The sequence below is a fragment of the Cyprinus carpio genome, chromosome B16 (genome assembly GCF_018340385.1).
Source record: "Cyprinus carpio isolate SPL01 chromosome B16, ASM1834038v1, whole genome shotgun sequence".
NCBI lineage: Eukaryota > Metazoa > Chordata > Actinopteri > Cypriniformes > Cyprinidae > Cyprinus > Cyprinus carpio.
Genome location: NC_056612.1, coordinates 16,079,083 through 16,220,613, shown reverse-complemented (window position 1 = coordinate 16,220,613; position 141,531 = coordinate 16,079,083). Strand labels below are relative to the sequence as shown.

Genomic DNA, 141,531 nt, shown 5'->3' with positions numbered 1-141,531 from the left:
ATCACAATGTATCACAACCCCCATGTTTGCTCTTCTCATTCTTTTTCAAAAAATAAAAAAGATGGAATTTTCCATGGATACAGAACAGATAACACCCAGTGTTACGTTGTCTGTAAATCTGAAAGAGTTTTTTCCACTTGTCTGCATGAGCATGAGAAACTAAAAGTGACACTGACTGGATGGCTGTTGAGCGTGAGGGGTCGTTTATGTCTTTGTGCTGTTCAAATGCATCTGTGCAGGGTAGAGCTCAATCTCTCTCTGCAGTCACTTTCATCATGTCTTCCTGCTTACTGCTGTAAAGGAACAATCTCACAGTGTTTACTGCCTTTAAAACATTCATGTTCCTACTTTCCTACTTTTTGTTTCAAATCAATATGTGTAATGTTTTTAAAAATCCAGATGAGAGAAATACTTTAATAGCTAAGGCTAAAAAAGAGGCACTGTTGAATTTAAAGGATTAGTTCACTTCCAGAATAAAAACTTCCTGATAATTTACTCACCCTGTGTCATCCAAGATGTTCATTTCTTTCTTTCTTCAGTCAAAAAGAAATTAAGGTTTTCGAGGAAAACATTCCAGGATTTTTCTCTGTATAGTGGACTTCAATGGTGCTAACGGGTTGAAGGTCCAAATTGCAGTTTCAATGCAGCTTTAAAGGGCTCTACACAATCCCAGCCAAGGAATAAGAGTCTCATCTAGTGAAACGATCGGCCATTTTCTTGAAAAAATAGAAATGTATGTACTTTTTAACCACAAATGCTTGTCATGCACAAGCTCTGCGATGCACGTCCACAATTCACCGACCCAGTGTTTACAAAGTGAACACGCAAAGACTAAATCAAACGCCTTTTACATAAAAAAGGTAAAACAACAATGTCAGATGATTTTGAAGTTGAAGGAGAAAATGAGATGTACTACTTCTGCCTGTTACGCATGACCTTTCCAACTTAATTACTTAATGCGTGAAGTCATGGAAGCGCATTTCAGACCTAGTGCAAGACGAGCATTTGGGCTCTAAAAGTATATACATTTTTAGAAAATGAGAGATCATTTCGCTAGATAAGAACCTTATTCCTCAGCTGGGATCGTGTACACTCTTAAAAATAAAGGTGCTTCAAAAGGTTCTTCAAGCAATGCCACAGAAGAACCATTTTTGGTTCCACAAAGAACCATTCAGTCAAAGGTACTTTAAAGAACCATCTCTTTCTTACCTTTTTATAATCTGAAGAACCTTCTTTCGCCACAAAGAATCTTTTGTCAAACAGAAAGGTTCTTCAGATGTTAAAGGTTCTTTATGGAACCATTCAGACAAAAAGGTTCTTCTATGGCATCGTGAAGCACCTTTATTTTTTAAAGTTTAGAGCCCTTTGAAACTGCAGTTTGGACATTCAACCTATTGATTGCCATTGAAGTCTACTGTATGAAGAAAAATCCTTGAAAGTTTTCCTCAAAAACCTTAGTTTCTTTTCAGCTGAAGAAAAGAAAGACATGAACATCTTGGATGGCGTGGGGGTGAGAAAATTATCAGGAAATTTTTCTGGAAGTGAACTAATCCTTTAAATACACAACACTGAAATTCTGAATTCCCCTGTCATGTATTAACAAATATTCATCTCAGTAATCAATTGTAGTGAAAATTACCTAAGAGGTCTTCAGTTTGAATTTTATTATAATATGCTTGCCATGTTAGTCTTGTACATTATAATGGACTATATTTATTTTTTTTTACAGGTAAAATAATTTTACTTCAAATTAATATTTTATGCACAAGTATCTATTTCTTTGGTGAGTAGTCATGTAATTAGAGGGATGATGTAGGCCTACATGTTATTTTGTGACAACGCCACCCCTAGGTTCTAACGACCAGCTGTACATTACTCCTTACATTCTTTACTATTTCAATAGTCATTATGCAATGCTTTGTCCTACAAATTTCCTCCTGCTGACATGAGGGAGCTCCGCAAGAACAACTCTCTGTATCTTTCAAATTAGACATTGTTGATCACAGGTCATTTTATTCTCTCATACACAAGACCGCCGACAGCCAAAAGATCACAGGAATTTGGCTGCGAAAAACTCGTCTGAAAAAGTTAAGAGGGAGTGAAATCATGTGCATGACATCCACACACACAGGGAGTCTCACATTTAGAGGTCATGCTCCTCACCATGTCCCCCTGGTCCCTCTTCCTCTCAGACTTATTTTATTTCAAAAAGTTATATCCTTCACTTTTTCAAGGAATGGAGTTGAAGGTCACATCTCTAAAGGCTTAAGCCCGTTTGAAAGAGGACGTGTATGACGTTTGTGGGTGAGGGTATGTGCGCAGACGTGTGTGTCTCACACTCAGTAATCACACCTCTGTGGTGTAATCCGTGTTCTTCAGGCAGCACTACAAAACAGATTTACCAGATTTATACAACCATCCTCGTGTGTACGAATGAAAAGTTTACAAAGAGGTCATACACTCTTCTAATGTCCAAAAGCTGCCACTGAGCAAGGTCACTTGTGACCGAAACATTTGCAGTTTCTGCAGGTTTTATCTAGAATTTCTTTGTGTGGGGGGGTTTTTCATTTTATAGAATGCAAGTCTTTTTTGACATTTCTTGCCATGTACAAAAGCTAGTCACAGTGTGGTTATGTTCATGCTAAGGTCACAAAATGGATTCCTACTCCACTTAAAGTGGATTCCGCTTTTAAAATTCTAAAGTGTTTTGGTGCTGGCCAACTGAAGATGTGAAAAACAACAATAGTGCACAGCATGTTCATCCAGAATCCATTTTCTTCAATATAAGACCATTATCGACATGGTGAAAGCTAAAAGGGTTAACGCCAACTGTAAACAGAACAATTCACTGATTCAAAAAAAGCAGATAAATCACATCATTTTCTATAACTGAAGCTACGCTGTGAGCCACTATGTTGTCAGACATGTCTCTAAAATAAATCCAGTACATAAAACCACAGATGTTAGTGTTTCACTGAAGAGGAATATTATCAGAATAACAATCTAAATTTACATCACAATAACATTTTGTGTGACTTCAGATGACTTGAAGATTGATGCACCATACTGAAGCTTTATTTGTTTGTTCTACAGATTGTATTCATTAGTTTGTTTCATTCCTTTCATTCATTTTAATTTCATTCAAAAGTTCATGAAGAATCTGAATACAAAATTAATGGGACACCGTATTTTGTTAAGTGCAATTAATTTGCTTTTCCCAAAGCAAACTTTTCAAAATACACTGTTTTGAAAAGTCACAGTGCAACACAAAGCTTTGTTTCGTCATTACTAGAATAAAATGCAAGTTGTTTGGGCTATTTTTATTATATTTTTTATGGTGATTTTTGAGTCCTTTTTGAAGCTTGAACGTCTCAATCCCTATTCACTGTAATTAAAAAAATCGACCAGTGCGTTTATTCAAAACCTCTTCTTTTGTGTTTGCCAAAAAAAAAACAACAACAACAAAAAAAACAGTTTGAATTGTGAGTAAATTATGACGAAATCTTAATTTCTCTGAGAACTAAGCCTTTAAAGAATCACTGTCTTGAACTCCTGTGGCTTGGTCAGAATATTTTTTTGGCAGCTACCATGAATACTTTCAATAATATGAGAAAAGCAGCAGACATGGGTAAAACATGCACATGGCTCTCTGTTTTAAAAATACTGTTATTAGCAGCTTGACTGCAGCAGATAATAGCAGGACATATACATGTGTGAACATATTTCTAAACACATTTTTATAGAATGGCATAGCACAGTGCTTGGCATTCAGAGCTGATATCTTCCTGTCTGCATCCTCGCCAAACAGGTCACAAAGAGCAATGCAGTTGGAGAACAGAAAAATAAGGCTGTGATGAAAGAAAAATAAAAGATAAACAAAACCAACAAACTTTTGAGCCAACGGCGAGACACACTTCAGATGGGCTCTCAGAGCCATCATCATGTCGTAATGGAACTTTCAAACACCAGGCTGAGAAAGACAGGAACAACAGCCTTACAGTTAGAGAGGTGGTGATACAACAATACAACAGGGAGAGTGAGTGAAAAAGATAGAGGAGGTAGAAGAAGATGAAAAGAATGGGGTCTGATTCGCTTCAGTGGAGATGTATACATTGCTTTCACGTAACCCAAGAAAATCAATCTGGGGGTGTGAGAGTATGTTTGGTCACCATACCTAGAAAGGAAAATGCAAGACATAAAATAATACAGAGTATGTGCACACATAAGATGAAGTGCTCTTGGTACACACTGAAGAAAGTGAAAAAAAAATGTACTATGAAATGTAGTATGTATGTATGTATGTATGTATGTATGTATGTATATATATATATATATGTGTGTGTGTGTGTGTGTGTGTGTGTGTGTGTGTGTGTGTGTGTGTGTGTGTGTGGGTGGGTGTGTGTGTGAGAGAGAGAGAGAGAGAGAGAGAGAGAGTATGTGCAAATTTTAGTTGGAAGCACAGCTTTTACACAGCTACACAGCTTTTCACTTCACAAAATATCAATTGATGGACTGGAGTCTTGTGGATAATTGTGATATTTTTAATCAGCTGTTTGGACTCTCATTCTGACAGCACCCATTTATTGCAGAAGTTCTGCTACATTTCTCTAAATCTGTCGCAATGTAGAAACAAACAACATCTTAGATGAAACAATAAATTTATTAGAACTTGCTCTCCTCATATGAACAATGTTTTCATCATTAGAAGTGACATCATTTCATTTAAGACATACAGTAAGATGCATAGCTCTTTCATTAGTTCATTGACATTGTTCTTTAAGGCTTTTCACAGATTTACTCTCAGTTAAACCAGGACATCAGACTCCCTTCAGTATGAACTCAGCTCAGTCTAGTTATACAGGTCCCCAAAGCCTAACCCACTCGATTTCTGAAATATACGTTCGCAATAGAAATAAAATATGATGTCTTTACTAAGAGACCTCTAAAATAAGATCCTTAGAGGGGGCCAGAGCTCTCAGCTTATCACTGTTAAACTATCATGAGTGTGATTGACAGATACTTAACTTTACTTAACCCGGCCCACTAACTACCCCTCTGCTCTGTTTAAGAGACATTCAAATGCACCTGAGTTTTACAAGAAGATTGGATTGAGTTTTAAAAGGTTGGTTACTTCAAAAGGCATAAAACATTACACAAATCTATCTCAAAGGCTTATGGGAACCCTCTCAAAGCACCTTGAGGTACATATTGGAAGTGTATGCAAATTAACCCAACATACCACAAAGCATGTCAAATTTCTGATGTGTGCATTAAAGACTGTAAAACTGGCTGCACCTCTCTGAGTCATTAATGTAAATCACACCATTAACCAGATGACTGTGAAGGCCGCGGAGAGCTGATGGAATGGAGTGTAAATCACCAGATAAAGGTTCAATCAGTGACTGTAACTCTCCGTTCTTGTAGGCTACTTCTCTTTGTGTCTCACTTTCACTCTCTCTTTCCAAAGTGCCCCTTGAAAAGGGTAGTTAATGGAACGCTCCACATTACACTGCCTCTAAAAGTATATCCTTTCCATTCACCTCCGGTTGAGCTGCCTCATTACTGAAAAATGTTTCACTTGCCCTTTTCTATCTCTTAAACTCAATATAAAAAAATAACAGCCTTGTATGAGATTGAACCATTTCCCTTCTCCCCTGCCTGGCATGTGATCTTTAAGTAGAAAAATGTCAAAAAATGTTCCCTTCTTTTTCACTCAAACATGGCTGTCTTTACAAACATGTATAAACAGTTTCCAGACCTGAGCTTCCTTGAGATGCTACTAAATCCTGGCATCTAGTCTTACATTATATTTCCAATGTACAAAAAATTGACCAAAATCCAGAGTCCTTTTCTGTTGACCATGCAACAACCAATTAAAAATTATATGATATAAATTCAATATAATATTTAATATAATTATATTATATTATCCTAAAGTTTCATAACATTTGAGCATGTCACTATCCTTTTTACTACAGTGCCATTTTAAAAGACTTTCTACACTATAGTACTATACTTGAAAAAAGTCTGCACCAAAAATCACATGCAAGATGAAAGATAACTGAAAAGAAAAAAAAAACAAGGAAACAAGGCAAATGTTTCGGTCACATGTTGACCTTTTTCAATGCCAAACACATTATAGTACTGCAATATCCTGAAAATAATCAGCCAAACTACAAAATAAATTAAACATGCAACTACCTCCAGAAACAATGTATTCTTAGTACCTCTGTCTGAGGCAATAATACATAATTTTCTATTTGCTTCTTGGCCATTATGTTTTGCTATCTTGACTGCTGCAGCACTCCATTATAGACACAGCTTAGGCTGATTTAGACAAAATCATCCTCTACAAAATGTTGCAAAATGTTCATTTTGTTTGCTGCTTTCATGCTATTACTGAACCCAGAATAGACCCCTATTGTGCATGTGTGCGCTCTGTTCCCATTAGAGAATAATACCACTGGAGCGGTTAATGAAGGATTTGATAAATTCAATCAGTTTATATTGTTCGGTACACAAAACCTGCAGCTTTATGGCTGAGCTTACCAATCACCGGACTAGCTCAAATATAATTTCAATCAAGACAGACTTTTGAAAAAGTAATGTATGTATGTCTATCACCATCAAATAATAATGTAATATTTTTAAGCAGCATGCCTGACCAACTGAAAAGTGAATTAAATTGGTTTAAGGGGTCATATGACGTTGCTAAAACATTATTTTGTGTATTTGGTGTAATGCAATGTGTTTATGTGGTTTATGGTTCAAAAAACACATTATTTTCCACATACTGTACATTATTGTTGCTCCCCTATGCCCCACCTTCTGAAATGTGTCGTTTTTTACAAAGCTCATCATTCTGAAAAGCAAGGTGTGCTCTGATTGGCCAGCTATCCAGTGCGTTGTGATTGGCTGAATACCTCAAGCATGTGATGGAAATGTTACGCCCCTTACCATACTGTGCTGTATCCCAGCGCAACGAGATAAAAACAATAAAACCCATTACAAATGAGGCATTTGTTGCATCCAGTGGGGACATAATTATGGATAATAATGACTTATACTGTCTTTTTACCCATTGAGTTGCGTATCACGCCGCACAAACAAGAAAACCATGTGACCATTTCTCCATTTGTGATTTGTGAGAAACGACAAACAACAAGCGCTACTCTACACTGCTCAAAACTTGTGTTTGAATCATCAGTGGCATCCTTTCATATCATCCTTTACATATGAAAACATACTTACAGGCTGACATATGAAAAAGTACTTACTTTGTCCTTCCAAAGTTGGAATTTGCACTACTTTATAGAAACAGCCTTTGTGCACAGACATCATTGTAGTCTTCTCTCCCAGTTTCAGGAAACAGGCCTCTGTAAAATGCTCAGCACACATCTGAATATTTGGGTTGAACTGTTCTGGAACAGTGTTGAAATTCAACTTAACCACTGATTTCTAGTTGTGTCCTCTTTTGGAATACCAAACAAAGTAGTTTCGCTTTCACAATGCAACCCACAGCATCTCCACAACATGGCAGCGGCGGTAACAATACTACAGCAAGAATCAAAGTTACACCTTCTTTTTTGTGTGTTGTGAACATTTGGGAGGTGTTATGCAAATCTTCCCACAAAGTTACATAGACATGTGGGGGCATGTTTAAACGAGGCATTTTAGGAGGGTGTGGACGAGTCTTAACTTTTATAAAGAATATCTCTTTGGGTTTGAGACTTTAGTCTTTGCAACTTTAGGCATCTTATCTATGCAAAAACAGCTTGTAACACTCCAAAGAGAAAGGATAACTTGAAATTGCATCATATGACCCCTTTAATGAATTAGTCAATGTTGCCATCTGCTGGTTGTCTTGAGGAATATTTTTTTCTCAACCATCTGCAATAGTTTTCTCATTTGCTAGACTGCAAAAAATCTCCTAAATGAATCAATATAAACAAACATAATGGTTTGTTAATGACTAATTTCAAAAGATTGTGTCTATCTGAATGAAAACCATGGGGTTATTATAACCTGTAAACCTATATTACCTCAAACTCACAGGGCAACACAGTTCACCACTGTACTTTTAATCAGATTAAGGTTATTTTCTAGAAACTAGAACATATTAAAACCAGAGTTCCATAACTGAGGTTCAAATCTCCAGGTTTTGAAAGGTATGTATGAGGCAACAGAGAAATCTTCTCCGTATGTGTATAATATGTTCATACACAGGCCAGTTCAGGAATAACTTATGCAATTTTATATTATTTGAAATAATTAAAAGAGCAATTTCATGTCTATCCTTGTAGCCTATTGTTTAACTGGTTGAGGTTGATATGAGATTTAGGAATTAATTAATAACAAACAATGCAATACATTTTAGAGAAAGTAATTAATAATCTACTTACTCTGTTACTTTTTTAGAGTAACTTATCCAACACTGATCATTAAAAATTAATTGAAATGGTAAAATAAATAAATAAATGTACTTGACTATACATAGTGTTTAAAATTCAGATTAAAAACTTGGTATTACTATTTATTTATTTATTTATTTATTTCAACCTGTGAATTTATGTTTTGACTTGAAAATTGCTAAAATTAATATACAGTAAGAATAATATGGTAAAATTGCGTTGGTTTCTTTGGTCACCAAATTTACACAGCAGGTATTTACAAAGTAAATAAAAGTGTGGACGTAAAAAAATAAATAAATAAATAATAATAATAATAAATATTTTGTTAAAAATGCAGTAATACATGTACAAGGTAATTATTAGCAGTCAAATTTCTAAATTTACATTATCTGCAAAGGACACTGACCCCCATTCAGGCTCAGTTTCTCTTGTAACGCGTAGGCACACTGACCAATCACAATGCGCTTTCTAAATCACATGTTGCAGGTTCACTGACGCAAAACCTCCGCGACTCCTACTGAACGTTCCTCCATGTAGTCGCCGCTGTTATAAAAGCTGATTTGACAAGGTAAGAAAGCAATGTTTGCTCTACCGGTGGTGATAGCGCAGTCCTGTTCAGTTTCGCTAAAACATGTTTATTGAACTCTATTAGTGTTTAGTGGGTTGCCTAAAAATCTGGGCTTATAATGTTGACAGTTTTGTTATCTTATTGCGTCGCCTGTCCAAATCGGCAAGGTCAGAATAGACTTTAACCCATGACAGACAGCCAGGTAATTTAGATATTTGACAGATCTTTATATGGTTGTTAGATTCAATATATTCGGAGAGTGTTGAAGCCCAGTACTCCTTTTTTATTTTTATTTTTTTTATTTTTTTTGAAACCATTGGCAACAGTACTAGTAAAAATTTAAGTTAAAGAATGCTATTTGCTAAATGCATTTTAAAATGCAAAACACCACCATATAAATTAACATCAGTATTTTTGACTGTTGCTATTTTTGTATAAGTTGTACGGTTTTCTTATCCGTGCTTGATTCTAAGGTGCTCTGGTGAGATGTGGGTGCAAATGCTTTGACTGGTTGTTGAATACAGGAAGTGCCCTTTTCAAAATGACCACCAGGCTGCTGTGCAGATGGGTGCGAATATTTTCTCGCTGCCCTCAGGCTGCCACAGCCTCAGCCCAACTACAGACCTCCACAGTCCACCAGACAGGGCCAGTGTGCCTGATGTCCCTGTCTTGGACCCGACCTTCTGCTAGGCACCTCTGTCAGGGCAATGAACTGGCTAGGATGGAGGAGACGGCATTTCCGTATGACCAAACGCAACTAGTCGGACTTGTAGAAAAGGCATCCACCGCAGAGGAAGTGCTTCAGTTGTGGGCAGAGCACGGCGGATCTGCCAGCGATGCTGCCAGGTGTCTGGTCCAGCTGAACCTGCGGGTCATGGAGAAGGGTGGCGAAGGAATCCTGCAGGATCCACGCTGCGAGAGCATGCTGGAGACTGTACAATCTCAGGTAACCAAGATTGAATTGAAAGTCTACTTGTCGCTGATGTCAAGACAGTAGAAGATTACCTTCGTTGTTGTTCTCTCACAGGTGTCCTCAGTGTGGAATGGATCTCTGGTGGGTCTTCTACGTGCTCTCACTATGTTGGGTCTCCCTTCTGATGCCCCTCTACTCCACTCCATCCAGAATGAAGTGCTCTGGAGGATCCGGCGCCTCACGTACCGTCACCTGGCCTACCTGGTGGACTGGGTAGCCTTTCAGCGAAGACGAGGGTGGGATTCACATGCTTGATAAAGCTTGATTCCTAATTATAGGAATTATTACCGCGTGATCATTTAAAATGTAACATTTTAGGGATGACTGGTAGTCAGTGAAATTATAAACTAGTTGATTATATTGGTTGACTATTTTTAATATTTTTTTTGGATTTTAATATACATGCAGACAGGCTAATTAAAAAATATTTGTTTGTGTTATGATGCCTATATTCATTGGTCTGGTGGATATGAATCTGACTAATTGTACAGAACTTCCTTAATACTGACTAGTCGTTCATATATCTGACCAACTAGCTGAATTCATTTTTTTTTTCATATCCCTGCCATATTCTTTTTTTTTTCTTTTTTTTATTTCTATTAAATAATTCTGTTAAATTATATTATTACTGTTTAAAAGTTCGGGCTCTGTAAGATATTTTTTGCAGAAATGAACACTTATGCAGTCAGGATACATTAAATTGATAAAAAGTGAGAGTAAAGAATTTTATATTGAAATAAATTGATATTGAATATTTTCCCCAAATAAATGCTTTTCTTTTGAACTCTCTGTTCTCTAAGAATCTTAAAAATAGGTATCATGGTTTCACAAAAGTATTGAGCAGCACAACATTTGTAACGTTGATAGTAATAGAAAATGTTTCTTGAACACCAAATCAGTAATGATTTCTGAAGGATCATGTAACACTAAAGACTGGAGCAATGATGATGAAAATTCAGTTTTGCCATCAGAAAACAGAAAAAAATTCACAATATTACTGTTTAACTGTATTTTTTATCAAATAAATGCACCCTTCCTGGACAGAAGAGACTTTTTAACAAATAAATCTTATCGACCCCAAACCTTTGATCATTTGTATGTGTCTGCTTTTAAAGGAACTGATATTAATGAATACCTACATCAATCTTTTTCTTAAAGGTTTCTTGATGCGGTAGTTGGTCCAGTAAGTAGCTGGTCTGTTCTTATAATGTTGTTGTTTGTGTTATGAAAGGTATGAAAATGAAGCTCTTACCACAGCCCTGCTGAAACAACTGGAGCTGCGCTGGACAGAGCTGTGTGACAGTCGTACCATCAGCATTCTCATGGGCCGCGCTTCGCTTTTCTCCCGCTCTCTCATGGACAAACTGGAGGACAAAGTGAGTGCACATACACAAAAACACCTTTAGCTAGCTAGCCACCCAAACATATTTGAGCACACTTTTGAAATTACATTATGTGGTATTAGGCTTGTGTAACTTGATCTTATGCGTTCTAGGCTCTGGAGTTGGCAGAGAGCTTCAGCGCAGAGGATATCCGGAGAGTGGCATTTGCACTGGCCTCCCAAAACAGACGGGCCGTTCCTTTGTTACGTGCTCTCTCATACCACCTGAACCAGAAACCCTCTTTTGAACTGAAAACACCATTGCTGCTTGACATTGCATATGTTTATGGTCAGTTTTTTTCAGTCAACCTCATTTAACAGCTTTTTTGTATAGACTTGTATAAATAATTTTACAAGTTTAATTGTGTTCTCATTTTTCTCTAAATAAAAGGCAAGCTGAATTTTCATCAGACACAAGTGCTCCAGAGAATTGCGGCAGAGCTATTGCCTAGGTTATCAGAACTGAGTTCCCTCGACGTAACCCGCTGTGCCAAGTCTCTAGCCTTTCTCAAGTGGCTGCACTTGCCTCTATTTGAAGGTTTTGCTCAGGTTGGAATCATTTCTTATCAAATCCAAACCACCAAGTAAATGATACTTTCCTTGAAGGCAGCCTTATATTTAGTTTGATTACTGTTTTTCCCCTCTCTGCTGTTTTTCAGCACTATGTGAGTAATAGTAAAAACTACAGCACTCTGCAGGTGTGTAATCTCCTCATATCTTTTGCCAAACTCAACTTCCAACTCGGCAAAGGAGAGGAGTTTTACCAAAAGGTAACCAATAAGAATGATATATAGATATATATAGTTATAGATATGCATGTGGTATAATGTGTTTTTTTGTTTTGCTATAGATACACAAAGCCTTGGAAGGTTCCTTTCAGAATTTAGAGCCTTTCCTGAAAACAGACGTGGTCTGGTCGCTGTGTGTGCTAAACCAGGCCAATCCTGATTATATCTCCTCTGTTACGAAGTATGACTTTCATAAGAAACTTACAGGTGCGTAGGAATGAATGTGCTAAAAATATTCAGAAAACGCTGGGACAACTCCTGAATTCGTGTTTCTTATGTTGCACTGTGATTAATATCATTTGCTGTTCTCATCAGAAACACATGGTGGCAGTATAGCCTCATTTTCTTGTACAGCGGGTAAAATACACCGGTTTTCTCAGTAAATATATTTCTAAAGGTGCTGTTGACATTAAATTTTCACCAGATGTCGGTAACAACCCAAGTAATTCATACATACTGAGAAAACGAAACAAATAAGTTCAGAAATTAAGTTACGTGTAATAAAATGTAAAATGACAAAGGGAAAAAGAATTGAACACACTTACTGAAATTTATTTATTACTTTGTACAAAAGCCTTTGTTGGTAATGACAGCTTCAAGACTCCTTCTGTATGGAGAAACTAGTCGTATGCATTGCTCAGGTGTGATTTTGGCCCATTCTTTCACACAAACAGTCTTCAAATGTTGACGGTTCCGTGGGCATCTTCTATGAACTTTGATCTGTAGTATTTTCCATAGATTTTCTATTGCAGAGTTCTGTAGTTCTTTCCATAGATTTTCTATTGGATTCAGGTCAGGTGATTGGCTGGGCCATTCCAGCAGCTTTACTTTCTTTCTCTGAAACCAATTGAGAATTTCCTTGGCTGTGTGTTTGGGATCATCATCTCGCTGGAATGTCCACCCTCGTTTCATCTTCATCATCCTGGTAGATGGCAGCAGATTTTTATCAAGAATGTTTCGGTACATTTTTCCATTCATCCTTCCTTCAATTAAATGAGTACCTGCTAATGCCAGGTCATTCTGAAGCTCTCCACAAGTGGTCCTTGGCTCTTAGACAACTCTTCTGATAATTTTTTTCTGTCAGAAATCTTGCGAGGAACACCTGGTCGTGTCCGGTTTATGGTGAAATTATGTTCTTTCCACTTCCAGATTATGGCTCCAACAGTGCTCACTGGAACATTCAGAAGTATACAGTAGAAATGATTCTGTAACCAATGCCAAGAGTATGTTTTGCAACAATAAGGTTGTGATGGTCTTGAGAGAGCTCCTTGCTTTTACCCATCATGAAATGTTTCTTGTGTGACACGTTGGTAATGAGACACCTTTTTATAGTCCATCCGTTGGGACTAAACCAGCTAATATTAATTTCCACTGACTAGGGGCAGGATTGCCTTCTAATTACTGATAGATTTCTGCTGGTGTCTTGGCTTTCCATGCCTTTTTGCACCTTCCTTTCACATGTGTTCAATACTCTGTGTCTTTTCACTTTATTACACAGAACTTAATTTTCTGAACGTATTTGTTTTGTGTTGATTGTATATATGGATTACTTGGGTTGTTACCAACGTCTGGTGAAAATTTTCTTTTAATAGCACCTTTAAAAATATATTTACTGAGAAAAATAGTGACGTTTTCAATAATTATTTTACCTGCTTTATCTGTCTTTTTTCATGAAAGGAAGATCTAACATACACTACCCTTCTATTTCAAATAATTCTGCTCCTTTGAACTTTGTATTCATCAAAGTATCCTAAAAAAAAGTATTATGGTTTCCATAAAAATATTAAGCAGCAGTACTGTTTTTAACATTATTTTAAAAAAAGCATTAAAAATAAACGAGAAAATATAAAAATAAAATCTAAATGCATTAAAAATAAACGAGAAAATATAAAAATAAAATCTAAATCAAATATATATATATACAGTGTGTAATATATATATATATTTATATTATTTCTTGAGCACCACATCAACATATTAGAATGATTTCTGAAGTATCATGTTACACTGAAGACTGGAGTAATGAATGCTGAAAATTCAGCTTTGCCATCACAGAAATAAAGTTTATTTTGCAATGTACACAAATATAATTTGTGTAATATTTCACAGTATTGCTGTTTTTACTATATTTCCATTAAGTTTTCATAAATGCAGATTTGGTGAGTGTAATTAATTTAATTTTATTTTTTTAAGAAATTCAAGAACTTACCAACCCCAAACCATTGAATGGTAGTCTATTTTAGAAAATGGTTCACCCCAAAATGAAAATGTATTTAAAATGATAAATTATGATGAAATTAATTATTCACTCTCATGTCTATTTAAACTTGTATGCTGATATTTTTTTTTCATGGAACATAAACACAAATGTCAATCACCATTCGCTTCTTTTCATACAAGGACAGTTCATACTAGTGAACAAGGCTGTCAATCTGTGCACTATAGTCAGTCTGCACTCTTATGATATCATGATAAAGTTTCCCTGTTCTATCCAATAGGTGGCATTGTGGATCGGACGGAGAGCTATCGACTGAAATTGCTGCATATCTCTGCCTTTGCTCAGCTGGAGCCTATAGGAATCACTATTGAATCCCCAGCTGTGCTGCTGCTAGCTCCCCAGGGCAAAGTGGGGGTCAGCACACCTCTGCAAAGCAGCCTACACACAGCCCTCCAGAGCCTGACCAACAGCCGGACACAGGCCCTCCGCACTGCTGTCAAAACCATATACGGCTGGACAATAGGTGAGTAGCAACTGTGAAACACCAGAGCAATGCGAGTTATGTACTTTTTTTCAAGGTAACAGAGGTCATAGATCTGATTCATGAGTCCTTAAATTGTAATCTAACAAAATATGTTAATCCTGTTAATTTGTGAATCTATTGATTGTTTTCACCACAGATGGAGAACTTGTGGTAGATTCAGAAAATAAACCTATTGATTTGGAGAACCTGGAAGCCCCTCATGTACCTGGAGGCGGTGGACGTGATGCCTTACCTGCAGGGGCTCGACGGTGAGTAAAAGCCTTGTCACGTCACTTGTCCTAAGCTCAGATACAGAGATTATTTCTAAATATGTCAATTGTGTTTGTCCATTTGCAGAATAGCATTTGTGGCCTGGGAGTTTCCTAACTTTTGTCTCAGGAGCAAGGATCTTCTGGGCCGCTTTGCCATGCAGAAACGCCACCTACAGCTGGCTGGGTTTATAGTGGTGGAGGTGAGAGACAGTGAAATACAAGGATAGGAGATGTAGGGCTGGGAGATATAGCTAAAAACATTTATCACGATATAATGTTCCATATCATTTGGTATCGGTAATTACTGGGAAATGGGTTTTGATTGGTTGTCCATGATTTTACTCTTAATTGTGATTCCAGTGTCCAACTTTCCTCTGTATTGTTATCATTTTATCTGTAGTGTTCTCACGATTCTCACTGAATTAAGTTCCGTTTACACAAAAAACAATAACTATATTAGTGTCCACACAAATGCCTGTTAACTTTATTAGAAGTATGCACTGCAGTTTGTCATTTGCCGCTTTAACTGTTTAAGCTTTGATATACATTCTGAATGGCTTTTAATGTTTTTATTGTTCATCAACTGGAAAAAAACAGTCTGAACATGATTCCAACCATAGTGTTCCTCTTTGTCTTTATTATACCGTAGTTGTGGTGATGACCTCTTCATTCTCATAGAATTAGAACAATTATTGTAACATATTTATCATTATAGTTATACTTTCTGCAAAACAGTCCTTTAGAACGAGTATTAAAACTTTATAGTTATCTTGTAAATAAGTTTTAATGAAGTGCAAGGTCAGCAAGCAGTGCCAATTTTGTAAGCATTGTTTAATTAGGGATAAGTTACATGGGCATTAGGGGTTAGATTGTTAGTATCAGCTATACATCATTTACTGATGGTCTTCCAACTCACAATAGCACTTCTTATTTGATATACTCTCCTTTTTATAATACCGGCGTAGTTAGCCTGATTAGCTCTATTCCTATTGTCACAGCTATTACATGGCAGGCAGTCCCCCCTGGCTTTGGGTTATAAATAGCGGCGGTAAAGGCAGAACTGTGGAAAAGGACTCAGGCTCTGTCTGCAGCATGTAGGCCAATCCTTTTAGCCCTCTGCCTCCTAGGGTACAGATAGATAGTTGGCTGGACTCGTCTTGACTTCCAACTGAGCACAGGTCTGATGTAATGCTCTTGCCATTTGATGCGCTAGCTGACAACAGCCATTTTAATATGCCAAAGTTCATAACACTTCTCCATTTCCTTTTTTTCTGAGATTAATTTTTGCATCACATCTGCAAAATTTTGGCAAAATTTAACAGGTAAAAAGTTCTATATATATATAATATAGCACAGTTTACACAGATGTCACTTTTAAACCAAGCAGTTGGCCAGTGCTACGAATCATCAGTCATGACCAATTTGAACTCATTGGGAAATCTTTCACACTCTGATTCCGTATTGAAATGAGTAGTGAAAATTCAACCACTGTTAACCACACCTTCACTCTCAAGCATATTGGTGTCACAAACTCACTCCTTATGTTTTCCCCTACAGGTGCCGTACTTTGAATGGCTGGAGCTTAAGTCCGACTGGCAGAAAGTGGCTTACTTGAAAGACAAATTAGGGAAGGCAGTGGCTGAGGACATGGCTAAATGAGCCATCAAGCCTGTCAATAACTTTAAGTGCTTTTGACACAGGCTGCTCATAGACATTAACAGCCCCAGACAATAACATGACTTTCAGGTGAGGGAGTGACAGAGATATTGAGTACTGCATATACACACACAACAAAGAGATCGTTGCAGCATTCTCAATTCCCATGATCCACCCGAACATCAGAGTGGAAATCAAATGCATCTGGGAGCTGTGATCAATCTCTGCAGGAACAGAAAGCAGAGCCTCCAGAAATCAGCAGATGCTCAGAAGCAACAGAGTCGTGTATCCGCTGCCTTCCCAAAAAAGAAACTCTGAGCCAAAGAGCTCGGCGAATGTTGTGAAATGAAAGCGTGAGTGATCTGAAGGGCATGAGCAATGTTCACCACAGGGGAAAACAACTAAATGGTCAGACCATGTCCTCAAAAACAACTGGATGTTCATACACTCAGCTTCCACTTATAATAAATGCATACACCTTCTGTTTTAATGCAGTTGCCTAGACAACACATATTATGGTGAAAGGGATTGAGAGTTCAGTAGCTAAAGATTTATTTACACTTAGAAAGCATATCTGTATATTTGCGAATATGCTTGATTTAATTAAAAATATGTAAAACAAGGCAGTATGTAAGAATACAGATTGGATTTTAATAAATATTTCCTTTAAATATTTATTTTGGAAAGATTGTCATTGCATTCTGGTATGTTTAGACCTAGTTGCAGACCTGTTATTTGCTGTCAGGTAAGCCTGAAGTGCATACTCTTATTAGTCTTTATGGAGAACAGATGTTCCTGTTGAAATCTTGAAAGATTTTGTGCAGAGAATGGATTTTCTTCAATTAAGACTTTCATCTCCATGTTTGCAATGTGTTGTGAATAAAATTGAATCTCGTATTTTCATCAAAAAGCATATGGTGACTCATGGCTGTATTTTGCAGAATGTGTTTTGCTAATGTTGGCTGTCTTGTCTGCAGTCATGCTGTGATGTTCTATATCTTAAAATATTTTGTGTAAAGAGCATAGAAGTCTGATGAAATGTGTACTGATCTTAATTTATTTTTCTATTCTGCTACTATGGTTTAAAACTTCATAGACACTGAGTTATGGTTAGTGGTGCTGAGCAAATGTCCTGACGTATCAGAATTTAATAAACATCTTTTTAATAATGAGCTGTCTATTATTAGTTAATAAACATTTAGGTGTATCTGACATTAGCTCAAATATGCAGTCTATTTTAATTTTAAAAACGTAAAACTTACCTTAAATCACTCAAAACTTGAAGTCACAGTTCCCCTCAAGTTCACAGAAGGGTAAACGCAAAGGCTTACCTTTCATTTTAATTACACCTATTGATTTATAATTTGGAACCTAATGAAATGTTGCTTTGAAAATCTTTGGTCTATATTTCCTATATATACATTATCACTTGACTGTTATAATGTAATGACATCTTAAAGTGTGGTTGAGTATCCAAATATTTTTGGGACAGACCTCAAAAAGACCCAACTTTACCTCTTTTGTGGTCAGAGTGCCAACCAACACAACAGTTAAATAAAGTGTTAAAATTGAGTAACTTACATTTTAGACCCAAATTATTCCAGGTTACTTTATCGGTTTTGCTCCGCCAGCAAAAACGTTTCCGATCAACTGAAGTCTCCAAGCAACACGTGGACATTCCAGAATGAATGAATTCTGTTTAGAATGCGCGGCCCTTTCATTGAAAAGGGCCAGGTACGTTTTTTTTTTTTAAACTGCTCGCTGTGCTAAACTTAACCATCCCCTGCGGGGGGGAAAAAAATGTTCACCTGCTAGAAATAAAAAATTGTCAAGGGATGAAGGTTATTTAATGCTGTACACTGCTTAAAAAGGGTTCTTTCTTCACATGGCTACATGGTTTCATGAAGAAACTTCAAGATAAATGGAACCTTTCCATTTCACAAAAGGTTCTTTATAGTGAAAAATGGTTCTTTCTAATATTAATATAAACAATGAAAAAAAAGTGTATTTTTTAAGAACTGTTCACTGAAAGCTTCTTTGGGGAATCATGAATCATGGCATTAATGCCACTGCCATTATTTAAAATAAAAATGCTTCTCTGGTTTAAAATAATTAGCTTGTTATTGAATTGTTTACTTATAAATTTGTTTGTTGTTTTGCGTTATATGACATTAATGAGCTCAGCCCGTCATGTATAGTTATAGATGACTGTTTTTTTTTTTTTTTTGTAAGGGCTTTCACTGCATGTTTCTATAGCCAGGCAGTGACATCAGTGCAAGAGGAAGTACGTTTTTGTTTTAGTCCTTCTAGTCTTCCTTACCTTGAAGGGCAGGTCGACCCCAGCTCGGGTTAGCTCAGTCAGACTGAGTTATGCAGGGGCCCCTCTGAAGAGCCTTGAAGACTGAAGGAGAGCTGACCTCTCTGCAGGCTACAGGGAAGGTGACGAGTATTATTATTCTTCCTTATTTGATCCACATATCTCTCATTCTGTTTATTCGACCATCTATCTATTATAATAGAAGGCCCTCTCCTCTCTATTTTTATTGGGTCATCTGAATTTAGCACACATTTCAAATGTTTTATTGAGTCCAGTGTCAAAAAACTTGACCGGCCTGCATAAAAACTGTTATAGCAGCAAAAGCAGAACGAACTCCCTATTAATGCACATATTAACATACTTTTCATGTAGTATCTGGGCATTTCTGAGTAAACTGATCCATCATTTTACCAGGAAAACCAATGATCCTTTCTCTGAATTTAATCCAATTAGAGAGTCATCTTTATGTGTCTGTCTTTGTTCTTATTCACTTTCACTTTCAGTATAATTAAATGTGAATAGTACTTTATCACTCTTTATGACTGTTCCAGTCATCCAGTAACCTAACATTCCAGAGAAAGATCTGGATGTTTGAAACAGAAAGTGAGAGGCAGAAAGAAAAGAAAAACTCAGGAAAGTCCCTAAGTCTTGTCAGTTCTGGAAACTGCTGAATATTGGATTCCCTTTCTAAAGCATCCATGAGTTCTCCCCCACAGTTGCCGTGGAAACATAGCCCTGTACGCTGTAGTTAAATTTACTGCAGTATCCCTCACTCTCACTTTCATGAAGCACAGTTTTATTGATTTTTAATGATGTTGTTTTTATCTCATTGATTTGAAACAACATTATCATTGAAAGAGTATTTCTACTTCTTTGTCATTTTAAGATACTTCAAAACTGTTTTATAAATTGCAGTATGATTTTAACACATTATATAGCACAATATATTTCAGTTACAGTATCTCACTTTAACAACCTGTCACAACCAAACACACATCTCTGCATGGGACAAACTTTTTTAAAATGCATGATGCTAAAACCGATGAAGTGCTCACTGGGGAGTGACTATGTGTTGTATAGAGAGAGGGAAGTGGAGAACAAGATTTTATTGCTTGTCTGCAGTATGGCTGTCATGTAACCGCTTCTTGCTGAAAAAAAAATAACACCCAATGCAGGTTTGCTGGTCTTAAAGTTTGCCATGAAATGGAAATTGCATTCTTTTCTTTTGTATTTTCTTTCTTACTGTGAAATGAAGTGAAATGTCTTCTCGAACAAGAAAACATGTAGAGAGGGATGTGATTGTGTCCATTGAGAATTGACTGGATAGTTGTCAACTGCTGTAAATGTAAATAAAAGATGTAAATAAAAATAAAAATAGTGATATGCATGGATAAATAATTTATTTTAAAAAAACCTCATATTTAATTCACTAATATTTAAAGGGGTCATAGGATGCCCATTTTCCACAAGCTGATATGATTCTTTAAGGTCTGAATGAAAAGTCTGTAACATAGTTTGGTTAAAATTTCTCAATGGTAGTATAAAACACAGTTTTTACCCTGTCAAAAACAGCTCTGTCTACAGCACGCTGTTTTATTGCATTCCGCTTTAAATGCAAATGAGCTCTGCTGACCCTGCCCCTCTCTTCTAAGCCGTTTTCTGAGATACGTTAAACTTTTGATGCATTCATCGTGAAACTCGCTAATTAGCACATTATTAGGAAAGGCGATTTGCAAAGATTCATTAAAAAACCTTACACTCACTTCTTCTGGAGGTGAAACTGGATCACGAATGATTCGCACCAACATAGATGCATTTAGGTAGATCGGGGCGCATTCCCTTCAGAAACAAACGTAATCCACTGTGTCTTCAGCGACTCAGATGTCGGGAGTACATGACCACTGCTATGTTCATTATTGCATCCAACAATAGAACATCTCAATCGCGAGACATTCTTGTCTACATCTGGTCCAGCGTCGAAACAATGGCGGACTGATGACAGCTTATTCAGGGCGGGTCTAAGGTAGGACACAAGTCCAGTCTGTGCTGAAACGCCACTGTCAATCAAACTATAATGGGAGGGGCCTGTCTGTGTGACGTCACTGACGTCACTTTAACGAGATAAAAAAAAAAACACTGGGTGGATTTTATCATTATAGGGTGGTTGTGTACACACTGCCAACACGCATTTCAGTTCAAACAACTTGTAAAAGTGCATGTCGCATCCGATGACCCCTTTAGGACATCATGAAATCCAACTGACATTTCTTGTTTTTTGTATATAATATTGCAGTGTTTTTTTTACTATTTATCCATGCACATTATTAAATATTTTAATGATCATTAAAATCTGTGATGATGTGTTCAACGACTCAGGGAATGGACAACACCCTCTCCAGCAACCTGTCACTTTAATGAGATTGCAAGAATCGCAAACAACAATAATCCAATTGATTCCCGATGGAAAATTTAAAGGGATAGTTCACCCAAAAATGAAAATTCTGTCATTAATTACTTACCCTAATGTTGTTCCAGACCTTTGTTCATCTTAGGAAAAAAAATCAGATATTTTTGGTGAAACTGAATAGCTTTCTGACCCTGCAATAAACAGCAAGGGTTGTTTGCGTTCAGATCAAAGCACGTATATGCGTTGTGTTTACTCTCCAAAATGGTGCCAGGGTGACGTGGAGGAAACGAATTGTTAAATAAAGTCATTATTTTCGGTTTCTTTGCACATAAAAAGTATTCTCATAGTTTCGGAAAATTGAGCCACAGATGTCACATGGACCATTTTAACAATGTCCTTACTACATTTCTTTGCCTTGATCATGGTAGGACCCTTGCTGTCTGTGGGAGGATAAGAGAGCTCTCGTATTTCAACAAAAATATCCTTATTTGTGTTCAAAAATGAATAAAGGTCTTACAGGTTTGTAATGACATGAGGGTGACAGTATTTTCATTTTTTGGGTGAACTATCCTTTTAAATTCCACCCTACATTTTTTTCTTGTTAGGGAATCCGTTTCACTTGGATATACACCACAATGTTCGCAACCTCCATTTCATGCCGATGTGGTGACAAATCAGTTCCTCCCTCAAAATCAAGTCTCCATTAGGAGCCAAAGCAATCCTGCTGGCTCAAATAGCTTTTAATGGGAACTCTTTTAATGCCTGTTTACAATTCCTACAATGTTTACAATTCCTAAATTTTGTTTGAACTATGTTATAATGATCATTAATGTCTGTTTTAGTTAGCTTATCTACTAGCATATTCCTGAATGTCCTGATAGCTTAGTTTACGAATTTGCACTTACCCTACATGTATTTATAACAATCTTTAATGTAATCAAGTATTAAATGTATTTTAGTTATTAAATTAACATAGTAATGATATTCAATTATTGACATATTATTACTTACTAACAGTTTATCATTTGAAAGGAGTTACATCAAATTTGTTTTATTAAGCACTATATAATAAGCCATTATATTTTAAATTAAAATTATTTGTATGTACTTGATAGTAACTGATATCTGATGGAGAGCCAATTTTGGGAGGACCCAAACTGTCCCAAAACACCAACTTTAACAGGTCTCCCAATCTGTTTCGATGGTTTAAGAGGGTTTTTTTTTACACTAACACCAGCTAAGCCAGGCTGGGAGACCAGCTAAAACCAACAAGCTTAGGCTGGTTTAAACAATTTTTTTTTTCAGCATGGTTATCAGATTAGATTTTTATTTTTTTCAATGCACAGCATCTCTATATTTTTGCATGCTGTGTTTTGTATTTCTATCCCCCAGCCTCCAAGAGATACAGAAATCTGCTGACACCATTGTCCAAGACCCACTTGCCAAAGGGAGAGCAGGAGGAAAGGAAAGAGGGAGAGAGAGCGAGAGCGAGGGAGGGGGAGAGCGAGGTTATGAGGCAGCAGAGCAGTGAGGAAGGGAGGAGTAATGAGAGTGACAGAGAGTCCGATTGGGGTGGGCTCTCTCGTAATCAGAGAGAATACTGCAGCTCATGCTCAGATTTCCCATGCTGTTACCGGACGTGGCTCTGCAGCCCCTCTCTCTCTCTTTCTCACATGCACGCTGACATAAATGCACACACAGTGAACACGGACCTGTATCTCTGCGCTGAGGAGGCAACATCCTTTACTCTTTTTCTCTGTCCTCAGTTTACTGGCTCCTGTTTTTTAGGCAGTGCGTCAGAGGCTGTGCCACACCGATATGCCCGGTGAGACTGCACATCGGAGCGGCCCCACGCAGGGTCTTCTGGACTCTGGAGACACACAGTCAGAGCTGCCAGGACCAGGTAAGCAAACACACACCTCACAGCATGCTATGTGAGAGGCATAAGTGGAAGTACACAAAGGATGCTTAGCTCAAAGCATGTGTCTAATATAATTATCTGCTAGGACAGTAAGCCAGTAATCGGGAACACATCCAGCCGCACCCAGAAACATCATCCAGGATAGTCCTAAAAGAGCATTCTGTGCGCTAAGTGGTTGTAGTACACACACACACACACACATACACACACACACACAAACACACACTCCTCCTTCCTGCCTGCAATTACAAGAGCATGACACAGCATCACTCTCAGGACCCCAAGTTACAGCATCAGTTGGAATCAAGGCTGTTTAGGACAAGTGCATAGGTGTCCATAACATGCCTGCATGAAATGACATTGATCTGAGTTAAGATGCTTTAATATAAGATATAGATACCCATATGTTATGTACAAAAAATAAGAAATAACATTGTCAAAAATGACAGAGTATCTATTTATATTTTTTTTTACATAGAGCTTGATTAGTAGCTTTAACACAAACAGTTTTTTGTCTTATGCTAATGGTAGGTGGTTAAATTCTGGGCACTGAGTTGATTGTCATGATGCAGTGAATGCTTATCAAACTGTCTGCTGGGATGTTTTGGACTCTTAGGCTTATCACCTTTAAATTTGATTAATTAGCAAAAAAATGCACAATCCGCAAAAAGGCATGGAATTTTCCATTAAGCATATAGGCGCGCGTGTGTATGTGTGTGTTTGAACGAGTGGAAAGATTGCCCTAAAAAAGAGAACCCTCATGTGTGACAGTTTGTCGGCACTATCTTTAGATGACTAAACTAATAAGAAAGGGGACCTGGGACCTAGTGCTTGTAAAATTTGTAGTCATCTCAGTCAACTCTGGCTCTAAATCTGATATGTGTTGAATTGGGCATCACAAAACACAATGACATGATGGGGCAATGATGTTTGTGTTTAATGGTGATGGTATTGAATAGCATTGTGGAATATGATGTCATTTTTTGCAGGCCCACCTGGCGATGATGCAGTTTTGTGTATAATTTCTATTGTCAGCATTAAAATATATCTCAGAAAAGAATAAGTGGATCAGCTACAATACAATCCACACACATTTGTTACAAAAATAAGGGCTTTCCATTTTCAAATGATCTCTTTATTTCCATTTCCATTGTTATTGAACTGTGTTTGAATATTTAAAGGGATTGTGAAAGTACCAGAGATATTCTTTAATTGAATAATGTGTTGGAACTGTATGAGAGCTAGATAAGCTGAGTGGATGTTGATCTGGTTTGCATGGCCTGCTTCTATTCAGTCCCTCTCAATTACATCACACACACACACACACACACACACACCAAGGAATCAGACAGGTCAGACATTAGATGATCAGACAATTGGGGTTAATTTGTCTGCACTGAAGGCTGCACTGTAAAGCATGTATATTAACAAGGTCAGTTTCATACATAACCCACTGTGAGTTTTTCAGAATAAAATCTATGAAACGTGAACGTTTTTAGCTATGAAAGTATTATCAAAGCTTTATTTGTAGACAAGTATCATATTGCAGCAGACACAAGAGACCTACCATTGGGGAATGTATTGGTAAGATAACAGGGATGTTTCATCATTTAGATTCACTTGTCTCTAGGGGCAAAGCATTGTTCAGTCAGAAACTGCTTCAGAAAGTCTCATTAGCATTCATTTTAAATCTAAACAATGCATATCTTTCTTCACCTCAATCATTTTTATGTCAATGAACAGAATTTGATGTTTGACATCTGTTGAAATCAATGGAAAAGGAAAGATTTTGTAGAATGCCTCTCTTGCATCAGATATTCATCTGGACTTGCTGTATTACGAAAGTAAGCATACGGCATTTGATACGGCATTCGGAATGGTGATGCCTATTCACTTTCATTATTCCAGTTCTTGTTTAAGAGTAAAATCACAGGTTTTAGATTTTGGATCCAAAGAGGTGAACTCTAGCACCACCTGCTCATCCTACCTGGCAAACAGCAGGGGTCTGATAGCGAAGGGCAATCAAGAAGGAGGTCAGACATGCATACACAAACATAAGTCCATCTGCTGTTTTATTTGAGGAGGTGCTTTGAGCAGGTGTAACTTGGAGTAGGACTAAGTGCGCAAAACTTGCACATGCATGTACAAACAAAAAACATACTTCTGCCTTTCCCTCTAGTGATTTTGCACTGCAAATGACATTTTGAAGCAACAAAGGCCCCTCTCACTTGTGAACACTCACACACAGTGATTGCTTTGCATACAGCTCCAAAACAGTGCTGCCTTGTGCAGAAAACAGAAGGCATGACGTTATCTTTTTGAACCATGACTAAGCAGCACAATTAGCCTATAGTCTCTCTCTCACACACACAAACACACACACACACACACACAAATACTGTCAAGCATGCACACACACGCACAGTTTAGCTCAAATGGTTTGGGTGATGTGCACACACAATGATACACACTATTCTGGCACAATAAGATGGATCTGCCCTCTGGTGATTTTTTTAGGACACAGAAGTGGAGACAAGTGGGAGGGAATAAGATTGTGATACAGAGAAGGAAATTTAGAGAGAGTGATACATATGTTGAGAAGGGCAAAGAAGACAATGGACAAAAGGAAATAGGAAAAACTCAGAGGCAAACATCAATTTAAAGGAGTGTATAAAGAAGTGTGTGTGTGTGTGTGTGTGTGTGTGTGTGTGTACATAAGCAAGCCTACATTACTTCAGGTAATTTAGAACTGGAACTTTGCCTTTTAGTGTTGCTGATGTTTTCAGTTGCTCAGATTAATCGGCTTGCATGCCAAGTCTTTGATGTTGCAAGGACAAACTTAAAAAATCTTTATGTCCCAGTAACACATCAGTGGTGTATTTTCAAAAATCACATTTTTCAAAACCATTATGTGCACAGTGTTATATGTGGAACACATTGTTAAGCAGAAAAGCTGAAGATACAACATGTTAATGGTGATGTAGCAGTCTGAAACTGAGTCAACAAGAAGAGATTGTGATGATAATCCACATCAAGTCTATTGGAAGGTTATTGTGATCCTGGGAAAATTAAGGAGATTGATGCGAGAAGGGGGAAATAATCTAATAACTCCATTTTGCCATAGACTAACCTGTCAGATAATGAGTGCAGTGGGTGAAGAGCTGACAGGAACTACTCTGTGCTAATCGTGTTAGAAAAATTCAACACATTTAAATGCGCTGAATGTCATGTGAATGTCATGCATCTGTTGAGTGTAATGAGGTACATGACTGGCACTGCCTGTATCATAACTGCTATGACAGTTGACATTTCCAGGGTCGTCAACAATGAAGTGTTAGGTTAGGTATTTTAAAATAAACAGTTTCCCTAATTCAGTTATCTGAGTACATGTACCCACACATACACTCCATCCTTTTCATGTAAATACATTGTGTGTGCATATGGTGTTAGAAATCCAGAGAGGAAAAAGATTTCTGCTGACACTGCTGCTTATTTTGCTCTCTTTAAAATCCATGCTGTCTCTCTGAGTTTGCCATGCAGGCAAAAAAGAATCCTGTTTCTCAAAGATGTCCAATTACTCCCTGGACATTAAAATGCTCCCCACGGGGCTGACCATTCAGGCCTCATCACACCCCCACCAAAAACCCTCACTCCTCCTGAAGACAAGTACAATAGCTCAATCGTGATATCTTTAAGTTTGATCGGGACTTGTGGAAATTTATGGAATACTTGTGAAAGTTTATGTAGAAACACTTGTACCAAATGGCTATGGTATCACAACTTGCATAAGTATTTTTTGGCATGTAATATTATCCCACCCTATACGGTATATTACACTACTCTTGGATAGTACTGCTAGTTATCATATCCTGTGAAACAAATTCATTTGTTTTGCTAGATTTATTGCATACAGTTCATTTAAAAACTTAAAATGAATCTGCAGTTCAGATGACCTTTTGCAATGCTGTATTGAATATTTCAAACAGTGACATTTAAGTGGCAATACTATTCATGTTTGGGGCAAGACAGATGAATAAAAACAGATCAGCTGGCTGATTGATGTTTGGTGTCATTTCAGAATTCGTTTTCAAAAAGGATTTTTATAATATACTATATTGTCAGGATGTTTCTGATTTCCTTAAAAAAAAAAAAAAAAAAAAAACGTATAAAGATTTTGTTTGCCAAATAAATTTTCATGCAGAAATGTGTTATCTTAGTAATAAATCAATATTTTTTTTTTATATATGGGACAAAAAGTAATAACTCTTTTCCTTTCAATCTTTCAGATCTGTCTGGTCAAACATCCAGCTCTTCAGCCTCAACTCCAACAGACAGTGCCTCCAGTCCTTCTCCCAGCAGCCCTCCAAAACTCTCCCCACTATGTACTCCTTTTGGACCCCGCCTGGTAATGGCCAAACCAACCCCTTCTCCTCGCCCACAGCCTGAGGGTGCAAGTTTTGAATTAGAAGGGTATTCTGGAAATATCGGCCGACCAACAGGGCGGTTTGGTAGAGGAGCCTGCAGACGAGGTCCTATGAAAATGGAACGGATCAAAGTCCTGACTGGATCAGAAATAGAAAGCGACTTTCAAGAGCCAGAGACCATGGACTCAAGGGTGGTAATGGGGCAAGAGGCATTGCTGAGAAATATGGAGACACAAAGTGGAGTGCTTCTAGGAAAGGAGATAGGTCAAGAAACACCTAGTTCAGGACACCTGCCCTCAGAGCCTTCCATGAAATGTCATATTGGGCTAGATGAAAACGCAAAACTAGACACTGGTCAGGTGAGTTCTACTGTAGATCAGGTTAAGAGTTTGACTTCAGTTCCAGAACAAGAGAAATTCATAGGTCAGATACTTGAATATCAAGTCCTAGAGTCCAAAGTGAGAGATGCTGAATTGACAGACAGCAGTACTCTTTTTCCAGACAATGAGGGACAGCCAGTGTCTTTATCTCAGGGTGAAGTGCCTTCCTTGTCATTTTCCGAGCCTCATTATATTGTTGACCCACAACGCATTGGTGTTCTTCCAGGACTGGATCCTGATCGCTACTATACAGCCCCTTCCACCCCCATTAAGATGGCTTACTGCTCGCATCTCAAGCAACAATGGCGCCCAGGGAGCCCGAGTCAAAGTCCAGGTTCCCCAACTGATGAGTCTGATCTGTGCTCCCCTCCTACCTCTCCCTCTGGTTCCTACATGACTGCTGAGGGAGGCAGCTGGACTTCATACACCTCCAGCACCTCCCACTCATGCTCTCCAAACTTAACAGCTGAGGCAGAGTTGCAAGAAGCTCCTGCTTGCTATGTGGGTTGCCTCTCAGAGATTGGCGATGAGCTTGGAGATGATCGAACTGGTAACGAGAGGGATGCTTGTCTGGGTAAAGCTGATTTGCCAGAGTTGCTGGAAGATGTGCCTTGTGAAGTGGATATACTAACAAGGGACACCTGTAGTCCTCATTGGGTGACAGAACATGATTCCACACAAGAGAGCAGCAGGAGAAGAACAGACTGCCAGGAGGACACAAGGGTGTCTGAGGGCTCTCTGAGGCCTAGCGATTTCCAGAGAGCCCCTGATGCAACTCAAGCTTTTAGTGATCCACAACAAAGTCTTGAAATGGATTTCAATGCCTGTTTCTCAGAGCCATCTGTGAGCCTAACACCAGACAATAATGCAGCTGGAGCACTGGATACAGAGAGCAAAACCCCTGTCTCCCACTCTCCAGAGACTGCAGACATAAAAAGTAATAGCAGTAATAGTTTATATCTCGAGATAGGTTCCTCTGCTCCTCTGTTCCATGGCTATTCTAGAGAGGATGGGCTTGAGAGTGATGCAATGATTCCTGCTTCTATGTTGCCATTCCATGGAAGCCTGATATTCCAGGCAGATTCCATGGATATAATCCTGTTCCCCACTGATGATGAGCCGGGGAATGATGTGGATGCATATGCTGCTGGAGAGGAGGAAGCCGATGTAGATGAGTATGATGATGAGGAGGATGAAGATGAATGTGATGAAGAAGATGTGGATAATGACGAGGCAGAGCAACAAGAGGCAGCTTTGGGGGTTGGAAGGGAAGTAGAAGTCCCAAATGAAGATGACACCTCTGCATCTTTCCTAAATTCCCTTTCAGAGAACTCAATAAATGAGGGTGTAGATGAGTCCTTTGCTTATCAGGATGACACTGAGGACTCAATTGATTCCACGTCTTATAATGGGGATGAAAATGACCATCTGTACTGCACAGAGAAGCATGCTGAACTCTCCCAACAGTTCCCTGGGCCAGATGAACCTGTGCATTCAGTAAGCCATGCTAAACCCGAATCTTCTGGCAGTGACAGTGAATTGGAGATATCCTCTGGATCATCTGAGCGTCCACGTGTAGAACTGCAAGGGAATCTGGCAGACTGCAGTGTTCATGGTGAAAGTGTAATCGCACAACAATTTTCAGAAACAAAGTTGCTGAAGGGTGAGCTTTCAAAAGAATCAACTACAGAGATCAAAACAACTGATGAGAAAGGCAAACAGAGTACAGATCCCTCAACAGTCACGGTTACTTCAGAGAAAGGACAGCAGATTGCCACAGATGATCCAACATTATTTGTTGATCAAGACAAAGTCGAACAAAATAATAGGCCCGTTGATTCCTGTGTGGCAGGTGCTACAGCTGCTGACATGTGCTTCGAGATTAATGTAGATGATAGCCAGAATTTGGATCAGAAAACTGCAAATAGTATGGAGTTGGACACATCATTGCAGTTAGCAGAAACTGCAACCAATGACTTAAATAAAGGAGTCCCCCAACTAACATACCTGGATGACTGCAGCCCCACAAACATTCCAGTTTGTGCCTATCCTGAACTATGTGAGTTGCCAGATAACTTAACATCAACAGATGTTTTACCATTTGAACGTTCCATGAATCAAGATAATCTGACAGAGAATCAACCTGGCAATGATGATGTAAACCAAAGCTCTCAAAATATGTCCTGCTCCACATACAGCAGACTTGTCATTTCACCAAAGAAAGAGAACTCTGAGAGCAGTATGACAGAAAGGGAACTTTACCCTGACAGTTGGACACCAAGGGATCCCCTGTCTTTAGGTGAATGCTGTAACTTTGAGGCTGAAAATCTACTCATGTGTGAGATAGCTAGATCAGTGCACAGTAAAGATTTGCCAGTCACTCATAACATAGCCACTGGAGAAGACAACATGGCTGATGATGAGGACAACAACCGATATTGTGACCTCCAAGAGAAAATGGCTGACATTGATGTTGGTGTGGTTGAGTCAAACATTGCCAGCTGGAGATCGATTCAAGATCTTTCAGAGGCAGGAGGGGGTGAGGATGATGCAAATAATCTTCAAAATCCAGAGAGCAATCCGATTATACACTGCAGTCCTGATAAGGGTCTGGTGCCATCATGGAATGATCCAGAAAAAACTTGCACGCCCTTAATCCTGAGTGCTCCATCAGACCTTACATTGAATATGCTTTCAGATGATGGGAAAGATGGGAAAGATCAAACTCCAAATACAGAGTTCAACATTCCAGAGGGTTTATCTTCAGACACATTAAGGAAGGAAAGTGATGAAATAACTTCTGAACAGTCTCAGGATCTGGAATCTTGTCAAGAACCTGATAATGTCATGTTAACAGCAACCATCTCCCCAGAACGCACTGATCTTTGTGAATCTTCTAACAAAACAGTCATTTCTAACCAATCAGATAACCTTAGCCCAGTTTTAAATAAGGGTCATTCAAATTCTCAACAGATTACCTTAACAAGCACTGACTCTGTCTCGGAAAACAAGCTCACATTCAACTTGCAAGGAGGATCGTTTGGCACCTTCACATTCAGAAAGAAACCAACTGATATAAAGATTGTTGACCCCTCAGAATTAACAATTCTCCAACAGATTTCTGTCTCACATAAAGAGACAAATTCCTATGATGGGTCTTCAAATGAGGTTGTGGGGGAGAAAGTAATTCAGCTAAGAGCACACATCAAAAATGAAACAGTAACTGATGAAGCTAAAACCACTGACAGACAACTTCTTGAACAAGAGACTACAACTGACGTTCAGGATCAGGAGATAGATAAATCAGACTCCCATGAGAAGGGAAACGAGGGACTGAAAACATGTCAAAAGAGAGAAGAACAAGATTTTACAGAGAGTATTTCATTTCTGGAGCAGAACAAAGATCTTGATGATAATTCACATAAATCAGGTCTTTCTCAAGCTGACAGTGATGAGGCAACACCAAAAACAGCACAGATTGCTAATTCAAGTCATGCCACGAAACCAAAGGTAATTGATGCCCTTAAAACCAACATTGCAGATTTAGCCACAATGGACAATGAAAAGATCCAGTGCCAAGGAGAGAAAATGGAGACTACAGATAATCAAGCGCCAAGTTCTGATAGATTTTCAATGAGAGAGGAATTTGGTGAAACTCAGCAGAAAGAGGATGTCTCTATAACGGAGAACACCGAACTTGATCAAACACCAGAACAATCAATTTTTCACTCCCCTGACCCTATCTATATTGAGCCAAAAGAGCCTGTTCTTACAGAGCCAGTAGTTGTATCTCAGACAACAGACCTTACAAGGCCAGATGGGGAGAAAGAACTTCCAGACAGTTCTTTGAGCAGAGTAAGTTTGACAGAAAGCAAAAGAGACATCAATGACAATCACCTAGGGGGCTGTTCATCACTCAGGGTGGACAGCTCAGACCAGGACAGGGTCTCTCCAACATGTTCATCCACCATTGTCCAGGAGGAAGATCTCTCTACCCCCGTTCAGGAGTCACAGCCCATTCATGACATCTCCCAAACATCTGCTACCTTCTCACATACAGCTCCAGACAACAAACCCAACCAACCTGACTATCAAAGTCCCCTTCGGACTCCTGGAATAACCAGTTTGGAATCAGCAGCATGGGAAACAGAGAAACAAACACCAACTTTGGTTCCTATTCAAGACATGTTTGATCATGAAAGTGAGAGAACAGCCATGACGGCAAAACCATGCAGACATGAGAACCCTCCACGTAAGCTTTTGTTTGTTTACTTAGTTGTTGAGTTTGTTTCATCCTAGGAATCATTAGTATCTAACTGTAGACATGTCATGTGTTTTTTTCTTGAGTAGTATGCAAGGGACACCGAACAGAACAGTCCCAGTCCACAACATCCACTGGACAATTAGACAGTAACCATGACCAAAGAACACTGAATCAGTCAGATGAAAGAGAGATGCTCCCCTGCTTCAGTCCAAGACCAGACTCCCTCATAAAAATAAAGCATGCTGAGCGACAGAGCATAGAGCGAGATGTGTGCCCAATTAGCTACAGATCAAAAGGCCCAGAGGACTTGGATCTCCCCTTCAAAAACAATAGTATGTTCATGATCTGGTTTAGCCATAAGGCATCAGTATCTTTTCAAGTACCTTCTTTATGGTCTCTAGCAAAGCAATTTTAGTGTTTATTTGTTTTTCTTTCCCTTAGTAGGTTCAGGTAATGAAACAGACAGTGATGGCTCAGTACCTGAGCTAGAGGAACCCAGTGGGACATTGCTGAGACCCTCAAATCCACAGGTGGGCTGTAGATTCATGAGTGATCTTGAGTGAATTGAATAAAACTCAAAATTACGTCAAACTATCCCAGTTGCGTGTCTTACAATCAACTACTAGTTGGCATAGCAATAGTGCATGTTAACATACTAATGCTACTATGTTTATAAAGTAACCTTTGGCATGTAAAGTGTGAGTAAAGAAACATGCACACAACACTAAATGCTTTTTCTTATCTCGATTTAAAAAAATAACACTTAAGTGGAACTGGACAGCTATAAATGTTAAAAATTAAGTAAATTAAACAAGCAGCAATTAATTACTTGAGGGCGCAGAGCATTGGTTGGAAGCATCAAAGATAAACCTTGAGTCTAGTTGAGTCTACTGTATGAACAATGTGAGGTCCTACTATGCTCTCTTTATCCTTCATGTCGTCTTTTTTTCCATAGCTCTCGCACTCTCCTGCTGATGAGTCAGTGAGCAGAGCCAAACAGAGTCGAAGTGAGAAAAAAGCACGAAAGGTAGGACTGCAAATGCAGTTCCATGCCGTTTTAAGACTCACTGTATTGTGCAAAAAATCCCTAACCTACTCTCTCTTCCTCCATGTGGTTGTTATCATTACGGCGATGTCAAAGCTCGGGCTGAAACAGATCCACGGAGTGACACGCATCACCATTCGGAAGTCCAAGAATATTCTCTTTGTTATTACACGTCCAGATGTGTTCAAAAGCCCTGCCTCAGATATTTACATAGTCTTTGGAGAGGCCAAGGTTAGTATTTTGCCATAATTTTGTTTATTATTGCATATGCAAGGATATCTTCCAAAATCTGGCTACAGTGGCACAGATTTCCAATTGCAAGATGAATATTTATAAATTTATATCTGTTCATTGATCCTCATCTGTGCTTTCTGTCCGTCTCTTCTTCTCAGATTGAAGACCTGTCACAACAGGTACACAAGGCAGCGGCAGAGAAATTTAAGGTTCCTCTTGACCCTGCACCTCTGCCATCAGACATCACACCAAGCCTGACAATAAAAGAAGAGAGCGAGGAAGAAGAGGAGGTATAAATCTTCCATTTCCTCCATTTAAAGGATAGTTCACCCAAAAAATTAACATTCTGTCATCATTTACTCCGCTTCATCTCGTTCCAAACCTTTATGTCTTTCTTTTTTCTGTGATGAAATAATGTCAGTAAATAATGACATCATTTTTGAATGGCCCTTTCCTTTTAGAAATATGCTTGAATGAATAAAGCAGCTAAATTAAGATGAACCACATTCTCTTTGTCTGTTTGTAGCTGGATGAGGGTGGGCTGGAGCAGAGAGATATCGAGTTGGTGATGGCACAGGCCAACGTGTCTCGAGCTAAAGCAGTCCGTGCACTGCGCCACAACAAGAATGACATCGTCAATGCCATTATGGTGAGTGATTGCTTTTGTATTAGCCATTCAGCATTTGTACATTCAGTGTAATGCCTAATTTTTCACTAGATTCCCTCTAATTCAAAATCCTATAAAAACGGGACTATAATAGAGTCCCGCTTACATGTACTGTATTTTGTTTGTTTTGGACCTCACATAGACATTTTATTGTTCCTAAATCAAGTAAACAAACTAACCCAAATCCTATTTTTGCCACTTTTAACTCTGAAAATAATTTTGTCCCTTTTTATAAGAGGTCATCAGATGCGACATGCACTTTTACAAGTTGTTTGAACTGAAATGTGTGTTGGCATTTTTTTTTTTGTGTGTGTTTTTTGTGTTTAAGATCAACTTAGTGTTTTTTTTTTTTATCTCATTAAATCATTTCCACCTTCTCAAATCGAGCCGATTTCAGATGCCTGTCTGTGTGACCTCACACAGACAGACCCCTCCCACGATTGTTTGATTGACAGTACCATTTCAGCACAGACTGGACTGGTGTCTTACTTTAGACCTGCCCTGAGTGAGCTGTCATCAGTCCACCGACTCTGGAGCAGTTGTAGACAAGAATGTCTCCTAAGAGATAACGTTATTTTGCTGTTGGATGCAATAATGAACATAGCAGTCGTCATTTACTCCTGACATCTGAGCCACTGAAGACAAGGTAGATTACATTTGTTTCTGAAGGGAATGCGCCCCCGATCTACCTAAATGCATCTATGTTGGTGCGAATCATTCGTGATCCAGCTTCACCTCCAGAGGATTGAGTGTAAGGTTTTTTTAATGAATCTTTGAAAATCGCCTTTCCTAGTTAGCGAGTTTTGCGATGAAGAGTTTGGCGCGGTGAGCAGAGCTCATTAGCATTTAAAGCGGAACGCAATAAAACAGCGTGCTGTAGACAGAGCTGTTTTTGACGGTAAAAACTGTCTTTTACACTACCATTAAGAAATTTTAACTAAACTATGTTACAGACTTTTCATTAAGACCCTAAAGAATCATATCAACTTGTGGAAAATGGGCATCCGATGACCCCTTTAAGTGACTGCTATTAAAACAAGTTTTGTTTTGTTTTAGTTTTGAGGTGTTACCGTGTTCCTGTTTGTGAGGACATTATCAGTCATTTAGTTCCTGTAAACACAGCGATGGCTCACAAATATAAGCAAACCATTTGATTGCTATTTACATTTCATCTTTTGTATCTGTTCTCAGGAGCTGACCATGTAAAAGAGGAAAAGACTTCTTCCCACCCCCTTGCGTGTTTTCTTCCCCAAGTAATGCTGCTATATTGCGCCGCCCAAACTCCTGCTGAAATAAATCTGTTACAACCAGAGCTGTTCGTTTCCCAACATTATCTATGAATCATATAAATGCACCCTACATACAAAAATGTATCGTTATACATTTTGAACAAATTTTAATATTGCCTTAAGGCTCAAATGGTAGATCAGAGGATTGTAGAAATAAATGCTCCTATCCTCAAAGCTGATGGCTTGAATCTGACCTGAAGTTGTTGTTTTTTTTACTGTCCCCTGGGGTACATGTACTGTATATTTATCTTATCTTGCAAGCATAAATGGTGCACATGGCACTAAAATTCCACTTCAATTTATTATAGAAGCCTGTTTTAAAGTTGTAATTGTTTGAGCAAATTACACGGATTGTGCAACTACAAATCAAAGATAATATTTTTACTCAATTTTGAATGCAATGACATCAGATAGACTATTTGAACACTGTCGATTTTAATCAATATCAATATACAAAGATGACCCAAGTAACATTGGTGAATGATCAGTCTGATATAAAGGGATGAACAATACCAAAACTTATTTCTGCAACATCTCAGGCATTTAAGTGTCCTGTGGGGTCACACACTTCTTTTCACATTCAGCATGAAATGTGCATCCAAAAGAAATATTCACATTAGATTTTAGTGCACTGGAGGTATGTGATTATATCCATGTTTGCTTTATTCATAAAAATGATTTCTAATACTGTTTTGTTGACTTCACCCAGGCACACAATGACCTTACCACAATGAAAGTTTAGTTTTATGGAAAGTATAACTAGCATTAGCTTCAACATTTAGTTTACTGTACGCCTCTTTATATTCAAGTTAATAAAAGCCTAACAATGTAAATACAGAAGCTCTTTATTCTTCAAGTAAGGTTTGTGTATTAAGGCCAACAATTACTGTGTTTGATCCTCCAGGTAAAAGTCTCTCCGATTTCAGCTGTTCCCCATCCTGTTTCAGTTCCCCTCCCTACCTTCGTTCTCATTGTGTCCAGCTACATTTGGATCAGCTTTTAGGGGGCAGGACATTGGCCTGGAAGTGGCCCTGATTGGTAATGTTGCCGGCAGGGAAATAACGTGCCACTACAAAGGTAGAACCATCTGAGGCCACAGCTTTACCAACACCAAGTTTCTTCGAGCTTTTCCACACCATTGCAGTGAAGTGACCTAGAACAAAACAAAGATTCTTTCTTTAATTTGTGTGTATTGCAGTGATGTGTGGTTGTCACAAAGTGTTTATGCTTGCTTGACTCTCATAAACCATGTGGCGCTTGTGTTAGTGCTCAGTTAAATATTTATATGCCGAGAGACAGAGTGGAAACATTTGAGTGGAATAAGAGACTCAAGTACATTTTATGCATTTGGCAAATGCTTATCCAAAGCTAATTACTGGTGATTTCATCACTTTGCGTTTACCCCCTGGGAATCAAACCCACAGTTTTGATGTTGACAACACCATATGCTACCAACTGAGTTACAGGAACACCCGTTCCTAAATTCCCAACCACATATTTAAAGGTTTAGAGTCAGTATAGACATTATCCACAGTCTATATAGTCAATCACTTCAGAAGATTTTGGATCAGCTGCTGTAGAATTGTGACTATCAATAGCGTTCTGCCCTCTTGAGGTGGTGGCTAGTATTACTCATTTCCTGCAGGCTGAAGCTGATGACAGGTGAGGGGCATAAAAACTAAAGGGGGTGAGTTAACAGCTGTAAGCGAGACATCACACCCTGTAAGAGACTTCTCATGGCTGAATTTTATGGGGAATTTCCTGTGCCTGGGAGGGCTTTGGAAAGCTTCATTCCAATAGGATGAGTCACATCTTACAAATTAAAAAAATAATACTGAAGAATATTGTATTACACTGTCTGGGCCAAACTTATCTGCTGTATGCGTTCGTGTTATATTTGGTTATAAAACAGGGATTATGAATATAAAAATGTTTCTCTGGGCCTCTGTCCTGTTAATGGAAATCAACGTACCTGCAAATTTTAGTTCAATGCAAAATTATTTTGGATGACACAACAGGACATGATGTCACTCACTAGTGCTTCTGTTTGAAGTAAATAAACTATACAAAAGTAAGTGTAAAACGAATGCAAAAGTTGTGACCAACTTATTAGTATTGTGATACGGAGGAAAAAAAAAAATAGTGGGTGGAGCTTGATTTTAGTGCACATCCTCACTATCTCTAGCCCACAGAAGACTGATGTGGAGGGTATCATAAGGATATTTTCAGATTTTAAAGATTACAAAGACAAACACATTTTGCATGCATGCATTAACTGACTAGTATGTGTGCTAATAGGGTAAATTTTGATTTCATGTTGACTTTAAAATATGCCATCCACTCTACCTTCCTGAAGCACTGCAAACCAATAAGATTTCAATTTTGCTTTTCGGAGTACTGAGCCAAGAAGTTAATAAATGATGTTTACATTCTTTCTCTGCTAAAAAGAACATCCTAAACCAGGCGAATCTGGTATTCAGGTTTTAGTTGCTCTGGTTTCTGGTCATTTGACTGATTTTGTGCAGTTTAGTCAGTCAGGCTGTTCTGGAATGTGAGTGAATGAAGTACAAAGTCTAGCATTACCGCACAAAGACCTTAAGATGCTGGTTCAGGTGTGTTTGATAAGAACTGGAAGTAAACTTTGCAGGTAAGTAGATCTCAAGGAGTGCCACTGCTGTAAATACTCTTACCAGTTGCAGAGGAGAATCCTGGCTGGTTGAAGTTGTACTCGTTCACTTCATTATACCAGCGATCCGACACATCTTTACCTGTCGGCACACAAACATGCACAGAGATTCTCAAGTGAAATGGAATTATGAAGTTTAAATTCAAATAATCCCAAATTCCTTATTCTGTAGAATGTGTATCTGTAATCTGGTTGTTTAATTACAATATTACAGTTAATCCAACTAGAGATTCCAGGGTACAACTTAAAGCTTTACATGACACACTAAAAATTTGGTGACACTTTACAAATCACCCCAGACTGGCCAGACATTCCAGTCTACTTAGTAATCAACTTTAGACTGAACATGGAGGTAGTCGATTCATAATGAGTCCCAGCTGTTGCAAAGAGAAGACGACTGCTGTCTGTACTCTTACATCCATGCAAGTATGTTTCAGATGGACATTTTTAAACAGAAGAAGACGATTCATACCCATTTGATCATAAGATGCCCATGCTAAATTTTCGCCACAGTTTCCTCTACTAGACTCAACACTGTGCTTCAGAATCCTGGTGCTTGCAAGGCTCTCCGCATATCTACAAGACACTGAAGAGCATTAAACTGTAGTAAAGATGAAAGCAATGTCAAAGATAAGAAATTAACAGCAAAGAGTAGAGCAAGCATATAAAAGAAAAGACCTCACCGTGCTGCTTCACTGCTCAGTTTACTGCAGAGTTTTAAAGGTGGGGCTTGATGTTTTCTCCTGTACTCATTATGAGTCTTCAGTACCTCCTCACAAAAAAGCCTGGAGGCTGCATTATCAACAGTAAATCAATTAAGTTGAATGCACACACACACAGTAATGCAACATGTACACAGCCCTCAGTCTGATTTTTGGGCCTTTGTGTCAGAATAAAATGTTTCAGTAGGGCTATATTTCTGATAACAACATTTCAAAGAGTATTTCTGCTAAAAATAAAAAGAATAAATCACATTTAATTGTTTTGAGCAGTCAATAATTGATATAAAATATATTTTAGTCCTTTTAATAATTAATCTATTTTTGATAAAGAAGACTGAACATTCAAAAACTGTGCTCTATTTGCAACAACTTTTAGACTGGACAGATGTTGCCAAACAGTTGTGCTTGCCACTATTGCCGAGGCATAAATCCAACTACATGATGCTATCACTCAAACAAAGCAAGGATTGAGTAGCTAACAATCCCCAGCATACACATACAGCGTGATAAAGCTGGCATATACTCAACCTGCACTGACAAACCTTCATTCAACAGCAGAGAATGCCAGTGACAGAGACTGAAGAAAATATATATTTGACAACATCACAAATGCTAAGTGAGCCAGGGATTTAGAAGTGGATTGTGCACTTACCTGACTTCCCCATGGTAAGAAGACTCCTCTAAGTGAAGTAGTTCCCTCGCTGTCACAGTCCCTGGCAGCTGTTACAATGCTTCACTCTTCTACCCCACCCGTTTCTTTCTCTTCTCTTTCTCTCTTGTTTTTCCAGTAAACCAAGTAGCATCTAGCTTTTCATCCTCTGGAAGCCACACACTGAAACATCTTACAAACAAGCTTCAGTTGAGTCCATTTTAGCATTACCTACAATGTATGTTCTCTTCTTTCTGTTTCCTCTTCACCACACCTCCTTCACTTTCTTTCTCTCACACTTTGTACAGGGCAAAGGAGATCTCTCCAGTCAGGACTGTGGTGATGACATCATCTGTATGAGCCAAGTGGCCTTATATGGTGTTGGCATTGCTGCTTTCAGCTGGAAGCAGTGAGCTGCAACCACTTACTTGAGTTAAGCTAAATGCAAGCCGCAAAAAGATAAAATTATACGCAAATTATACGGTTTGTTTTTATGTATTAGTCATTTTCTATTTCGAGTGTGCCACTGACCTTGATGCTGTTGCTAAATGCATTTCTGTTGTTATCATTATCACTATTTAAAGGAACATGAAAATGAAAAAGGTTTGGAGATTGTTACAAAATAATGTGAGTGTGGATGTATGAATCTTGCTTAGCTACCAGATAAAGAATAGGAAGACAACTACTGTGGTATATGCATATTTATTGTTTTAGCAATAGATCAACTTGATATTAAGTAACATTACTGATCAATGGAAATTCAGATCAGATTCAAACAACTAAAAGACATTTTAGTGCAATTAGACAATAAGATTAATGTATATTAGGCTAAAATATAACATTTTTAAAAACATAATAAACATAAAAAGATACCTAAAAGAAAAACAATTACAGTTCAAAATCAAAGTAATAATAATGACAGAAAATATCAGCAAGATTTTAATAAAAATGTGACAAAGCGATTTAACCAGCTAGCCAACATAGACCTCTGGTGGACGAAATTAGAAGTACAATTTTTAAAAAAATAGCTCAATACATGGTAGAGGTTGTAAATACAATGTGAACATATATGTAAAACTTAAAAGTTATTATATATTATAAAAAGCATCATTATCTAGTATCTTATATCATTATCTGGGCATCTACATTAATGCTAAAATGTGACCCATTCTTCACTTAAAGGGATAGTTTACCCAAAAATGAAAATTCTGTCATTGATTACTCATCCTCACGTCGTTCCAAACCCATAAGACCTTCATTCTTCTTCAGAACACAAATGAAGATATTTTTGATTAAATCCGAGAGCTCTCTGGCCCTGCATAAACAGCAACACTACTGGAATGTTCCCAGGTCCAGAAATGTGGTAAGGACATCGGTTAAACAGTCCATGTGACATCAGTGGTTCAACCGTAATTTACGAAGCTACGATAATACTTTTTGTGTGCAAAGAAAACAAAAATAATGACTTTATTAAACAATTCTTCTCCTCCAAGTCACGGTTCTGCCATTATAAAATTACGGTTGAGCGGTTTTAGCCTAGCACATTTCGGCCTTAAGATCAGCTAGTATACACTCAGCCTCGTTTAAACTCAGTGGAGTCTCCGGAGGTCTCAGAAGACATGGCTGAGACACTTCACATGCATTCGCCCTTTTAAACAGCCTGTTCCGGTCCACACGTAACACCCACCCCGGCTCCATGTGGAAAGCTACACACACATGATCCCACACATAGTATTCTTCTTTGTGGGGGCTCACATGAACGCTACAATTTAACTTGTTCACCTTAAGCTTCAGCTTGTAGGTTTCAGAGGGGGCTTGACTGCGCCACCACAAAGCCCCATCATGGTACCCACACACCGCATCCTCCCGACTGGGCAGTCGAGGATAACTGTCATAAAGATTTACGTCACGAGGATGCACTAAAACCTTATAGAGAATCTCTCGCCGGTAGAGCACAGTCTCATACACACGCAGAACTGGACTTTGGTCACCACAGAACTGCTCACCATAAAGCCAAAGTAGCTCTTTAAGTGAAAAGATGAAGCGGAAGTTTCCATAGGAAGATTTTTCCTGGAAGGCCTTTGAAGTGGTAAAGTGCTCAAGGACGGGTGGCTGGTTGCGAATTTGGGCAGAACTTCGATGAGGGAATAAGGACGTGAGGAAACGCTCCTCAGCTGAGGATATGTCTTCAGACGTGACTGCTAAATCCCACCAGAGGAAATGAGGCTGACCATTAGCCACCAGCTCTGGTGGCTGTCTGAACCCTGAATCGAGAAAAATAGCCCTAAGACCACTTTCTCCAGTGACATGAGACACTTTCTGTACGCAGAACTCCACAGATTCAGGATAAGCAGGGATGTTGTCCTTATACAGGTATCTGTGCTCTAAATCCCATTCTTTTAGGTCCGACAGACTCAGATGCTGTCCCTCAAAGTATGTCTCTGTAACACCTCGGTTATTTATGCGTCTCATTTTCTTTCTGAAACAGAGAAAAAGATCAGGGTTAACTTATCATCTGTTTTACAAGGTCACTCAGCATTTTTTCTCTTGCAAACCACCAGGGTTGAGGAGTATAATTGTAGACGGGTGTTATAGACGGGTGGAATACATGTAATGGCTTTACGTAATCAGGATACAAAAATCTAGTAACTGTAACTCATTACAATTACATCAAAAAACAAAATATTCAGATTACAGTTACATTTTGTAAAAAGTGGGAATACCATCAGGATTACATTTGCTTCTTTTAAGATTAAATAAATTAGTATTTTGATATAATAACACTAAATTTAGCTCTGCTGGTTCCACTCATTTTGACTCGTGAGCTACCGTGCACAAATAACACCCGTCTACAATTATTCTCCTCAAACGCAGGATGACTGCTAAACTGTATAGCCACTAGATGTCTGCATAGCCTTTTATGTAAATATATATGGGGTGTAATATCTAGATGGTGAAAACAAGACACGATTTTTAATAGTTTCAAATAAATTTCTACTTTAATCGTTTTGATTTTAAAGTCATAATTAAATAAAAGTACTTTACTGAATACTTTTTTAATTAAGTCATTTGTAACTGTAACGGATGACATTTTAAAAGAAACTCTCCCAACGATGCAAACCACTGATAGCAGCTCTAACTAAACTCACTAGTATAGTTTTATTTGGCTTTCCAGCAAAAACAAAAATAATCCAATATCAAAAACTTAGGTTTATTCAGGTGTCTGATTGCCTTGACAGTCTCTTTTTGAACGTTATTTAGAAGAAAAACACGTGTACATTCAAATAGAGGAAATCAAACTTTTTTGTGTGCGCAATGGTTTACTTAGAATGTGCTGCATTCAATTCGACCAGAAGAAGGTCGCCCACCTCCGGAGACAGGAAGAGAAGGAAGCAGAATATGTATTCTGACATGCCTTGATGCCTTGAAATGCTGCCTCCGAAGGAAGCACTTTAGAGCTTTCGGACACAGCGTGTATCTCAGGGTTGTGACAAAGGCAGGTTAAAAATGGTCTTGGTGGCGCCACAAATTTAAGTTTAATATGTTTGACAAACAAATCGAGTTTATTAAAAACCATTAAAAACAAAGTATTACTATTAGCAGTTGCACAAATATGCCATCATTTGTCATTGTCAACATTACGTGAATGATTTTACCCTAAATACACTTTTGAGGGATCGTAATAATGGAGTATTACTAAAAAAAAAAAAAAAGAAAAAAAAAAAAAAAAAAAAAAAAAAAAAAAAAAAAAAAAAAAAAAAAAAAAAAAAAAAAAAAAAAAAAAGAAAAAAAAAAAAAAAAAAAAAAAAAAAAAAAAAAAAAAAAAAAAAAAAAAAAAAAAAAAAAAAAAAAAAAAAAAAAAAAAAAAAAAAAAAAAAAAAAAAAAAAAAAAAAAAAAAAAAAAAAAAAAAAAAAAAAAAAAAAAAAAAAAAAAAAAAAAAAAAAAAAAAAAAAAAAAAAAAAAACATTTTAACCTAAAAAAAAAAAAAAAAAAAAAAAAAAAAAAAAAAAAAAAAAAAAAAAAAAAAAAAAAAAAAAAAAAAAAAAAAAAAAAAAAAAAAAAAAAAAAAAAAAAAAAAAAAAAAAAAAAAAAAAAAAAAAAAAAAAAAAAAAAAAAAAAAAAAAAAAAAAAAAAAAAAAAAAAAAAAAAAAAAAAAAAAAAAAAAAAAAAAAAAAAAAAAAAAAAAATTTTATTGGGGGGGGGGGGGGAAAAGGGACAATTTGGAGAACATATTAAGTAAAAAAAAAAAAAAAAAAAAAAAAAAAAAAAAGAAAAAAAAAAAAAAAAAAAAAAAAAAAAAAAAAAAAAAAAAAAAAAAAAAAAAAAAAAAAAAAAAAAAAAAAAAAAAAAAAAAAAAAAAAAAAAAAAAAAAAAAAAAAAAAAAAAAAAAAAAAAAAAAAAAAAAAAAAAAAAAAAAAAAAAAAAAAAAAAAAAAAAAAAAAAAAAAAAAAAAAAAAAAAAAAAAAAAAAAAAAAAAAAAAAAAAAAAAAAAAAAAAAAAAAAAAAAAAAAAAAAAAAAAAAAAAAAAAAAAAAAAAAAAAAAAAAAAAAAAAAAAAAAAAAAAAAAAAAAAAAAAAAAAAAAAAAAAAAAAAAAAAAAAAAAAAAAAAAAAAAAAAAAAAAAAAAAAAAAAAAAAAAAAAAAAAAAAAAAAAAAAAAAAAAAAAAAAAAAAAAAAAAAAAAAAAAAAAAAAAAAAAAAAAAAAAAAAAGGTTTATCCTAAATACACTTTTGAGGGATCGTAATAATGGAGAAAAAATGACGGCCAAACTGGTACGTTACTGATAAAACGATCGTTCAAAGTCGTGCAGGAATAATACATTACATTCATCATTAACATGTTAATATAAAACTACATTACAATTTCCCCCCCGTAAAACCCATAGACAGTAAAACCAAGTATGTTACCTGCTAGCAGAGAGACGCTATTTTCAGATTGTACGTTACTTCTTCTGCCCCCAAAGAAACACTGAACGAAAGCGCGGGGTTTTTTTTCTTTTCTTTTCTTTTTTTCACCGCGTTCCCCGCCTCCTCTTTCAAAAACAAACTTTAGGAGAAACGAAAGCTTGAACTGATCAAAATCTTCCAAATAAAGTCACTCAAGTGTTTAAAACCAAATCCCCATAGGCAATTTGACCAGTAATGTTCCACCTCAGCAAATCGGCGCCTAGAACATCTTTAACACCTTCCCTTAGGTGAAATCACCAGAAAGCAACTGCTCTCTCATTACTGATATGAAAAAAGTCCTGTCCATTTTGACAACAGCCCTACATGTTTCTCACAACATATATTTTTTTTTTTTTTACAAATTTTATGTTACATTATTTAGTCATGTTAAACGGCTCTGTAGTAGGATAATTGATTTTGACTGGTTTTGAGCAGTATATAGGCTACATTTGCATTACTTTAGAACCCACAATAAAATAAGGGAACAAATGATCATGCAGACTTAAAAGCAACATTTCAGGTGTCTAATGTTCTTGTTGTAGCACCATGCGAGTTGTTAATAATTCTATTGCAATGATATCCAGTAAGTACAGGGCCCACTCTGTCTGCACATGGGGAATTCCAACAGTTACTAACGATTTTTTTCAGCTTAAACATATATTTTGAGAATAAAGTTAATCAGCATACTGTCAATAGAGATACAGCAATCGTGCGGCTAGTTCTGTTTATAGATGCTTCCTTGAGCAGTTTGCTAGCTCTCTTTGAACACCCCAATCAAAACAGAGAACCATAAATTCAAAGCAATAAAAACTTAATGGAAATTTTACTAAGCACTCTTTGTGTGACCTCAATGGCCACATCTTATCTGGGACAAGATATAACATTTGCCAGAGAGCTTAGCAGGGGCACATCCTACATCAACAGAACAGAATTATCTATAGTTTGAGACCTTTATTCATGTCTATTCTACTGACATGGGAATGAGACCATCATTCCAATTACACCAGAACATTAATAATAATACCAAACATGAAAGGGTTAAAACTGCGTATTACTGAGATATAAGCATTTTTTGGTGAACTTTCGTTGACTTGCCCAGGTGGAAAAGAAGAGGGAGAGGAGAGAGGGGGCTGGTAAGTGGGCAGAGAAAATAGGGCAAAAACCTGACTGTGATCTCTTCTGCATGCAGCTTTGGAGATTTATTGTTTTATTGCATGGGGTCTCTTCCAGAGCACAGTCTAATGAAGAGGTCAGACCATTCTTACACAGTACAAGATGAGCCAGGCATGTCAGAGTCAGCATTTCCAAAGGTTTGATCTTCTTGTAAGGGAATTTGGTCCCCTCCTCAGAGATTTCAGCAACCACCTTGCTGGCGTCAGTCCAGATCCTATAACAACAGATAGAGAGAATGGGAGATAGAAGAGAAACACACACACACACACACACACACACACAAACTACTGGAGTTGCTGTTATATGTAATTTTCCCAAAACAGTGGAGATAAGGTGAACTTTCACACAGAGGTCTGAACAATATTACTTATATACAATATTAGAGTTTTGTGAGACTACATGGAATGCGAGACTAACTGTAAAGAAAGAGACTAGAGACAGGTCTACCTGACATGTGACCTTCAGCACTTAGATCACCAGACATCATGACAGTTAACATGGAAATATGTGCATCCTTGACCGTATGTACGTGCATAGATATATCACTTCTAGTAGTGATAAGAGAATTCTAAAAACACTCATTAAATCAATTTACACACTTTATTCTAAATTTACTTTACTAAATAAAAGGATAAATACTGATTTTAAAAAGGCAGTGATATTGAATTGAATGCAGTGTAGAAGAATAGAAACTAATCAGCATAATACATGTAATTAAAAGAGGAATACAAACATTTAACATAAAAAACATAAATAAAGAAAGCAAAGAAAATCATACTACATTCCCACTATTAATAACCACTAGTCTACAAAGTGTGGCATGGTTCAAGGTTACCCAAACATTATCAAATCCAAATGCAGTGTGTTGTTGGTTTCTTTGTGCTTTGGAAACATCCCAAGGTGCTCCATGCCTGTGCTTTTGTGAGCTGAGTGAGCTAAACAGAGAGGGATTCAGTGGGAGCAAAGCAAAACTGATAAAGAACCATAAATTCTGCCTTTCCCTTTCCATCAAAAGCCACAATTAATGTAAAACCCAGTCAGAGGCCAGAATCTTTTTTTTTCAGCATCAGTGCTTTATTAATGCAGCATGGACAAATGCATTCTATGAATAGAAAACAAGCAGGTAAAAAAAAAAAATATTTCCCCCACATACCTTTCATACTTATACATATGTGATTACAAAAACTTTTTGCTCATTTTGTCACTTTTAATACCTAAACGTGCCGGCTGGAGGTAATGGATACTCTGGCATATTTACTCTAAAGCCTGATAGCGTCAAACTCACACTTCACAAACTCTTCTGTGTTAAGTTTTGGCTGAGCTCCCTCACAGAGTCTGAGACTCTTAGTCAGAATTTCCTTGCTGAAGTGGAAGATTTTTCCATGTGGAACATGGAATGCCACTCCGATGTTATCCCACATATACTCTTCTCTGGCTTTTACAGGTATCCGAATGGCTTTCATGTTACAAGACAGCCTGAATCTGTGTGTTTTACTCATTGCCTGTGGATGCCAGATAATGGTGTTTTCATGGAACCCACACACTGCATCCTGGGTATCCTCGAGCAGGGGATACTTAGAGAACAGCTTACATGCACGAGGCCCATGAATCACAATAGAATACATTACTTCCTGCTTATAGACCACAGTCTCAAAAATGCGAATGTTGGGCTTCTGGCCTGCACAGAACTGCTGTTGATAACTTCTCAACAACTTATCGATCGACATGCTGAAACGGAAGTTCCCCATGCGAGAGGATGACAAAAAGGCAGGGGAAGTGGTGAACTTGTGCAAGAAAGGTTTTTCTGTATCAGTGTGTTGGTCATCCAGGTATCGCTTCTCAGCTTTAGTAATATCACCTCTGGAAATGTCTGGGCTCCACCATACCAGATCATGTTTTGGTGAGTGGCTGCATGTCGGCTTTGTAAATCCCTCAGAATCCCAGATGCCAAGAAATCCTTGGAGGTTAGTGTTATGCCGAAGGTATGACACTCGAAATTCCACATCCTCAGGGTGATCTGGGATTGTTCTATAGAGGTAGCCATTCCGTATTCGCATCCATTTGAGCTCTTCAAGCTTCAGGTGCCGCCCATCATAGTAGAGTTCACTATGTCCTCTGTCATTGGTACGTAGCATGCTTTCAGGTTGAGAAAGGCTGTTTATGAGATGAAATCACTTCTGAAATGGGAGTGTGATGATTTGTTGCACTGTAAGAATGTAAATGTTGTACATTTTATCAGGTTAGTATTCTCCAATTTATATGTAGGCCTAATATTTTTAACAAATACTCAAGGCAACTCTTGTATGTCAACCAAATAAAAAAAGTTATTTTTTAAACTGAAAAAGACTGAGGTCAGAATTATTACAATCAAGCATGTTCTCCAGAAATAGCCTATTTTTCACCATCGTTTTCATGATGTCTGTAAAGTAGCCTTTGTTTTGATGTTTGTGATCTATCACTTCTCGAAACGGCCAAGATTGATATGTCTTCATTTACATGCTGTCAAAACTGCAGTCCTATAGTCACTTAGGCCTATTTGTTATTTATCTTCACTGGACTATATATATATATATATATATATATATATATATATATATATATATATATATATATATATATATTATGTCTACTTTTGTTTGATGGGTAATTAGCCTTTTTCACAAAAATCATAAATTGGGCTACATCAGCACATACCAATTAGTTACGTAGCTTACAGTTCTTTGTCTTTTATATTAGTTAGTATGTCCTTTTCTCAAATAATGCTTCTTACCTTTTGTGTTTGTTGTTATATAATCAACAAAGAAATATAATTTTACTTGTAACTTATGGCCACTCATACCGCTGACTCGTGAGATAATATGCTCAACATAGCGCCGGATGGTTATATTCTCCATCTCTGGCAAATTCCCCTTTTGATGAAGGTGCGTCCCAAATCACTAGCCTACTTATGCACTATTCTATAACATTTTTTAGTGTAAATAGTGTGCATAGTGTGTTCACACTGAAAATTCCAAAAAGAAAAAGTGCTCTTTAAGTACCCAGATGATGCTCTTAAATAGGCCTAACTGGAAAAAAAATGAAGTGTAGAATGTTGAACACTTCATGCACTCAACTGTCGCAGCTTAAATTATTTATATATTTATTAAATATTTAATTATATTAAATTAAATTTTATATATATATGCACGGCCACCACCGAACGGACAGAACGACAAAACTTACATCAGCATTACCAAAATATTTTACAGGTCACACGAGGTAAAAATCTGCTTTGGTAATTATTAGCCTTACTAAACATCCTCACATAATAATAATAATAATAATAATAAATTATATAATAAATATAATAATAATATAAACAGTAGGGTATTTGGTGTCCGTGCTCAGGAAGGTGATAAAAATGTTTACATTTGTATCCTCCCTAAAAGCCAAATTAACATTCAGATATTCATGATAAGGGTTAAATTAATTTTTCTCAGCTAAAAACTTGCTATTAGATGTACAATAAAAATATTACGTTATTTAAAGAAAGATTAAGTCATTAAAGTTATTTTACGTTATAAGAAATGAGCTGGTAGGTAGTAGGCTGTTTTCTGTGGAAATCGAAACTGAATCGAATCGTACTCAAGGGAAAAGGTAACAAAAGTTTCACTAAAGAATTTGGAAAGCATTTGTTTTTCTCATGGCTGCGTGACAACATACGTTCTTGTAAATTTTAGTCAACCCTATTTCCAGTCTATGTTCATTTAAAATAATAATAATGATAATAATAATAAACTTGAAATCTTGCTTCTAATAACAATTTAGATATTCTGTATTAGGCCTACAGGGTGTAGGCTACCAAATAATAATCATGAATGATAGAATCGGTAGTGTAGCCTAGCATTTTCCTTTTTCTTTCTGAAATAGGCTATTTCATAGAGATTTCATAATTTATGCCAATTACTAGATCTACCATCTTAAATTAATTAATTATTAAGTACATTATTTTTTATTATTTTTCCTGTGTAGTAAAAATTAAACAGGCTAGTTATTTAAAAAAAAAAAAAAAAAAAAAAAAAAAGATCATTCACTCACCAACTTGCTGTTATCCTGTTTCTTTGTCTTGTACATTCGGAGTCGAAGCAAACTATGAACAAGTCATGTAAAAAAGGGTTTTTCCAAGAGCCGTTATGATGTAACTTCAAAATAAAAGCCCTATGGCATGAATAAAGAAAATGAGTGGCTAATTAGTTGGTTGTCATTTTTAGCAAACATTGCAACTACCCCACACAAAATATTGTAGAGTGTCTTTAACATGTATATGAACCTTTATCATATACTTTAGTAGGTATACTTTAATAGTGGTGAATACAGCCATTGCTGTTAGCAGGTTTAAAGGCACAATATGTAAGATTCTTTTATTAAAACACTAGAACAGTGTTATATTTTTTGCTGACTTGTGTACTTACGTTATCCCAAATGTTTCTAAGAATGTTTAAATCCAGAGAAATAAGATTTTTTCTTAGTACAGTTAGAACTACAATAATACACATGAAAACATAAAATACAAACGGAATATAAAGAAAAATATGCATACAAAATACACATAGGGGGGGGGGCTGTCTTAATTGCTTTCTTATTATGTGTACAAAAACATAGACTTAACATAAATTTGAATTTTTCAAGAACCAAAAATAAAGGATTGGTTTTACTGTACTTACACTTATGGATATGAAATTTAGCAAAAATTAAAATTAAATTTATCATGTAATATTCTTTGGTTTTATTTGAAGGGATATTAGTAAAGCCAAATAAAACGTGTTCTAAGCACAAAGAAAAAGTGGGGTCAATGTTATCAATTATAAATCTAGTCAAATCTTTCCAAAATATTTTAACATAATAGCAATGCCAAAATAAATTAAACAAAGTTTGTCCTCATATTACTTGCATCTGATTTGCCCTTGACAGTCTGCGTGCTTCAATACGCAGATGATATTCTGATATCGGGTGAAACAAGAGATGACTGTGAACACGCCTCTATCATAGTCTTGGACACATATTTGGGACACATCATAATGCCAGGTCTGAGAGCAATATCCACAGATAGGGTCCAGCTGATCAGGAAGATGAAGTCCCCTCGAACTGTACAACAGCTCCAAAGTTTTCTGGGACTAGTCAACTATTGTAGATCCTGGTCATCCGACTGTGCGGTGCATGATAGGCACCTGAGAAGCCTGATAGACCACAAAGCTCCACCCACTACACTCCTGAACTGGACTGCAGAGGCAGAACTACACTGCATTGAAGACGGCGATCACCGGTTCTGTCACACCCACTGACATTGTATACTTCACATCAGGTAGGTGCACAACATATCACACAACACACAACATATGACAGCGCAACGACGCTCAGTTTACGAGGCAACTTTGCTGGCCACCAAAAACCTAATGATTCAGCCGACAGCGTCCGGCACTGTTAGGAGTTTTAGGAACGGCTGACATGGTAGATAATGTTACAGAGCATGATTGCATAATTGAACTGATTTCCTCATGTTCTTCAAGGGCCGATCTTTTGGATTCGCCCCTGGATGGGGAGGAGCACATATATGTTGAAGGATCATGTTCAAAACCTTCTGATGGTGTCTACCTCTGTGGCTATGCTGTGGTGTTGGAGACTGGGGAAACAATAAAAGCTTTTGCTTTAGACTATAATTCAGTGCATGCTGCTGAATTAGTAGTTTTAATAAGACCATGTGAGCTGATGGCAGGAAAAAGGGTAACAATTTACACTGATTCAAAGTATGCATGGGGAGTGGTACATCACTTTGCCAAAACATGGGAGGCTAGAGATTTCAAAACTGCAGATGGTAAACCCATAGCACATTCAAACCTGATAGGACAGTTAACCAAAGCAGTACAGCTACCATCCGAAGTGGCCATAGTTAAGGTAAAAGGTCACGCAATAGGAGAAGAAGAACAGGCTGTAGGGAATAGAAAAGCAGATGAAGCTGCGAAAGGAGCAGCCAAAGCTCAGATCAAATCGCCATTTGATATGGGTAACAAAAACCAGGTAGCTATGGCTGTGCATATAACAAATGTACCTGACATTGACATTAAGATTTTGCAGAGTCAACCTACCCAAGTTAATTTAGAGCACTGGAGTAAACATAACTGTGCTCCAAATAAAGATGGACTCCTGAGAGATGAGAAGGGGAGAATAGCTCTCCCAAAATTAGGACTATTAATCCTTATCAGGCACTACCATGGAATGTCACATACAAGTTGTGCAAAAGTAGTACAAGTGATTAATCGATTCTATTGTATTGCAGATGTACACAAAACAGCAAAACTGATTTTAGATTCGTGTCTCACATGTGCACAGGTAAACCCACACAAACCTATTAAACACGATGCCTTGCAGCATCCAGAAGCACCATTTCAACATGTACAAGTTGATTTTACACACGTGCCGCCAATAGGTAATCTGAGATACTTTTTGGTTATTGTGGATCGATTCTCGAAGTGGCCAGAAGCATTTCCATGTGCGAAGGAAGATGCTAAAACAGTGGTAAAGATTTTGACCAAAGAAATAATTCCTAGATTCGGGATACCTACCACTACTGAAAGTGATAATGGAACACCATTCGCATCAAAGATAACACAGCTACTCGCTAAAGTATTATCGATTGACTGACATCTGAACATACCGTACCATCCACAGTCTTTGCCAAATGTTCAATTTGAAATACTAATGGGTAGACCTTTCCCGACCCCATGGAGAATGGACATTAGTGCAGGGACAGACATGGTATGAAATAGCATTAAAAGCATTAAATAAATTGGGATTACCTGCTACAAACGTAGCTCTGGGCAAAGTTACTAAAATATACACAGGCCCACCGGATAGACAGTAGACGCATGGGCACTGTTGCAAACCAGGATAGCCAGAAGACCTCCAAATACTGCTTTAGTAAATATAATTAAGCCCAAGGAGGTACACCAGAATGGAGTATTAATCATATACAGGATAGATACTGTCACAAGATCACTAGTTGAAGCGCACTATAAGATCTTATGCAAAGAAGAATAGAAGAAAATCCAAAGCAGTGGCACCCATTTAGATGGTATGCCTGGTATGTGTGGCCAAAGAGGAACCACATGTGTCCTAGTCACAATAGTCGTAATAGTTGTGTCAGTAATTTTCTTAAGGGAAGTAGAGAAAGTGAGGCAGAATGACACAACCCCACAAAAGAGGGAACTAGCAGAATCAAGGGGAAGTCCCCCTTACACCAATCCATTAATAATTACTCTAAGACAGGGAAGAGATGAGAGTTTCCTGTGTGACCCCATATCTGTGAGCGTAAGAAACCTATATGGCACCGAATTTTCTTTCTGTTCGGAAGCCTGTAGTTGGTCCAATGTTAAAGCTTATTATGGGATAGGAGTATGGGGAGTTGATGAAAGATTTAAGATAGACAAAGTAAGGAAAGAACAGCCAGGAATGATCTGGAGAGATATCTCCAGATTAAATATCACCATATCTAAAGTGCAGTACTCAGACACTGGAGGATATTACTGCGCATGGTCTATACCAGGAGCAGATGTTTATCAGAACGTTCAGATTACTTTTGTGATGCCAGAAGAAGGAAAAATCATTGAAAAAGTATTTTCTGATTTATCTCCAAACCTGATTGACCTACCACAGGATGCATCCAAGAAAAATATAGAACTTATTATGAGTTCAGATCTAAGTGATAATATTAAGGAAGTTAGGACAGCTAAAGCCAAGTGTGAAGGAAATTATGCATGTGCATTGGCATTATTACAAAGAGGAACTCTGAAGGAAGAAGTAGATGGAGAATGTTGGATCTGTATGCAGCTACATTCAGCATGGAAGACACACCCAATAACTTCAGAAATGGTATGCCCTGAAAGAGACAGATGCGATATACCGCCACAGATGTCTAAAATTCTACAGATGACAAATAATCTAAGAGCAAACAGGGCATTGTTGTTTTCTCTTCAAGATTATAATTGTTCGTATGATAGACTGCCTTTTCGAAGGACCAGCCTTCCACGTACAGTCACATTTTGCAGGTTTGTGTATCTGTTCAAACAAGGGGAAGCACTATGTAGGAATGTCAACTTGTTAGAATGTCATAACTCTGACTCAAACTATACTGTAGATGACAATCATAACTGTACTATTAAGTATGAAAATCAGACTGTTGAGAATTTTCGTTGTCCGTTTTCTTATCTGGATAGGATGGTCCAAAGCTAGTTTCTTTCCAGGAGTAGGGACCACCGTTGCATTAAATAAGATTAATGGCTTAGCTTGGCAGGTTTTGTCATTGGAAAATGATACTGCCCACGCTCTAGGTTTAATTACAGAAGAATTGAAGAAGATGAGAGAAGCAGATGTTCAGAATAGACTTGTCCTCGACCTTTTGACCTTGCAATAGGGAGGAGTTTGTAAAATGTTAGGAGTATCTTGTTGTTTTTATATTCCAGATAATTCAGACAACATTACGAACATTGTGGACCATATGAAAGAATCCATCCCGGACCCAAAGAGGGCTGATTCCTCTTGGTTTGATTGGCTTAGTGGCCTATGGGGTGGATGGGGAACTTGGATTTTACACACTGTTATACCTATTGCCTTACTGATGTTGATTTTACTTCTAATAGCACCATGTGTGATGCAATGTATAGGGAATGTGAAGGTGACGTCACGTCGTGTTGCATTATGGGTCCTCCGCCATATTTGCAGGATCGCGCCCTATCCCGCTGTATTTGAATTCGTGTGTTGGAGGCTGTGTTTGGATTTTCTGTCGAGATTTTAATAAACGTCGATATGGTTGGTCAGTACTGCTCGATCATAGCAGGTCACACGATCGTTCAGGGAGGAAACTGAACAACGGAATACGTTTTTTCAGCTTTCCTTCCTGGAAAAAACAACAAGGGAAGCAGGTGCAGGAGCTAACGAAAAGACGCCGGATCGCGTGGGTTGCCGCAATCAGGAGAATTTTTTTTACTTTACAAAACACCACTGCATCAGCGAGAGTGTGTTCGCTGCATTTTCAGTCAGGTGAGTTCTCTGGTCTCTAACTTTGACCTAAATACAATATTTTCATTTTGCTCTCATTGTCTTAAACGTCGATGTGTGTTGACTTCCAGAGCAAAGCATAATTTTTGGCTATCAACAGATAATGTTCCATTTGCAACAACAATCACAATATCTAAGAAATTGAATATATATATATATATATATATATATATATAGATATATATATATATATATATATATATATATGAATATGCTTATATATAATATATATATATATATATATATATATATATATATATATATATATATATATATATATATATATATATATTATTGGATGAAGAAGAAGTCACACACTGTCAATATTTTTATTAAGATCACTTTAAATTAATGTGTTAGCTTTTGTTTATACATATCTGGATAGCTTGGTATAATTACAGTTTTTGAAATCAAGACTGATAGAGACATTTTCGTTAAATTTAATAGATTATGGATAGATGGTCCAATAGCTTGTCCTCGACTTTTTGTTCATTGGAAAGGGAGGACCACCAGTTTTTGTAAAAGCTCTAGGTATACTTGTGGAAAGATTGAAGAAGGATGAGGAAGCAGATGTTCCAAATAGACTGGCCAAACGTATATTTTGCCCTCGAATCCTCTTGGTTTCTGGAGGAGTTATGAAAGAATCCCTAAAATGTTAGGAGGGAGGTGGGCGTTGTTTTTCAAATATTCACAGATAATTCAGACAACATTATGACCTTATTGTGGACCATATGAAAGAACTTCAGATAGCACCCCAAGAGGCATAATGTATCTTGGTTGGCAGTCTATTTCCAGATAATGATTGGCCTATTGTACTACTTAGTATTGGGGACAGTGGATGGCGTGAATCCTTGTATTTTACACACTGTGATACCTATTGCCTTAAGGGGATGTGTTGCTTAGGGGGGTCAAAATAGCACCTGGGGATGGCAATGGATTAGTACTTGACTGTTGCATTCTATTGACTTACTTCCATTTTTGCAACCGAGATAGCATCCAGGGTGATGCTGCAAATACTTCACCATGAGCTAGCGTTTAGAAAGACTTCCGACCTTATCAGGGGATTGCTGCAATAGCCAGCGACAATTTAAGGAAGGCTCTCGACATCTAGAGTTGACGGGGCCGCGTGCCGCCATCTTGTAGCAGAACTCCATTGTTCACGTTAATTTAGGCATAACTTTGACAGCGAATAACTTTACATCTGAGGGCGTTTAAAGGACTCCATTTGTCCTAAAGCTACACGGACAATTAAAGGGCTCCATTACTTCTATGTACATTATGGCCCCGTAGAAACAGTTTCAGGGGACAGGGATGTGCAAAAAAATAGGCAAGGAAACGAGTTGCGCGTATTGCCAGCTTGTAACAATTGACACTCGACCTCTCTGCACCTTTGACGAGCCGAATACTTTACAACAACTGAGGGTTTTCGGTGTATAAGACCATTTGGCCACGATGTTTACAGTTAGTGATATTAAAAATATGTTCCATTAATGGGCACCGTAGAAACAGTTTATTGTATTTTGTAAAAGGCTAACGATTGCGTCATAACCACTCGACTCTCTGTCGCACCAGTAGAGAAATTACCGTACAGACAGGAGGAGAAGCTCGCAGGCAATCGAGGGAGACGTCAAGAGATATGGAGTACTGGCGTTACATTTTAAAAATACTATACAAAATAATTAATCAGAATACTTACTCCTGCTCACACACGCCAAAGAACTCCCCGCTCAAACTCGCCGTCTCTGCAAGATTAACGATGGCAGTTTGCACGCACAGCTACTAGAAGGTTTACATCTGTCAGACAGGTTGCTGACGTCATCAAGCTTAGTTTGAGTCTGCGCGTCAGAAACGGAAGTTCTAAAAATCGCTAAAAACGGGCTTCACTTGTCTCAATTGAGTTCCAATGGGGTCGCTGTGTCCATTTCTTTTACTGTCTATGGCCAATCCAGTACTGACAAATGCTACAGATGCTCAGCAATTTGAGATGCATATGATTACAGCAGAAGAGGTTGAACCAGATGCTGATACTTATATTGGAGATGATTATGTACACACAAATGAGTTAAATCCTGAAGAACACAATGAATCAGATTCTAATTAATTGGATTAATCATATTATTAATTTTACATTTGTTATAATTGCACTTTATCTAACAATATGAGTGTCTCCACTAACTGAACGGATATTCCATATATAATATGATGTATGACAAAAGTATAATGTTTATCAAGATATTGCCCAAGACTGTTCACGATTAAGTAAGACATGTCTTTGACTGTCTTAAAGTGGCCATTGTGGGATTATGTTGGTAAAAGTGAGCATATTGTTTGTAGGGAGTTTGTGTATTATTTAAAGTAGCTCGAACTTAATCCTTGCTCACATGACATGTTTAGCTGATTATTACATAATTGAATTAGTTAGGCTTGTTCAGCTTGAATTTTCTAGACGGTCTATTGTTTTCTTTCTGCAAAATGCTGTATATATGTGTCACACTGGGCACAATAAAGTTGAGCTTAGAATGAACTGCACACTGTGTGTCTCATTCTTTGGTCCCGGGTACCTGGTCTCCTCTGCTCAGTAGCCCAACCTGAACCAGATATTATATTTGCGATCTCGAAGGCAAGAATATACGATTTATTCTTACAATTACAAAAAAAGTACAATTCAAATCAATATCATGTTTAAAATTAACAAGAAAATTATTTACTGGGTAATATCTATCCAGAATAAAAGAACATCCCAATCGAGTGAAGGCATTTGTGGAAACTGTGGTTCCTAATTATTGTGATCCAACATTTGCCTCGCATTTCAGGATGAAAATACAAACATTTCAGGCGAAGGATAATCCACTTCTTACCTCCGAGACTGTGTTATGATCTATATGGCCTTATTATTTTTATTGTGAGTATTATCATTATTGCTGATCACTGTTGTTGTGCTGTGATATTGTAATATTTACCATTATATAATCAGAGAGGTATAGAAAAGTTTATGAAAGTGTCACTCCATAATACAATAGCAAAATATATAAATATGTATAGTTTTTTTATGTTACATTAAAGGGATACTCCATCCCAAAATGAAGCATACACAGCATACGGTGATATGGAGAGACAGGGGAGACCGTTGACAAAGCTTACAAAAAGTGTTCCCGTCGATTCATATAACCCAGATTGCACGTCTGATGGCAGATGGAGTATTCTGACGACGACTTTCATACCTTTTATGGACCTTAACACTTATTTACTTGGCAGTCTATAAGACAGTCTCAAGCCTCCAGGTTTTCATCCAAAATGTCTTAAATTTTGTTCTAAAGACGAACGACACTTTTACAGGTTTGGAACGTGTGATTAATGACAAAATTTTTCATTTTGGGATAGAGTATCCCTTTAATCAGTATTTAGCACACCTCCCAAAGGAAAGGATATGGACCAGAAGACATTGCAATTACTACTGTAAATGATATTTAGACAGACTTAAAGAAGTTCCAGATCAATGTGCTCTTATTATTTCAGTTATTTTGCCTTTAATGTAAATAAACATGTGCAAACATTATACTTGCTCTTGTGAACTTATTTTGATGTTAATTACATTGTGCGAGCTCTCTTTTAATACTGTGTGGTTTATATACATGTTGCTGCTGATTGGCCGAACATGTTTGACACACCTACCAAACAAAAGAAAACCCCGCCGCACACAGTTTTCATGTCGCTCAAACCGGAAACAGTAGCAAAACAGTGCACACCAGTTTGAGCTTGAACTTTCCCTGGCTCAGCTGATGAAGTAAACAATGTTTGATAGCAACAGCTTTTCTCTGCCCGAGTCATGCAATAAATCTGACATATGCAACCATTTAGATCAAATATTCACATATCCCTGTGATCTCCCAGATGAAGGTTAGTTTTAAAGTAACCAACAGTTTAACAGTTTGCGAATGACTCATAATTGTATCCTAATTTAGATACTTGGTGTTTGGTAACAAAGGGCCTACTTTGCATCAGCAACACTGAGTCAATGATAAACAATGATGGCAAACTGAACAAAGTGATGGCACCTGAATTCATAGCAGAAAGTTTTTAACTAATTAATCATTTAAATGTTAATCATAAATATTATAATATATTATGTGTCAGGTATGCAAAATCATGATCCTACTAAACAGCTACTTCAATTAGGGTACAATATTCAGCAATCAAACATTTATTTATCAATCAACGGACACCTATTTGGAAGCTGAAAACAAACATTTTAGCTTTTCGACAAATATTAAATGATCAAAAAGTTTTGTTTTTAAATGTAGCCAGAAACTTAATCAGAAAGTAGCAACAGAACTTGTCAAGGAGTATTAACCCAACTCCAACCACTGAATCTATTGAGAGCCATAAAAGTATAGAGGACACATAGCCTACACATTAATAGTGTAGTAAGAACATTTACTTATAATCCAAAAGAGAATACTACAGAGCAGGTATTCCAAAACATTTGAAACGTTCTAACAGAAACAGTCAAACTCATGTGTGAATGTGCGCGGCTGACACAGAAGAGCGTACGCCGCCTGCGTACTGCTCAGAATTGCCAAAATGGCGCTACTCTGATTTGGAGAGACACAGAGGAGAGAAATTGTTGAATAAAGTCGTTATTTTTATAAAGTCGTTATTTTTGTGTTCTTCGTGTACAAAAAGTATTCTCGTCACTTCATAACGTTACGGTGGAATCACTGATGGCAGATGGAGTATTCTGACGATGCTTTTCTTACTTTCCTGGACCTTGACAGTGTTACTTACTTGGCAGTATATGGGACAGTCACAAGCCTCCCGGTTTTCATCCAAAATATCTTAAATTGTGTTCAGAAAATGAACGAAGCATTTACGAGTTTGGAACGACATGGGGGTAAGTGACTAACGACAAAATTAAGCAAAACAAGTTTCTCAGAGCAGCTTACATTAAATTCTGCTGCTCCACGCAAGTTTACCATTACACCAATATGGTGGCATTAAAATGTAATGTTGTACAACACTGAAAAACTGTATTATTATTATTTTTTGTGTACAACCAACAAACTTAACACAGGCTGAAAGTAGCAAGCTAACATTAATTGTGGGGCTGCTGCTCGGTATAATAGTTTTCAAGAACATTGTTAATTGGTAAACTATTTAGCCTAGGCTACTAAAACGAACACCTAAACTTAACATGAACTGTTAAAAATTAAAGCAATTTATGCAAAAAAAATAAAAATAATAATAATAATAATAATTGATGGAAAGCTGGCAGCCTGCGCGTTTCTTACCTTGACCACCTTCTTCCATATGCATCAATTTTCTGTTCTGATCTCAATAAGTCTGGGCAAACTAGCCTGTTGAGTAGGCACCCATCAGAGGCCGCATTTTTATGATGTCATCATGTAGACTTCTTACAAAGTATTTTACAGTATTTTAAAACTACAAAAATACAAAACACTGAAGTATTTTGATACAAAATATGAAGCCATTTTCATCAACCCTATCAAATACAAATTACAAAATACTATTTTATATTTGAAATACATGTATCATAAATACTGCCCATCTTTGGATACAGGAAGTATGACCTTTCACTCAGTAGCAACCTCACAGTAGCATAAGTTCAGATGAAGTAATTGCAGCATCTTTTTTCATTAAAGCAAGTTAATCTATCTCTATTTTTAATCTAAACAATTACAATGTTTTGATTGCGTGGGGTAGGAGAGTTTCATTTCTTTTTAAGATAAGATAAAACATATCACAATACAACACTTTAAGAAAGTAGGTCCATTCTGCAACGTTATTGCAAAATGCACATCCTTGCACAATCATGGTACAGTTAACAAAATGTATACATATGTGGCAGTCTTAACTGTTGAGCAAAACTCTAACAGAATGTATATCTTATTACTGCTTTTAAAGGCTTTTCAGGTTTCGTGGCAGACGTTTGCAATCTCAAAGCTCTAATATCATTTGCGAGAGATTGTAACTCCAAATTAAAGTTCACCAAATCAAACATTTCCTTCAGCATTCTCATAATTTTCATTATTCAAATCCTGCTTTTTCGCATAAGTTGAATTATTCTCCTTATTCTAAAAACAATTTCCTTCTGCTCCATACGTTGAGGTTCCGTCTGGTTTTCTCATTTGTTTCCTTTTGACTTCTTTGCTCCAGTTCCTCTGAATCCCTTCTACGAGAAGATCATCAAAGTGAATTTCCAGTTTTCCAGATCCTACCATTTTAAAAAAGCTAAAAGGGTTCATCATTAATTGTGCAAAACAAAAGGTATGGAGGAAAAAAATGGGTATAAGTTCACTGGTCAACAGCTGGTAACAAAAAATGTTAGAAGGAGAATCTGGAATGGAGCAATTCAGCTTTAACAACATGTGACGCAGTCTCTGTGTCTGTAAAGGTGTAAACTAATTGGTCCATACAATTAGAACAACAAAGGGACAGTGTTCCTCAGAAAATCAAAAAATGCACAAAGTTTCCTGTGAGGGATAGGTTTAGGTGCAGGGTAGGTGCAACAAAGCAGGTGAAGCTCCATAGCTCAGTGGTCAGAGCACTAGTCTTGTAAACCAGCAGTAGTGAGTCTGATCCTTGCTGGGGCCTGAATGATGTGTAATAGACACTTTTAAGCAAGAATAAAAAAGAATTTGCAGACAATGTGACTGTAAATACAATATAATAGCAGCAAAATGTTGCAGATGTGCAAGACAATCAGACAGGAGACAGGCACTCAGGAGCGTTACCTAAAGATTATACAATAAGATCGTCTTAAATTGTGTACTTATGCACTATTCTACACCATTTTGTGGTATAAATAGTGTGACTGTGCCCAGTATTTAACCTCATAGATTGCAATTGATTGAATAAAGTTATTAGTTACCACATATTAGTAGTAAACACAAAGAAATGTATGTATAATGCTGTTGGAATGTGTCTGTTTCCCTTTGATGTGAAGAAACAGGCCTCTCCATATGTGAACTAGGACTAGGCCATAGAGGTCATCGGGGCCTCTTGCTGACGTGACCAACATGTACCCCAAACATTAAGGTTCTTTTATATGTCTGTATTTAAAAGAATAGGCTGAATATGGTCTGAATCTTCTCCATCTTTCTTTCTCAAGGAAGAGACTCCCTGACTGTGTGTTTTGGGAAGAGTAGCTGACAAGAGTAATAACATAGCTACTTAACCTTGATGGAAATCAGTGTTTCTCTGTGTATGTGTTGTTATCTGTTCATGCAAGACCAGTTGCTACCAGTCTTCAGGGAGATTCAGAAATGGCACCCATGAGTAAAGACCATATGGGTATCTTCTGTCACCCTGGTTTTCGGGTAGCAGATATACGTCTTAGGAGAATGTTGCGTGTGACCTTTAATCACTTGTCATCTAAATAACCTTTGGAGATATGCTTTATCAAATTTATGTACATTTTACTTGTTTTTCCGTAAACTGACCAATCAGAATCCGTTTCACCTATGTATTGACGTAATTAGTGACCTCTGTTAATTAGAGTATAATTACTGATATTTCTGATATGTAAAGGAAGTGGCCTACGAACTCCATCGCGAGTATTGAAGCTGACTTCTGCTGATGAAACTGCAAACTATTTTCTTCAGGAAATTTTTCTTCGATTGAGTGCATCTCTGACTCCTGGTCTTCATTCAGCATCTGGTCCTTGGGTTTGAACTGTAGATTCCCCTACTATATATTTAGATAATACATAATATAGGGTATATATAAAATACATAATATATGGTAGGCCTGAGAAGCATGTAATTCATTACAAGCAATCGCCTGTTTGTCATCTTTAAAGGTAAAAATAGTGGTTGAAAATTATTCTGAAGGTCTTTACCCTTCAAACAAAACAGACACAAAACCAATACTGGTTGCAACCATGCAAACATGATTGTTTGATAGTGTAAACAAAAGAAACTCAACAGATAGACACACCCCTTACAGAGACACAAACTGCCAGTATACCTTTCATATGTTAATCAGGACACTACCAGAACAGGTGAGGCTCCATAGCTCAGTGGTTAGAGCACTGGTCTTGTAAACCAGGGGTTGCGAGTTCAATCCTCGCTGGGGCCTGATTAATACCTATAGGTCACTTTTGAATCAAGATCATTGTTTACAGACGTAAATGATTGTCAGTAGAACAGAATCGCTCAAATACAGGTGCATCTAAAAAAAATGAAAGAAGATGGTAAAAAATTTCTTCTTTTTGTAACTTATTTCAAAAAGTGAAACTTTCATATATTCTAGATTCATTACATGTAAAGTAAAACATTTCAAAAGTAAAGTAAAACAAACAATTTTTTTTTTTAATTTAGATGATTTCAGCTTACAGCTCATGAAAGTCAAAAGTCCAGTATCTCAAAATATAAGGATATTTACATTTGAGATTCATTAAATGACCATCCAGTCAGTGCATCAAGAGTCACCATGCTCAGACGTCTTCAGGAAAAGGTCTACCAAGCAACTTCTGAAACAGAAACAACGTCAGAAGCATCTTACCTGGGCTACAGAGAAAAAGAACTGGACTGTTGCTCAGTGATCCAAAGTCCTCTTTTCAGATAAAAGTAAATTTTGCATTTGATTTGGAAATCAAGGCACAGAATCCAAGCTGCCTGAAGTCCAGTGTGAAGTTTCCGAAGTCAGTGATGATTTGGGGTGCTGTGACGTCTGCTGTTGTTGGTCTATTGTGTTTTATCAAGTCAAAAGTCAACGCAGCCATCTACCAGGAGATTTTGGAGCACTTTATGCTTTCATCTGCTGACAAGCTTTTTGGAGATGCTGATTTCCTTTTCCAGCAGGACTTAGTACCTGCCCACAGTGCCAAAACCACTTCCAAGTGGTTTGCTGACCATGATATTACTGTGCTTGATTTGGCAGCTAACATGCCTGACCTGAACCCCATATGGAATCTATGGGATATTTTCAAGAGAAAAATGAGAAACAGTTGATCCATCAACTGGTGCCTCAGTAGTACCACAGGCTGATCGCTTCCATGCCACACCTCACTGATGCTGGAATTTGTTCCCCGACCAAGTATTGAGTGCATAAATGAACATACTTCAAAGAACTTGAACTTTTCTGTTTTTCAGATCCTTTTTTTGATTGATCTTAGGAAATATTCAAATATTTTGAGATACTGGATTTTTGACTTAAACGAGCTGTAAGCTCTAATCATCAAAATGAAAACAAAAAAACTTTTGAAATGTTGTACTTTACATGTAATGAATCTAGAATATATGAAAGTTTCACTTTTTGAAATACGTTACAAAAAAAAAGAACTTTTCACGATATTCTACTTTTTTGAGATGCACCTGTAGATCTGATAAAAACACTAGAAAAAAACACCAAGGTCTTCAGACTACATGCAGAACTTCGCCCTACACGTGAGTGCACTTTACAGAATATAGGTAACACTGTTTTGGATCAGTTTAGTTTTCATTTTGTTTCATTGCATTGATTTACATCTGTGTATCTGTGTGTGTTTACTTTTATTAGGAAATATATAGGTGAAATCTAATTTAAGGTAAAGGCATATTATTACTTAAAACTTTCACTTCTTAAATATCCAATTAGTTTTAAAAAGAATATAAAAAAACAAAGGCATATAGGAAAAATTGAAAACACTGACGTGGAAAAAAGCCACATCTGTTGTAATTTTTTTTGGTCATAATCTGTATAACACAATTATAACGTACTATGATTGGATAAACAATGAAGTTATGCAGACAGAAGAATGTCATTTGTGACACATGAATCACATGTTTGTCATTCCTCCTAAATTTCAAACAATAAAAGCTACAGGAAAATGTTGGACACACCCTTTGAATGGTTTTTCATATATACATTTCATATGGTAATGAGGATGGTTTCAGAACAGGTGAGGCTCCATAGCTCAGTGGTTAGAGCACTGGTCTTGTAAACCAGGGGTCGCGAGTTCAATCCTCGCTGGGGCCTAACAGACACTTTTGAGTCGTAATCAAAAAAAGTTTACAGATATAGATGACTAGTGGTACAATAGAAGAGAACTGAGCAAGTCTGGTCTGAAGTGTTCAACTGTGAGTAAACAAAAAATGAAAGCTAAAAGACTTCACAGATGTTCAACCATCCTGAAAGAAGTCAAATGTAGCAAAACAGACACAAGTTTGGTTGCAACCAAGCAAAGAAATTGCTAATTATTTTCCAATCTGGTGAGACGGTGTAAAAGATGTAAAACAAAATATTACACAACTGTTTTCAATATTGATAATAATAAGAAATTATTCTTGAGCACCTAATCAGCATGTTAGAATGAACAGTAATTTTTGGACTTTGTAATCTTTAATCAAAATATCATGACTTGACTTGATATCTGTGATGTACGTATGCATGACTGTTGTGTATAGGTGCTCACATGACTATCGTTCCTACCAGACACACCCCTTACAGATGCAGAGAGATTGTCAGTACCTTTCATATGGTAATAAGGACAGCTCAAAAGCAGGTGAGACCCCATAGCTCAGTTCTTAGAGTACTAGTCTTGTAAACCAGGGGTCGCGAGTTTGATCCTCACTGGGGCCTATAAATTAATTTTGAACAAGTATCAAAAACATTTGCAGACATACATTACTTCCACGAAACCCACGTATACAGAACTGACAAGAGGAACACTTATGAGCCATCACTTGTGTGCTCTGAAGAACTTCTAAAAAACTTGAAGCAAACTATTATGCCTATACGTAGAATCAAATTTTCTCAGGAAACGCATCATAAAAACCAAGAACAGATTTAATTGTTCAAAAATATTTCAATATCAGAACATTTATACATCAAATCCTGAACTGTCTTGGCATAGAAAGTACAAAAATCCTGCACAAATAATACTTTTATACAAAAACAATGCAAAAATCTGAAGGCTGCCATGGCATAAATCAGAAACACCATTAAAACAACAGAAAGCAGATAGATTAAGCAGAGGAACTAGATGAGAAATCGTTTATCAACCAGAGTTTTGCTTGCTAGGTTCCTGCGGCCCATTCCATTTCGGATTAATCTGAAGACCTGAAGGAGAGCACATTAAAAAGTTATCTTAAACATCAACTCAAGAGCGTTGAATTAAACCAGTCCATTCACATATTCATATATACTAACCAGCTGCTGGAGGTATGTTAACACAGCTGCGAGAATGAAGTTCTGACTGCCCAGATCCACCACACAGAAAAAGAGGGTGTCAAAGATCAACAGCACAGCCTCATTACCATAAAAGAGGACATCAGCGAACGAGTGAGAATCATCTGAGAGAAGATAAACACAATAAACACTATAACTCAATCGCTCAAAACACTAGTGATTTGATAAGATTTGCAGAGTGTTTTTTACCATTATAGAAGATGCTTTTATCCAGTGGCTCTATAAACTCCATACCGATAAGTTTCTCAAATAGCAGCTTATCTTTCACTATGTAATCCATCTCACGATGTGCCTGAGAAAACAACAGAATGAGTAAATCAAAACACAAACCAACCATAGTAAACTACTGGAAAAATCACAAGAATTAATGAAATTAAATTCTCACATGATCAATGACAGAGCCCAGGAATCGGTTCATAGTATGGTAAGCTTTTGTGCTCTGCTCACATGGATTAGCTGAAGCATCCACCAACCTTGAGGGCCCACTTCTCTGTAGGGGTAGAGACATTTTTAGCCACCTTTACCAAGAGTGATTTGTGTGGGAGACTACTTTCTATACCTTGGGAAAAAATTGTCTTCAGAAGTAAGCAAAATCAGACAAAAACAGGGATCATAGCCAAAGGAAAAAAAATATTCATTAAAACAAGTAAATTGTTTTTCTTAAAATAAAGTTTTCTTATATGTAATAAAATTTCTTAATATAAAATATCCTTTATCATTATTTGCTTTGTTAAAAAACAATTGAAAGCCTATGGTATATCCTCTTTTAGTGTTTATACCCTGTTGATTGGCTCAATTATCCGGTCATATTGTGCTCGCAGGCGGTTGGTTATTGAAATCTGAAATGTCTGAGTGTCTGAGTTCGGCAAAAGTCCCCTTTGGCCACACAGATTCTCCTAAAATGCATACAAATAAAATGAGTTCTCCATTCAAACTTCTATTATTAAATGCAAGCCTCAAAATTCATCCTACCGCCTCCCTCTTCAGGTTTGTATTCATTTCATCCATGTTAGTGTCAGCATGACCATGAACAGAACGTCCATGAATGTAGTAGCCAAAACATCGATGAGACAGCAGCAGCACTGAGATCTACCAGACACATACACATACATACAAAAGAAGGAAAGACAAAAATCAAGGAACATTTAAACATTACATACTGTATGTTACAGTCTAAAATTGTACACTTGTTGTCTATGAATTATAGTCAATTTGCAAAGAAGATTTCTAACCTAATACTTACATTGCTGATTGAGCACAGATCCACAAACTGGCGAATCTTGTCTTCAACAAAGCGTTCATGGAATACTGTGAAGAATATCATCTAAGGCAAAATGACACAAAAAGGAACATGTGAAACAACACAGGTGACAAACATAGAGACAGGCTGCTTGTTTTCAAGTATACATGTTCTCACCTGTATTAAGCCAATGCAGAGCCACATTGCAGAAGCCACACCATAGCGGAGTATGAGGCTGTATGGTGGTGTGTATGCCTCAGGAGACCGACGCATGTCGGATGAGGGGTCTCTTAAAGCCAAATTTGAGAAGCCCACCACCTGCAAGCAAAATATTCAACATTTGTTAAAGGAGACCTATTATACCCCTTTTTACAATATTAATATAAATTTTAGGAGTCCACAGAATGTGTCTGTGAAGTTTCAGATCTAAATAGCCCATTTATTATATCATTTTGAAAATGCCTATTTTGAGCGTAAACAGAAACAGGCTGTTTTCGTGCATGTCTCTTTAAATGCAAATGAGCTGCTCCCCACCCCCTTTTCCAGAATAGGACTGTGCCTTTACAGCTCATATCTCAGATAGTCTGCTACAAAAAACAGTTTTTTTATGTCTATCATACTGAAGTCATGCTTTTTAAAGCCATATCAGTTTAAACTTCTGATATACAGTTTTCTGAGTGCACACATCCAAAGCTCGAGCACAGAGAGCGAATGTCACATGGCATGCGAGTACTAAACCAAGTTCTCTTTAATGTATTAAAACTTGCGCTTAAACTGCCAAATACACACAAGTTTATGTTAAAAACACACCAGTTACAAAATCATTCAGTTATGTCTGTGAAGGTAAACAGCTGGGAAATGCCAAACACAGAACAGTTAGCATGGCATTACTGGTACACTGTTGTCGCTTGTGAAAACACAATTGTGGCGCCGTGGGTGGAAACGGCTCGTTTTTTCACAAGCTTGCAGAGAAAGGCTTACAAAAATTACTGGGTTGTTCTTTTTTAGGTTTTCTGGGTTGGTAGATTATAGCATTTAAACAGGAAAAAGTCAGATTTTTATGTCACCTTTAATACAGTTTTTAACACAATAGTATGCTTTTTCAAGTGGCTCTTTAAGTATTTTGGAAATAGGTTTTGAGGCAAATTGTAGATGTTTTGGGACAGAGCTATAGTGTATTGTTGGCCTCACCTCCAGAAAGAAAAGCACAGCAATGACCTGAAATGTGGGGTTGATCTTGCGAATGGTCTGAATCTCATTCCACTCATTGGCCACAAAATATGTTCTCCAGATACTGACAGGAGATGCTTGACTTTTTGCTTCGCCAGAACCTGAGCACATTACAACATAATTATAGAATATATATGTTATTAAAAATGGATTGAAAGTGTAGCATTTGCACATTAGAGAAACACTGTAATTACCCTCCACATGTTTACTGGCTTTACTACGAGGTCTTTCCCAGTCTATGAAGAAAATATCCACAGACAGCTGAACAAGGATCTTATGAAGAAATTGTACAGTCTGCAACAAAAAATAAAGTTAAGTTAACTTGGGAAGAAAGGGAAAGAAGGGAAAAGACAGACATATACTTAAATAGGCAACCTGTAGCGTATAAGGTAATATTCATATTTGTACTCACCTTCAAAGCAAAGGCACAGCCAACATAAACAACAAAGCGCTCCTCCTGAGCTGGCAATGGCAGCAACACAGACACAAATAGCTGGGCCTGGAGATATACAAAAAGCCTTTTTTTTATTGGTCTTGATTTCTGTTTTAAGGTGTGTTCACATTGGCGAACGAATAAGATTCATGCTTTTGTTCACATGACCAGAGCTACAGCTATTATATAAAACTATGACTTGATGGCACACACAAATGGAGTATAAACAGTTTAGTAACATGTAAATACTTTTTGACTTCCTTTCTGTGAAAAGTGGGTGTCAGAAACACAATGCTGCACAGCGCTTGTCTCGATGTGAACAGGCCTTTAGACTTAAAGTGCTCAATCAAAAAATTAAGGGTCTGTATAGACTATACATCCTAGCAAATAAATCTCATTTGACAGAACAGTGGAAGAAATTCACAGAAACACAGATACTAAACTGATGTCTGATAAGTGGGTGAGACTACATTTAACAACAGAAAAAAGTGATAGACTTGCCTCCACTGTCTGGAAAATATTAAGAGGAAAAGCAAAATAAAGAAACAGGGAAAAAAAAAAGACTCATGTGAGGCTAAATCATATTCATAATAGACTAGACATTGCCACTCACAGACATGATGAATGCAAACCTTAAAGAATATGAGCCAGTAGAGGCCTGTTCCAACTGTGATGATAAAGAAAACATTTGCCAGGTCACCAGCATAGAACACCAGAAACTTCATAATGGTCTGAAACAGAAATTACATTAATATGCATCTGGGTTGTGAATTGTTTATAATAATCTCTGAATATGAGCCTTCACCTGCAGGTCTATGAGAGGAGATGCGATTCTTCTTTTCCAGCTTGCTGTCTTCAATAAAGAGTGGACAACAGCCATCCCACCCAGTACACCAAGAGCAATCTGGATATGAATCCACATATGAATAAGCTCACCAACATAACACAGAAAACTGATTTTTGTTGTTCATACTCACATCAGTTTTGACCCGAGCTTCTTCCTGGTCCATCGTATACTCAAGAGAGAATGACACCTGTAGATATGTACATAAAAACAGAAATGAACCTGTTTGGCTGATCACATAAACACTTTAAAATGTGTCAAGTATTTAGCATTTATTACATTTACACTGCATCATGTATTCTATCTGTGTCAAAAGAATAAAATATTTTTTTATTAAATGCATTAACATATGCTGGAGACATACTGTAACAGTCTGTGTGGTGGGGTCAGTGACAGGTATATCTGAGTAAGTCACAGTCATCAGAGGGGGGTACACCTGTCCCTTCTGTGTATTCGGCACCAGCTGAAACCTGTTCAGTGCAGGGCATCAAACTTAGTGTGATCTCCAACTATGTGTGTTTTATGTGTTTGTGAGTGTGTAGTACTTACCCGATCTTAATGTTGGAGGCCACACGTATGACCCCAGGTGAAGAACTCAAAGAGTTTTGCCTTCCACTCAACGTGTCCACAAGCATCAGCCTTCGGGTCAGTAACCAGTTATTCATGTTAGATCCTGACACAAGAGAAGTCAGCATGGTGATAAAGTGGCAAGGCCATGATATGGAAGCGTTTGATCAAAAAATTTATTTGTATGTTGTACCCTCATTAGTGGACTGCCCGTTAAACTGCTGGTTGATATTTAGGAGAGGTACTGCAAGAAGATGCTTGACCTCCTGTGGCTTCTGAATGACCAGGAACACGTCATAGAACACAGGCTCTGGATACCCATTCAGAAGCTCTGACACTGTGAGAACACACTAAGAAAAGAAAAAAACCTTAATATATATCCACACATTCAGCTGAAAATAAAAACATGTATATTGACCAAACGGAGAAACATATTGCTAAATATGGAACACATATGGACAACAACAGAAGATAAGTCAGACTCACACTTTGCTTGTAGGCTGTCCCAAACGTGAAAGCAGACTGTTGTCTGGTAGGGCTGTCTGGACAGAGCTATAGACGATTTAATTAAGCATATTTGCACATTAGTAAAAATGTTACTAATTCTGAAATATTAAATCTTTTTTTTAGGAACGTCACTGTATGATAGGTTAAGCCAAAGACTTGCTAATCAATTCAATGAAAAACACCTCAAATAAACAATCGTATAAACTGACTTGACGTGAGTTTAGCTCTGCATCACATTTTAATGTCATGTGTATTTTAAATAGTTTTAAAGAACACAAAATATTCTTCCAAACCCTGTAAAAGATTTGTTCGTCTTCGGAACACAATTTAAGATATTTTGGATGAAAACATGGAGGCTTGTGACTGTCCCATAGACTGCCAAGTAAAATACACTGTCAAGGTCCAGAAAAGTATGAAATGCATTGTCAGAATAGTCCATCTGCCATCAGTGGTTCAACTGTAATTGTAAAGCGACGACAATACTTTTTGTATGCGAATAAAACAAAAATAACTGTCACTCCACATCAGCGTAGCGCCATTTTCGTGAATCTGAGCTGTACGCAGGCAGTGTACGCTCTTCTGTGTGAGCTGCTACACAGGATGCGGTGTTTTCTTTCAAATCAATGTGTAAATACACGTATAAAACGTATCCTTGTGGCGCAGCTGACACAGAAGAGCGTACGCCACCTGCGTACAGCTCAGATTCTCCAAAATGGCACTACAGTAGTTATTTTTGTTTTATTCGCGTACAGAAATGATTCTCGTCACTTCAGAACGTTACGGTTGAACCACTGATGGCAGATGGACTATTCTGACGATGCTTTTCATACTTTTCTGGACCTTGGCAGTGTATTTTACTTGGCAGTCTATGGGACAGTCACAAGCCTCCCGGTTTTCATCCAAAATATCTAAAATTGTGTTCCTAAGACGAACAAAGCCTTTATGGGTTTGGAATGACATGGAGGTAAGTGATTAATGAGAAAAAAAAAAAAAAAAAAACTTTATTTTTAAGTTAGAAAATAATAAAATGGTTGATAAAAAAATTCTTAAGAATAATTTGTATTGGCGACAACAGCATAGTGTGTCGACATATAACACCGTTCGAATCCCGTCTCGAGGACCTTTCCTAATCCCACCCCCTTCTCTCTCTCCCATTTTTCTTCCTGTCTAATCTACACTAACCTATCTTAATAAAGGTAAAATGCCAAAAATGTATCTTAAAAAAAGAAAAAATAATTATTTGTGAATTTGAACATAGAAGAGAAATTGATCATGCCTGCCTACCTGGAGGTTTCCTCCACCGACGCTCTCCCATCTCAGAAACTCCCCACGCACTGAGTATACAGCAGCCCGCAGCTCGATGTTAGTGTTCTGAAAGTGAGAGGAAGGTTTGTAAAAATTACAACATGTATGGTTATGTTAACAAGATGTTTAGATGTCAGAAGTGTTTACCTTTTGTGCCCCTTTAAAGCTGAATCCAACAGGAAGCGGCTCATTCTGTAGAATCCGTGATGCCAACCCAAGCTGGTCTCCATAGTAGAGCCAAGGCAGGTTTGCCCTCCTAGAGTCACAAATGAGAGTGAGCATCTATGAGGATCACAAATACAAGTAAATTGGATTCTTCCACCCATTAGTTGTGAATTTAAATACTGTACAGAGATACAGACACTTCATAACAACATCATATAATATTAGATCAAATTAGGTCTGCACATATTACTTCTGAGACAGGAAACATTTTATCTTGAATGAGTCACACTGTATTTAATAATATAACATTGCACATGACGGATCTCCTATGGTTATTTTAAATACCCTGGGGTTCCAATCTAGGGCCCCACTACCCTTCTGATGAGCGGGATAATGCACAATCAGCTGATCATTATGGCAAATAGACTTAAGATCTGCACTTACAGTGGTTTTCTATATTTCTATCTTGTATCACAAGAAAGATGCATTTTCAGAGCTGCTGCTAATGGAAGTCATGTGACTGGGGTTGCCTGTAGAGCATGTACTTTTTTAATCTATGCTAAGTGTACAGTCATACAATGGTTATAGAGAGTCATATGTTAACATGAAATATGTATTGAAATAAGAATCACAAGAGTAACATATAGAGAGTTATATAAGTTTTTTTTTTTTTTACAAATATAATAGGAGGCTTGTTTGCCACAATAAAAAAAAAGAAGAGTTTTGACGTATGAAATATAACTGTGGATGACAGCTAGAGGTAAAAAATAAACTCACAGAATGATATATAAACAGAGCATGTATAGCTGGATATCTCGGCTTTGTTGTTTGCCAATAAAGTCTAATTTTGACACCTGGAACCCCAGCTTTGAGAGGCTTATTTCTCAAGAGAGAAAAAATAGCCTAAGCCACAACACACTGAGCTAATTATATTATTTAAAGGGGTTCAATAGTAGACAGTAAAGTACTATATAGTAATTGTGTGTGTGTTACCAGTAGGAGATGTCCTGGCTGCTGCCCTGAGCAGCTGTTGCTCTGTAGACTGTGTTGTAGAGGCCACAGGCATCATTGTTGATGGTGCTAAAGGAGTGCATGTTCATCACACACATGTTGCCCAGAGACTGACATGCTGTCCGGTTGGAGAACAACTACAGAGCAAAATGAGCAAAACTTATATATTTTCCAAAGCAAAGCCTGACATGTAAAAATTTAAAACAAACTTGTAAATGTGTGCAGAAATTTACCAAACAGGCAGCTGCTGAAGAATACATGAAGTTTGAAAACCATGCCGATAGGACAGAGTTGGCCTGTGTTACACAAATACATCACACTTTAAAACAACAAACCTCAGCACACTAACAGAAGTACACAAACACAACTCATGAGATTAACTTTGAATTCTTACCAGTTGGCTAAAGATGACATTTGGGACAACTGAGGTAGGTAGATTGTTTGAAGGGAAACACATCCCACCTGCCTGTAAACAGAGCAACGCAATTATCACTATCAATGCATCACATAAATATATGCATAAACTACTAGTCAAAAGTTTGGAATAAACATTTGACCACAAATGTAAATGTGTGAGATTCTCACCTGTATGTTTGAAGCACCGCAAACACACGACTGAGATGAGTTGATGAAGGAGTCCTCGCATCTTACACACCTAAGAATACACATGTCCAAATAAAATTAATCACTTTATGCAACATAAAAATCAACATGAAAATCCAGTGGCATTGATAGAAAAAGCAGAGTTACCTGTTGCCTGTTCTATCTGGGGCAGAAAAAGCTGGCTCTGTTGCATTACATGCTTCACATCGCGATTCATTTAATGGATTCCCATTCCCATCTCTCTCAACTGACCAATACAGACATGCCATAAAATCATAAACAATTCAGTGAGTGCACAAACAATTTGAGTGCTTATTTCGGAGAAAAAAAAAAACAGCCTATGTTTGAATCATATTTTTTTTTATTTACGACTAAATTAAAAGCACTTACCCAGCACACTTCCCTTAGGACACTGACACTTGCCACTCTCCCCTACACTTCCAAAACAATGGATACAGCCATACCCATCCTGGGTGACCCCCTATGAATGAGAGTGATCATATAAATGTATGAAAGTATTAGTATTCTTAATTATTAATAATACAAGATCTTAAATTGGTCATTTAACTTTAATACAAAACCTGATTAGCATCAGGACACTGCTGGCACGTAATGGACGCCCCATTGCTGACCAGCACCCTGAAACCAGTCTGACACTCACATGCCAGTCCTATATGACAGAAATACACATAAACATACAAGCTGGTTTACAATTAAGTGTATTATATAAGTTCCGTTTTTATAATTACATTCATTTTAAACATTTATGTGTTTATTATGGTGCTATGTGCAGCTGCAAATGCAGAATTTTATTAGCGCGCATGCAGTTGATTCACTCTTAAGATACTCACTCTAGGTTACATTAGCAATAAATATGACAATATATCAGCAAATAACTGCTGTTTAGTGTGCAACGTCTATCATCTTCAGGTTAGGTTGATCAAAACAAAGCAAACTAATCTGTGCTACGCGTGTACCTGATTTGCTGCTGACTTGATTCGGCCCGCATTTCACACAAGACAAGCTAGAAATATCAAAATAACTGTCCACACCACAATCCGAAGGCTGTTGAAAAGAAATAGAGAACTGCTGGCAGGAAAAAACGTTTAGTTTGAACAGAAATATAATGGAGAAACTGCACAAAATTGCTCTCAGCGTCCCCGTCGCCATGGTGCAGATGATGACGCGTGAATGACGTACCGGTTCCTGTTCAAGCTCAGAGCAGCGTGCGCGCGCTCTTAAAAGTCTCTGTAAGAGGAAGTTGAGTGTTTCCCGCCGGACGCGCGAGCTGTGCTGTTCAGGAGGTTACGGCGTGGTTTCTCTGACAAAAAAAAAGAAAAGAAAAAAAGTCGTGTGGAAAGAGTAACTTTTAGATTGAGGTATAAGTTTTTGAGAAAAAACGAACGGTAAGTAAGGCTCCGAGGACGCATTCTTATCGATTGTTTAACTAGAAGCGGATTTCTTGAGGTGATTTTTGTCCTCTTTGAAAGTTTTAAACAAAGGGGAGAAAACAGTTGCTTCTACAGTGGATTTTTTTTTTTAATGTTCCTGTCACATTTTAGAAACTGGTCTTAAAAAAAGTTTGCTTTTTGCCTTTTTAACAGATCCCATTGGTTTGTAAGAAGAATCTGACCATGACAATAGTGGTTCTGCGTTTGCAAGGTTTAAACACAGAGGCAGGATCTGAAGACATCCGAAGATTTTTCCATGGCTTGCACATACCTGAGGGTGGTGTTCATATCACCGGTGGCAAGAGGGGTGAAGCTTTCATTATTTTTAATTCAGAGAGAGAAGGCCAACTAGCTATGCGCTACTCTGGAAAACTCCTCAGAGGCTCTTCTGTTTCATTATATATTAGCAGTCTGGCTGAACTCAAGAGAAAAATGGAGTCAAGATTAAAGAAACCAAAGTCCACAGCAGTGGAGACTAAAACAGTGCCATCATACCCACCTGACACCAACAGAGCTCTTTTGCTTAGTCTAATGACTGCCATTCAAGGACTGCATTCAAATGAAAAAGTGGATCAATGCCAAGTGCCTGAAAATTTCAACCAAAATGTTCCAGAAACGGATAAATGGTCCTCAACTGACAACCAAACAATTAAGGATGCTCCGCATAGGCTAACTCATGACATGGCACCTAAGGAGCAGAAAAGCAGAGGAGAAAACCTCAATTCCTGTAAACCAGGCTTCCTTCGGCTTTATGGATTTCCTGACTCTGTTTCAAAAGAAGAGATCTACCAGTTCCTACTGGGACTCCCAGTGTTGGAGGTCATCACAAAAGTTCGACTGCAACTGGGTTGGTGTTGTCTTGTGAAGCTGACCAGTTTCGCAGATGCTGAGGAGGGGCTGAAATACAGCCACAGAAAATTCAAAGAATACAATGTTGAGGTCAGACTTGCCCATGAAAAGATGTGGACAGATGCTGTGGAGCAGTCCCAAAATTGCATGCAAAACGTCAAACCTCACACTTTCTCAGAGCAAGGGGAAGTTAACACAGAAAGAAATGCAATTAGAGGTTTCTCAACCAAAAGAAGTGCAGAAGAGTCACCCTCACCTGGATCTCCAAAAAAATACTGCAGAAACTTTCCATCCCCTCAAACAGAACTTTGTGTTATTGTCAATAATCTTTCAAAGAATATAACCAAGACGGAGATCAAGGAGATTTTTGGCTGTCATGCAATCCCAAACTACAGAATAAAACATTTATTGAATAAGTGGGCAGAGAGGACAAGCACTGCGTTCATTACCTTTGAGCGTGCAGAAGACTATGCCTCAGCTCTGAACATGAATGGCACAAATGTTGGCTTAAAGAACATTGAAGTGTCACCCATTACTAAAGAAGAAATGCTTGCTATACTCCGCAAAAACAGATGTGCTAAAGTCTGGAGGCCACCACCTTATGGAAATCCTCATTTAGCCATGTCATGTGTATATGCACGCAATTTTCCTGGAGATGTCAGGAAGGAAGAGGTGAGAGACTTTTTCATGCGCTTTAACGTCTGTGAAGATGCAATCGTATTGCTCTTGGACAGCCAGGGCAATGGTGTCGGGGAAGCCATCGTGCAGTTTGAATGTGAGGAAATCGCCAAACGGGCCCAGAAACTCCATGGGAAGTATTTCATGGGAGAAAAAATTCTACTCACTTGTATCACACGTCAACAAAGAGAGAAGATACTTGGTACATGGTGAACAACTGGAGAATTTAAATGTTCTCAGCACCTTGAAACACCGGCAGTAGTGTGAACTCCTGACAACTGAATCCTTTGAAGATCCAGCGTAAGCTTTATCATTAGCTCTGTGAGCTGAATATATAAAAAAAACTTTTTCAAGCAATGTGCTCAAGCGATATCATAGGTACAACAATTGAAGATGCCCAGTAAGGATTTTGAGTACCACGTGGAAGGAGTGTACCAAAACAACAACAAAAAAAGACCTCACTGTTTTTTTGTACAGTACAATGGTTGCCAAGCTACAATAGTCAACATTTGAAGTGGATAAAAATGATCAAAGTTGTCTTAAGACAAGAATGGGTATTGTTTTGGTTTTAGGACAACTTTGATGAAAGGTTTTGATCCACTTCAAATGTTGACTCATGTATTCAGGTCTGCTACAAGTGGATAAATAATACCAGTTTACTTTCACATTTAAAATGCAAGCTGAATTACATTATTTTGCACTTTTTTTCCTTGGTTGTAGCTGCTGAACATGCAGCTTACTGGCTTCAGTTAAAAACCAATATATCATATCTTGTCTTGCATATTAATATTTAGTTATTTCAGTTTAACAGTATACATTTTAAATTTAACAGAAGGAATAAGTTACAAACAAAACGTTCAAAATTTTTTTGGGACTAATTGATTCAGTATTTTGATTTGGCAACTGCATATGCATTCCTGTTTGTAAAAAAAAAACAAAAAAAAAAACAAAAAAACATTTTGAGTTGTTTCTGATGTCTTCGTGACCAGATAAATGTGTTTTTCATTTGACGTATATTTGATGTTATATTGGAATTAAACTTAATAGAAATGTGACTTGCAATCTCAATTTCAGTCTCAAATTTTTCTGTCTGAAAAAAATAAGTTTGCTTTCCAAGATACATATCAAAAACTGCTTATAAAATCTGTATAAATCAACAGCAGCACACCATTCCTTATAATGAATACACACAAATATTCAAGTAGAACACCCAAGTAAAATAAAATATTGAGCATGCTTCTTTTGATCAATATTGTTATATCAGTATCCCTGTGCCTACCTCTTCTCCAGGTGTAAGCAAGCTACGGTTATAAGATCACTGGAGAGCCAATGAAGAGCCTAAATTGTACTGAAGAACACTGAGCTTTAGAAGACAATGCAGGTGCTAAAACTGATGGAGATGCTATATTCAAACTATGGGACAACTTGATTACAGCAAGGACATCTAAAGGATATAGAAACTTTACCCACAAATCATAAAAGAAACAAGGTTCTGTAAGGAACTATGAATTTATTTTTCACAGTATGGCAACAGACCTTTAGAAACAAACAGTCACATTCTTTGAGGATCTTACGGACTTCACTTAAAGATGGTTTAATCACTCACTAAAACTGTGTTGCTACAAACCTGTTTCTTTCATCAAAAGAGAAAGGAAAAAATTAAACATTTAAAATAATTCTACTCATGTATACACTGTAAAAACAAAGCAGCCTAAAAAGTCAAGAAAAAAAATATTTGGTCATGAACAAAGTCAAAAAAGCCATGTCAAAAACAGGCAAAGCAGGTTGCATCCAAGTCTTAGCCTCATCCATCAGACCAATGTTCAGTTGTAGAATCTTGATGGACCTGTCAAGGTAAAGCAGTCCGTGTGAAAAACTTTATGCATTATGCCAAACAGTTTAAATGATATTCATTTTGCATATTTCTGCTTAGTTGTTACCAGCCTCTATGCTAAACTCTATAAAAAGAACTGTCTCCCAACAAAAGTATATTTTTGTCTCACTGCGAGTTAGAATCAGACAATGGCCTCAGTTCTGTTTCCACATTGCATAAGCAAAGTCAAAATTAAACAATCCTGTTCTTATTTTGCCCTTATGTTTTGGACAGTGTACGCATTAAAAACACATGGAAACGTGTGTTGCCCACAGATATATAGGCAATACGAAATGTTCCAAATGGCGGTTAGATATGCAAAGACTCTAACAGGGGTGGGTGGCATAACCAAACTGAGGATATGAGTCATTTTATATTACAGTAATGGACATGATAATGGAAATTCCACACACACAAATTTTTTTTTTTAAATATTTTATATAACATAATAATGCCTATTTTTGGTGTTCCAGCAAAGCAAATACTTTAACTTTACAAATGAGAGGTACTTTTATTTGGAACTCAGACTCAAAACTAGCAATAGTAGGGTCTGACTAAAAACAAAAACAGTTTGCACTACCTGGCATGCCGCTGGAGAATCTGTCATTTGAGCTGTGTGGAAGACATGAAGATGAGTAATTCATTGGGGGCAGAGGCTTCACACTGGGCACCTGAAAAACAATTCAAATTCAAAACTAAAACATGGAAGTTTCTTTCAATAATTTGGACACACTGCTAAACATGTGACAGATGGCTTGATCTTGTTGTTCATTCTATACAGCGTGTTCTTTTGTCAATTATTTTCAGATATTTTCAGAAAGATTATAGATATTTACACAACCTTATTTTTTAGAAGTAACCCAGTGAATTGGTGTGAGATCACTGAAGCCTTCAATGAAAACTTAATTCTTTAAAAAGGAAATCAAGCATATAAAATAGTAACCACATCCTGTGTTAGACCTGTTTGCAGAAAACAAATCTGCAACCAGTTTCCTTGACTCCTCACTGTTTACACTCAACACAAATGTACTTCAGAAAAAACACCTAAACCTGAAGATAAAACTGTTTTTAAATTTGCACACTAGAGGTACTGACTAAATTGTTTTGTATCTTTTAATGAACCTTACATATAACTGCACGGTAGTCATCTGTTTTAAATAACAGCTTTCTGGAACAACTGATATTCAGCTGTCACTTATTTTCATATAGTGACCAGGATTGTGTGGCATTAAGAATTAATTGTATTTAAATAAACTTACATTTGATTTGAGCTAATGAAAATGATTAAGAAATGCATTTGGATCAATAATAACAATAATAAAATGACAACAATAAATGTAGAGCATAAATGAGAGCCTTCACCGATGAAATACTTCTGAGGCGATACTCCATCAGAACATCTGTGAGCTTCTGTGTGACCTTCAAGACAATCTGAGCATCGTCCTCATTTTCAATACGGAAAGAGTCCTAATAATAAACCAGAAACACACATATTTTAATAACCCCAAATGGCTGATAATGTTAATGCATAAAGTGCTTCAACAAGCACTGTATATGTAAAAGAGAATAGTACCAGATATTTAAGCAGTGTTGCCGGGAGGCTATTGTTCTCTGGGCCTTTAGGGCCATGTCCCATCAATCGGTCACCACTGCTGTTCATGGGCATGTCATTAGGGAAAGGTCTGCCCCTGCCCTCATTACGCTGACCAGGCCCAAAGCCATCTGGGCCCATGCGCATAGGTCCTTCATCAGGGAAATGCTGCATGTCATCTGTTTCCATCATCCCCCTGTCTGGTCCAGCCATGCCGTTACCATAGCGACCTGGGCTAGTGAAGTCTCCCATATCAGAATAACCTCTCCTCATGGGGGGTTCATCCATACCCCCATGCATGCCAGGGGGGAAATCGGGCATCATGCCACCCCGGGGTGGGAAATTTCCCATGTACCTTGGACCTCCATATGGACCACCTGAGGATGATGTGAAGAAGTGAAGAAGTAAAGATGTCTATAAACTATATTCGAAGTTAAAGTTAGAAGTTATAAATTATATTTTCTATTAAAAGTAAATTGTACATTGGATATACACTAACCTGGTTTTAACCCTCTTGGAGGAGGCCCAAGAAGACCAGTAGCTCCTGCAAATGCTGGATTGGGTTGTGCAGACTCTAAAAAACAAACACACAAAAAACCGTCAGGTAAGTATCTTGGTGCCTAGGGCTGGGTGATATGGCAGAAAAAAGAAAGAAATAAAAAAAATCTTAATTTATATAATTATTTTAAAAAATAGTGTTGAGAATTTTTATAATATTTTATATATTTATTTAAAAAAAAAAAATTCAGAACAGTTTGTAGGTTGGTTAATAATTTGAATCATGTTTTAGTTTAAGAAAGTTCTATATCAAGTGCAGCACACATGAAGTTCTCAACATGGTGTAAACGTAAAACAAATGACCTGTTAAATATCTTTGCAGAAAAGATCCATGAAATATGAAATGCATGAAAGCAAATATTGTACAAACTTGTCTGAAACATACCCCATATGTTCAGAAATAACTAAACTTCCCAGTTGCTAGGAGGGAAGTGATACTGAGATTGTGCTAGAAGAGGTCAGAACAGATGTTATATCTTCCTAAATTAGACAATGAGCAAAAACCTGGGTAGATACAACAACAAAAAAATGAAATGACTGTTATAATATCGGTTTACTACTACAAATTAAATTCTGTGCTTGAACACTGACTTGCTGCTTGACTATAAATCCTCTATGTACACAAACATCCAAAAGAGGTTTTAAAAATTCACATTTTCAGTTGTCAAATGTGTGTGAATTTGGAGTATTGTTTTAAACCAGTGTTCGATTTTTAATTGTAGAAATTTTGTTAGAAATGTTTATGATAAAACCACTGAGAACAGGTATTAGCAAAATTTCTGATATATGCAGAAGGTCTGAGACAAGCCTTAAACTTTGAGTTGCTTGCAGGAACTTGAAGGTCAGGGTCACTAAACAGCTGTGGAATGCAGATAGAGAGGAATGGGAACAAATACTGGCTGGAGCCAGTTTGCTTTTGATTTCATAGTCTAGCAGGGAATCTGCAGGTTTTTAAGCTCAAATTGAAGACTTTTTAAAACCTAAAATTAATACCATACAAGCATGTCAATGTCTATGGTAAAATGAAACTGTAAAATGACTGTAAAAGCATGATTTACTGTTCATTTACTGTTTGGCCATTAAAACTAAAAAAAAAAAAAAAAGATAATAATGATGATAAAAGATTAATACTAGTAAGAACTATAAAACGCACTACAGAATAATGTGGCACTACGGATTTTTTGGACGAGCCAATATACGAATTCTACTAGTAAGAACTATGAAACGCACTACGTATAAGTGTAATTAAAAAGGAAGTAAACACTGTTACCAACAGGGCACTCAGTATTCTGGGAAGTTTGTGTGCATTGGGAATCATTTTTCAAATAAAGCCAGGGTAACACTCATTTTGCACACAGAGAAAATGTCATGAATATGACAATGGGAAAATGCATAAAGTGCAGCATAATTTGAAATCACGAGTTTAAAGCATTCAATTCACACGGACTGACCATCACGCAGATAACATGCGATCATGCTGGATACACATGCACACGTCACAAGATCTCACAGCTGGATTCGCCCAAGTTTGCAAGGTTTGTGAAATTAAATGTTCATTGGCCATTCAAAGATTTGTTTAAATGATTTAAATGTGTATTTTTTTAATGCTGACGGCAAACGAGAAAGTATTATAATGTTTGCCTTTCTATTACTAATAATATAAAAGCATTCGTTAAAATACTTTGTATACATGAATTCCTTTATTTAACCATTCTATCTGATTATTAGACAGACTTCTATCCATATTAGACAGAACTGTTAACGACAACAGTGAACAAGAGGGAGAGTGTGAGCACTGTGTGCTCAGACTCTGCCATTCTCAGCGCTGTCAAAATAAAAGTCCTGCCTCTAACACATTGGGCAAGCAAAAAACTTATCGGCCGATGCAGATATTTGAAAAAAAATGGCAAATATCAGCCTTGGCGATATATCGGTCGACTACTACTATGGATTACTAAGGATTAATGAGCTGCTGGATTCATGAATATTAATCAGGTTTTGTGTGTTCGTATGAACTGATTTGCTGAAATCAAAACAGGGATGATAATAGGTGAGCTTCAGCCAATGAGATTGCAGTTTGCGCATTAGTTCCACCCACTACCAGAAAACCCAGCAGTTCTTAAAAGCTGAAGAATTCCAAAGGAGCGCCATTATTTTGACAGGAAAATACAAGAATATCGTTTATATGTAGCGCATCAATTCTCTCTCTGCGTGTGTGTGAGACAAAGTGACGGCGAGTCGTGCTCCTTCACACTATAAGTTATTCTACAATTCTGATCATATGTATCCTGTGTTTAGGGAGGACCGCAGGAGAGTAAAAGGTGTACATTGGATGGGGGTAGGAGGACTGTGTATGAAATATACTGAACACGCCTTGAGGAAAAACTTTATAAAGATCATGCAGACACAGACAGAATTTCTCGACTTCATTGTCTCTGATAATAAAGTCAATCTTCTGGCATCAAAACCTCAAGACTTCGAGAGTGATTTCTCACAGAAGCCACCACAGTCTTTCCAAGTGAAACAGAATATTTAATGAGATGACAAGTTGTGACATTAGTGGGAGCAGATTGAATGGTGTATGACAAGAAAACTGACTTACTCATGGCCTGAAACACCATAACCTCAAATGGCTCCTTTAGCACAGTCTGAAAGACAAAAAAAAAAAAAAAAAAAAACTAATTGTTTAATTAAAAAGTCCTAGTGTGAGATATTTAGAGCACATCAGTATGTAGTCTTACCTTAATTTGACCTCTTCCCTCAGCTTTCTCCACTTCAGCAGCAGCAGCTTTAACAGCTTTCCTGATGGCTGGATCTTTAAGTGCGGCCTCTTCCTCATGGGGAACCTTGTCTTTGTGGTTCTGCTTCTGTTTTCCAAAAAAAAAAGCATGGACAGATAATCTGTGATATCCATGTAGAAAAAAAAATTGACTGAAGATCATACCATGTATCTGAAGCCGTGTTTCCAGCCGGTGATGTGAGCAGCCATTTCATTTTGCAGCCGCTGAACTTTACACAGTTTACACTGGTAATGGGGAGGAACCGACTTAGATGGGCTTCGATACTCCCATATGTACTGCAGGCCTATGAACACAAAGCACATGTATTTAAACATAAGATCATTCACTCAGTTTAAAGTTTAAAATACAGTCTATACAAATATATAAATATGCAGTTAGTTAGAAGTTGCTAACAAAAATCAGTCAAGTATATTGAAGCTATTTGAGGGAGCAAAATTAAAAAATTATACAAATTAAAACATTACAAAAACTAAAATTAAGTGAGATAACAGTTTAAACGTTTGAAGCATTTTCCTCAAATATAATTTAAACTTAAATACAATATAGTGATCATTAGTATTTATCTAAACATTTATTTTGGACATTTGTGAACACTGTTGATCAATTAATGTCATGATTAAATTTCATTAGCAAAGGGGTAAAAATAAAAGTCTATTAGCCTCCATTTATATAATGGCATAACAAAATATTCATTATTACTTACCAATAACAGCATCGGTGACTGACTTGAGCCGTTTGTTCAGACAAGGTATAGTCTGGATGGATCCATTCTTGGAAGTGAAGACTGATGAAACACACATGAATCAGTAAAATCAAAACATGGACAAGCTTTGTGAACCTGGACTTAAAGCACAGAAGACAGTGTTCCCACTCTACTGAAACAGTACCAAGTGGTTACTGTATTCCAAAAACAAAACTAGCTGAGTGCTTAAAGCACCCATTTATTAGTTACTCCCCGGCCTACATAGAGGCAACAGTCACACTTGATGGAAAACTGTGGTCAGACAAGTGAGCCACAACTCTCTGCGCTTAAACGCTGAACAACATATACAAACTCAACAGATTTGAATGAAGACTTTGAAAAAGCTGCTGTGGCGCCCGCTGTTTTTCTGTCCACAACCCCAGTACGACGACAAAAGTACAACGGTTGAGATGTCAGCTGATCACATTGCAGCAGTTTAATGGTTCTAATTGAGTTCAAGCCTAAAGACACTTGAAATATGAAGTATTTCATGTTAACTTTCCTTAGGCAGCTTAATGCATGCCCTGCACAAGACACCACAATCAAAACCGATAGAAGACCCTAAGCAGGCATACAGGGATTAAAGGTGGGATACCCAACCTCCGAGTGGTACGTGGATCTTGACCTGACGTTAAAGCACATGGCAAGAGCAGGTCTTGCTTTTTCTAATGTTGCTCGAAGGAGCTCAATGTTGATGTTTCTAATGTTGTTCAGCACACCGCAGTTCAAATAGTGCAAAGCATTGGTCTGAAAAAGGTGAGGGTTTGAGAGCTGTGCTTGTGTGTTGTGTTCAGGGTTGAAGCTCCAAAGCTCTGAAACACCCAGAAGTGGCACATGGCAATAAGATTACCAAGGCCAGGCACAGCTGAGGGGCAGAACTGAAGGGTTCTGAGGGCGGCACTTACCTATGTCACCACTGAAGAGCTGCTGCTTTTTCTGTCACAGACGACAAATAAAATCGTTGATGGGGGAGAGAAATAGAGAGGAATTAGAGAGATACAATAGCACTGGAGGTGAAGAGCAGAGTCTGCTCTACTCCTCCTCCTCCCCCGCTTAAAATCTCCTCTCCACTTCAAAAGTAGAGGGTGAAAGTCCTTGGACGGGAGGACACAAAGTGTCTCTTCACCAGACACTGTCATGCTAAAAAAACAATCGTGCTTTATTAATCTCCCGAGAATGGAGTTGTTCTACAAATTACATTCTGTTTCAAACTAATTATTATTATTTTATTATTTTTTTTACTTTTAATGCTCATCTGTCTTTTACAGGTCAAACGCAGCACTGTGTCAGGTCAATGACATACTATGGACATGAATAAAGATTACCTTTCGAATGTTTGGGGTCAGTAAATTTGTTATGTTTCTGAGGGTCTCTTATGCTCACCAAGGCAGCTTTTTTTATATAAAAAAATGCAGTGTAAACAGTAATACTGTGAAATATTATCACAATTAAAAAACTTTTTTTATTTTAATATATTTTAAATATATTTATTCTTGCCTTCAGTGTCAAATGATCCTTCAAAATCATTCTTATTTGTTGATTTAAGAAACATTACAATATTGATAAAAGATTTTTTTGTGTGTGTGTATATAAAGTGATATTTTAAGATACTCTAAGAAAATAGAAAGTTATAATACCAGTGTTTATTTCGAAACAGGAATCTTTTGAAAAATTATAAATATCTTTAATGACACTTGATTAATTTAATGCATCCTTGCTGAATAAAACCATTCATTTCCTTCAATAAATAAGTAAACCAAAAAAAAAAAAATCTTACTGGCCCCAAACTTCTGAATGTTCGTCTTAAATTTTGGCCACTTTAGGAAAATACATAAGTCTATACAAGGTCTGCGATGAATGTGTGATGACCACTTAACTACTTCCATTAATTAATACTTCATACTCTCGTCATGTAATAATTTTGATTTCAGATTGCACATGATACTGCGAAAACTCTTACCCCTCAAACACATCAAGGGTAGAGATTAATACCATTTTAGTATTAATCTTTTAGAGACTAACTATTTAAGGCATGAGAAATATGTCATACAATCAGCAAAATGTGAGGATTCCCGCACGTCTCCAACACTATGCCAACTACCATTGGTCACAGTGTGATCGCCGCTTTATCGGCTCATTTTGCTGGAAAATCGATATTCTAACAGATGATTGATGAAGCTGACTACAGTATGCAAAAAAGGGGGGATTCCTTTGAATAAAATCTATAGCCCGTCAGACAGACAGTTTGCAGAACTCTGTCAAACTGAGCTTCATGGCATAACAGAGTTATGGGTGATACAGGTGGGTGGGTGAAATCATTCAACCACTAGCTACATCAAAACAATTACATCAGTTTTAGGTATGTTTTACAGGTTGTTGATAATCTATGTAGAAATTTAACGATAGCACAGTGCACTACCTAGTTGGACCAAACACTTGCATATGCTGAATTTAAAAACGTCAGTTGCGTTATTGAAGTGAGACAAAGTGATTAGAAATAAAGTTGCAATGAAACAGAATTTGCAACAGATCTTTTCTTACATGGTGTGTGACAAATATCTGAGTGTTATGGATCCAAAAAAAAAAAAAAAAAAAAATATATGAGTGTTATTTTTCATTGTTTGTAATAATTGGATTTTTAAATTTTTTGTTTATTGGATATTGGCAGATGAATGCATGTTTGCAAGAGTAGAGTTTAAGGGGGAAAAAAAATGGAAAAGTACTACATATGTCACAAGAGAGAATTCTGTCGTTTCTCCAGCAAATGAGTTATATTTTATTAAAGGGGTCATATAATGCGATTTCAAGTTTTTCCTTTCTCTTTGGAGTGCTACAAGCTGTTCGTGAAGAGATAAGATCCCTAAAGTTGCTAAAGTCTCAAAACCAAAGAGATTTATTTATTTTTTTTTTATAAAAGTTAAGAGTCAACCGCTGCCTCCTAAAATGGCTCATTTAAACACGCCCCACATGTCTGCGTCACTGTGTGGGAAGATCTGCATAACACCGCCCAAATGTTCATGCAAAGAAAGAAGGCGTAACTTTATTGTTGCTGCCACCGCCATGTTGTGAAGATGCTGTCTGTTTCATTGTAAAAGCGAAACTACTTTGTTTGGCCTTCCAAAAGAGGACACAACTAGAAATCAGTGGTTAAGTTGTATTTACAACACTGTTCCAGAACAGTTCAACCCAAATATTCAGATGTGTGCTGAGCATTTTATGGAGGATTGTTTCCTGATCCTGGGAGAGAACACTACAGTGCTGACTGTTCTGACTCACAGTCTGTAAGTACGTTTATATATGTAAAGAATTTGCCACTGATGATCCAAAAGCGTGTTTTAAGCACTGTAGAGCTTGTTGTTTCCTGTTTCTCCGATCACAAATGCAGACATGGTTTTATGTTTACGATGCAATGTGTAAAAAACAGTATAAGTCATTATAATCAGTAATTATGTCCCCACTGGATGCAACAAATGCCTTGTTTATAATGGGTTTTAATGTTTTGTCTTGTCGCACCTGGCATCACGTTACGGTAAGGGGTGTAACAATGTGTTTTTGAACCTTAAACTGCATAAACATTTCATTACACTAAATAATGTTCTTTTTAGCAACATCATATGACCCCTTTAAACGAAACAGTGTAGTTAAATAGTTAATTTCAATTAAAATTTACCAGTTAAAAACATGCATGTTTGCAATGAGATCAAATAACATGCATTTACAAATTAGAAAGGGTTAATTTTCACAAATTGTTATTTTTAAACGATACCAATCAACTAATAGACATTTTCATAGACCATCAGCGGTCCACTGTTTGAGAACTACTGCAGGTCTGCAAATGGTCTACATCCACATGGTAGGGTAGGGATGAAGTAGCTCTGATATGATATGATATATGATATGATATGATATGATATGATATGATGTGATATGATGTGGTGCTATTAGGGCTCACCTTCCCACCGGCCCTGCCCTTCTTATTAGGATTTGGGTGAGATTCCATGCTGTGAATGACAACACATATTAAATTATTTTGATCATTGCTGGAATTAAACAATATATTTAAAGGGAGAATAGGAGACAGTTGTTTGTAACTAATATGCACAATTTCGGCTGTAAGAGAAAGTAAACTATGGCGACTGTGGCTCGTAACAAAGATCACGCGCTTTCGTCCTGCATCATGCGCAGCTACATTTAAACTCGCTGTAACATGAAGCGCGGTTTCTCTGTGCACTACAACGCAGCTATTTAAAGCTTTGTTAAATTATTTAGCTGTTCGCTTTTGTTTTACTTACCTTGTGTTGAGCAAAGGCTTGTTTGGTTTTCAAAACAGAAACGCGACAAGAAGCTAGGCTGAAATAATCAGGAAATAATATAGTAAAGACCCTACTCCGCTTCCGCCCATTTCCGGTTAAATTAATAAAAGCCTTAAGTATAGTTATGAACGTGTACTAATTCATTTCTCTTAATAATTTACTCATACAGTAAATGACATTCAATCATTGCTGTCGTTGATATCGTCTACTATTACATAAGTATGAAATTATTGGAGTTTATTAACACACATAAGTAAAGACAACTGGAATGGAACCAAAACCTTTATTCTGAAGCGAGCTTTGTTCGACTCCCGACAAAGACTGCCGTACAATCTTGATTTGTGACTAATTTGCAGTATCTATATAGATGTTTAAATAAAATTAAAATATATTGTAAGTGCTTAGATATCTGTATTTATTTAGCAAACACTGAAATAAAAATGCTGCCGTGTTAAATTTAATCAGGCATCTGTTTAGCCGGAGTATTTTTTCAACAGAGGTTGATGGACCCCTAATGGCCCAACAGCAGCACGAGTGATTATCTGTGGTCAGTGAAATAAATGAATCTGTAGTCTTAGTTTTATTGTGGTATTGTTTTTAAGCAGAGTAAATGATGTGCAGTGGGGTTAATCGCTGATAATTATGCCAGCGTGCATCCACGCTTATGCATACGTGCAAATGTCAGATGCCATGCGTACGTTATTAAACGTGTAATGTGTTTACAGCGCGCGCTTGTGTATGTATATATATATATACTTATTTGAAATGTTGTAATTGTGAAGTTGGGGCTTTTTGTAAAAAGCTGGAGAAGGATCAAACGTTGCATATTTTGTTTGGTGTAATTTCACATTTTCTTGCTTCCATTTTTGTATATCGATTTTTTTAGTGAATAGCTTAACTAAAGAATTCTGAAGGTGATGTTTATTTATTCTAAAATGTACATTTTAATTTAATAATGCGAAATCCATATTACTGTTGCTTTGTTTTTCTTCCAGTTCTTTTTTTTTTCTTTAACGATTGAAGAATGAAAACGAAAAAGCAAAAAAGGCAAGGCGATTTCCAGAAGATTCAGCTAAAGATTGGCAAAAAGAAGCCAAAAGCAGACAATGCAACAAACGTCAGCTTCAGATCAAAAGCTATCCATTTACCAGAGCAGCTAAAGCATGCGGATTCAGGACCAACATCGCACAGGCAGCTCGACATTAAGGTACATAAAACACACAATGTCACACTTTTCACTGATCTTTATCTTTTAGTGGATTATTATGGGGTGTAAAAATACATCAATATGAATTCAATGATGAAACAATGCATCGATCAAATGAATAACAGTGTAATGCTCAATGTAACATAATATTGTAAAAATGCACCTTTATTTAGACTCCTCTGCATTGACAGTTGCACAACTGGAGTAACTGGAACTTTTTTTTCACTCTCTCAGGATCTGTTGTCCAAGCTACACCACATCAACAGTAACATAAAGCAGGGAGCTCTGGTGGGTTTGCGGGAGTTGCTGTCAGCTCAGCCTACTCTGATTGAGCTGCATGCATCAGCGGTGCTCTCTGAGGTGGCAGCACTCTTCACTGATAAAGATGGCTCTGTGCGAGCAGCTGCAGTGCGTCTGCTGCGTTTCATCGCTCAGTGCATCTCCGCCGAACGTGTAGCTCCCTTCTTCCCTCTGCTCAGCGCACACCTCACTTGTGCCATGACTCACATCTCAGAAGCAATCCAGGAAGATGCTCTCAAGGTCCTGGATGTGCTGCTGGAGCACTATCCTGGACTTCTTTCTCAGAAGCATACGGTTCTTCTGACAAATTTTCTAGAGCTCATATCCCAGAAGCGAAAAGCTGGAACAGGGCAGGATAAATCTGGGAAAGGGAGCTTTTCTCTGACTATCAGCACGAATCGCTCTGTAACAGCACAACAATGGAGACTCACTGTGCTGCTCAGGTGTTGCATTCATAAAATAAAATTCAGTTCATTCTTTCTGTGTCATTTGATATCTTATCATTTATTAATAATTTGTGTATTTGTTCAGGTTGGGGAGTTTTCTGCAGGCAGTTGTTGAGGAAAGACCTCTGGAGGAAGGTGTGACCAGCATGATTGGCCTTGGAATGTGGGCTGGAGAGAAAGGCTCGGTGACATCTGTGGATGTGAGTTGGGAGGAGCATGTCTTTGGCAAGGGCAGGATCCAAGTGTTTGAAAATTCTGGAGCCGTTCCCACCCCACATTCCACTTATCGGCTGAGGTATGTTTAATTGTTAAAGTAGAGCCCCTTTCACACTGAGATTCCGGGTAATACACGGGTAATGTGTCCCGGCAGTTGTTCCCGGATCGTTATATTTTGGTTCATTCACACTGCCAGTGATTTTCCGGAATCTGTGCGTGCGTTCACACACAACCCATAAAGGTCTCGTAATGACACATGACATCAGGATGTGACGTGTAATGTATGAGTCGAAAACGCTAGGCACGTTAACTTTCACTTAAGCTTTCGATCTCAGCTTCAGCGTGGATAGTGAGGAGCTAACTGATCTATGCTTCATTACAGTTTGCACATATTTTTTTTTCATCGCGAACGTTGATCTGCCTTCAAAACACCTAGTAAAAGAGTCACACGATAACATGTGTCATCACTACGGCACACTCTTTATGCCATTGGTTCTGGCTTTTGCAGTATATCACAAATAAATAAAAAAGTCCATTTATCAATTTCTAATTTATATTTTGGTTTTAGCCTTTAATTGTCTTATTTTTATATTGTAAATGTAGAGAATATATTAATTTAATCAAAAAACTAAATTTACTTTGAGATGCTATTCTTTATTCTGAGTGAACAGACAATAATGGGGAGATTTAGGGAGTGGCACAGAGACAAGCATTAAGTTTGTTAAGAAAATTGTTTTACAAATTTAATATTGTTTATGCATATTGAATGCAAGGTTTGTTGTACAGTGAAATGGCACATTGCAAAGCAATTTTTTTAATGTCATATTTAAATAATAAATTAAAAGGAATCAGGATTAACCACTTTCTCTTTAATAAACTTCCTTATAGCTAAAGTTTTGATGTAATGCAACTTTTTTTTTTGCTCCATCACGCTCTATCAAGTTTGATTTAGGCTTTCTATAGTAAAAAGTTTGGGTACCTCTGGTTTATATAGTTAAGTTTAAATGTCTGTAGCTAGCTATATGTTTTTGTATAGAACAGGGAATACCAAAAATTTGTCTTCAGTACAATGCCAGCACCTGGTAACTTGGTAAATGGGTCAATATAGGTAAACAGTGTGATAAATGGTTCCCAATTCATAAAAAATCAAATAACAGAAAAAGTATTCATTATGACCTCAGCTAACTGCATTCTCACTGATGAAACCGCATATTTGCTCACAAAAAATATATATATAAAATTTTAAATAATTGTTGCAAATGTTTATTTGCGACAGTTATTTGTCACGCCTGCACTAATTTAGCAATTAACATTTACATTTATGCATTTAGCAGACACTTTTTTTCCAAAGTGACTTGCACTGCATTCAAGATTCGCATTTTTGTTTGCTCCATGCTCTGCTATTTGAACTAGAGGAGGTTTGTCAACCCATCTGGATTTGATGTATTACAAATTACAGAATAAAACCGAATGTCAGACTGCCTAAACTGGCAAGCTGTCCTGAATAGCAACCCAATGATATCATGGTCAGGTAACAAAATTTGCACAACAGTATTGTACTGCTTTTTTAGTCCCATTATATCGCTGAGACTTTTTGTACTCTTTTCAGTTAGATCAAAAGACAGAAAGCCCATTTGTTTACAGTACACAGCTCTAGTTATGTTGGTTTTTTGCAGGCCGGACTCTAAGGCAGGGGCTGGAATGAATAAGGAACTCTGTTCGGCTGAGACGGTGCAGGGCTTTGCAGGAACCCTGGTGCCTCTGATGCTGGAGATCTGGGTGGAGGCGGCAGGTGGAGATCATGTGCAGACAGACAGTGGCCACCTGCTCTCAGCAGAGGCCATGGCTCTTATGTTCCAGATCCTCACCATACTGCAGTTACTGAGAAGACTTACCCCACAGAGAGATCAACAGGACATACTGGTACATGCACTTAAAATGTTATATAGCCACATAAACCACACATAAATATCACATAAACCCTATTTCTGCTGTACCCTGCAGGACGCCTGGTTCCGGAATTCATACCTGACAGATTTCAAACACCACTTCATGAAGAACTTCCCCTATGGCCTGCTGGAGGTGGCAAGACACAAGAAGAAAGCTGATGGAAAGAGGTGACCAAAAAGTCCACATGATTTATTAATGGAAACCGAGAGTGTTTTGGTATATGTAAATGAATGAACCACATTTCAGAAGTTTCAAGAACTGTATGTACTTGAATGTTAATTTATGTTTTTTTTGTCTAGCGTTTTAAATTGTTTGTCTTTTATTTAAAGCATGTCACATTTTATAAACAAAACAAACAGATACACCCATTTACCCACTTTAAACAAATGACCCAATTACCCATTAAAGTAAATTACACTCTATAAATCGTATTCAAAGCAACCTGAGCTTTTTACTTAAAGTAATGATCATATGTTAATTACTACTATTACTATTACTACTACTAATATTAACAGAAATCATTTTAATCCTGCATCCCCCTTGGAAGTTTTCTAATGCAAAAGCGACTGGGAACTGTTGATCTATAAGGGGGTTATTATCTCTCTAATTTGTCTTCAGGATTAGGCAGCAGGTAGCAGCTGGAACGGTTGCTGGCGGCAATGTGGAACCGTTGGCCCTAAACGTGACATTGTGCCAAGTTATGGTGACACTCAGTCTTAGGGGCCAGGATCACGTAGAAGCCGAAGATGCTGACTGGCTCGGACCAATCAGGGGATTTATTAGGGAGACATTGTCCAGTGGGGGCAAGCTGAGCTCAAAGCACCTGGCAGCCTTACTAGAGGTGGTGTGGAGGATGATTGTCACCCAGCGCAGCCGCGGTGAGGCCGGTTTTCTTTACTTTTTTTTTTTGTTGTTGTTTTTTTTTTAATAAAGGTCTGCCAAATTTAAAATGTTCATGTTTGTGTTTTGTTTTCAGTGGTGACAGATGATCTCCTGCAGGCTGTGTTTGTGCAGTACCAGCAGAGGAACCTGGCTGTGAACGTCCGCACTTTGCTGCTGCGCTTTTTCAGTCAGCTCTACATTCAAGAGCATCAGAACCACCCTCATATTGCCCGGTAGGTACCCACCAACCATTTTTGCCTGGCCCTGATCGCTCTAATTTTTTTAACATCAGTGTTTTCTGGCCTTTCTGGTTATGTTATTTATGTACACACTTTACCATTTAGATTAGGTTCAATACGATTTTTTACAAGAAATTACAAATTTTATACAGCAAGAATATTGGATATTAATGAAAAGTGACCAGAAAGACATTTACAAAAGATTTCTGTTTTATATGTGATTTGACAAAAATATAAAGCAGCACAACCGTTTTCAACATTGATAATAACAAAAAATGTTTCTTGAGCACTGAATCATATTAGAATTAGTTCTGAAAGATCATGTGACACTAAAACCTGGATTAATGGCAGCTGAAAATTCATCTGAGCCATCATATGAGTAAATTAAATTTTAGAATGTACTGAAATAGAAAACAGGTATTTTAAATTGTAATAATATTTCACAGTATTACTGTTTTTGTTTCACAATATTAATCTATATATATTTATTTTGTGTAGTCTGTCTTTTTAGTTTAGTCTTATAATTTTGCCTTTTTTCCCCGTTTGTCCAGGTTTGTTTGTGAAAGGAATTGTATTTAAGTGAAATGACTTTTTATTTTTTTGAGTCTAGAAATGAACCTTATGACAATACGATGAGTCTGAAGTCTCCCTCTCTTTCAGGAGCAGGATTCTGGCGCGTTGGCTGGCGTCACTGCCGGTGCAGTTGGTTCAGCTGGGCAGCAGGAATCCTCAGCTCTCAGCACAACTGCTGGAGACGATCCATCCAGCTGCCGCGAGGGCCAATAAAGACCTTCTGCAGAGTCTTCAGAAAAATGCCTGCAGTATTTATGGTAAGAATATATACTGACAAACAACTGTCTAACATACGATAACGTGTGTGTGCTCGAAAGAGTCTTGTGTAAGAGATTGGGCGGTAGTCAGGGTGAGCATTAGAGTGGTGGCGTCTCCGGTTCTGAGTGTGATATCAGTTCTCTGTAGTTTTGTGTTTCGGGAGCACAGCGCTCTCTTTGTGTGTGTTAGCACTCATGACATCAGCAGCGTGCGTCAGCAGCTAATAATGTCTGTCTATCTGTGATCACTGACAGGACAAACGCTTTCTCTCTTGCTTTTTTCTCCCTCTCTTTTTCAGAGACATTCATTCCCTCATGGTTGAGCTTTAGCAGATACATAAATCTGTCACTAGGGGGAGTTCTTTCCTTTCTCAAGTTTCACATTCAGAATGAATAATCTATCTCAAAATAGAGCTGTGGAACCCCAATGGTAATTCACCATGGGCCAGGAATTTTTAAGGTTAAAAAAAATAAACAATTTTTTTTTTTTTTTTTTTTAATTAAAAATGTGGTTAGCATTATTTGTAGATAGTTTGTTGTAAAACGTTTCCAAGCTGAGCAGATCTATTATATTAACACTTCTCTGTTTATGTTCATCTGTGTGATTCATATGCATGTCTCACTTTGTAGATCCACAGGAGGGCTGTGTGGTGGTGTTACCTGTGGAGTCCCAGAAGAGGCTGGTTCAGATTCTCCATTTCCTGCCAACGTTTCCCGCAGAGCTTCTGGCATGTCTCAGTCAGGTCTGCAACACTGGGAGAGTGTCGGCTAGCCTGGCCACCATGCTAATACGCACCATACACCTGAGGTATGAGGGTTATGACACATCACCGTGCACTAATGCAGTCCTAAAGTCTGCTTCCAGTGTTCCGCTCTGGGACATCAGAGATCTAGTTTCCCATGGGGTACAGGGCATTGGTGTAAAAAGCTAGGGAAAAAAAAGATCCATGTGTGGTATTGTTACAAGACATACACTTTTTTTTTTTAAACCGAGTAAGCTGTTTCACCGTTTAGGGCAGCATTCAAACCAGAAAGGTATCTTGAAAATTAGGGGACTAATATATCAAGCGCTACTTCACATAATACTTGCTAAAATGGAAGAATACATGTAATAGTTTATGTTTGACCAAGACTGGCCCTGGAGGGGAGTATCTGTCTGCATCTGACTGATATGTTTAAAATGTGACTCTGTTTTCTACGACTGCCGAGAGGAGACAGCAGTCTCAGAGTTTTCACTGCTAATAGAATCAAACAATTTAACCAATCAGAGACAGCCAAGCGCTGTACGGCACGATCAGAGGATGGCCAATTCTCCCACTTAACTCTGATTTGCCGTGACCACTGGTCATTAACCGTGATTGGCCATAATGTGGTGGAACAGAGCCAGGAGTCACTGAGCAGTGAGGCAGAGGTCGTACTGCAGTAAGTTTAGAATATTCTGAGTTATTGCTGACTTTAGTATATTTACATTTAGCAGACGCTTTTTTCCAAAGCGACTTAAAAATGAGGACAACGAAAGCAATCAAAATCAACAAAAGAGCAATGATATGCAAGTGCTATAACAAGTCTCAGTTAGCCTAACGAAGTACACGTAGCAAGGTTTTTTATATATATGTATATTTATATATATTTTATAATAAATAAAATTAAAATGGATGGAATAGAAAAAGAATGGATAGAGCAAGATTTTGATGTAGTTTTTTTTTTTTTTTTTATTTTTTTATTAATTAAAAGGAAAAAGATTGGATTAGAAAAGAATAGAGAAGCTAGTGTTATTTATTTATTTTTTAAGAAAACAAGCAGTTAGTAAATGAATAGAGTGCAAGTTTAAAAGGGACCAGTTTTTTTTTTTTTTGTATGTTTGTTTTTGTTTTTTCTTTTCTTTTTTTTGGTATTGTTTGATGGTCAAATAAAGGTGTAAGAAATGTTTTTTTAGCCGATTCTTGAAGATGGCTAAGGACTCAGCTGCTCGGATTGAGTTGGGCAGGTCATTCCACCAGGAGGGAACATTTAATGTAAAAGTCAGTGAAAGTGATTTTGTGCCTCTTTGGGATGGCACACTGCAGAACCAGTGGTGGTTTTGTAGGAAAACATTAATGCCTTGAATTTTATGCGAGCAGCTATTAGTAGTCAGTGCAAATTGCCTAACAGAGGTGTGATGTGCATTCTTTTCAGCTCATTAAAAATTAATCTTGCTGCCGCGTTCTGGATTAATTGTAAAGGTTTGATAGAACAGGCTAATAGTACAGCCTGGTCAGAACAAGAGCTTGAACAAGGAGTTGTGAAGCATGTTCCCGAAAAAAAGGACCTGATCTTCCTGATGTTGAATAAAGCAAATCTGCAGGACCGAGTAGTTTTAGCAATGTGGTCTGAGAAAATCAGCTGATCATCAATCATAACTGCAAGATTTCTGGCTGTTTTTGAAGGGGTTATGGTTGATGTGCCTAACTGGATGGTGAAATTGTAATGAAATTATGGGTTTGATAGAACCACAAGCAGATCTGTTTTTGCAAGGTTGAGTTAAAGGTGATGGTCCTTCATCCCGCAAGAAATGTCTGTTAGACAAGCTGAGATGTGAGCAGCTATCATCGGATCATCAGGATGGTATGAGAGGTAGAGTTGAGTGTCATCAGCATAGCAGTGATATGAAAAGCAATGTTTCTGAATGACAGAACCTACTGATGACATGTAGACAGAGAAGAGAAGTGGTCCACGAACTGAGCTCTGAGGCACCTCAGTAGTTAGATAATGCGACTTGGACACCTCACCTCTCCAAGAAGGACCTATCTGAGAGGTAAGACTCAAACCACTGGAGTGCGGTTCCTGAGATGCCCTTTGCCAATAGGGTTGACAGGAGGATCTGGTGGTTAACCATGTCAAAATAAGTTCACCTCTCCAAGAAGGATCTATCTGTGCAAGATGAGAAAGGCAAGTATTGAATCAGAATCAGAAGAATTCTGGAATGATTTGGAATCCACTCTTTTTCAGAAAGTTTTAGGGAGTTCAACAGCTGAAAGAGCAGGGGGCATTTTGAGTCTCTGTTGAATGTCCGCTTCTGAAACCAGACTGGTTGCTGTAAAAACAACAGATTTGTTGTTCTGTTATGTGAGAAATCAAGCAGAGACTTAGATTTCTTGAAGATGGCTAAGCGACTTACAAATCATTAAGTCATTTAGCAGATGCTTTTAGCCAAAGCGACTTACAAATGATTAGATGGTCTGTGAAAGTGATTTTGTTCCTCTTTGGAATGGCACTACAATGTGCTGTTCACTTGAAGAATGCCACCTTCTAGAGGGCACATACGTCTGAAGTAGTGAATTTAGGTAAAGGAGTGCAGTGCCAGTGGTTTTATAGGCAAACATCAGTACCTTGAATTTTATGCAAGCAGCTATTGGTAGCCAGTGCAGTATGCATTTACAAAAAGTTCAGCTTTTTTATTTAGATACTGATGCCTCAGTAATGTTGTTATTGTTAAATAAAACTATTAGATTTTTTTTCATTAATTGAAATAAAGCTGGAATTACATATTATATATAAAACCTAAACATTAAAAACATTCTAAATGTTGCCTTGACCACTAACTGAAATACAATTAGTTAAAGCACTTAAAATGCTAAAACTTAATTTTATTTTTTATTTTTTTATTTTTTTTACTAGTTGAGTTGTTGCAGGATGAGAAATCAACATACTGTTAATTTTTCATGGATGATAGATTGACACAATATTCTTTTGTGAGTTCCTCTGCATGCTGAGGGCCTTAGGGTGTGTGTGTGCCTGCGTGTGTGTCTTTGTGACATGCTGTGTCCCCATTGCTTTTCTTATAGTCACTTGCCTAAAGCCACTCTTATATTTGTGGTTTCCCTTCAAATCCTAATGGGAGCAATGTTTGAGAGAACACACTGAGTGTGTGACTTTGAGTCCCCGAGTGACGTGTGTGAGTGTATCTTGGATACACTGCCTTTCCTCTGGTCTCTCTTGGCTAAATGTGTTCAAACACCTACAGAGGGCAGTATTACTCTTTTGACAAAACATGGAATGATTATTAAGTTTCCTGCTCAGAGCCGCACCAAAATTCCAAAACAAATGCTCGGCAAGTGAATTCACACCGACTGCACTTTTGAAAAAGTCTGGCCCCATGACAGGATTCCTGTTTGATAAGTGAAGCATCACTTAAGACCTCTTCTGTTCATGGCAGAACTGTGTGACATGGCGTTAAGAGAGCCAATACTCAGAACAACATGAACCGAACATTCTGTCCTTCACAAGAATTTAGCTTTGATCACATCAGCGAAACGATTAACTCTTAAAGAGTTTGGAATGGTGGCCATTGGGTTCTGAAAGTGTTGCTAAACTTAGACAAGAATGGTTAATAGTATAGCGATAGAGTGTGTGTGTGGTTGGCACACAGAAAGATACAATGAACAGTAGGATTTTTTCCTTGGTGCATCTTTCCGTGTGTGTGTGTGTGTGTGTGTGTCTGTCTAGCTTCTTTTTACTAATGGGTTGATGGGAAATGAGCCAATCAGTATGTATTAAGGAAGTCCAGCACATGTTCATTCCACAATCACAAGAGAAATGAAATCAAAACAAGTAAAAGATCAGATATTCATTCACTTTATTGGCCTCGAGCCTGATCCACATCTATAAGAGAGAATCATAAGACTGTGTGGATTGTCCTTGAATAGCTTTAACACAGGCACACACGCACGCACGCACGCACGCACGCACGCACGCACACTGGTTCTCTCTGATTTCCTTCTCAGAAAAGCCTGATCAATTCTGACAATATCTTGCCATCAAGTTCTTGAACACACATCTAGAAGCACAGCAACACATGGAGCCTGTGATGGACTGACCTGAAGTTTTGGCTGCGACCTCTTGGTTCTCCTGCACTCTGTGTTTGTTTACAGCAATTTTCTGGGTGATATGCAGGCTTTAACTGTTATGAACCAGCTGAGAAAATGTCTACAACAGCTGCTCCTACTTCATTTGGCAACATTTCATAGTTTAAAGGTGAATTATTTTGATGTTAAAATTTTTTTATATCTCGGCTTAATGCGAAGAAACAGTTTATAGTTAATAGCTGTTAATAGTTTGGCTTCCTTGTGGAAACATTTACTTTTTTCCTGTTTTTTTCCAATGCCTTGTTCTGTTCTGTGCTGCTAAATTATGTACTTAAACTTTATTGTTTAAAAGTGTTTTTAAAAGACATTTCTTATGCTCACCAAAGCTGCATTTGTTTGATCAAAAATACAGAAAAATACAGTAATTGTTTTTTATTTGAATATAGTGTAATTTTTGTAATTTATATATTTGCCTGTGATGGCAAAAATTAATTTTCAACTGACTTGATCCTTTAGAAATCCTTCTAAAATGATCATTTGCTGCCCAAGAAATACTACTACTTATTAATGACAGTAGTTGTACTTATTAAAACCGTGATGCATTTTTTAAAGGCTTTTGTTTAATGAATAACAGAAAAAACAAATATTTTGTAACAATGTCAACACCTTTACTGCCACTTTTGATTGATTTAATGCATCCATCAGAATATTTTTTTTTTTAATAAAAAATGCTGAATATAATTGTCAGTGTTTTTCTACTGTGGATGCTAACCATGCACCAATATTAATATTCTAGATAAATAATGGATATTTAAAGTCTAAATTAGTTTTGTCTTAAAAAAACTAAAATCATCCTTACAAAAAATATGTATGTATTTATGATGGGTTGAAGTGTTGTTTGATTCAATAGGTGGAGTTTTAAGGAGTTTCATGGAATGTTTTAAAATCTTAAGGAACAGTAGGTGTTGTCTGTCACATTGTAGGGATGACCTCAGCGTATCCTTAATACTGTGAGTGTTCTCTTTCGCTGAAGGTGAGGGTGTTTGTGGCGGGAGGTTGATTTCAAAGGAAATGTAGGAGCTCAGATGGCCAGTATTTTTAGACTGACATTCTCACCACACGCACACACTCAAGTACAGTGTGTGATGTGTAACGGGAGAGCGGATCAGTGCCGGACCACTGCACAGTAATGCATGTGTGCTTCCCCGCAGGTCTCCTCTGAGTGGCTGGTCGAACAGTTCACAGGATGTGCCGGTGAAGGATGTAGATTATCTCAGTTTCTTTTTCACTACACTAACAGGTGCGCACACACACATCACATTCAATGATATGAGTACTGACGGCATACTTGATATTGATAAAGCGGTATTCCCATGATCCTGTGCTTCAGGTTTCTCCTCTGAGATGCTGCAGGCCCTGCAGGACACAGATGAAGACGGCCTGTTGCCCTCCTCCACACTCTCGCCGCTCAGCGTATTCGCTACCACCCTGGAGCAGTTCCTTCACCATTGGGATGTAGTGGAGGTGATTCTCTCTCTCTCTCTCTCTCTCTCTCTCTCTCTCTCTCTCTCTCTCTCTCTCTCTCTCTCTCTCTCTCTCTCTTATCTGCCAGTCTCTTACTCCACCTTCAGTCACTCCAACAACTTGTGTTATGTCAGTTGTTCTGCTGTCAGTCGCTGGCGTATGTTTCTAATCCTGTTGTCATCCACTCTGTCCCCTGTGAGCGTCTCTGTCTTCTCGCATCTGCTCTGTCAGCTAGTCTGGCTCATGTCAATCATTTAGTTGCTTTAGTGTCAGTCCGCTTGTCTGTCTGCTGTTGGTTAGATGCATTACACTGTATTTTCACCTGGCACAAAACAACATTTTTAGCATCGAATAATCAACTAATTTTTCTGTCACAGTTAAACGCATATATGAAGGTTTTCTGAGAAAAGATCCCAAATACTGCAGAAAATGAAAAAATTTTATTCAAAGACATCACATTATTGTAAAAGACAAAGGGCTAGATTTACTAAACAGGGCAAATTAGCAAGAGAGCGCAATTCCAAAACAGTGCCGATGGACACTTTACTTTAAAGAACACAGGCGCAAAATATCATTTACATATCAAGCAATGCAATTTACCAAGCGCAGCACAAATTACGTAGTCACAAATAACCAGAGCCGATGTCATCAAGTGCGGGTGATCTACTTACAACACAGGCGCAAAATAGTTTAAGACATGCTTTTTTGGGCATTAAATAAAGTCGCAAATACCAGTAATTTGTTGAGCGCAAACGTTAATAAATCACGTTGTATGAATTTTTTTTTTTTTTTGACATGTTTATTCAGTGTAAGCATGTACAATATACAAACATGATTCATTTTAATACTCTCCTCCCATAAATTTTGTATCTGAAAAGGAAACTCCTACAAATCCATATTCAGTAAGGTCAGATGCAAAAATAACTGTCCACGCCTTTTCAGTGCTAATTCTTCACTAGTAAATCATGACTGAACTATTTTAATGCCAATGTTTGTGCTGGTGCAAGCTGTTAGTAAATATGGAACAAAATCATTGAAAAATCATTAAAAAGTTATTTTATTTTGCAGAGTACTTAGTTTTTTGGGGGTTTTTTGTAAGAGGCTGTCAAAATGTAATTTAATTTTCAAAATTAATTCAGCTTTGAACATGTTTCCCAAAACCATTGCATTTGTTCCATTGTCTTACAGAAACATGTAACTTCAAGCTTCAAGCCAAGAAATATTTTAGTCAGATGGCATGGTAAATTGCAATATTATTAGTGTTTATTTTTATAATTAAAACACTAAATTAATGTGTTAAAATTACAACCCATAATCGCACTGACACTTTGAAGTGACATTTTCAGAGGGAAAACTCTAAGACTTTTGCACTCTTTTGCATTACATGTCAAAACTAGATGAACATTAAGGGACAGTTCACCTAAAAATGAAAATTCTATCTGAAACTTAATTACTCAACCTCATGTCGTTCCAAACCTGTAAGATCTTCGTTCATCTTCAGAACACAAATTAAGATATTTTTGATGAAATCCGAGAGCTTTCTGACCCTTCATAGACAGCAAGGCAACTACCACATTCAAAGTCAAGGTAGTAAGGACATCGTTAAAATAGTTCATGTGGCATCAGGCATCAGGGTCTTGGTAGTAAGGGTATTGTTTAATTTTTTCCTTGGGCATTTTTTATCGGTTTATCACATGCAACTGTTGTAGGTGACTAGGTGTCTCCATATTTCAATAAGGGCTGGTTATCAGAGCGCTCCTGGCTAAAGCAAATGCTAATGCCAGCCAGCGGACACCATCACCGCCTGACATTTTACACGGAAATTAAAACCCAACAAAACCACACCCTCAGGCCAGGGGCTGACTCTCACTGCCCCCCTCCTTTTACTACAAGCACAGATAATTCCTCTATGCAATTTTCTCTGGACTTTCATTTTTTGTGTCCAAGTCAATCAGCCAGTAAAGGTGTAGAGGAGCGGCTGGCATCACCGTAGATACGTTAATGAGGAGTGACTGGGGAGATGATGCCAGCAGGTGAGGCTGATGGAGAATAATGGGCCTTAATGAGGAAAAGAGCCTATTTCCCTCCTCATGTACACACACACACAGGAAACACTTTCTCTCAACTTAATCACTTAACTTGTGCTTAATTAGAAATTATATTTAACAAAAAAAATAAAAAAAATCACTGTTCAAAAACACATTTAGCACTTTGGCTAATTAAAACTTTTGGTACATATTGATTACACTTTCAACCTTGAAAAAAAAAATGGAGATATTAAATAATATTGAAAACTATTTATTGAATTTATATATATATATATATATATATATATATATATATATAAAATTGCAGTTACATTAACTGGATATTTATATAGAGAGAGAAAGAGAATACAAGTTAATTGCATATATATTTATGTATGTATATAGCTATTACATTTTCTTTTTAGATTATTTTAGATTTTTTATATGTGACCCTGGACCACAAAACCAGTCTTAAAGGGATACTCCACCCCAAAATGAAAATTTTGTCATTAATTACTTACCCCATGTCGTTTCAAACCAGTAAAAACTTTGTTCGTCTTTGGAACACAATTTACTATATTTTGGATGAAATATACTTTTCTGGACCTTGACAGTGTATTTTACTTGGCAGTCTATGGGACAGTCACAAGCCTCCCAGTTTTCATCCAAAATATCTTAAATTGTGTTCCGAAGACGAACAAAGCTTTTAGGGGTTTGGAACGACATGGGGGTAAGTTAATAATAATAACAAAATTCTCATTTTGGGGTGGAGTATTCCTTTAAGTCGCTGGGGTATATTTGTAGCAATGGCCAAAAATATATTGTATTGGTAAAAAATTATTTTATGCCAACAATCATTAGGATATTAAGTAAAGAATCATGTTCCATGAAGATATTTTGTAAATTTCCTATTGTAAATATATCAAAGCTTAATTTTTGTTTGGTAATATGAATTTCTAAGAACTTAATTAGGACAATTTTTTTTTTTTTTGCACATTCAGATTCCAGATTTTCAAATAGTTGTACCTCGGACAAATAATGTCCTATCCTAACAAACCATACATCAATGGAAATCTTATTTATTCAGCTTTCAGATGATGTATAAATCTTAATTTCAAAAAATTGACCCTTACGGCTGGTTTTGTGGTCCAGGGTCACATATTATGCATTAACATTGCTGGAATATGAAACACCAAGTTGTTATTATTATTATTATTATTATTATTATTATTATTATTATTATTAAAGCAATATTTAGCAACTTTTTACAGCTCTGTATGTAGAATTTATAAAATGAGTCTGAAAGGCTATATAATTAATATATAATCGAATAATCTAATAAATAATTAATATATACTTGTATATATGTACGTTTACCCTATTACTTTTTCTTTTTGTGTGTGTGTGTGTGTATATAAACCTTGCTACGTGTAATGCGTTAAGCTAACTGAGACTTGTCATTTGCACTTATATATTGTTACTGTTATTTTGATTGCTTCTATTGTCCTTGTTTGTAAGTCGCTTTGGATAAAAATGTCTACTAAATGTAAATATATAATCTAATATAATAATAATAATATCTGTGTGTGTGATTGTCTATATATATATATATATATATATATATTACATTTTTTTTATTACGTTTACATTGCTAGAATATGTTATAAAGTAAATAAGAACAATAGCAATTTTAGTATGCATATTTAAAGTAATTTTTAGCACCTTTTTAAATTACAGCTCTGCTGAGAAATCCTAATGTGCTAAAACATAGAAATGTGTTAAAAAGTGTCCTAATCCTATTGGGATTTCACATCACACTCTTAAAGAAAATTCCCACCTACTGTTTCTCAGATATATACCTTGGCAATTAGCATCAAATTAAGTTTGAGTGGTGTGTGTGTGTGAGAGACAGAAAGAGAGCGAGAGCGTATGGCTGCTGGGGGTCCATTCCTTTATTGCCAATCAGGCGTCTCTAATCTAAAGCATGCGTAATGTGTTCTTAACACTGTTAGCCTGATTAATGTCTGATAATAACCTGCTCTGAATGACATTCAGCTCCGCCTTCATCCGTTTAATCTAATCTGCTCTAATACTATTAGCACTATTAGATTTTTTTTCACACACACTTATTTATTGTTTGTGCTCATAAAATATCAGTTCAGAGAGTGGCAGGGCATCGCTAATCTGTCCAGTGTCAGCTTCCATTACGACAGCCCGGCCGTAGCAGCGAGGTACAACCCTTTGAGCCTGTCACTGTATATGAGTGTGTGTGTGGTGCTATAGGAGTCTTTGTTCTCTGCAGATTTCTCTTTTGTCTGGGACCAGGGATTTATTTTTGACTCACCTAAACTGCGTGTGTGTCAGATGTTAAGATGTTGTGATATATAATTCAAAGGTTGTTTGTAGAATGAGATGGGAAAAAGTCTCTCTGTCAGCTTTCAGTCTGTAAAATGACTCTTCTCTGAAGATGACTTATGTTCCTAAAATCTGTTTAGTCCTTTTACCTAGCCTTTGGCTTGATTTTTTTTATTTATTTATTTTTTATAAATGTTTGGTTCAATGCAGAAATTAATTTCAGACTATTTTGTACATGGGCATGATGAATAAAATATCGGTTTATAACCCGTATTTAATGCCCGTATGTTCTATCTATCTATCTGTCTATCTATCTATCTGTCTGTCTATCTATCTGTCTGTCTATCTATCTGTCAATCTATCTGTCTGTCTGTCTGTCTATCTATCTGTCTATCTATCTGTCTGTCTGTCTGTCTGTCTGTCTATCTATCTATCTATCTATCTATCTGTCTATCTATCGTCTGTCTATCTATCTATCGTCTGTCAGTCTATCTATCTATCTATATGTCTATCTATCTGTCTGTCTATCTGTCTATCTATCTGTCTATCTATCTGTCTGTCTGTCTGTCTGTCTGTCTATCTATCATCTATCTATTTGTCTATCTATCTGTCTGTCTATTATTCTATCTATCTATCTATCTATCTATCTATCTGTCTATCTGTCTATCTGTCTATCTATCTGTCTGTCTGTCTGTCTATCTATCTGTCTATCTATCTGTCTGTCTGTCTGTCTATCTATCTGTCTATCTATCTATCTGTCTATCTATCTATCTGTCTGTCTATCTATCTATCTGTCTGTCTATCTATCTGTCTGTCTATCTATCTGTCAATCTATCTGTCTGTCTGTCTGTCTATCTATCTGTCTATTTATCTGTCTGTCTGTCTGTCTATCTGTCTATCTATCTATCTATCTACATATAATTTCAAAAGAAATGTATCATTTCTGTTTATAATCAAGATATATTTCATTGTTTTTTATTTTACTAAAACATGCTTTATAATTTCACATTTCTATTTACAATGACGCTGTATGTTTTCAAATTTATTATTAATTTCTTATGTTTTTATTTTTAATAAAAATGTATTCTCTAATATGACTTCATATTTTATGTGTATATATAAGAGTATATATTTTTTTAACTTTGAATTGTAATAAATGTGAAAGACCAAGTTAAGGTTAATTTCAAATTAAAATTGACTATTTATTTAATTATTTTGGAATATTGTAGTCATTATCATAAATTATTTATCCATGTACATCCTTTTCAAAAAAAAAAAAAAAAAGGTGCCTAATTTGCTTGCAACACCCAATTTCTATGATCCAATAAATTTTTTATGGACAAAATAAAGTCCTGCCTATTTTTCATTCAATAAGCTGCTACACTTATATGATATATACGTCAAAAAATTGAAGCAACATTGATCACAATTTCTGTTTCATGTGACATAAACGCTCCATTGGTGCTGCATTTCATGTACACAGAATCAAAGTAGCATCATGAATTTATGAAACATTGCACATTTATGCAGAATTCGGAGGCACTCATAGCAGCATTAACCATTTCTGCACTGTGTTTGTAGGAGGTGTGCCACTGCCTGGACACTCTAGGATCTCGTGCACAGTGTTTTGATGTGATACAGAACGCCATCATTAAGAATCTGGTGAGTGAATGTGTGTTTTTCTGCTGAATGTTTTGCATAAGAGTGGGCAGTGGAGCCAGACACTGTTTGCGGTGACACTCTCATCAACTCTTTGTAGTGTGGACTCGTGGTGGTGCCAGACTGTGTTTGTGCAGCGATTTTAAGGTGTGTTCCCCGGTTACTGGATGTCAACTTCCTGCCCAGCGACACACTCCTCCACTTCCTGTCTGACTGTTGCTTGAGCATGCTCAGTCTGCTGCTACAACTGGAGCAGAGCGCCCGCAAGAGGTGTGCTCACAAACACACACACACCTACACACTCACTTATATTTGCATAGAGTAACATTTCTACACCACAAAGAAAGACTGCATGATAATACAGCAAAGAGAAGTTAGAAACACGACTGGGGAAAGTCCAAAAATGGCATTCTCATGAACAGAGTAAATAAACAAAAATCATAATAAAGTTAATAGTTTTGATGTACCTAATAATTGTGTCAGGAAACTATTCATTCAGCAAAATTATTATTATTATTTTTTTCCTTCAACATTTCTCAACACTTAGGCCACTTTTTCAAAATTCTTGACTGACTTTCAGCTTGGCACAGCGGTAAATTTCACACCAAAAATGCACAAAAACTAGCAAAACATTTCACTCGTGATTCAAATGAAGTAATTCTTCCATGACACTAGCAAAGGTTGTTAACCAACAAACACACTGCCACCCAGAAAACACAGACCTAAAAACAATAACATGCAATGTTTTCTCCTGTTAAATTACTTAACAAAACAAGAATGACGTCTCTACTGTTTAGAATTCACTGCAATATTTGTTACATGGTCCATGTTTACATTCCAGTACAAAATTATTACCACGTTTCCCCTTTTGTGTAGATAGTAATGAAACCGAAAGACTAACATGTAGTTGTTCAGCTAACTCTAACTAACAGATTTGAATACATATTCCAGTATGATATTGCTGTAGAAATGTAGCAAATTGCGGTCTTGTACAGTTTTTTAGTGTCAGAGTTTTTAAAAAGAATATGTAAATATGTGCAGATCGGCCTGTGGGTACATAAAGGTTTTTCTGAGTTGTGTATGCTGAATATGAAAAGAATTCATATAATTTGAAAGATGTAATCACTGAACGCATTCAGTGAAAAAGCAATGGAAAATGATCCAGTTTGTGAAGAGTTTTGAAAAAGTGTTCAAAGAATTGAGAACTGGCTGAAAAGTATTATTTTTTTGTTTCTGTAATATACGAGAATGTGTTAATTACAATTATTTTATATAATATATTTATGTAATTAACAATAATTAGATAATATTATTTATTTAGTAACAATTTATATTAATTAATTACATTTTGTCACCTTATTTCACATAGCATAGCACATAGTCTTGGTTACAAACTGGGCTGTGGTTATAGAAATAGGTGATCCGTGATCTAGAGTTGTCAAAGCTTCTGTCTGTCTGTCTCACCATCAGGGATGCCATGTGGGAGGCATGTTTTGCCGCGTTGAGCATGGTACCGAGGCTGCTGCGATTGGTCTTGCAGTCTTTACGTGTGTGTGACCTTTGCGAGGAGGAGCTCCCCGTGTTGGCACAGATCTTGTCATTACTTCTTCAGCATACTCAATTACGCAACCACATGATGGCCAACGCCAGTCTACTGCAACATATCATACAGGACTTAACGGTACAAACACACATACGGCTCCTCGAGGAACTAATATGCTTATGTTTACCTTAACATTGATTTTATAATACTGTGTCTCTTGGAATTGAGCTCCTGATACTGTTTTGACTGTTGTGCTTGTGTTTTACAGCATTTCTATGGTGGAGAGACTCGAGAGCAGTGGCTGACTGACCTGTTGTACTGCTACAGAGTCACGCTGTCTGGTCACCGGGCCAACATGGGCATGAGGGACATCTATTAATCGCTGACCATTAGCGTTCATTGCTACAATATTTTTCTTTTTTTGTTCTCTCTTTTTCTGAGTCCAGTTATTTTGTACAAAATTACAAAAATAAACCTTGTGATAATGAGTTAATAATAAGGCTCTTTCATTGTTGGCTTTTTTTTTTTTTTTTTTTTTTTTACAAAAAACATTAATACAAGTCTGGAGAGGGATTTTTTTTGTAATAATTATTGTTTTTGTCTAATCAACAGAAATGTAGGTGGTGTGAAATAATGTGGTATTTACTCAAAGCAACTGGAACAGACATCTGCTGTTTAAAAGTTTCTGAAAAGTTTTTTTTTACACTTCTGTATAAAAGTTTGGGATCTGTAAGATTCTTTTAATAAAATTAATACTTTTATTCAGCAAGGATGCAGTAAATTGATCAGCAGTGACAGTAAAGCCATTTGCAATTATAAAAAAAAAAATATATTTCAAATAAATTTTGTTCTTTTGAACTTTCTATTTAAAGAATCCCAAAAATATGTATTACAGTTTCCATTGATAATAGTAAGAAATGTTTCTTGAGCACCAGATCTGCATATTAAAATGATTTCTAAAGATCACGTAACACTGAATTATTTAGCTTTCCAATTACAGGAACATTTATATTTGAAAACATTCAAATATAAAGTTATTTTAAATTGTAATAATATTTCACAACATTACTGGTTTTATTGTATTTTTGTTAAAATGCAGCCTTTGTGAGAATAAGAGTTACAAAAACTAGTTATATCTTACCGACCCCAATCTTTTGAATGTTAGTGTACGTTTCACCAGTTTAAAAAATAATTACTCTTTCAGAATAGAAGACAAAGTCTGTGCAGTCACATGACCTGCAACTCTGGCAAGATTGGCAGCAAAATCTTTCCTTTTTAACATGCAAACACAGGTATCTTCACTTTTACAAAACAATATATTTCAACATAATACATTAATAATAAAAAGTGTACACTGATTTATAGTGATAGATAAAAAAAAATCATAATCCAACCAACTCAATAAACGGGTGTGGCGATAAAGTATAAGAATAAAATGTCAAGCTCTGTGACAATATCAGAAATAGGCTGAAAACTGCCTTGTGACGTCTTGACTGTACTGTATTAACACAGTGGTCTCCCATGCAGGTGGTCTTATGTAAGTCCCTTATGACAGGTATATGACCTGTTGTTGACAGAATGAAAGGTTATCTAATACATTTGTTGTGTTTGTGGTTTTAACCTCTAACCTCTGCAAAAATCAAGGTGATACTGCAGATTTAATATGTAAGCTTAATGATACGGACCACGTGAGTTTACTGTACCTTAAGAAATAGTTTAAATAAACAGCAAATGAGTTTAAGTGCATCATCCCCAAAGATTTAATTCCTAGAAATCCAAGCATGTTTGTCTCAGTTCTTAGTTTTGTTTTGACCGCTTTGACTGCCAGCACTGGATGGCTTTAGATGGTAAGAGTATTGCTTCGCCTGACTTAAAGAATCCACCAGGCTCACACACTCGACGGCGCTCACTAGGGATAAAACACACGCACACACACTCACAAGATGCACCATGCAACACAAAAGAACACAAGCAGTGATTATGAACTCAAGTACTCACACTGTTGGTTTGTTTTAAGTGACAGATCCAGCAGCGCTTGACTTTGGCTCTGTGGTTTCAGCACTGCGGCCCACAAAGACTGCCCTCGTTTGGAAGGGGCGTAACCTAGACCAAAAAACAGCAGTTTATTGGTTTGTACATAGTCATATGCACATTTTTTACTTGAATGGATCAATATCTCTGTTAACGTCACAGCTGATACTACAGTTGTTAAAATAACAAGATACAGACAGTTTGGTATCAAATGTGCAGGTGTGTGTGAGTGCGCGTCCATCTGGCAGGGGCGGACGGGGCGAGGGGAGGGAGATCGGCGTGTGTGAGAGAGAGGAGACAGCTCGACATTCCATCTGACAGCAATGAACTTTTCAAACTGTCGGGACTGTCAGGGAGGAGCGGGGAGGGGAACAAGTGTACGTGTGCGTTTGAGAACGAGAGCGTCTCTGGCCTGCTCAGCCATCATCACCTGTTCATGTCTGCTGAAGGTCAGTCGCATTAACTGGGTCGAAACTCCACCTTATCAAATGATATAAAAGAGGGAGGGGTGACGGTGTGTGTCTGTGTTGGAACGTCACATAAAAACATAACACCCCTCTGTAATAATCTTATTAGTGATGCTTGTCCTGCTTTGTATCTGTCTGCTTATGCTACTGACATGAATCAAAAACTTAGATCACGTGGATAGATGAGGAAAGATATAATATATCCTATAACTTTTATAAGCGATCAGACATATGATTTAGTTATAATTAATATTTTTTGCATAAGTTATTTGGAAAAATATCTAAAATATACAATACTGTTCAAAAGTTTGCGATTGGTAAAATTAGATTGTTAGATTAATGTTTTGAAAGAAGTCTATTATGTTCACCAAGGCTGCATTTATTTGATGAAAAATACACTTAAAAACAAAACAAACAAAAAAAGTAATATTTTGAAATATTACAATTGAAATACATTTTTAACAGTTGTGCTGCTTCATACAGTACAGGTCAAAAGTTTGGAAACATTACTATTTTTAATGTTTCTGAAAGAAGTTTCTTCTGCTCATCAAGCCTGCATTTATTTGATCAAAAATACAGAAAAAAAATGTAATATTGTGATATATTATTACAATTTAAAATAATAGTTTTTAAATTTATTATACTTTAAATTATCATTTATTTCTGTGATGCAAAGCTGAATTTTTTTAGGATCATTATCACATGATCCTTTAGAAATCATTCTAATATGATGATACATTATCAAAGTTGGAAAACAGTTCTGCTGCTTAATATTTTTTCAGAACGTGATACTTTTTTAGGATACTTTGATGAATAAAAAGTAAAAAAAAAAAAGAAGCTATGTTTTTAAAATATAAATATTTTGTAATAACAATATACACTACTGGTCAGTAATTTGGGGTCAGTAATTTTTTTTTCTTTCTTTTTTTAAATAAAAGCAATACTTTTATTCAGCAAGGATGTGTTAAATTGATAAAAAGTGATAGTAAAGAAAATATATTATTAGAATATATATTATTAGATTTTTTTTATTTGGAATAAATGCAGTTCTTTTTAACATTTTATTCACCAAATAAATTAGACAGCAGAACTGTTTCCAACACTCATAATAAATCAGAATATTAGAATGATTTCTAAATGATCATGTGATAGACTGGATGTTACATGTGACACTGAAGGCTGGGAGTAATGATGCTGAAAATTCAGCTTTGCATCACAGGAATAAATTATTTTTTTAAAAGTATATTCAAATAGAAAACTATTATTTTAAGTTGTAATAATATTTCACAATATTACTGTTTTTTCTGTATTTTTGATCAAATAAATGCAGGCTTGATGAGCAGAAGAGACTTCTTTCAAAAACATTAAAAATAGTAATGTTTCCAAACTTTTGACCTGTACTGTATATTTAAACCAGAAATCCTTTGTAACTGTATAAATGCATTTCCTGCCACGTTTGAACCATTTTGTACTTCCTTGTTGAATTAAGGTATTACTGAAACAATTTTTAAAGTGGATAAAAAAAAAGTTCATTGAAGTTGTTTTGATCCACTTCTGATGTTGACTACTGTGTGTGATATATATATATATATATACTATATATATATATATATATATATATATATATATATATATATATATATATAGCACACATACACATTATGTAAACAAATATTTTTATTTTGGATGCAATTAATCGCAATTAATCGTTTGACAGCACTAATTTATATAATAGTATATATATACATTAACATTCTAGGTTAATTGTGTATAATTATGAATTATATTAAGAATATTAACAGAATATATGTATTCTTGGCAAGATATATATTCTTAGTATAGTATATATATTCCTAGACAGCACAGAGAAGATTGAACGTCAGAAGTTCTATGGTGGGTGTGGTCATGAGAGATAGACCACTCCCATAACAGTTGAATCAACAGGCCTGTTACTTAAGCAGACTCCGCCCCTTTCCCCGTCTTGCACAGTACCTTACGAAGATGACCCCGAATACAAGACCTGAATGGAAAAACAAAAGCTATGCTTTCATGCACACCAACAAAAGCAGCAACAGCATATTAAACATATCAAACAAGCAAACCACATTACTGCTCACAAAGAAAGACTTCAAGAATGTGCATATACCTTATTATTTGTGCTCTGAATCCCATTATTTAAGTAAAGCCATTAAAATAAAGTGCTCTCATGGGCCTCCATTACACTCCCTACACACACACAAATAAATAAGAGGCCTATTCTGGTGACCTGCCCTCGGAGGTGTTGATGTGCTGGTGGGCACAAAGCCATGCCACAACTCAAATAAGGAACATGTGGGCAACATATGAGCAGACACTGATGGAATCTGCAGACTTAGTCTAAATATTCTTGCATTTTCTGTTCTAATTTGGATGAAAAATGGATTTAAAAGGTAAATCTGCAATCATTTATTGTCCATTTATTCTTAAATAAATACATTTGAATACAATTTTTAGAATGTAAAATGAATGAAGTCTCAGAGTTATATGAGAGACAGAAGTGAAATTTATATGCATTCAAGTAATCTAATTGATGGCTCAGCTGGACTGAAAAGCCATCATGTAAACACCTTAATCGATCAGAGGTGCGTTTCTCAAAAGCATCGTTAGTTAACTATGGTCATTAGTTCCACTTAACTCTATTGGTAACGACGGGACTTGTGACTATAGTTGTTTTGGGAAACGCACCCCAGATCGAGCTTGATCTAAATGAAATTTTGATTTAAAGGAGTAAATTGGATTGGATTCATTCTAGAGCAGGTTTAGCTAGTGTAGTGTAGTTTAACCATCATTAAACTAAATATTTGATTGCACAATGCTGTGATTGGCCAATCAGAATCAAGTTTCTCTTGATGTAGAGAAATCCAACAGTTGGGTTCCTGAAGTGAAAAATTAATTCATTTTCTCAGTAGGGAAACTAATTTTTAACAATAACTTAACTATTTTGAGCACCGGGGTTGTTACTCAATGGGCTTTTTAAATACTTGAAACCAATGCTGCTAAAAGAAAACGGGCAGGCAGTAATGAATTCTAAAGTGAAAGGAAAAAAATACAGACACCAGTACCTCCTCCATACTCTCTGTATCACAACAGCCGCCTGGTTTTTGCTATGGATGCTGTATCTCTTCTTTTCTTTCTCTTTGTCAACTGTTTTTTTCTTCTTGTTCTGCCCATCCATCTCTTTATCTCTTTCCATCCCTGTACATTTCTGTTTCTCCCTGCCAGTCTGTTTATCCCCCTCAGTCCTTGATCTGTTATCCTTACCTCTGTGCACCTCTCTTTCTCCCCGTCTCTCTTTTGGTCGTGTGACAGAGGTGGAGTTGGAGATGTTAAATGGCTGAGTTCCTGTAGATTTGTGCTGTGATGCTGGCTTGCTCCCTTTGGACGCTGATCTACAATGCTGTCTGTCTGTGTCTCTGTGGATCGTGCTGTAGCCACTTGTTTTGAGTGGGTCTCTGTAGTACTTGGTCTGTTATGTATTGCTGATTTGGGTGTTGTGGTGGTTTCCATGTGTCCTGGTGTTACATGGGCCCCTGAGTTGACCGGTTTGGCACTGCCTGGTCGACTGGACCCAGTGGGGGATTTGCACTCATATGTGGACCCACATTCACAGATACGGATGTGTCTGGACCGCAAGTTTCCATCACACACAACTCCTCTACAGTGCCTGAACACTTCCTGGTCCACAGGGGGGTCACTGCTGGGGGGAGAGAAGCCTCTGGTGTTTCAGCTTCTCTTGTTCTGCGCTCTGATGGAGAAACAAAAGAATTGGTTTGAGAAGTGCGTTAACACTAAGTGGCAGGACAGTGGCATGAAAGAAAGTGCTAGCTAGGATTTCTGTGGAAAATTATATAAAAAAAATAAATGTAAAAATGAAAAAAAAAAAAACTTTTTATATAAAAATAAAAAGATATTCAAAAAGATACAAATTAATTAATATATCTGATTCCAATAAATTAGTAATAAAACTGATTTAAATAGATAAAATGTACATCTAGTAATGAGTAAAAATACTTTTAAATTAATATATTACACATTTATAATACATTTATTAAAAATATTTCAAATGCACAGTATAAATTGGGTCTTTATTTAAAAAATATATAGTTCCCTTTTAAATTTTAGGATGGAGATGGCTATATTTTGGCCTTTGTTGCATCCAAAAGATGATGAAACACATCTAAAATGTAATAACACTGTTAATTGTAATCTTTAGAACCCTCAAAATTAATTTCCATTTTTCACACTGTACATTTATACATATATACATAGACTAAATTCACTTTGTGATGCATTTTGATTGATTGTAGTTGTTCGTGTTTTATTTGAAAAGGAAAAAAAGTATAAAAAATAATTATGAATTTTATAGGAATATTACATAATTTTTATTTGTTGGCCATTTATTGGCCTTAAGGTGAAAATAATTATTGATAATAAAAAATAATAATCAACTGAATGTGCATTGAAGTGTAACACGATGTCATTTATTCCTTACTTTCTAGTTCATAAACTCACCAGCTCGATGTTTTTTTTCTCTCCTGCTCTGTGATTGGACGTTATGAGCGCTGGGGGACTTTTTGTGTTTTTTTGTCCTTTCACCACCACTGGATCTTTAACACTCTGCTCCGTTTCATCCAGTGACAGTTTTCTACTCTAGCTGCAGTCAATGAGACGAGCTGCTTTTGATCTCCTTCAGCCAATGAGAGCTGCTGCACCGCCTCACGTCTGCGCTCCTCTTCCCTCTTCCTAAAGCAGCAAAAAACACACACAACACACATTCATTTACTTCACACAAACTTTTATCCTGTTCATGATAACTGTCCTGGATCATTTATTTAATCTTTCAGTTGACACCAATTAAAGTTTCTTCTTATGGTTGCCATGGCGAATATTCCACAAAAATATGAAGCAGCACAAATATGTTCAACATTCATAATAATATGAAATGTTTCTTGAGCACCAAATCAGCATATTAGAACGATTTCAGAAGGATGTTGTGACACTGAAGACTGGAGTAATGGCTGTTGAAAATTCAGCTTTACCATAACAGTTTCAAATCAAAAACAGTTATTTCAATTTGAGTAATATTTCACAATATTCAAGTTTTTACTGTATTTTTTAGTAAATAAAGCCTTGGTGAAGAGAAGAGACTTAAACAAAAAAAATCTCACCAAGTTTTTACTGCTAATAAACATACAACCCATTTTCATTAGGTTCATTTAAGCTTTTTAGAGTCAGCTTAATAATTAAACTCTCATCTTTTTGTTCTGACTATTGGTTGGTTGGTACAATCATTTCAGGTCAATATCTGAGTTCACCAGGCCAGCATTTGTGAAAGACACTTGATAAACATCCCTCCATGTTTTAAACACCTAGCAGGAAACAAAAAAAGAAAGAGTAGAGGGATAGATTGTGGGCAGAATAACACTGATAAAAGACAGAAGGTTAGAGTGACGGACTGAGCAAACAAGTTTAACGGCAATGAAATTAATGTACGTTAACATGTTTAAGCAGACCCTGGAAAAGAGAGAACATATTCTAAGCTGCGTATGTGTGTATTCATTCATCCTCAGAGCTGACAGACTCTAAATGTCAAGCTATTGAGCAGCTGAACGTTGCCCAATTAACAGAAAAGGAGGGAGGATGAGTGAATCTCTCTCGTTCTTCTCTCTCTCTATCGTCTCATCTATTTCCATTATTGACAGCAAGAAATTGATGCTCATATTCCTCAGCAGGCAGGTAGATAGATGAGCTGCTTCTGAGCAAACACACATAAATAAACAACAGGTATTATATTCATGCAAACATTCCATGTCAGCTCTGCAGATCAGTCTAGCCACATCAATCAGCACTGGATTGTGGGTAAGAGAATATTTGCACCCCACCATTTATCTTATCTCTTTCTCTTCAAGGCAGAACGTGTGGGTTTACGTGAGTCTTACTTTGCAGCATTCTTGCGTAGTTGTTCATGCAACATGAGGAGCTTCTTGCGTTCTCTGAAGGCCCGTTGGACCTTGTAGCCCTTGTAAACAGCCTGGATGGATGATGGGTGGATGTGGAGGTGTTGTTGTTTATATAGAAACCGGGTCAGTTCCTGATGCTATCCCAGCAGGGCATAGTCTAGAGGAGTGTACCTAAACACAATGATTTGACAGAGGTTTTTTAATGTTTTAATGCTAAGGTCCCCAAATTTTAGATTATAATTTATATATAAAATGTTTTATTCAAAAATTGTAAGATTTTTTATGTGTTTGAAAGAAGTCTCTTATGCTCATCAAGTTTGGATTAACTTGCAGTAAAATATTACTACAGTTGTGAAATAACAGTTTTCTATTTTAATAGATTTTAAAGTGTCATTTATTCCTGTGATGGCAAAGCTGAACTTTTTAGCATTATCATTATGATCAATGTTGAAAACAGTCAACCTGCTTAATATTTTCGTAAAAACTGTAATAAAGTTTTTCCAGGGTGCTTTGATGAAACAGAAATCTTTTGTAACAATTTTGGTAAATGTCTTTACTGTTTACTTAATATACATGCATGCATACATATGACACTTAAAATGCGATTCAGTTGTTAAAATTATGAATTAAATTGTTTTAACCTTTTTTATATTCAAACCTGCAGTCAGATCCATAAACACTAGGCCACATCTCAAGAACCATGTACATGCATGAATGTTTGTTACCTCTCCTCAGTGTGCTCCATATGGTTGGGAAAGGAACCACACCCCAGAAGCAGCTTCACAGCATCCAGATTACCGTTATTACAGGACCAATGAAGTGCGGTTCTCCCCTTAATATATAAACATACACAAAAGTCAGACCTCAAGCTATTCTTCAGACATTCTCTTTTTCATATAGCCTATCCTAATCCTACCTCCTTGTACTGGATATTGGGGTCTGCATCATGCTGAATGAGCAAGGGCATGCAGTTGATGTAGCCAGCATATGCCGCACACTAGAGGGGAGTCCATCCTGCGTGGCTCTGCAGGTTAGGACTGATCCCGTTCTCCATTAGCACTTCGCTATCAGTTGTTAAAATTATGAATTAATGCACCTCTGCATTACCGCCCAGAGTCGCCCAGTGCAGAGCAGAGTGACTGTCTATGTCTACCAAATCAACACGCCCCCCTCCTAAATGTATAAAAGTTGCAGATTTAACATGAGCACTCTTTGAACTGTTGTACTTGAAACAGAGATCTCTACTGACACTTCTCTACCAACATAGTGCCACAACAATCTTGCAAACAAGTCAGTCATGCTCTAGTGACGCTTAAAGGGTTAGCTCACCCAAAAATGAAAATTAGCCAATGTTCTACTCACCTTAATGCATCCTAGGTGTATATGACTTTCTTCTTTCATTCACTTTCCATTAGGCCACGACTGCCCCTAAAGACAATGATATCATAATATCAATTTTAATCAAATAATTTTCAGGAAAATATACAAATATGGAAAAACAATGAAAATAATTTTATTTTAGACAAACTTGGAAACCAATGTCAAAAACTGTATTACGTAACATTACATATATAATATTATAAAATTACAAAGTCTCAAAAACAAGCAAATACATATAATACAAACTATATAGAAATTTCCAGTATATTTTAAGTATATTTAAATGCATTGTAATGTACTTTTTATTTGTTAATTTATTTATTTTCAGATATATAGATTATTTTGAATATGCAAAAACAATAAAGTAATTCATTTCAGTCAGAGTTGCACAAATAATGTCTGAAAAATTATATATAGAAAAACGTGTCCCTTTTAAACTGGCACTCTATTCATTTACTGCTTGTTTTCTTTATAAAAAAAAAACTAACACTAGCTTCTCTAATCTTTTTGCATTCTATCGGTTTTCTTTTTATTTATTATACAATTAACAAAAACAAAAAATCTCTTTCGTTGATTTTGATTGCTTCTATTGTCCTCATTTGTAAGTCGCTTTGGATAAAAGCATCAGCTAAATGTCTAAATGTAAATATAAATAAATAATATCACAAAAAAAACATAATGTCTCAAAAAAAAAAACATATTACAAACTATATGAAAAGCAAAAAATAATGTAACTGTATTTTTAAGAATATTTAAATACATTATGTAACACATTTATTTATTAATAGATTTTTAGGCATAGATTATTTTCGAAGTCTGTCTAAAATAAAACCGTTTCCATTGTTTTTGCACATTTTTATTATTTCCCAGGACAGCAACAGTGGGGAGGATAAAGGGTCATGTGTGCACTTACAAACATTTGATGAGTGTTAGAATGACATCTCACAGGCACGGAACAGAGGCGTGTGTTTCATTATGTCCAGCGGGTCCACCATGGCTCCCTTTTCTAGCAACAACCGTGCAGTGGACACATGCCCTGAGAGCGCAGCCGCATGAAGCGCTACACACACACAAAAGAGCACATAAAGACAGTGACCAAACCATCAACTCTAGTTATGGCTGTATGGAGGTACATACATAGGATATGGCTTGTTAATTGCTTGATTGAACAGAAAATGCAATTATCACTGATCTGAGCTGAAACTAACCAGTTTAGGCCAGGAATGGATAATTGTGTTCAAAATGACAAATGTCTGTGTGTATGTGTGTGTGTGATTGTGTAACTCTCTCACACACCTGTCCCTCCATATTTGTCAGTCATGTTTATGTCCAAGTCCTTTTTCAAATCCAGCATAATTTTGATGACATCATCTCTACCCTTCCCCGCAGCCCACATGAATGCTGTTCGTCCCTCCAGATTGGGCTCATCTCGCACAGAGGGGTGTTTCAGGAACATTGCGACTGTGTCCTTAACAGAGAGAGAACATAATAAATATGCAAAACCACCAGAATAACAAATAACTTAAATTAATAAATATATTTTTATGTTTAATGAAGGAACAAACAAACAACCAAACATATCTATGTATATCTATCTATTTATCTATCTATAGGTGCATCTCAAAAAAATTGAATTTTCATGAAAATGTTTTTTTTGTGACTTATTTTAAAAAGTGAAACTTTCATATATTCTAGATTCATTACATGTAATGTAAAACATTTCAAAATGTTTTTTTTTACAGCTTACAGCTCATGAAAGCCAATTTACAATTTACAATTGCAATTTGTCAGATTTGCAAAACAGAAAAGCTCAAGTTCTTTAAAGTATGTTCATTTATGCACTCAGTACTTGGTCAGGGAAGATGGAAGTGATCAGCAGATGGCTGCATTGACTTTCTTTTACTTGATAAAATTAAACAAAATTAATTTCAAATTTAATTAAAGCACTTTCAAGGCACAATCTGATTGGTTCATGCTGCATATGCAGCCAATGAGCTTACTGCCTTGCATTTATATGGCTGGCTAGCATTCACTTGAGATTCCTGCAGCGCGCTTTCAGAGTTTCTCTGAAACCCTCCACCTTCCCCAGCTCCACCTGTGTAGATCTGCTACGGGTTCTTTTATATGCTATTTGTGCAGCAGCAGTATATCTTAAAAACTCACAGCACTGTATCACCGTATGCATTGGCAGCAGCAACAATCTACAACTACAGCAATAACCAACAGCCGCAGAAATTCAGCAGCAGCAGCGAAGCAGATCTATTCCGCCAAGCAGGGACATGAACAGACATTTTAAGGGGCAGGGGCTCAAGTGGAAAAAACGGCACTTCTCATATTTATTTAAAAAAATAAATATTCTAAACAAACCGTTAAATATATCAGGGGTGTGGATATTGACAAAAAATATATCTCAATATTTTCTGAGATAACGAGAATTAGACCGTATTTTGCTGAGTGTGTTATTGTGCTGATATATTAAGGACTACCGTGGACAGCTGACTCCTAAATTTTTTGATATTCTTCATATTCTGTGTAGTGATCAGTTCACATCAGTGATAGAAGTTAATCTTTTCCCATAAGTTTAAATTTATTTTTTACCTTTTATGGGCATGTTTACCTTTTATAAAGCCATTTCTTTTTCTAAAAGTGTGCATCATCTTTTCAGTCAAATTCTTAAATTGAATCAGTCAATTAGAATAATAAGTAATTTGGGCTGTTATCAAGCAAATGAAATCATTATTGACAAAATTAATCTTTGCAATGCAGAGAAAATACAGAAGCTGCATTAGAAGTGGCATTTAGTTGCATCTACACAGTTTAATGCAGGACGCGAATGCATGTAACCTGCAGTTACAAATGCATTAATACTGTTTTGATATTTTAAACATAAAATGTTGAATACTGATATTTGAAATTATTTGTAAAAAAAAAAAAAAAAAATGAAAAGATACTTTAAATGTGAAATTAAAAATGCCAGTAGGTGGCAGCAAGTCACTGTTAATAAGTGAGTCATTGCGAATGAACCTAATAATTTAAAACTTTGATTCATTCAGGAACAAAACAGCATCATGTTGCTCAGAGACGCACATTGAAATTATATTTGTTGGTGAAATAGAGCAAAACAGTCAATATTGTGTCTAAAACACAAGTGCCTTAATATTAAATTCTAAGGAGGAATTATTGTTTATTGAACTGCTGTATAAAATCAATATGATACTGATTAACTATATGAAATTATATAAATATATACATTTCTGCCCCCATATCTTGAATTTTGTGATCATTCTAAATGCATTTTAATAAACTGAATCATGCTGTGAAAGAATGCATAGTGGTCTAACTTACTAGACTTCCGATTGCCTTAGCTAAACTTTAGCTAACGTACACGGTAGCTCTCATGAGTCAAGGGTGTAAGCAAGACACATTAACTATTAAAATGAGACATTTGCCTTTGTTCTTTTGGATAATTAGCTGTAAATTCAAGGCACATGTAGCTCACCTCCACACCAAGACAAACACAACTGGAAAGGGAGGAAGGGCTTCACTTCACTTCACGGCTTATGAATAAACAAATAAACAAACATATTTATATTTGTGTATAAATAAATCAACTACAAAATAATCTCAATCATCTGGTTTATTCATATTTGTATGTGTATAAATAAATCAATAAATCAATGAATGATTCAAACACATCTATATTGATTTGGATATATAAATGAACCAATAATTCAACTGACTTTCCTTCACAATTTTTTTCTAAAGCTCTAATGGAGCCCACTTAAAAAACTAATGAAAAGCAAAACATTCAAACATACAGGATATTATTATACACATTTAAAAATGATGTCTTGTGTCTTACAGCATAGTTGCTCTGAGCTCCATAGTGCAGAGGTGTTGCTCCCTAACTGTCTGATGGGTTCATCCCAGACTTGTTCCTCTCCAACAGAAGGTGTACGATCTTTGCATGACCTACATAGTCACATACAAACCAGTGTTAGCATCTACACTTACAGCAAATGATTTCAATTAAAAATAATAACTTTAAGCAGTTTAGAGCAGCTTCCTACAAAATCCTTAAGTAACTGTAATTGTATTATTTGTATATGTGAGGAGAAATAGTGAGTGTGGACTCACCAGGATACAGTGTACTGTACGTGTAGCATTGGAGTGTTTGTTATGTGCTGCCCAGTGTAAAAGGATCTTGCCCTCGCTGTCTGGGATCCCAATGTTTGAATCGTGCTTGATCAGCAGTTTAAAATGCTCGGGGTGATTGTAGAGGCGCTCCACTGCAGCGCTGTCTGCTGCAGAACAAACAACATTTAATTTCAAAGATTATATTTCCAGTTTTACTGTTCACTCATGTTACACTGCGGCTACAAAGCTGCTTCACGGCCTTCAAGGAAACTGGGGCTTTAAATGATCACAGCGAGCGGGCTGTCAATGAACTGCAATCAAGAAAATAACATTATGGAGCTTTTCCAAGAGCACAAATAAAGAAGTCCTTTGCTCTTCATCATATCACATCAAACTAGTCAGCCAGATTCCTCTGGGCTTACAGTGTCAAGATCTTCTTTTCCAATACCACCAGGCCTAGGCCAATAATATATGGATTTTTTTCACATTTCTTTCTGTGCGGTTTTTAGGTAAAAGGTTTTTAGCAGAGCTGGTGGTACTACACTCTTTTTAGGTGCTGAAAACATAATACGCTAGTCAAAATACTCAATAGACCACAGAAAGAACAAGGTATATGTTTATTTAACTAAATATGAAGAATGATGGGAAGTTCAAGTGCACATTTCCAGAATGCCTTCCAGAATGTCATAAATGCCACTTGAAATCTCTGAATTGTTTTCAATTGAAATAATATTTTAAATAATACTCTTACAACTCTAAGTATTTTTTTTTTTTTGTAAATTTACATGTAAATTAATTTAAACTTTAAATTTAAACGATTTCCAGTTTGATTCCAAATTCAAAAAGTTTACCTAAAACACACAGGCCCTTCTCTCTTCATCAATCACTCAAGTTTCCCCAGCCCCAAAAACAGCCAATGTGGACAGTGAAGACTGGAGAAGCACTATATGAGATATTTTCTGCATCTGGCCACAGAACAAGCCTCATCACGAGAAATCACGATTTTGCTTATCAAATTATTACAAAACCAACAGACGAATGAAGGCCTGCAAACAAAACTCCCTTATGCGTCTCAATGGAAGCACTGATACAACCACAGTGCATGCACACACACACACACACACACACACACTCTCATGTTAGCGTAATCACAACCATACACACACACAGAATAATGATTTAAAACAGGAGCCTTAATAACCCTAGTAGCTTTGAGCAGTTTGTCTGTGGAATGAGATTTTAAATGACGGCGTATCTAAAAAGTTGCTGTATGTGCGTAGATCATCGGAAAGTAAACTGGGGTGAATGTTTACAGTAATTGGAACCAAAGTGAATAAAGCTGCATGTGGTCTGGTAATCTGGAGCAGTTGATAGCAGTGTTTCCCAGGAAAGCACGGGGCCCACATACGCATCTCTCCAAACTCTTCTTTTGCTCTATGGTGCCCAGCACATATCAGATTCTCTTGTCTAAAGCTTCTGTGTTTACTAATGCTACCTGCAGTGCTATAGCTGTTACTATTACTTGTATTATAGCTCATACAGTAACGTTAAATATATTACAGTAATGTACAACAGCCCTGCCAACCATTATGAAACTTTCCAGTTTCATGAAAGTCCGTTTATGCCCGTTTCACTGTGACTTTAATTACAACATTATTTCTTATTTATTTATTTCCAAATTATTTATTATATTTATATCTAATTTATTTGTTTCTAATTTTAGGATCAAAAGTGACAAAGACATTCAGAATGTTAGAAAAACTTTATATTTAAAATAAAACCTGTAATTTTGAATGTCGTCAAACAATCCTGAAAAAAAAAAAGTATCTTGGTTTCCACAAAAATATTAAGCATCAGTTGTAACACTGATAATAAGATTAAATGTTTCTTGACCAAATTTCTGAAGGATCGTGTGACACTGAAGACTGGAGTAATGATGATGAAAATTCAGCTTTGCCATCAAAGAAATAAATGATATTTTAAAACATATTAACATAGATAAAAGTTACTTTAAATTGAAATAATATTTCACAATATTACAATTTTATCTGTATTTTTGATCAAATAAATGCAGCTATATATGTTGACTTTGTTGCAAGTGTTATTTCTTGTAACTGCAACTTTATATGTCACAATTGCAACTTTATCAAAAAACATAACTTTTTTTCTAATTGTGACTATTTCAAACAATTATGACCTTATTTCTCATAAATGTGATTATTTCTTACAAATGTGACTTTGTTTCTTGTAACTGCAACTTTATTTTCATAATTGTGATTATATTTCTTATTTTAACTATCTGCTTTAATTTTTAAAGGCTTCCATGCATATTGTCTTTGTTGTGAAATTGGGTTGGTTTGTATTCTCTCTGCGATTCGTGGAAGACGTCTTTGGCATTCAGTGAGTGAGTGATTGTCACTTCACACACACACATAAGGTTAACGTTGCGATGAGACCCTGAGCCTTGTAGGCGCCTGGCAAGCTCTCGCAGCAGCTCTGAGAAAATATATTTTATTAGACAATTTAAACAGAGCTCATATCCTCCAGAGAAACATCAGAGGGTGCAGAGCTCCCCTGCTGCCTTATGGCATATATACAACCACAAACACACACGCACACATATACACACCACCTAACCTCGCGTTCACCCCGATCCCCACCCAAGCCAACTATAGATGAGCCGCTGAGTGTGTGAGCATGTGTAGTTTGTGTTTGCGTTTGGTACCTTATTCCTGTGCTGTGTGTCCACCTCACCAGGTGCCTTGTGCTTGAGGAGCAGTTTTTTCTTCCAGATCCTTTAACCTCCAATCAGTGTGGCGTGACAAAGAGTTTCATGAAGTGCACATTGCCTTGAAAAAATATAATCAACAACTTTTAACTTTAATTAGACAATTGTCTGTTTGTAAGGATTGGAGGATCACAGACTAAAATATCACAGTCCCAAGCATGAATAACAATCCATTTAGCCTGAATTTTTATGTTTTCAAATGAATTTATTGCGCTATTTAAATATAATTCAGTCAGAACTGTGGCCAAGTCATTAGGGCAGCTGTGAAGACTGATTGAAACCAGTAACACTTAAGTTCTCCAGTCTATTTGACTGATCCATTAAAAGAACCGGCTCGTAAGAGTCATTCATTCATGAACCGGACAACACCTGTTAACCCACAACCATTTAAGTCTGGCTTCAGTCAAAAGCATCTAAAACTATCATTTTAGTTTGGTTAGCTTTACTCCACTGGAAAATCTGACACATATGCTCCATATGCGTTCTCATATCAAGGATATCGTAACGTAATATGCAAAGGCAGCTGTTTGTAAGTTCATTTCCCCAGAAAATGTGACTGTGAAGACTGGAGTAATGGCTGCTGAAAATTCAGCTTTGCCATCACAAGAATAAATTAAATTTTTTAAGTATATTCAAAAAGAAAACAGTTATTTTTAAATAGTAATTATATTTCACAATAGTAATGTTTTTGATCAAAAATACAACTAGAATATATAATTTCAATTCAGTTAGATTTACTCTCCATTTTTATATTTCTTGTGGAAAATGTGAAACTATAAGCTTTAAAGGTGAAGTCTGTCATTTTTTACTATGGAAGAAAACTTACTCCTATTTGGGATACCATAACTTAATGTTTGTGCAACTTAAAGGGATACTCCACCCCAAAATGAAAATTTTGTCATTAATCACTTACCCCCATGTCGTTCCAAACCCGTAAAAGCTCTGTTCGTCTTCGGAACACAATTTAAGATATTTTGGATGAAAACTGGGAGGCTTTTGACTATCTTACATTGTCAAGGTTCAGAAAAAAATGAAAGACATCGTCAAAATAGTCCATCTGCCATCAGTGGTTAAACTGTAACGTTATGAAGCGACGGGAACACTTTTTGTACGCGAAGAAAACAAAAATTACAACTTTATCCAATAATTCGTCTCCTCTGTGTCTCTCCACATCACCGTAGCACCATTTTGGAGAATATCCGCTGAACGCAAGCAGCGTACGGTCTTCTGTGTGAGCCGCGACAAAAGGATACATTTTCTACATGTATTTACGCTTTGATTTGAAAGAAAACAGTGCAGAGCGTACGCTGCCTGTGTACGGAACACGTATCTTAAATTGTGTCCCGAAGACGAATAAACGGGTTTGGAACGACATGGGGGTAAGTGATTAATGACAAAATTTTCATTTTGGGGTGGAGTATCCCTTTAAAATAAAAAGGGTAATTCCCTCTATCTGTTCTCTAAATGCATGTTATTGATCTTATTGTGAATGATTCATTTGCGCATATGTTTTGTTTTCTACATTTTGTAGACCTCATAATTTTTCATCAAAATGTAGTCTCCCAGTGAAATCAGACTTCTCTCTCTGATGACGTATACTGGACTTCTCTAATCATTAAACCTTGCCCCTATCTTAAACCCAACTTCAACCTTGCATTCAGATCTACCTCCATCCAACCAACAGCTGATGGATAGAACCAAGTCCCCACCCTACTATTTTTCTTTATCAAAAACCTGTTTAACTTGGACCAATTATATCAGATGATATTTCATCTGCATTTTACTAAAATGACAAAGAATTCAAAGCCAGCAAAATAATACAATAAAATGATGAAAGAAGTACTTAGTGTCACCCAGGGATGTTATTCTTGGGCCGCGGTTTGGGGTAGAGACAGCTGTTTATCAATCTAAAGGGTCTGAATGTGTCTGAGTGCGAACGACCCTCCCCTCTCATCAAGAATCCTCCCAGGCCTCCTTAGCTCCCGTGTAAAACATTCCACGGAGAACCCTCGTGTGTGTGTGTGTGTGTGTCAGGGTTCTCAGTCTCTATTCCCAGCCCAATTAGAGTGTTAATCCCTGAGCTACAGCTCTTATTGATCTAGATGTCAGAGTGTTACCCATCAATCCCGTCCCTCCCTGTCTTCCTTTCCTCACACTCTTCTCCTTTCCTCTCCACTCTGCTCTCTTTTCCAATCCTCTTCTCTAGTCTCATTCAAACTGTCCTGTTTATTAAGTCAAAACAGCATAACACATACAAGTGCTCTCATGTTCAGATTATTGGCAGAAATGTGTCAACATCACAAACACTAGAGGGCAGTAAACCCTAACGACACCAAGACTTTGTAAGTATCTATAAGAATCAGGATCAACTCGGAAGGCTGTGTGTGTGTGTGTGTGTGTGTGTGTGTGTGTGTCTGCACTTCACCTTCTGTGCTGCCAGGTGCAGTGCGGTCCTCTGACTGTGGTCAGTCTTTTTGACGGCTGCGCCAGCCTTAAGCAGCACCTCTGCACAGTCGGCCGGCCACCACACAATACATCAGAGGAGTCCAGCCAAACTGATCCTCACTGTCCCGCAGACGAGACTCTGCTGCGGACACAAAGCACACATACATAAAAAACAGTCAACCATAACCTGTTATTGAAATTTCTCTTTAATGTAAAAAAAAAAGAAGTGTTGGTGAGTGATATATTGAATATTCATGGTACATTTGTGACGTTTTTCTGCAACGATGTAAAACTAAGCAACAATGCAATGATTTGAATGGGTTTTTTGTGTGGTTTAGCTTAATAATAATGCTACCCAGGTGATGTACTGCATCTTTAAGGATTTGTGTGAACCAGTGTACACTTTGCTATCCCATAAGGCTATTGGAGTTAAATTAAAATAATATGAGAATTGTCAGCTGAATAGGTTCTTTTATAGTTTTTTTTCCATAAATTGCTAAATGTTTATATATTTAGATTCAAGAACGGCCAGCAAATAAGGTCTTCTTATTCAGTAAGAATTCAGCACATTCTTTAAAATCATGGTGTGTAGTATAAATGAACCTCTTTAAACTGTATTTTTTATCTCATATTTAAAACTTTTTTGAACATACTTTGCAAAATTGACTGGTTGAATAAAATACAATCCTTTCAAAGTACATATTACATATCATCAAAAGGATGAAAAATATGTTTACATAGACTACCATTCAAAAGTCCAGGGTCAGTTTTTTGTTTGATTGTTTGTTTTTGCAGAAATTTATATTTTTATTCAGTAAGGATGCATTAAATGAAACAAAAGTGACAGTAAAATTCCAATTTCAAATAATTGCTTGAAGAATGCTGAAAAAAAGTGTCATGATTTCAACGAAAATATTAAACAAGGCAACCATTTTCAACATTAATAATATGAAAAGCACCAAAACAGCTTATTAGAATGTTTTCTGAATCACTACTGAAAATTTAGATTCACCATAACAGGAATAAATAAATTAAATTACATTTTGTATTACGAAAACCGTTATTTTAAATTGTAAACATATTTCAAGTATTACTTCTATTATTTGTATTACTGTTTCTATGGTATTTTTTTACACTAACTGATATATGCCATAATCTTACTGATATTACCGATCACAAACTTTTGAATGGTGGTGTGTTTTTTTTAAGATACATCGTGCACATGGAATACAAAGTGAAGAGCATGGACTTTTTTGAGCACTTATATATGTGATACCTGTGATCAGTCACTGTAAGGTGTTTTTGTCTCCATACACCTGAGATGGATTCTGGGGGATCAGCATCGCCTGGTGCACATGCACACACACACACACACACACACACACGTTTATATATGCGGTTTACAGGGAATCTGTACAACTGTATTTTCTTTCCCTAAACCTACTCCTCACAGAAAACTTTTAGCAATTTTAGATTTTCAAAAAAACAGTATGTTTTTTGAGCCATTAGTTTTACGAGCACACAGGAAGTATCCTCATAAACAATGTTCTCGTTGTAATACTTATGTCATCATTATACACATTTGTGTATTTCCTTATAAACCATATAAACCTGTACACACACACACCAGCAGTCATGCAATGTGCTCACTCAGAGGCCAAACATCAAGTTTACAGGCCTACAATCTAAACTCCCTCTTTCTGAAATGAGCTTTGAATGGTGACCAAACCAACCATTACATCCACTCGCAGTGGTTCAGCGGGAATGCTGGGTAATCCTTAGACAGGAAGTAGCAGGGAGGGGGCAAATCCCCCACTGGGACACACCCTGCCCAACTCATCTCTTATTCATGCTCATCAATATTGCAAGAGATTTAAAAAAAAAAATCAATTACATACACAAATCCACGATTAAATGTGTGTGAAGCGTGTTTATGACCGCAGAAATGACTTTTTCAATGAGTGCTATAACCCATTCATGCAATTCCCTTTTTCTTTGCCATTCTTTCCCGTCACACACACACACTAAACTAATTAGCCTCTCTGTTCTCACGCACCTCATGAGAGGGTAATTGGGGTTAGTTAATGCAGACTCATAAAACTACTAAGAGTTACAACTACTTCAGTAGCATGTGTGTGTGTGTGTGTGTTTGTGTTTGTGTTTGTGTGTGTATGTTCTGATTAAAGCCTTTAAATGCTCTCCAATACACTATAATTCAGCTTTATATGACTCCACATAGTTTAACGAAGGAAATCAGACATAACAAAAAACGCACACACAGTCTGCTTTTGGAATGACAATGTGGAAAAAAGACAGCAGGGGGATGGATGCCTTTGAGAAAGGTGCGCGCGTGAGGGAAACGCTCTATCTGTATGTGTACTTTCAAGCACGTTTGCGTCCGACAGAGTGTTAGTGTGTGTGTGTGTACGTGATCGCGTGGGAAGTCATTTTCCGTGAGAGAAGGTTTTTATGGAGGCTTCGCTCATATCGACCACAAGCTTTCCTCAATTTCCTCCAGTCTAGGACGCACACATACATGCAAACACACACACTGGGGCTTAATAACAAAAATGCCTGGCATACAAATCAAACGACTTTCTCTCAAACGCGAAATAAAATTCAGACTTGGTTAAAAAGGAGCTGGTAGTTTTCAACTTGTTAGTGTGGTTTTAAATCAAATAAAAGAATTGAGAAGAGAAAATCAAATATAAATTTTAGTGTCATTATACTGATGATCATTTGAATGGTGCATACTTATTTTTAATTTAATTTAATTAATAATCTTTGCTGTCGTAGATTATTTAAGCTTCAAAATCACCTCAACTACCTAATGATTCAATTAATAACCAATAACTAATAATAATTAAAAAATACAGCATCTGTCATATCAACTGTTTTTATACCTTACAGAAATACTCAAGTGAATAAATATTATACTAAATGATTTAGACTTTCCCATTTTTCCATTGAAACACATTGAGGATTCATGCAATGTGCACAAAAATGAGAGCAATTCATCTTAAGTGTGTGTGTGTGTGTGTGTGTGTAAGCATCCAGCTTGTCTAGCCCAGCCAAATGACTCCCCACCAGCATCTTATTGAACAACCAGCTGAGTCAGGATTTAGGGAGAAGGAGAGACAGAGAAGAAGAAAAAAGAAAGAATAATGAAGAACAAACCATAGAGTCAAAAGTTGAGCTGTGTGCACATTTGTCAGTAAAGCAGTGTCTGGCATTGCAATTGCAGATCTGAATGATTCACATCATCCTCTCACTTTCCAAAAACAGCTTTTTTTTTCAAATCTCTTCTAAGTATCTCGCTGAGAGACATCGGTCCTTTCATCTAATGCCCAGAGGGCAAATCCTCCATACTTTCTCCAAGGAGAAAGGGCTCCATGCTGTGGATGCATGCAAGCATCCCTGTGGATGCCATCCGTAGTGTGTCTTGACTGACATGATCACCTTGTGTCTCATTAGCTGTGGTCTCCCATAATGCCGAGCGACAAATGAGCCCCTCTGGTGAAGGAGGTGTGGCTTCCAATGGGCGATGTAATGCAATTAGGTAGTTCCAAAGGCGTCAGTCACAACAAAAACATATGTGCTATTAAATAATACACACCGTCTAACGTGTGAAATCGAAGACGTATAACACACTGCGCAATACAGGACAATAAGTGGTGAAAATCTGTCAGTGCATTAGAGAGATCTTTGCATAGAGTTTGTATATACCATAAACAGATTCCTGCCTTATTCAGAAGTACTTTTTTGGAGTTGTTTACTTTTTATATTGTACTCCAGTGCTTTGTGTGTCAGAAAGGCACTGTATAAATAAAACACATTTTTATAATATTAGTATCACAATTCACAACTAAAAGTCTGTATCAGTGGTGTATCAGTCCCCTATCTGCATCATATCATAATATTATTGTATTATATTATATTATATTATATTATATTATATTATATTATATTATATTATATTATATTATATTATATTATATTATAGTTACAATAGGTCACATCAAGTGGTTTTAAAAATTACATTAAATAATATTTACAATAATACAGTAATAATAAATTAAATACTACACTTCAAGCATATTTTGTATTTATATACTTCTTTTGGTGCCTACTGCTTCTTTGCTATTAATGAGTGTCAAATACAGTAGTCAAGTCTTTTCAATTCAAACTGTAAAAATAAAATAAAAAAAAACATGGTATCAACATTTTAGGTTTTATAGACTTAAATTCCCAGTAAAAAAAAAAAGAAAAAAGAAAACACATTTCATTAACTAATATAATGTTACTATACCAACCTTTGTTGTAATTATAATACACTGATAACCACCAAAAGCAGGTGGTGATGAGAAAGTCACATGATGAATCAAAGCTCATCACAAACAGCTTTTCCACAAGCTAAGGAGGGAAATACTAATATGTATTTCACACAAATACTAAACAGCATTTTTGGTAACACAAGTGATACTGAATTAATGCAATTTACTTTAATTTAACAACATTAGATGTAAGATAAAACTCTAATGTACACAACTTATAAGAAAAAACTAAGAAGAAACAGTTATGTCATTTTGCAGGCCATTTGTAAACATGGTGACCATCATCTTGCTGGCAGTGTAATCAGCCAATCACAGTGATGTGGAGGCGCTCTCTATCATTCACGCCCTGCTTTAGGCCCTCTATGAGACCACAATGAGCTGAAGTGAGGCAAATGCTATGCTGCCTATTTGACATGATAATTTGTACTTAACTTTTAGTTCAGTGACATCTCAAAGAAAACACCCTTGGTCTGTTTTCATGAAGGTATGGCATTAGCCACTGATAAACTGAGGCTGGTGGTGGCTCTCTCAGGACAGCAGCGACTTGAACTGATCCGAAGACTGAGAGACGGCATGGTCTGAGTCCCCGAAGCACACTTGGGCCGAGTTGCTCTGATAGGTCTCTTGGGGCCAGACTCGTAGTGAGGGGGGAGTATTATGGCAGACCCTTTCTGACATCTCTAATGAGGCAGCCTAGAGAAAGATATCTCTTTTCCACCCTCCCATTCTTTCTCTCTCGCTCCCCCTTCTCTGTATCTCCGTTCCTTGCTTTCTCTCTTCACCATCTACTCACATAAACACACACGAAAAGACACACACAGCCCCCCAGGCTATCCTCTCTCCTCCCTACAGCGACTAATTGGGCAAAATCTGTGATCTAATTAAACGTCCAATTAGTAGGAGAGGGGCCATTTAGCCGCTGGCTACACCGCTGTGCGCGGGAAATAATGTGATTGAAAAACAAACAGAAAATCAATGAGAGAGAGAGTGAGAGGGGGGAAGAGAAGAGAGAGAGACAGCGGAAATGAAAAAGATGAAACAAGATTTGAATCAGTTGGGTGTTTATAAGGTTAGAAAGCAATGGCAGACACATACTGCGGTCCTTCATGTAGATGTGTGTATCTGAGTGCTGTGTCCCTCAGCGATGACCCCTTGAACACATGCTAATTACATTATTTGCAAAACACACACGTTAACTGCATTATTCTATCTGTGCAGTCAGTAAGTACATTATTCTATTAACATGCTCAAAGAACCATAAAAATCAGCACATCATCAATTATTAACAGCTCACTTAACCCTGGAGAGAGCCAAGCCTCCCTCAGAAGCATTCACTTACCCTTCACTTCATTAAATATTAATATAAGGGTCACATTCAACATGGAAGCCATTGAATAGATTGTTCTCATTCGTACTGTACATGCTGAGGGTAAAGGCCCAGAAGGGTCAGACTAAAGAGTATATCAGATGTCACCACCACTGAGGTCAGTGTCTATTCTATTCTATTCTATTCTATTCTATTCTATTCTATTCTATTCTATTCTATTCTATTCTATTCTATTCTATTCTATTCTTTGTGTAATTTGATAAGTTTGATAAAGTTTGATTTGTATTTTAAACATATGCTTATATATATTATATTGTTTTTATATTATATAAATACAAAAATATGTGTATATAAATATAAATTTATATGAATTTTTAATATATTAATTTACGATTATTAATTTAAAAATTATTTGCCACCTCCTGTTAAACCATGAAAGAACTATGACTAACCACATTATTTTAGAAAGCGGAGTTAAATTTGACTAGCCACACCCAGGCCTGATTACCTCCAGACCTGTTTAATCAAGAAATCACTTCAATAGAACCTGTCTGACAAAGTGAAGCATGCTTAAAGAGCAACACATCATGCCGCGATCTAAAGAAATTCAAGAAGAGATGAGAAACAAAATAGTTGACATGTATCAGTCTGGAAAGAGTTATAAAGCCATTTCTAAGGCTTTGGGACTCCAGCGAACCACAGTCAGAGCCATTATCCACAAATGGAGAAAAACTTGGAACAGTGTTTGAACCTTCCCAGGAGTGGCCGGCCAACCAAAATTACTCCAAGAGTGCAACGACGCCTCATCCAGGAGGTCATAAAAGAACCCAGAACAACATCTAAAGAACTGCAGGCCTCACTTGCCTCAATTAAGGTCAGTGCTCATGATTCAACAATAAGAAAGAGACTGGGCAAAAACGGCATCCATGGGAGAGTTCCAAGGCAAAAGCCATTGCTGACCAAGAAGAACACAAAGGCTTGTCTCACATTTGCCAAAAAATATCTTGATTAACCCCAAGACTTTTGGGCAAATATTCTGTGGACTGATGCGACAAAAGTTGAAATTTTGAAAGGTGTGTGTCCCCTTACATTTGGCGTAAAATCAACACAGCATTCCATAAAAAGAGCATTGTAACAACAGTCAAACATGGTGGTGGTAGTTTGATGATCTAGGACTGCTTTGCAGCTTCAGGACCTGTACGACTTGCCATAATTGATGGAACCATGAATTCTACACTCTACCAGAAAATCCTGAAGGAGAATGTCCGGCCGTCAGTTTGTGAACTTAAGCGCACTTGGGTTATGTACCAGGAAAATGATCCCAAACACACCAGCAAGTTCACCTCTGAATTGCTCAAGAAAAACAAAATTATGGTCTTAGAGTGGCCAAGTCAAAGTCCAGACTTAAATCCGATTGAGATGCTGTGGCATGACCTTAAACAGTCCATTCATGCTGGAAAACCCTCCAATGTGGCTGAATTAAAGGGGTCATATGACATTGCTGAAAAGAACATTATTTTGTGTATTTGGTGTAATGCAATGTGTTTATGTGGTTTAAGGTTCAAAAAATACATTATTTTCCACATACTGTACATTATTGTTGCTCCTCTATGCCCCACCTTCTGAAACGCGTCAATTTTTACAAAGCTCATCATTCTGAAAAGCAAGGTGTGCTCTGATTGGCCAGCTATCCAGCGCGTTGTGATTGGCCGAATGCCTCAAGCGTGTGATGGAAATGTTACGCCCCTTAACATTGTGATTTTGTATGTCCCAGCGCGATGAGACAAAAACCAATTAAACCCATTACAAACGAGGCATTTTTTGCATCGAGTGGGGACATAATTACTGATTATAATGACTGATCCTGTGTTTTTACGTGTTGCGTATCGCGCCACGTAAACATACAACCATGTCTGCATTTGTGATTGGAGAAACGACAAACAACAAGCACTACTCTGCACTGTTCAAAACTCGCGTTTGAATTGTCAGTAGCAAATACTTTAAATATAAAACATGTACTTACAGGTTGTGAGTCAGAAGCACCAGACTGTCCTTGCAAAGTTGGAACTGCCCCACTTTATAGAAACAGCTTTTGAGCACAGACCCATTGTAGGCTAGTCTGCAGGTTCAGGAAACAGTCCTCCATAAAATGCGTCACACAGTGTCACACACTGCGGGCTTGAGTGAGGAATGGGCGGCGGGTTAGAGAACGGCGCAGCCAGCAGATTCAAAGAAAGACACATGTGACGACCCTAGGCATGAGCCGATTACCGGTTTCAAGGTATACCGCGATTTGAAAATGTCAAGGTTTCAAAACCACTAATATTTTCCATTATACCGTTCCTGCGGTATGCGCTGTTTTCCATGTCTACTCAAACACTGAAAGAGTAGGAATCCCTCAGGCTGAGTGCAATGTAGAGAGTAACACTGACCCCTCCCCCTCCCGTTGGTGTGAGCGAGTGGTCAGTCACGTGTGTGTGTAGGATGACCTAACTTAAGGCCCAGGTACACTTCACATTCAGCGTTCCTTTCTGTCTCATGCACAGCTTTCAAAAGTATACTCAACCGTAGATGAAAGCGGACGGATGAGCTCGACACATGCGCAGTACCACAGTCTGCGCGGCTGTCCGCGAGCCCTCTTGATGACGAAAATAACGTAATGCCGACGGTGCGCGGACGGCCGAAGTATTTTGCCTTTACGCGATCGGCAACCGGCCGTTTTTTGCCTTATTGCAACTCTCTGTTCTGGACTTGCACAATTGGCGTTGCAATGCAATCATTTTCCAAAATGTCATTTATGTGAAAATATGAAGTCTGTAAACGCCCGTTAACGCAGGCCAGAGATGCTGAAGACGGACACACAGAGAAAAATACTGTAGCAGGCAGATCACTCACTGTTCATGATGTTTTGATTATTGGAAGAAAATCCTCAATATTGATTTGGGGGTTTATATGAATGTGTTTCTGAGGGGATCTGGCTGTCTTCTGAAAAGTTTACGTGGTATAATTTCACAAAGCTTGTCAGAACATTCTGTTTTTGCTTCAAACTGGGTTATTAAATCAAATTATGTGTATTATTATTATTATATAACTAAATGATATGAAATGATATAAAAGATATGTATATGAATTATATAACTAAAATTTAAATTATAAAACTATAATTACAGATTTAGGTTAAATAAAGGTGTCAGTCTTTATTTATTTCTATTTAGGAAACAAATCAAAGAAAAAAATTAACTAATTCTACTGTTTCTAATATTCTGTATGCGCAAAGTTGATGTTTTTCCTCAGCAACCAGCACGGATCAGCTCTAGGCATGACAAAGCAGATATCATCCTCTTTTGCAAGGCCAAACAAAGTAGTTTCATTTTATAAAGAATATCTCTTTGGATTTGAGACTTTAGTCTTTGCAACTTTACAGATCTTCTTTATGCACCAAGAGCTTGTAACACTCCAAAGAAAAAGGAAAAACTGAAATCGCATCATATGACCCCTTTAAAACAATTCTTCAAAGAGTGGGCCAAAATTCCTCCACAGCAAAGTGAAAGACTCATTGCCAGTTATCGCAAACGCTTGATTTCAGTTCTTAGATTTAGGGGGCAATTACTTTTTTACGTAGTGCCAGGTTTGTTTGGACAGCTTTTTTCCCTTAATAAATGAAATCATTATTTGAAAAAATGCATTATGTACTTACTCGAGTTATCTTTGTGTAATACTAAAATGTGTATGATGTGAATCATTCAAGTGTGACATATGCAAAAAAAAAAAAAAAAAACAGAAGGAGGCAAAACCTTTTTCACACCACTGTATAATATAGAACAAACACACACACACACATATATACATACGTGTGTATATATAAATATGTGTGTGTGTGTGTGTTCGGTATATATATATATATATATATATATAATAACTTATGTGAGAACAGTATCTGATTTAGAATGAGAATACCCAAATTACAAATTATAGCTGACAAGTGAAATTTGCCAAAAGCTGGAATCTTCTGCTTCTGGTATACCTTTTTATTAACAGCTTTTTACATTCACACCCGCTATTTTAATGTGTGAAATAAATCTTGTTAATGTGACAAAATACACAGAAAGAGTTATTTATAGCTTGGAAATCTCTAAAGGCATTAATCTGTCAGTTATATGCAAGCTTCTACTCTCAGCAAAGTTTTTTATTAATAAAATGTAAAAAAAAAAACTAATGTTATGTCAATAATTATACGCAAAAAATTAAAGTACAGTTTCAAAACTCTTAATACAATACTCATAATCTCTTCTAAATCTCAGCACAGTTCTTGGTTTCTGACTCTCACCATGGTGAAGTCCAGGAGGCAGGGGAGGCCTCAGCAGATGTTACCCAGCTAAGTGAAGCCATGCTGGGCTTGGCGTAGCTGCAGGTCCCCCTGGCAGGTCTGATCTAGTGTTCTGCAGGAGAGAGAGCGGATCACTCACACACAGAGCACAAACCACCTGCTCTGACCTACTGTGCCAAACATTACCAGTGCTCTACGCCAAGGCCGACTTATAGGAGTGTACCGACATAAAATATTAAAACAGCACTGAAACCTTGTAAGAAACAGTAAAAACAGAATTTAACAGAAATTTAATGTGAGATCATTTATTTTTATTGAAACATGTTGGTGCACACCATATTTGAAATATATGCTGTAAATAATTACAAATGTAATTGAAATTTAAAGGAAGCTCTCTGCTGTGTGTCATTTAAATATAAACTTTATCTCACATATTTCCATTAAAATCATCTAGAAGAAATCATATAAATGAGTCAGTTGTTGACAGAAAGTAACATTATGATACTTAATCTGGAAAACAAACTCAAATGTTTAAATTTTGGGAGAAATTAATGGCATTTGTTTTAGTTCATATTGATATGACAAAGCTTAGCAAATCTGAGCTTAATTCAACTCATTGTAGAGATCCTTTTTCAAACTCTAAATGGGACACGTTACTGGGTCTTCTCATGATCTCATTTGTGATTTTTCTTTCATATGCATATATAATACTACCAGAATCAAAAACTGTGCAAAAATAAGAAACCATTTTCCAGCATTTTGCCACCTCATATACTTTTTTCCAACTAATGTACACTGCCTAAATACCTCTGTTGAGTTTGTTTATTTAGGTTGTAGGTGGTGGGTTTGGATTGGTAGATAAATCACTAAAACAAAGTAAAGTATATGAATCAGTTGCAGAAATCACTTACATCTTCATGAACACTTTGTCTCCAAGCTGCAAATAATTAAACAATTTTAACAAATGCAAACATAGTCCCGTAACTGCTGTAATAATACTTCAAAAACAACAAATGACTGTGTCAGTGATTCATACAATAAATAATGTATAACTTTGAAAGTGTTTGCATGTAGCTTGATTGCTAAACACAATAAAATTCCCGTTATACAGTTGGGAAACGATGATGCAACTTACCACATTCAATGTGAAACACAATTCCATCTGTGATTTTAAACAGCACGAAGTTTTCCAACTTTTCTCTGCGGTATTTTTGCTGTTTTCATCCTTTACGTAACTTCATTCCCGCTCTTGGTCAGTGATACTCCAAAATATCTTGAGACCACAAACACATCTGGGCACGTATGTAAAGAAAACCACAAATACCATAAGCCACATTCTCCCCATCCTTTAAAGGGATTTGTAGTTTTTTAAGAAACACAACCTATTTGACTTAACGACTCCCGTCACAGTATGAAACTACATTTCCCACCATTCCAGAAAACCCGGAATCACAGTTCCCGTAGTCCTGGCCGTATGTACTGTCTGTTTCCTGCAGCAGAGGAGAAGGAGGTGGTGTCGAGAGACTGGCAAGATCCAACAACATCGCAACCTCAACCAACACCACTATACAATGAAATTATCATCAATAATACCCGCTCCCGAACTGCACTACTTCACCCTTCTGCTGGTATGTGGCCGAGTAATCCCGCGCTCTTTCAGTAACACACTTCTCCAGGTTTACTTGCAATAGCTAGCTCATATAACGCTAGCTATTGGAAGGGTTTGATGGACTTGGATGTGATGGGATGATTTACATCGGTAATTAACGGGTTATTATAATAAAGTCTCCAGATTTGGAAGAACGGGCGACTTTAACTATGTCACTTCTGAATATGTCAATGGGTTTAATGGCCTGTGATGAATGCTGGTTAGCTGCAGAAAGTGCTAGACAGCTGGCTAATGTGGCTAACCAGCTATTAGAGTTACCGGGCTTGTAGTCATGATGCAGCTGCAAGTATGGGATGTTTTGAGAATTTATAGTCTGTTATTCCCATTAAATGCACAACCACACACTCATATAAACATGCCAACTTATATGATTCATTTAGAGTGTTTGCAAGCAAACTAAGGAGTCATTCAATCATACAACCTTTATTTTAAGCAGTTTCAAACACAGTCTTGAAAGGGCCAGGAGAGTTTTGTTCTCTAGTGTAGATAATGACGCAAATAAAAGAGTTTTTGATGAATAAGAAGGCACGCAAGTTTAAGAACTTTGCACGGGTATTAAATGATAAATGCAACTTGATGGAATGAACAAATGTTTGAGGTGCTAACAAGTATCTTACTCTTATTCATAGTTGTGAAGTTCCGTAGACAATATTTAACTTTAATGTGAGCCTATTCAAAACGAAAAGTCCTTTACCAAATGAATTAAGCACTTAAAGTCCGGTTTTACAATAGGAACTATAGACCGGTTGGTGAACTTCTCTGTTGTGGCCTAATCCTATTGGCTGTCAACCCGGAAGTGACCCTCGCTGTTCCGCGCAGCACAGCATGATGTGAAAACCACAGCAGCGGTATCTTTGCTGCCTGTGTGGTACATTTAGCAGGGCCAGAATACTGGTTCACGATCATGAATGTTTTGACATTTTTTTTTTTCCCTTTGTGAAGTAATATCTGTCACCTCAGAGCAGAGGTAGATAGCTTGTGATTTACCTCTGAGAGCTTCTGTCTGTCTTTTATTAATCATTTCAATAACATGAGTTAAAATGCTTGTAATCCCAACTCATTTGATTTCACAGTGCATATTTGTGTGATATAGTTAATTCCTCGCTCTCTGATATTGTTTCAAAGCAACTTCATGATAGCAATAAATGCATAAAACCACTTTTGCCTGATAAGGGTGAAAAACAGTGTGAAGCATTCCTGAATTTATTCCTTAGTGATTTTAAGTAGCGAGCGACAGATAATTTCTTCCGTATTTTGACATACACTTGTGTGTAACAGACTTTCAAAAAGAAAATATCTATAACATGCATCTAGAAAATAAATAGGGTGAATTTTTATTTCATGCCATCTTTACATTAAAGTCATTTTTGCATAACAGCAATCAAAATGTTTACGTTGGTGAACCATGAAAACGTATATAAAAGTAAAGCCCCATTCACACCAAGAAGGATAACTCTGACTATATCATTTTAATTCTGTGAGAATTGTGAAGTCCCAACCGCAGTGGGAACAACAGTATGAATCCTTGTCAGAGCAATTTTAAATTAAATATTTTAAAACGCTCAAGCATTTAAAGCAGCAGATCATCTGCAGTGAGCTTTAATAATATACAGAATTGTATTGAATTTACATTGAATTTTATTGGTGTGG

General features: G+C 36.8%; 10 protein-coding genes, 1 long non-coding RNA gene, 2 other non-coding genes and 1 pseudogene across 22 annotated transcripts in view; 7 read left to right on the top strand and 7 right to left on the bottom strand.

Annotated features, from left to right (window-relative positions):
* The first annotated feature begins 8,831 nt into the window (after nt 1–8,831).
* Nucleotides 8,832–17,959, top strand: LOC109081076 (FAST kinase domain-containing protein 4-like). 4 transcript variants are annotated; one of them, XM_042741103.1, is made up of 12 exons: nt 8,832–8,979; nt 9,453–9,925; nt 10,007–10,188; nt 11,184–11,328; nt 11,448–11,622; nt 11,725–11,882; nt 11,993–12,103; nt 12,184–12,328; nt 14,620–14,862; nt 15,020–15,131; nt 15,220–15,334; nt 16,692–17,959. In XM_042741103.1, exons 2-12 carry the CDS (start codon nt 9,521–9,523, stop codon nt 16,791–16,793), a joined length of 1,893 nt encoding a protein of 630 aa, XP_042597037.1. In that variant the 5' UTR covers nt 8,832–8,979; nt 9,453–9,520; the 3' UTR covers nt 16,794–17,959. The 4 variants fall into 4 exon arrangements, with proteins under 4 accessions (XP_042597037.1, XP_042597036.1, XP_042597038.1 ...); XM_042741102.1 differs by having other exon boundaries at nt 8,838–8,979; nt 9,504–9,925; XM_042741104.1 differs by lacking the exon at nt 8,832–8,979 and adding an exon at nt 9,026–9,181 and having other exon boundaries at nt 9,504–9,925.
* Nucleotides 17,960–23,085: 5,126 nt separating this feature from the next.
* Nucleotides 23,086–35,931, top strand: LOC109081068. 2 transcript variants are annotated; one of them, XM_042741098.1, is made up of 9 exons: nt 23,086–23,417; nt 27,722–32,491; nt 32,590–32,835; nt 32,948–33,033; nt 33,459–33,529; nt 33,632–33,779; nt 33,941–34,072; nt 34,309–34,431; nt 35,641–35,931. In XM_042741098.1, exons 1-9 carry the CDS (start codon nt 23,333–23,335, stop codon nt 35,653–35,655), a joined length of 5,676 nt encoding a protein of 1,891 aa, XP_042597032.1. In that variant the 5' UTR covers nt 23,086–23,332; the 3' UTR covers nt 35,656–35,931. The 2 variants fall into 2 exon arrangements, with proteins under 2 accessions (XP_042597032.1, XP_042597031.1); XM_042741097.1 differs by having other exon boundaries at nt 23,087–23,417; nt 32,945–33,033.
* Nucleotides 35,932–36,151: 220 nt separating this feature from the next.
* On the bottom strand, nt 36,152–40,154 carry LOC109081074 (Golgi-associated plant pathogenesis-related protein 1-like). The gene is made up of 6 exons (XM_042741101.1): nt 40,070–40,154; nt 39,799–39,987; nt 39,108–39,216; nt 38,897–39,000; nt 38,429–38,506; nt 36,152–36,891 (listed from the first exon to the last, which is right to left on the bottom strand). The coding sequence occupies exons 2-6, from the start codon at nt 39,809–39,811 to the stop codon at nt 36,731–36,733; spliced, it is 465 nt and encodes a 154-aa protein (XP_042597035.1). The 5' UTR covers nt 39,812–39,987; nt 40,070–40,154; the 3' UTR covers nt 36,152–36,730.
* A 312-nt stretch (nt 40,155–40,466) lies between these two features.
* Nucleotides 40,467–46,141, bottom strand: LOC109081071. Of its 2 annotated transcripts, none has more exons than XM_042741099.1 (2): nt 46,007–46,141; nt 40,467–42,274 (listed from the first exon to the last, which is right to left on the bottom strand). In XM_042741099.1, exons 1-2 carry the CDS (start codon nt 46,027–46,029, stop codon nt 41,332–41,334), a joined length of 966 nt encoding a protein of 321 aa, XP_042597033.1. In that variant the 5' UTR covers nt 46,030–46,141; the 3' UTR covers nt 40,467–41,331. The 2 variants fall into 2 exon arrangements, with proteins under 2 accessions (XP_042597033.1, XP_018951616.1); XM_019096071.2 differs by lacking the exon at nt 46,007–46,141 and adding an exon at nt 44,703–44,957.
* An 823-nt stretch (nt 46,142–46,964) lies between these two features.
* Nucleotides 46,965–50,070, bottom strand: LOC109081072. The gene is made up of 2 exons (XM_019096072.2): nt 49,992–50,070; nt 46,965–48,120 (listed from the first exon to the last, which is right to left on the bottom strand). Exon 2 carries the CDS (start codon nt 48,047–48,049, stop codon nt 47,174–47,176), a length of 876 nt encoding a protein of 291 aa, XP_018951617.1. The 5' UTR covers nt 48,050–48,120; nt 49,992–50,070; the 3' UTR covers nt 46,965–47,173.
* A 12,958-nt stretch (nt 50,071–63,028) lies between these two features.
* Nucleotides 63,029–63,101, top strand: trnat-ugu. Its single transcript has one exon. It is a non-coding gene; the product is annotated as a tRNA-Thr (tRNA).
* Nucleotides 63,102–64,909: 1,808 nt separating this feature from the next.
* On the top strand, nt 64,910–64,982 carry trnat-ugu. The gene has a single exon. It is a non-coding gene; the product is annotated as a tRNA-Thr (tRNA).
* A 792-nt stretch (nt 64,983–65,774) lies between these two features.
* Nucleotides 65,775–75,336, bottom strand: tmem67 (transmembrane protein 67). Of its 2 annotated transcripts, XM_042741093.1 has the most exons (29): nt 75,077–75,336; nt 74,681–74,769; nt 74,490–74,580; nt 74,247–74,346; nt 74,082–74,151; nt 73,891–73,962; nt 73,730–73,792; nt 73,479–73,633; nt 72,468–72,576; nt 72,300–72,386; nt 70,995–71,060; nt 70,702–70,858; nt 70,491–70,614; nt 70,306–70,411; nt 70,075–70,131; nt 69,903–70,001; nt 69,730–69,828; nt 69,599–69,607; nt 69,077–69,163; nt 68,859–68,958; nt 68,626–68,765; nt 67,612–67,752; nt 67,438–67,518; nt 67,167–67,283; nt 66,974–67,090; nt 66,580–66,684; nt 66,384–66,486; nt 66,156–66,298; nt 65,775–66,065 (listed from the first exon to the last, which is right to left on the bottom strand). In XM_042741093.1, the coding sequence occupies exons 1-29, from the start codon at nt 75,267–75,269 to the stop codon at nt 65,985–65,987; spliced, it is 2,961 nt and encodes a 986-aa protein (XP_042597027.1). In that variant the 5' UTR covers nt 75,270–75,336; the 3' UTR covers nt 65,775–65,984. The 2 variants fall into 2 exon arrangements, with proteins under 2 accessions (XP_042597027.1, XP_018980287.2); XM_019124742.2 differs by lacking the exon at nt 69,599–69,607.
* Nucleotides 75,337–75,354: 18 nt separating this feature from the next.
* On the top strand, nt 75,355–78,145 carry LOC109111747 (RNA-binding protein 12B-like). Its single transcript, XM_019124745.2, has 2 exons — nt 75,355–75,505; nt 75,704–78,145. Exon 2 carries the CDS (start codon nt 75,734–75,736, stop codon nt 77,288–77,290), a length of 1,557 nt encoding a protein of 518 aa, XP_018980290.1. The 5' UTR covers nt 75,355–75,505; nt 75,704–75,733; the 3' UTR covers nt 77,291–78,145.
* Nucleotides 78,146–78,567: 422 nt separating this feature from the next.
* Nucleotides 78,568–89,047, bottom strand: si:ch211-197h24.6. The gene is made up of 12 exons (XM_019124746.2): nt 88,935–89,047; nt 88,595–88,643; nt 85,548–85,578; nt 84,604–84,684; nt 84,044–84,183; nt 83,841–83,966; nt 83,702–83,747; nt 81,041–81,115; nt 80,524–80,918; nt 80,313–80,417; nt 79,531–79,621; nt 78,568–78,923 (listed from the first exon to the last, which is right to left on the bottom strand). Exons 2-12 carry the CDS (start codon nt 88,640–88,642, stop codon nt 78,901–78,903), a joined length of 1,161 nt encoding a protein of 386 aa, XP_018980291.1. The 5' UTR covers nt 88,643; nt 88,935–89,047; the 3' UTR covers nt 78,568–78,900.
* Nucleotides 89,048–89,316: 269 nt separating this feature from the next.
* Nucleotides 89,317–109,476, top strand: tex10 (testis expressed 10). Of its 2 annotated transcripts, none has more exons than XM_042741094.1 (16): nt 89,317–89,502; nt 89,951–90,162; nt 90,397–90,905; nt 90,994–91,203; nt 92,801–93,047; nt 93,129–93,241; nt 93,693–93,952; nt 94,051–94,189; nt 94,856–95,025; nt 95,656–95,833; nt 101,081–101,169; nt 101,260–101,393; nt 107,357–107,437; nt 107,535–107,704; nt 108,905–109,115; nt 109,246–109,476. In XM_042741094.1, the coding sequence occupies exons 2-16, from the start codon at nt 89,980–89,982 to the stop codon at nt 109,354–109,356; spliced, it is 2,805 nt and encodes a 934-aa protein (XP_042597028.1). In that variant the 5' UTR covers nt 89,317–89,502; nt 89,951–89,979; the 3' UTR covers nt 109,357–109,476. The 2 variants fall into 2 exon arrangements, with proteins under 2 accessions (XP_042597028.1, XP_042597030.1); XM_042741096.1 differs by lacking the exon at nt 89,317–89,502 and adding an exon at nt 89,564–89,691.
* Nucleotides 109,477–110,713: 1,237 nt separating this feature from the next.
* On the bottom strand, nt 110,714–126,524 carry LOC109112301 (annotated as a pseudogene).
* A 10,630-nt stretch (nt 126,525–137,154) lies between these two features.
* On the bottom strand, nt 137,155–139,669 carry LOC122139983. Of its 2 annotated transcripts, XR_006156707.1 has the most exons (4): nt 139,348–139,669; nt 139,124–139,149; nt 138,213–138,324; nt 137,155–137,198 (listed from the first exon to the last, which is right to left on the bottom strand). It is a non-coding gene; the product is annotated as an uncharacterized LOC122139983 (long non-coding RNA). The 2 variants fall into 2 exon arrangements; XR_006156708.1 differs by lacking the exon at nt 139,124–139,149.
* A 16-nt stretch (nt 139,670–139,685) lies between these two features.
* LOC109104916 (endoplasmic reticulum resident protein 44) overlaps nt 139,686–141,531 on the top strand; it is a 14,963-nt gene continuing 13,117 nt past the window's right edge. For both annotated transcript variants that reach the window (XM_042741091.1, XM_042741090.1), the window contains exon 1: nt 139,686–139,840. In XM_042741091.1, coding sequence (XP_042597025.1) covers nt 139,784–139,840 — 57 coding nt within the window. In that variant the 5' untranslated portion in view covers nt 139,686–139,783. The remainder of the gene's footprint in view (nt 139,841–141,531) is intronic.

Bases quoted from the DNA above. Each gene is read 5' to 3' on its own strand.
- LOC109111747 (XM_019124745.2), top strand. From the start codon at position 75,734: ATGACAATAGTGGTTCTGCGTTTGCAAGGTTTAAACACAGAGGCAGGA.
- LOC109081071 (XM_042741099.1), bottom strand. From the start codon at position 46,029: ATGCCTGGCTCATCTTGTACTGT. The intron at 42,275-46,006 runs GTAAGAATGGTC...TCTCTGTTTCAG, and splicing joins CCTGGCTCATCTTGTACTGT to AAAGAAAATGAGACGCATAA.
- LOC109081068 (XM_042741097.1), top strand. From the start codon at position 23,333: ATGCCCGGTGAGACTGCACATCGGAGCGGCCCCACGCAGGGTCTTCTG. The intron at 32,492-32,589 runs GTAAGCTTTTGT...TTTCTTGAGTAG, and splicing joins CAGACATGAGAACCCTCCAC to TATGCAAGGGACACCGAACA. The intron at 33,780-33,940 runs GTTAGTATTTTG...TCTTCTTCTCAG, and splicing joins TAGTCTTTGGAGAGGCCAAG to ATTGAAGACCTGTCACAACA.
- tmem67 (XM_042741093.1), bottom strand. From the start codon at position 75,269: ATGGCGACGGGGACGCTGAGAGCAATTTTGTGCAGTTTCTCCATTATA. The intron at 74,770-75,076 runs GTACACGCGTAG...TCTGTCATATAG, and splicing joins TCAAGTCAGCAGCAAATCAG to GACTGGCATGTGAGTGTCAG. The intron at 72,387-72,467 runs GTAAACACTTCT...TCTCACTTTCAG, and splicing joins GCTTTAAAGGGGCACAAAAG to AACACTAACATCGAGCTGCG.
- LOC109081072 (XM_019096072.2), bottom strand. From the start codon at position 48,049: ATGCTACGTACCAATGACAGAGGACATAGTGAACTCTACTATGATGGG.
- LOC109081074 (XM_042741101.1), bottom strand. The intron at 39,001-39,107 runs GTGAGGTCTTTT...AGTGTCTTGTAG, and splicing joins CTGAGCAGTGAAGCAGCACG to ATATGCGGAGAGCCTTGCAA. The intron at 36,892-38,428 runs GTAAGAGTATTT...GTTTTGTTCTAG, and splicing joins AGGATTCTCCTCTGCAACTG to GTCACTTCACTGCAATGGTG.
- si:ch211-197h24.6 (XM_019124746.2), bottom strand. From the start codon at position 88,642: ATGGAATCTCACCCAAATCCTAATAAGAAGGGCAGGGCCGGTGGGAAG. The intron at 85,579-88,594 runs GTGAGCCCTAAT...CGTCTGTGACAG, and splicing joins AGGGCAGGGCCGGTGGGAAG to AAAAAGCAGCAGCTCTTCAG. The intron at 81,116-83,701 runs GTAAGTCAGTTT...TTTGTTTTTTAG, and splicing joins TATGGTGTTTCAGGCCATGA to AGTCTGCACAACCCAATCCA.
- LOC109081076 (XM_042741103.1), top strand. From the start codon at position 9,521: ATGACCACCAGGCTGCTGTGCAGATGGGTGCGAATATTTTCTCGCTGC. The intron at 11,883-11,992 runs GTTGGAATCATT...GCTGTTTTTCAG, and splicing joins TATTTGAAGGTTTTGCTCAG to CACTATGTGAGTAATAGTAA. The intron at 15,132-15,219 runs GTGAGTAAAAGC...GTCCATTTGCAG, and splicing joins TTACCTGCAGGGGCTCGACG to AATAGCATTTGTGGCCTGGG.
- tex10 (XM_042741094.1), top strand. From the start codon at position 89,980: ATGAAAACGAAAAAGCAAAAAAGGCAAGGCGATTTCCAGAAGATTCAG. The intron at 93,048-93,128 runs GTACATGCACTT...TGTACCCTGCAG, and splicing joins GAGATCAACAGGACATACTG to GACGCCTGGTTCCGGAATTC. The intron at 107,438-107,534 runs GTGAGTGAATGT...AACTCTTTGTAG, and splicing joins ACGCCATCATTAAGAATCTG to TGTGGACTCGTGGTGGTGCC.